The sequence below is a fragment of the Peromyscus eremicus genome, chromosome 12, assembly GCF_949786415.1.
Source record: "Peromyscus eremicus chromosome 12, PerEre_H2_v1, whole genome shotgun sequence".
Taxonomy (NCBI): Eukaryota; Metazoa; Chordata; class Mammalia; order Rodentia; family Cricetidae; genus Peromyscus; species Peromyscus eremicus.
This window is the reverse complement of record NC_081428.1, coordinates 11,419,573-11,563,751: the sequence shown is the minus strand read 5'-3', so window position 1 is coordinate 11,563,751 and position 144,179 is coordinate 11,419,573. Positions and strand designations below refer to the sequence as shown.

Genomic DNA, 144,179 nt, shown 5'->3' with positions numbered 1-144,179 from the left:
GCAGAAATCATGAATATGATGTGTTGGACACAATGCACAAAGTCCAAACCAACCTGTGGAAAATGAAAGATCTTGCAAATGGGTCCCTGAGGTACTAAGCATCTTTTCAAAAGAGCCCATCACAGGATAAAGCCACAAGAGTTCTTCCCATCAACAAAGAGTTCCATAAGTCAAAGCTCATGTCTCAGTTACTCATCTACTCCAGTTCTGGTTAACCCTTTAGCCCCTATTCAAACATCAACATTTGTTTAGAAATTATTCACATAAAATTGATCCACTCAATGAGAAGAAACACTGTTTTTAAAGGCTTTCAGTCCCTGGACTGTTACCAACATATTCAATAATTGTTTGTGGGTTTGTTCTTTAGTTTTTCCTTTTTAAATTTTTGCAATTTTGTATTTTGCAAACCTCTGTGAATATTTACTCCATCCTGAACTTAAAATGTTAAAAGTACATAATAAAATTTAAGTTCAATATTTATTTGATTAAAATTGACTGGTTCAAAAACTATTTTAAACTGTGAATGGTAACTATTTTTTAAAAAAACAAAAAGAAAAACTCAGAAATATCAATGAACCTAACCTAGTGTATTTTTTTCATGAACTACCTTGATAATAACAGATATTATTTTTTTATTTTAGAGAAAGGCCCAGTCCTATGAATAATCACAGTAAGAGGAGAAGAATGATATTTCCACTGTGATGATCAAAATCTTGATGAACATTGTATTAGCATCAACCATGAGTTGTCATCACAGAGAGTGGCTCATTTTAAATACAAATGATACTATTTATTGGCATTGAACTAAATGATTAAGTTCCTCTCTGGAGGGAATGTATGAAAACATTATAGTAAATTATCTTAAAAGAAAGAGAGTGTGAAGCGAGTCAAAACAATTTGAGATATAAATAATTAGGAATGGTGGCCTATGTGGTAGTTCTGTTCCCTTTTTACCCTCTGGAGTCCTGTGTGCATAGGAACTGCTAGGGGTTCAATGTAATGGCCTGTGAACTCCCTGTACTTTCATGTTCAGTCACTGAGAAGAACATCGGAGTTGAAATGATGGGAACGAGCATGGAACAGAAGCAGAGAACAGCGCACGGAAGAGGGGAAACACAAGAAGAAATCAAACGAGAGGTTATGATTACACCAGTGTGCGTTTCACTCGCTAACTCCATTTGACTTTTCCTCAGGACTTCTGCAAATCATCTGTGGAGCTGCCTTGGGTTAAGCTTTTGTAGTTTCAACAGAAACCCGAACACCAGTCTTCTCTTTAATGGCTAGCAGTTTAAGGCTACAAGGGGTCATCGCTTTTGCCATCCTTGGATCAAAATGTGTGTTCTCTCTCTCAAGAAAATTACTTTTAAGAGCTTGTAATCGAGCACCTTTCACCAACTTAATTCTTTGAAAATGTTAGAAAAACAGGACTTTTTCTTTTCTTTTCTTCAAACTTGCTCTGAACTGACTTGGATTTTCCCACCCAGGGAGCAATTAAGGAAAGATTCTTGTTGCCAACCTTTCGTGGCTGAATTTCTCCAGCATGACCTAGGTTACAGTTACTTCAGTCCTGAGATGATGGCTTTTTTTAACTTATTTATAGGTTTCACATTTTGGTTTCATCTGTTAGGAAAGTGGTTATGGGGCTGGGGGAGGGGACGCATCAAACTCTCTCTGATTTTTCTTACAGCACATGGTCTCCCAGTGGTGATCCTGACACTTTAAGAAGAAAATGCTGACAGCTAGGGTGGGGAGTCCAAAGAAATAAATTAGCACCCTTGACTGGTGTTCAAAGCTATGATTTCATAGGAGTGTGAAAACGATTATTCCATAGGAGGACAAGAGCTCACTCTGGTGAGTGACTTAATAACCCCCAACAAATACTTGAAGCTGTTTTATTAAAATGGTGACCTGCTGTCCAGCTTCTTCTAAAGACAGAAGACAGAATGAGAAAAGAGAAGCACAAGCTATATAGTATCAGAAGGATGGATATCACTTAGAAATTCCAGATTTCCAAATCATGGTGGTCATTAGGAAAGGAAATCAGTTGCTAAAACAAAAATTGCCAATGGGCTCCTTTTTTTTCTTTTGAATTTTTTTATCTTTTTTTTATTTTATAATTTAATTTAATTTTACATATCAGCCATGGATTCCCTTGTTCTCCCCCTCCCCCTCCTGCCTTCCCCCCAGCCCACCCCCCCATTCCCATCTCTTCCAGGGCAAAGACTCCCCTGAGGATTGAGTTCAACCTGGTAGATTCAGTCCAGGCAGGTCCAGTCCCCTCCTCCCAGGCTGAGCCAAGTGTCCCTATATAAGTCCCAGGTTTCAAACAGCCAACTCACGCACTGAGTACAGGACCCAATGGGCTCCTTTTAGGAGAAAAGAATCACCGGGGTTAGAGATCAGTCTTTTTATTGAAAGAAAAGTATTCTTGATGAATTGGGTCTTCCATACTGGCAGCTAGCATGTTTTATGGGAACTATGTTGAAGATACTGAAGTTGATCTCTATTGCTGGGGAGGAATATGCTTGTCTTTCACTTGTTTCTATACAAAAGAATTCCACAACCCTCACATTTATATCAATGTCAGGAAACAAATGAGTTCACATTTGACATTTGTCAAGTAATGTATATTATGATTTATGATAAAATTCACATGCCATGTCAGTGTTCACCATGCCTCTGAGATCGCATGTGCTCTGTGTCTCCTGAGACCATTTGGAGTCATGGCATACTTCTCAACCACAGCCTTGTCCCTGACCTTGTTCTGTCCCCTGCTTCTACTCTCCTTCGTCATTCAGCACCACTTATGCACGTGTGTGACCATCAGAGTCAGAGAAGTGACATTCTCTAGTAGCTCCTATGAGAACCTGTGAGTATTCAGGAAAGGCACCTCTTACCCCTGTGGCACTCCAGTTACCACAGAGATCCCCCTCCCACACTCCCTTTTGGAAAGAAGAATGAAGGTTTCCAACTCATTTCCTATCAATCGCAGCTCATTTCATGACATGCACTCTGGGTAAAGCTATAAAATCAGATATCCACTCCAAAGATATGGTGTAGGCATTAACTTTGGACTGATTTCGAGTGCTATATTCTTAACTTCTTGCCTCATTTCCCCTACTGCTCCATCAAAGAATTTAAAGGATTTTTCTAAAGACAATAAAGCTGAAAGTAATGGAAAGAAAACTTGGCCAGATAAAAAGAAAATAAGATTTCAATATTAAAATCCTGTGAAAAGGAAGGAGTTACATTAAATAGCAATTACAGTGCAATAAGGAAATGATACCAAGGCTGGTAATCTCATCATGATTTGGGGAAATTATGTAGCCAAACAGCAGAGGCAAAGCTTTGGAGTCAGCACAGAGCTACCAAGGTATTAACATCTGCGGGATGACAGAGACAAAGGCCAATAATGTGGAGATCTATGGGATAACCATTGCTGAGGTCTCATTCTTCTCTTCTAGCCCTTGTTTTCCCAATGTAAGCTCTTCCTGGAATGTCTGAGGACCGTGTGGTAGACAAAAGGCATGAAATTATATATTTACTCAATGATTTTCATGAACCCCTAATGGGGTTGAGGTACTAAACAACGTAGGCAAGGAATAAAATATTTAACAACTTCCATCACTTGTTAAAAACTAGTTGTGATTCCACTGTCAATCCTGCCGAAGTCCTGAACCAAACCAGCCTAAAACTAGAGATGTTTATGTGTGCTGTGTCTCTACCTTGTACAATGGTATTTATCCAGCTGATTTAAATCTTTCCTGAATTTCTTCTTTCTTTTCCTTTCCTTTCTTTCTCCTTTGCTCCTGATCTTTCATTCATTCTCTCTGTTTGCCTGTCCTCCAGAAGAAAAAGAAATATTTTCATCCATGCTTGTGTTACACCACAAGCAACTAATGAATTTGATTGACAGAAAAAAAACTGAAGGGTTAAGCAGTCATTCTTAAGGCAAGAGACAGTGAGTGAAGGAAGGAATGAAGAATAGAAGAAGGAAGGAGGGAGGGAATGAAGGAAGGAAGGAGGAAGGGAAGGAGGGAAGGAAGGAGGGAGGGAGTGAAGGAGGGAAGGAAGGAAGGGAAGGAGGGAGAGAGGAAGGAAGGAAGGAAGGAAGGAAGGAAGGAAGGAAGGACAAATGGAGGGAAGAAGGGAGAAAAGAAGGAAATTACTCAGTTGCAAATGAGCCTGTTTTATAGGGTTGCTGTGTGGATTTCAGTATTGTACTGTATGTTTTCTGTTAAGAACTAGTGTTATTGCGATTATCAGTTATGTTATTATTTCACTCATTTCAGAAATACTATTGTGTGAGTTCATCTTGTTACTATTTGTAACTGTTGAGTTCCCACAAGACTCTAGGATGAAATAATGGGGGTCTGACTGTCTAATCCTCAAAGAGAATCTGAGTGATGGTAATAAAGCCTCTATTGCTTCTCTTTTCCATGCTTGCTCTTCCCTAAGGATACACTTACCTCCATTTACTATGCTTTTTACCTCTTAGCATGTTTTTCATGTTTTCTTAAGGAGACTTTCCTAATTCATATGGTTTTAATATTAAATTTTTAAACCTGTTTTTAAAATGAAGCTAGTTTACAAAACAGGAAAAAAAAAACATGTGTGCTGAGGAAGCTGGTGGCGGACACATTGGTAGATGAAGTAAGTTTTTTTCAACATTGGAACTCCACAGTTTGGTATCTAGGGACAGACAAGTGATTCTAATAAATTTTGCAACTCCATCCAGTTCATGTGGAATATTGATTTAACTTTTGGATGTTCCTCCATATAACTAATAATAACCCTTGGTTCATAAAGCAAGATGAAAACAGGAAACAGAAGAAAACAATATCCAGTATCTGTGATTATAATTGGTTTAGAGGATAGTTAAGGCCATATGTTTGAATTTTTGTCAAGGTTAAAATATGAAAAAATTATTTATGAAAGAAAAAGAGGAATATTTCCTGATAATTGGCATTATTATTTCTATATACTGTAAGAGGAAGCACTTGCTTACTCTATTGTATTTTGTTTTTAGCAAATTTATTTTGACTTCTAATAAATAACCAACATGCAAACAGTTGAGTGTTCTTATTTTTTCCCAAGAGATCAATTAGAGTTACAACACACACACACACACACACACACACAGAGAGAGAGAGAGAGAGAGAGAGAGAGAGAGAGAGAGAGAGAGAGAGAGAGAGAGAGAGAGAGATGGGAGGGGCATTAGCTTACAGAGATGAAACAATTCTTATCCCACCTCCTCAGAGGTAGTGTAAAACCTGGTATTTTTCTGAAGCCATACTAGAATATATAGTTGGTTTACTATTTATTTATTAAATAGGCTTGTCCAGAGAAAGAAAAGAACTTCCATTGTCTCTTTCTCTCAAATTGGGTGAATTCTAAATGCAGTTTGTATTCATCAGCTCACTCTTGGCTCCAGATTGACCTGTGATGACATGGCTTTGTGATCCTAGTTTTACTTCTCACATTGCTTCTTCCAGATCAGTTCTCCGAATCTCACAGTAATTCCAGAAGGAGATCGACACCATCCGTGTAGCAAACAAGCCAATGCATTTCATTTTCCTTCAATAACAATAACAACAAAAGGCCCCTAAATGTGTATGTGCAAGATGCTAAGATAAATGTTAGAAAATCAAGTCAAACATTGGAAAACTTGCTGCTTTGAAATGTTTCTCTAGTTATTTTGTTTTGGTATGCTTTTCTTTCACATGAGACATTTGGGTTTGTTTATTTGTTTTTATTCATAGAAAGAACCATGTTAAAGAACAGTGGTTGCAGAGAAGATGATATATTTAGGTGTTAGATGGAGCAGGAACCAGAGTCATGAAATTATCAAGGTCATGTTAGAGATAAACACAGCATAACATGGGTGCTTGCATAAGAACTACCTATGTCCAGCTGAGGCATTTCAACTGTTTCTCAAACCTTCAGATCTCAATCTTGTTTGTACAATATAGACAAATGAATCAGAAAGCTAATTCATCTTCAACTGCTTTTTAGTTCAGGGACTGCTATCCTAAGTTGAGGATCTATCCACTCTTGAGGACGTGAACAATTATTTGCGTGTTTTCTCAACACACGTTTTGCTGGGATTGGATACCAGCTTACTAGATTTTGATCATAACCTCATCCCCTCAACTTAGAACATATAACAATTCTATTTGTGGGTTTGGGGGGTACATTCATATTATTTGACTTTGGAAATATTCTGGTTTTCATTTTCACCTAGGTGTAAAGTTTTCCTCTCTTCCATGTTCTCACTAGCAGTCATCACTTTTCTGTGATGATTTTGATGTTACCCACTATAAGTGAGATGATATTTCATTGTAAATTTTTGTATTTCCTTTCCTATTAGTGCTGTTGAAGACTTTGTCATCTACTTTCTAACCATGCATTTGAGAAATTTCTAATTGGAGCCAGGCATGACAGCAGGACCTGTAATCCCAGCACCTGGGAAGTGGAGGTAGAAGGATCAGTAGTTAATGGGCCAATGTGATCTACATAATGAGTTCTAAATTGTTCATTTATAATAATAAATAAAAATAAATGTGTGTCAAGGTTAATTTCCCAATATAACTAGATCACTTGATTTTTGTTCAAAATTATAACACATTATATACATACATATATATATATATATATATATATCTCACATACACATATATGTATCACTGTATACCACAAATACATATGTAAATATCATCGTATGTAAACTGAAGATGATTTTCATGAGTAAAGAAAGGAGTAAAAAGCCAATTTAAGTTTATTTAAAGAAGAACAAAAGTTGAGAATGCATACTGTGGAAAGAAAATGAGCTGACCATAGTGCTGAGAATATGGTCAGCATTTCTAGATGGACAAACTCTGTGTACCCAGTGGGACTACATCTTAGTCACATATTTCTTTCTCTCTCTTCTATTGAAATCATTCAGATTCACTAGAATCATGTTCTCATCATAGAATAGTGTTTTAAGGGCAATAACAAATGCCACACAATGTCTGTTTTCATAAAAAAAATTTAAAGACATGACTCTGAAGTGTCCATCCTGGTGTGAAATTATTTCTAGTCCATTTATAATAATGGCCTTAGCAATTTAGAAGTGATACTTGTTATTACCATCAAAATCATGCCATGTGAAAGAGGGTTAAGAGTTGGCAAAGATTGGAAGAGAAACCTGTTGTCATAGCTCAGCATCTCATTCAAAGGATTGGCCAACAGCCAAGAGATGATATGGCCATGTTTACTTCCTGGCCTTGTTACCAGCATTTCCACTCTCTTTGGAATGTTCTGCTAGTTCACAATGAGGTAAATTTACACACGAAGGGTTGCATGTACAAACAAATATATGAGCATCTTCCATTCACCCATTGAAGGGCAAGGTCCCTTTCTGAATGTGTGCTTCCTATTTCCATCCAATAAAAGGAGTAAGAAGTAGAAAGACCCATTAAATCATATTGACAAGTCTTTTTCTTCATTTCCAATTGTTGTCAAGTAAAAGTGCCCAATTTAGGGCATCTCCAAGGACAAAGGTAAGGAACACCTCTGGAATTTGTAGAGATATTCAGCAAGCCAAGCAGTTTAAGAGGCTACAATTCAGGATTAAAAGTAGAGAAAGAAAATAGCAGTGTTTATCAGCATACACCCTGCTGTTTCTTTCTCTTAAAATCAACAAACACATTGGTACTGAATATGGAGAAAAAAGGTAGTTATGGGTGTTTTTCTTTTGTTTTCTTTTTCTAAAACTGAAAGTCATCCTATTCATTCTCTGTTTCTCTGTCTCTGTCTGTCTCTGTCTCTGTCTCTGTCTCTCTCTCTCTCTTTCTCCCTTTTCTTTCCCTCTCTCCTGTGTGTGTGTGTGAAGGGGGGATGAACTAGAGGAAAATCTTAGCCTCTACTACATCTGACAACCCTGCTGTGCTGTGCTAATGAGCACTAATGTTTTTCACATATGTTGTCCATGAGTGAACTACTTCACAATTGTTCCATCACAGGAAAAAATGTTCAAGTTTATGTCATGTTGGATCTTAGGATAGCTTGAAGTAAATAGTCAGCTGCTCTGTTCAGCATCACGCCTATTATCAGAATGCTGGTGACTTATTTCTTATGATTAGAAGTCCTTTCTTTTTTACAACACAATGTAAGAGATCATGAGTCAGGTTGAGTGGGACAAACCATCTTCCACTGAAATAGTTATACACATTCCCTGTACTCATGGGCTAGCATGTACTGTATGCTTTAGAATCTACAACAGAAGGAAAATCTTCCATCTAGTTCTGTGAAGTTAGTTTACTGATGTTGGAGTTCTGTTCAAAGTCTCAGGATGCTGCTCTGGAAAATGTTAAAAGTATCAAAAAGAAATTCACAGAGACTCTATTAAATCCAAAACAAATAAACATTCATATAAGTGTGCCAAGTTTCTTAGTGTTAATACCATCAAGTAATCAATAGCATCCTCACTTCTAACTCCTAGTTCCATGTAAGGGAGTCATCTGCAGCCTCAATGCTACAGCCATAATGGAGGTTAGAGCCTGTGGTGGCTGCTGAGCCCTGGCTGTCTTAGTGCCACCAGGAGGGTTTTCAGGAGTACCTACACTGCAGAGCCCTTCCTCGGGGATTCTGACTTAATTGGCCTGGAGTGAAGCCAGACATTGGTATTTTTAATAGTTCCCTAGGAGGTTCTAATGGGCAGCTGCTGAGCAAAAGCTCATTTAGGTTGAGTCTTAAATGAATTATAAGTGTATTATATATTATAATTGCCTATAACACTTTACTAGAGACTTTCATCAAATTTTAGAAGAAATGCCATCTGTTTGAAAATGAAAAAAGTTTCTAAAAAAACTATGAGTGTAGCTTGGTGCTAGATACCAGCCTCAGTCTCTAATATGAAACAAAGAGGTGTGGGAAAGGAAAGAAGAAAAGTGATGGAGGAAGGAAGGAAGGGAAGGAGAAACTTTTAAGTGTTCTGTACCAGAAGGTGGACTATCTCACTACTCTCTTTAATATGTTCTGTCTGTCCTAGTGATCAGGAACCTTGCCATAAAGATGCATACAAGAAATATTAGTGTGTGGTTAAGATAATGGTGTTTATCTTTGTGGCTTCAAATTCTTACTATAAAATTTAGTGATGATATTGGTGAATTACTTAGTTGCCTCCTTTCTGCACTTTCTCCCAGTGGAGGGTTAACAGCTATAATTGAAAGGACTGAATGTCTCAACAGACATGAAGTACTCACATTGGTTCCTGGCCCAAGGGAAGCTTTACATAAGTAAAGTGATATATTATTAATATATTATGTCATTAGTTGATTTCATCATTGTAGGAACATGAAAGAGTATACTTATACATGCCTGGATAGTATCACTTACTACACAACTATGCAATGCACTCTCTGTTATATGTATAGCTTGTCAATGACTAAAATGTGCTTACACAATGAAAAACTGTATTGACTATTACCACCCCTAAGCTGTCACTGACTGAAAATTAAGTACAAAAAGCAAAACTCAAAGTGGCTAATATGCAAATAGACTCCTTCGCACAAAGGCTAGCTTCCTTTCTCGACTGCAGCTCTTCCATTCAGTCCTCTTTGCACATCTTAGACATCAGCCACATGAATCACTCTTTCATGGAAAGGCTCTATGTTTGTGTTTGCCAGTATCGGAAAGTTGGTTCAATATAATTATGTGTTTACTAACAGCACTGTTGTAATACTATGAAAACTATAGTCTTCAGAGGTTTTTGTGCTTCTATAGCAGTTATGATGCTATTTGGAGCATAAACAGCATGCAAGGCTGAAATTTAAATTTCCATTTGTACAATAACAAAACTGACATAATGTGGATTCAAAGTGGCAGGAAAGAAAGAGAAAACAATGAAAAAGGCTTTTGTGTAAACATGAGCATCTCTAACTATTGACTTCATTATTTGACAAACACCAATGGAAACTCTCTGTCATACCATCCGTCTAGCTTGGATTTTGCACATGGTTGATCCTCATATAGTTCTAGACTTTTACTTCCTTCAGTGTGTCAGAATGAAGATTTAGATCAGGTGAAGAAACAGAAAGAAAAAAATCCCTCCTGCTGTTTAAAAAAAAATAAGACTGCTCTACTCATGAGTAGCCAGGCATAAAGAAAGTTGACTTAACTTCCCTTTGTTCTGAATTAACTTGACTTAATCCACTCCATTTGGGTCCTTAGTCATGCTGGAAAATGCTCAGTTCATTAGAGCAAGATACTGCAAACTTGGGGTCTATAAATATGTAATATATCTACTTTTAGGCATTGTAGATCTGTTAGAAATACTTGATTCTGACACTGTAATAAGAAGTAGCCATCAACAATACACAAACAAATCATATTTGATGTGGTTAGCTGAAAAAAAAATCAGTGCAAAAATACCAGGTATGGATGGCTTGGACCTGTAATCATTGCCTTACATGGCAAAAGAAAGATTAAGTAACTGAAAAGTCTTAAAGTATATATATTACTCTGGGCACCTAAGTGAGTGCTAAAATAACCCCAACTACCCTCAAAAAAAGATACAGAGGATTTTTTATAAAATTTTTCATGGTCCATTTTCTATTGATTTCTGCTTTAATTCCACTGTGCCTAAAAAGATATCTTCTATATATTTAATATTTTTAACATTTTTCAAAACTTATTTAATGACTCATGCACACATAGGAGATTTTATTTACTCATAGCTATTGGTCTGGGTATGTTCTGAATATGTGCTGGGTCTTTTAGGTTTGTAGTTTAGACATGTCTTCTGTTTCTTTACTCATCCTCTGACTAGCTGGTTGTCCATTATTGGAAATGGTGTGCTGATATCTCCAACTATTACTGCATGGCTAGCTCTTCACCCCCAATTCTCTCAAAGCTATACAAAGCAGAAGGAGAACTCATATACTAGTAAAAAAAGAAACAAAATGGACTAAAATATCACCTAGGAAATTGTAAACACTCATTTATTTATAATACTATGTTAAAATTATTAAGAAATAAAAACAGGAAGATATGTATATATAATTATGAGATTAAATTTTTATTAAATTTCTTGTTTGATATTTTTTTACATATGTGCAATGCATTCTAATTACAGTTACCCTAACCCTCCTTGTCTCCCACCCAGCCATACCAATCCCCTCATTCTCTATAATATTCCTTTTCATATTCATGTGTTTGTATTTTATTTTGAAATCCAATGAGTTTGAGCAGAGCTTTCTGAATAATCAGTTTGGAACTCTCCAATACAATCTTATGGGCTCACTAAGGGGTATACAATAAATAGCAATGACTCCTCATTCTCAGAATCTATAAGTGGTCAGTAGTTCTGGACAGGGGAATTTAGGGCCCCTTGAGACCTTCTTCCATTGTATGGTTGGCTGTTCATTGGCCCATTATTGTATAAGCCCAATTAGGCAAGCATAGTTATATTGTGTTCATGTTTGAATGGCTGCATCATGCCTAATAGAATGCATTTCTAAGCCCCTTTTCCTATATTTTGGATCTTACATTCTTTCCATCCCTTCTTCAGTGTTCTTAGAGGGAGTAGCAGAAATGTCTTATTTATGGTTGTCATATGTGAAAATTAATTCAAACAACATTAGTATATTCCTTCCTTGGACCTATTGCCTCACAGGCATGGAAAATTTTAACCAGAATTTGCAGTAGCAGAAATAGATTCCCTCTTGTGATGAAGGCCTGATGTACAATCAGAAAGTAATTGGTTTCCCCATAACAATTGTGTCATTATTAAACAATTGAGTACATCTTGCCAGCCAGGTTTGTATTATAGTTCATAGAATTGACAGTTGGATAAGACCACTGATACCTTTTATCCTCCAGCAGCTTGAATATTAATCTAGATAAAGTTTCAACTAATTGAAAAAGAACATACAACTTCAATGATAAAATGACAAAATATAACACATAGATATATACTTAATTGAAACAAAAATGCAAATAACTGATAATCAATATATTAAAACTTCTTATTTTAATTCTAATCATAGAAAATAAATTTAAATGACCAGGCTCTTGCAATATTGAAAAATAATTTTTGATACTATTTGGGATCATATGGAAAAGCTAGTACTATCATTCACAATATAGTTTTATTTAAAATTTTCAGTTTTATAAATTTTCCCTAACTGTAAGTATAAACTAAGATTTATACATATAATTTATTTGTTTAGTCTTTGTACAAGTGGAAAACTGGAATCTGAAGGTCCAGAAATGATGAATTGCCTTAAAATCACCTAAAAATAGTTATATGATAATAGTGATGTAGTTATTGACATGCCGTTACAGACATGTGTTTATTTACACGGGAAGATATTAAGTAAACTATGAAAGAGAAGAGGCAAACTGGGAGCTAAAGGTTTAAGGGAATGAGGGAACAGGAGATGGGGGAAGAAGGGACAGGGCTAGGTTAACCGAAGTTAAGATCATATGAAGAAGCCTTACAAAACCTAGCAGTGTGTAAGCTAACTATTTTAGTTGGGGTTTCTATTGCTGCAAAGAGACACAATGACCACAGCAACTCTTACACAGGAAAACATTTAACTGGGTGGCTTACACTACAGAAGTTCGATCCACTATTATCACAGTGAGACAAGGTGGTGTGCAGGCAGACCTGGTGTTGGAGAAGGAGCTAAGAGTCAGTCTTACATCTTAATAGCAGGCAACAAGTGGCCTGAATGTCACACTGAGCAAAGCTTGAGCAAAGGAGACCTCAAAGTCCATCTCCACAGTGACACTTTCTCCAACAAGGCCATACCTACTCCTACTAACAGTGCTACTCCCACATAAGCTTATGGGGACCAATTACTTCTAACTACCACATTAATTAAAACTATGTTTTTAGAAGGATTTTGAAGAGAAATACCTCACAGTAGTGAACAATGTTACTCTGAGAAGACATGATTTATTTAATGAGAATCCTACTTCCAGACACAGATGACCTCCTTGTCAGCTATTGGCCAGAGAAGCCACCAAAACAACACAGGCTATTTCTACCACTCTTGGTTGCCCATCTATTGTGGAAGATAATACACACTTTGGTTGCAGGATTCAGAGAAATAAGTTTTTTAATGAGCATTGAAAGTCTCCTTACTGTCCTGTTTCAGAGTTCTGGAAGATGCTATGGAGGTTGCTGAGGGATAAAAGTCATCAGCGGTCTTACCCAACACCAAACTTTGCATGCTACAAGCCAACATGGCAACAAGATGTGCCCACTCGTACAATAGTGACAAGTCTGTTTATGGAAGTAACCAACTACTCCTTTGATTGAATTTGTGGCCTAGTTCACAGGAAGAAATTCACAGTAGGTACTGCACACATGTTGAAAACCCATGACTATGGAAGTCGTAAGTCCTAGGGGATAACCTACAAATGATGGTTTTCTAAGTGCTCATGTTATCAAACTGCCTTCTAAATATTTATTTTTGTGTAACTAGATCTGTGCTGCTCCCAACTTTGGTCAGTGGAGCCTCTTACTGCAGTGAGCAGCAGTTAATTCAGAGATGTATTACTACTTAGTGTGCTGAGGCTATGTGACTGTGTGTGCTCAGCTCTAGATTGGACACCTTGATTTCCAATTTCCTGAGTCATTTGGGGCCTGGAAACATGACCAGAGATGGTGAAAAAACAAAGAAAGGACATACACACAGGCACACATACAGAAAAACAGGGTCAGGTGGCTTGTGCTCTGATGGACCCTCACCTACTATACAATGACTTGGAACCTCAGCATATTTATTATGTCTAGCACAGGGAGAAGACTTAGTAGTCTCAGTAGGAGGTCTCCTTAGGCGAACAGTCTTAGGCTGTAAATATCCAGGAGGAATAACCTGCAGTTGTTAGTTTTTAATATGGTGGTCAGTTGTTTGTAAACACTCAGGCTTGCCCTCACTGTAAATATTCACACTCAAACCAGAGGTAGAGTTTGCTATCTTTCTGAGACTCATCTACCTGCTTGGGGAGGGGAGTGCCAAATTCTTATGGGTGAGGCAAGTGGGTCCTTGACAAGGCCATGCCCGTGTCAACAATATGCATCCACTCAGGATTTTTTCCACTCTTCACACACACTCTCTGGGCTTCCTCCACTCCTCGTGTTTGCCAACCACCCAGCCCCTGAGCCAAGGCTCAGGGAACACCATAGAAGAAGAGGCAGAAAGAATGTCAGAGCAGGAGGAGGAAGAGCAGTGGTGTGAAATGTTGTCCTCGACTTCACATGGCAGCGGCACACATGAACTCATAGCAGCTGTGATCACCCATACAAACCTGCACGAGACCATGCCAGTTAAAAATTAATAATATAGCTACTGGTCAATTTCCAATGCCCCCGTGGTTGACCCCACACTATGTACTTATGGGCAATGCTGTTTGACTCAGAGAGTAAATAAATAGAACGTAAAAAAGAAATATGTGATGTTGTTAGGGAAATGTGATGGGGAATCTTGGGGACGGCTGGAGAGAGGGAGAGATGATCAAGGTATGTTGTGTGCGTGTATTGAGTTTTCAAGGAATAAAAATAAGCTTGTTATATGAAAACAGACATATTTGTACAAATAGAATTTGTACTATGTTTCAAAGCATAGTACATAATTGTTTCTGTGTTGCAGAATTAAAAATCTCATGTATATGTGTATGGGATTTTCTGTATGTTAAAATTGTTTGCTCTAGGGAGATCCCAGCTGGATCAACAACAGAGAGGGAGAACAAGGAATAGGAGACCATGATAAATGAAGACCACATGAGATTAGGAAGAAGCAAAGTGCTAGAGAGGCCCACAGAAATCCACAAAGATACCCCCACAACAGACTGCTGGCAATGGTCGAGATACAGCCCGAACTGACCTACTCTGGTGATGGGATGGCCAAACACCCTGATTGTCGTGCTAGAAACCTCATCCAACTACTGAGGGATCTGGATGCAGAGATCCATGGCTAGGCCCCGGGTGGATCTCTGGGAGTCCAATTGGTGAGAATGAGAAGGGTTTGTATGAGCGAGAATTGTTGAGACCAAGGTTGGATAAAGCACAGGGACAAATAGCCAAATGAATGGAAACACATGAACTATGAACGAATGGCTGAGGGGTCACCAACTGGAAAAGACCCTCTGAATGGGTGAGACAGTTGATTGGCTTGAACTGTTTGGGAGGCATCCAGGCAGTGGGGCCGGATCCTGTGCTCATTGCATGAGTTGGCTGTTTGAAACCTGGGGCCTATGCAGGATCACTTGGCTCTGCCTGGGAGGAGGGGACTGGACTGAGTCTACCAAGTTGATCTCAGTCCTGGGGGAGGCTTTGCCCTGGAGGAGGTGGGAATGGGGGGTGGGGTGGGGGGAAGGTGAGGGGGGCGGGAGGGGGGAGAACAAGGGAATCCGTGGCTGATATGTAGAACTGAATTGTATTGCAAAATAAAAATTAAAAAATTAAAAAAAGTTGTTTGCTCTAAAATGAGATTTGTCAATATTCTTATCAGAAGTAAGTTAGTTTTAATGCACGTACAGCATTTCTTTAGACTTAGTCCTCAGCCTAAACTGAAAACATGAAGGATGTTTATATTGGCAGGTGGTAATCTGATGTAAATTAAAAAGTAGGAAAGGTTGGAAATAACATTTATCCAAATTCCTTTATGAGCAAAAGATAATGTACTGCATGAGACACCTTCAAAGTTTATTAGGTAATTATTAGCCTAAAAAAGTAAAGACTCAACGTTGCAAAGTTTTAGAGATGAAGTTTTAAAGACTCATTAAAGGGAGATAAGCACAGGAAGCTTCCAAGTTAAACTCTGAGTATCCTGGATCTTATAACTCAATAGATCTACGCATTGTAAGTCATAGACTCCCTCAAAACTGCAGAACACAGGTGGAAAATGTAGGCTGGGGTAAAGAGATTTAAAATTACCAATATTTCCAGGTTTATTTAATGAAGCATTAGTTTTCAGAATAAGAAAAACAAAAATAAAATGCAAACCCACACTGAATCTTTGGTTTGATCAGGAAATAGAAGTATCAGTAACAAATATTGGTAATCATGGGATATTTAAAGACAAATTTGTTTAGACTGACAATTACACATGTCTATCTGTAGCTGGGGATGATCTTACAGGATTCTATACTCAACAGAGAGAGAAAGAGAGAGAGAGAGAGAGAGAGAGAGAGAGAGAGAGAGAGAGAGAGAGAGAGAGACAGAGACAGAAAGAGACAGAGACAGAGAGAGAGACAGAGAGACAGAGAGACAGAGAGACAGAGAGACAGAGAGACAGGGAGGGAGGGAGGGAGGGAGGGAAAGGGAGAGGGAGAATAGAAATATCTTAAAAGGTACCTGGAAATTGAGGTTTGAGAACTGGCAATATGGCTCAGCAGGAAAAGGTATTTGACAACAAGCCTGAAAGCCTGAGTTCAATCCCTAGAATGTAGATGGTAGAGGAGAAAACTGACTCCACCATTTTGACTGTAAATGTATAGATGTCACTTAACAAAAAGAAATCAGAAAGGGGGGCTAGAGAGGACAGAATGTACAGTGGAGAAAAGATGTTGTCTTTGTTGGATGAATATGCTTTGAAAACTTAGGGAAAATTCACAAATGGTCATCAATTTGGATGAAATTACAAACTATAGGATGAGATGAAATCCATAGACTATATAAAGTAATAAGACATCACAGCACCCTGAGGTCACCCACATAGTCACATAAGGTGTTGCGTCCTGTTCTCTTTAACATTCACCATGCATCTCCTACTTTATTACGTCATTCAGAAGGTGACTTAATTCTGTATTCATTTCCCTTACATAATTATCTAAACATGTGTAGATGTACTGGTTAAAAAAATGTGGTCATATTCTTGTGGCATAATCCTAAAAATCATTTTTCTTTTTTGGGCTGTCTTCTCTTCAATGCAATATCGGTTTTTGTTTGCCTAAAGGGAAAGTCAAATTGCTACCCGTTGGTCATCCTTCAATATTGTTTTCTGCTGCTATATAACTCAATTACATAGTATACAAATATACAGAGAAGATGCTGTTATCCATGTACAGTCTTAACTGGATGGAATCTTATAACAAATACTTTCTCAGTCTTCATTTTTTATCCACTTGAGCCTCACAGGAAAAAAAAAAAAAAAAAGAAGTTACCTGATAAAACCCAAATCTATTGTTTTTAAGTGAATGTGTACTCTTCTAAGTGTGAGCTTCTGCCACTGCTTAACCCATTCTCCTATCAAATGGCCTTAAATTTATTCCCAATCAAAGGCAGGATGATTAATGATATTAAGATATTAATTATTGGTGAAATTATTAAGGCCACTCCACGTAGTTAAAAGGGAGGTTTATTTAGTGGCAAAACTTACAAATGAAGGGATAGGTAGGTTGCAGGGTCTAGGGAAGACTTAGCGCAGTCCGGCAGTGTTCTCTGGAGAACTCTGCTCTGTCTACCTCCAGCGTCTAGGGTCTAGGAACCAAGAGAGGTGTCGTATCTGATCTCGGGTCTTCAGGGTCCTCTCTTGGCCCCACCTTGTAGGCGTGACAGTTACCGAAGCCTCAATGGGGGTTGGAACTTCCAGATCAAAGCTGGAATGGCTACCCACTACAATTAATACCATATAATTATTATTCCTTTTATTTAACTTTTTGTGTTCTATAATTTTATTTCTATAAAATAATTCTGGGGCTAGAAGATAGTTCAGTGTTTAAGAACATTATTGTTCTTCCAGAAGACCAGCAACTCATGTGGCAGCTCACAACTCTCTATAACTCCAGTTCCAGGAGATCCAATGTCCTCGTCTGGACTCTTTGGGCACCAGACATGCACATGGTGTACATACATACATCTGAGAAAAAGACTCACGCACAAAATAAAATTTTTAAAAAATTAAAACCTATTCTTACAAATGTTATACATCTATTTTAATTTCAGTACGTTTGTACTGGCTACTTCTTTGTCCACCAGGAACAAGCTAGAACCTCTTAGGGAGAGTGGATGCCAGTTGAGGAATCACCTCAATCATATTGGCCTACAGAGAAGTATATGAGACATTTTCTTGGTTAATGATTGATGTGGGAAGGCCCAGACCACTGTTGGTGGTGCCACACCTGGACAGATAGTCATGGATGGTACAAAAGAAAGAAGTAAATGAATCTTAAGAAGCAATCCATTAGGCAGCATTCCTTCATGGCCTCCGTTTCAGTTCCCGCCTCAATGTTCCTACCTTCAAGTTCCTGCCCTAACTTCAATCAATGCTGGTCTATAAACTCTATGTAAAAGTAAACCCCCTCCTCCCTAAGTAGCTTTTGCTTGTGGTCTTTATCACAGCAACAGAGAGCAAAACAGGCAAATTCATTTATTCTCAGGATAAATATATATATGTATATGTATATGTATAATATATTAATGTATATAAAATATATGTATATTTTACAGAAATTACAATTTGGTCATCATTAGAAAAATTAGCTCAAAGATAAGCCTTAAAATATTAAATTTGGCTATAGTAATTGTACAAGTCATTAGGAAACAGACATCACTATGCTCTACACAAGCCACTATTCACATATTAATATATGTATTATATATATATACATATACATATATCTGGCTCAGAACCATCTTCTAAAATATTTTGATAAATATAGATAAATAATCTTGCAACATAAAGAGAAGTTTGTGTTCCCACCGAGTACATAAGAGTATCAAAGCCACTGCCCAAATTTCAGGTACTGCCTGAAATAGGTAGGAGTCTGCTACCCTTAACCAAGACCACCATTAACTTCATTTCCAGTGAAACTGATGTTTAATGATATTAAACTACTCATTTCTTTTATTTAAATTATTGTTCCCTTTATTTTAATGTTCAAATCTTCCCCAAACTCAAAAATTGAATTGTTAAGACTGATTTGGATAATCCTTGGGCCTTTGAAATACACTGGCTAAGGTTCTTTGGGTTGCTTTTTTTTCCATTTTTGTTGTCCTGGCTATCATTAATCAATAAATGTTCAGAGAGGTAACTAAGGAACTTGTATCATAGTTCATTGGATAGGAGCAAATTTTTGTTAAATAAATTCATATGCTACTGAAGAATCTTTTCCATTTTCCAACATCTCTCAAATCTGCACCAGTCATTTCCTTTCAAAACATAAAAATAACATGTAAGATTGAGTTGGAATTCAAAAATATTGGGCGTCATTTAAAAATGTCTGGAATCAAATAGAAAAAAAAAAATCCACAGTTCCTACTAAATGTTATCCCAGGCCTTGTTTTACAAAGTTATCAGCTTGTTTCCCAGCTTTTTATGTTGTATCCAAACCAAGATACAATTTTGTAATTTTGCTATTACCTGTATGACTAAGGCATGGTCCATGCCTTCCTTGAATCTTGGGCACCAAATATGAATGCCCAGTGGCTACATTTCCTTTGGTACACTCAAAAGATGAATTCCGCAGAACAGTTTATGTTCTAAGGAGTTCTAAGTGAAGTTACTTGACAGCCATTCAGAACACAAGATAAACTCTGTGAAGGCATGCACTTTTTGCCTTTCTGGTCATGTTTTGTTCTGTTCCTTCAGGATGGAGGATCTGAAAACTTTTTTTTGCTCAGGCAAATGCTCTGGTACCTAAAGGAAACAGAGAACCTATTTACATATGTAATGTGATTCTTTGGTTAAATCAGAGTTATTTAATAATCACAATCTGGTTTTATGAAATTTTTGTTTTACAGAAATTACAATTCGGTGATCATTAGAGAAATTAGCACAAAGATAAACCTTAAAATATTAGATTTGGCTAAAGTAATTATATAATCATTAGAAAACAGACATCACCACGCTCCACACAAGCTCACTATTCACATATTAAAGGGTTTTTTAGGTCCACAGATGACATCATGCTAGGCCTCATTTAAAAGAGTAATGGCTTATTGAAAACCATGTGGATTCCTGCTACACTATTCGCATTGTACTAATTTAATATCATCCATCCATTGATGGTGCTGACATTTTAGACAATCTGAAAGAAGAAGCAAGTGATGCAGGTGTGATGTAAATTCACTCCATCAAAATGACAACTAATTTGCATTAAAACTTTGAAACAGTTTTGTATCATTTATTTCCGAGTCTTATGAAAACAGACAGCATTGCAGATAACCTGAAAAAATGCTCTTGAATGGTTGAGGGGAAATGTTAAGACTTACAGAGTGTGTCTTGCTTTTCCATTTCTAGAGCATTTCTCTTTACTAACCAAGGAACTTCTTTTTAAGGTGCCAAAATGGATCAAACACCATTTTTCTCTTCTAGAAGCTTCTAGACACTATGGTTTAGGAATATTGAACATGATTAAACTCTTTTCATGAGGACTAAAAGGAAGCTAAATATGACCAAATGAATAGTCCAAGTCTCAGAAAAATAAAGGGAAGGAAGTCTTAAAATGAATATTTATCCCTGTGCTTTATCCAACCTTGGTCTCAACAATTCTCGCTCATATAAACCCTCCTCTTTCTCGCTAATTGGACTCCCAGAGCTCCACCCGGGGCCTAGCCATGGATCTCTGCATCCAGATCCCTCAGTCGTTGGATGGGGTTTCTAGCATAACAATTAGGGTGTTTGGCCATCCCATCACCAGAGTAGGTCAGTTCGGGCTGTATCTCGACCATTGCCAGCAGTCTGTTATGGGGGTATCTTTGTGGATTTCTGTGGGCCTCTCTAGCACTTTGCTTCTTCCTATTCTCATGTGGTCTTCATTTACCATGGTTTCCTATTCCTTGTTCTCCCTCTCTATTGTTGATCCAGCTGGGATCTCCCACTCCCCCAAGCTCTCTTTCCCTCGCCCCTCGCCCTTCATTACCCCTACTCATGTCCAGGCTGTTTATGTAGATCTCTTCCATTTCTCCGTCATTGGGCGATCCCCATGTCTTTCTTGGGGTCCTGTTTTCCAGGTAGCCTCCCTGGTGATGTGAGTAGCAGAGGGGTCCTCAACTGGATCAGTCCCTCTGAATGGGTGAGACAGTTGATTGGCTTGATCTGTTTGGGAGGCATCCAGGCAGTGGGAACAGGTCCTGTGCTCATTGCATGAGTTGGCTGTTTGAAACCTGGGGCCTATGCAGGGTCGCTTGGCTCGGCCTGGGAGGAGGGGACTGGACCTGCCTGGACTGAGTCTACCAGGTTGATCTCAGTCCTCGGGGGAGGCTTTGCCCTGGAGGAGGTGGGAATGGGGGGGGGGCTGGGGGGAAGGTGAGGGGAGCGGGAGGGGGGAGAACAAGGGAATCCGTGACTGATATATAGAACTGAACTGTATTGCAAAATTTAAAAAAAGGAAAAAAAAAAAGAGAAATGAATATTTAGACATTGAAGCTAAGTCCAGTATGCTATGCATGGGTCTTCCTAATTCTTCCGTCTCTTTGGTAAGGCCAACTCTACCATATTTAATCACAATCTTTATAAACAATTAACTAAATGTTCTTTTCTTAGTAATTTGTCCATGCATCTGTGGTGTGTGTGTGTGTGTGTGTGTGTGTGTGTGTTACAGTGTGTGTGTGTTACAGTGTGTTACAGTTCTGTGAATTAGCAATGTTGACTTATTGTTTAGATAAGGAAACTGAAGCTCAGGGAAATTTGTCTGGGGTCACACAAAACCAGAAGTGGTGGATATGGATTAAATCCAGATTGTGTTTCTCTTTTGATTGCATGAATTCTACTTTATCATCTCTACTCTTGAATACCACACTTCTCACCTGTCTTTCTGAGCTCTTGGGACTTTTCCCTCCTTCCCTATACCTCCTGGTCTTCCCCAGAGTGTGATGCTCTGAAGGAAAAGTTTTGTGGTAGATAATCTGCAGACTTACAAACTGCCCCAAGCTATGATGTTGATACTGTTGAGTAAGAAATGCTTACTATTCTGAAGCAAGTAGATGATGGGTAAACCACATGAAGACCTTACTTCCTTTAGAACTTGAAGGGACAAATTAGATATTGGAAGGGAACTAAGGTAAAACGTCATCTACTTGATGCAGTGTTTTACACAACACTGGGCTACACGATACAAACAGGTTGGGAAAGTACGTATTGTCAACCTGAAATAAAGTTAGGGATGAACCTGCTCTGATTCTCCCAAGCTCTGTTATTTTGAAGTGAGCAATGAAGTAAAAGCAAGAGAGATGGTATCTGTCATGCGTTTTTTATTATGGTCTCTTTGAAGACCAAGACACTGAAACAGAATCAGAGAGACCTGAGGACTGTGAAGATAAAGCCAATAGGTAGTTACAATACAAACGGAAACACACAGACTTGCAAATTAGTTTTGCAGAAAGATTCAAGTTTTCCTATTTCCTTGGCAACCCAAGAAGGTTATGATATTAACTGCTTAGACATCTGCATCCTTACAGCCATCTTCTCCTTTAGAAAATGGGACAAATGTTCAGGTGCCACCATGGCCAGAATATAGTACTCCTTAGCAATACCAAAGGAACATACGGAAATAAAGGTTTAATACCTAAACTACCTTGAGACTAATATCTAAAAGTGATTTTTTTCTTTCTTTTTTATGAAGAAGTCCAAGTTAACTGCAGGCATTCCCTGAGATTGCTACATTATGGGTGTTTTGAGCTCTCAGGCTAATCATTGCATGTTATCTCCATATTATTAAAAGTTCTTTATTACTATTAATCTTAGAGTGAACTTGGCTCTTGATTAAGGATACATTTTGCTCACTACCTAGAGAACATTGGCAAGAATATCAAGAAATAACTAAAGACCAGCCAGATTTCAAATGATACAAAGCAACCATTTCCCACACTAGAACGATTTCAGTCTGTCAGAGGGAAAAAAAAGTTAACTATGTAAAGTCAAAATGAGAAATACAAGTGACATGATGTAATGAACATTAAGTAACACTGAGCATCTTGTTCAGTCCCCTGCTTTCTCTGCTTTCTGGAAATCTTTGAAAATGGGAGAAAGGAACTCTGAATTTTTAGTATTCATAACCCCCTAGGCCACAATGAGCCAGGATTTCTCTGCTCTTAAAAGTCTAGGGTTTTGTTCCCCAAAGGTTAGGTTATACTGTAACAGTGTCAGAATTATTCATACCTTGGTAAGCATATAAGTACAAGCCAATGAAGAATTTTTGCAGGTGTTGTGGTAATGAAATACTGACACTTTTGAACATTAGTAGGAAAAGAAGTTCAGAGTCGCCTTGAGCTAAACAGCAAGCAAGATCAAAGCCAGTCTGGGCCAGGCAGTGGTGGCGCACACTTTTAATCCCATAATCCCAGCACTTGGGAGGCAGAGCCAGGCAGATCTCTGTGAGTTCCAGGCCAGCCTGGTCTACAGAGCAAAATCCAGGACAGGCACCAAAACTACACAGAGGAACCCTGGCTCCAAAAACAAAACAAGCTAGCCTGTTCTGCAGAAGACCATGTTGAAGAGGAAGAGGAGGAGAAGGAAATTCTTATATTGAATAAATTACGTTTGTTTCTATATGTGGTATAAGACAAAATATCTGAAAGGTAGAAAAGGTAAATTAAGTGGAAGCTTGCTGTAATGATATGTCCTTAATGCTATAGTATTACTTTTCTTGGGGAGCTGAAAATAAACATCTTGGATAAGATGTTTATTTCATACCAGATATGGCACAACAGCTAAAGAAATGATCCACCCAATTCTACCTTGATGAACCAATGAATTTATTGGCATTTCCTTAGAGCAGAATGGTGAATAAGGAGACAGCTACAGGAGTTTGAGTGACTCAAAAACAGCTTCATCACCAAAAGCAACAATAATCATGGGTACAACCTCACAAAGGCTCCATCATGTACCCCTCCTTCAGTTAATCTTATATGCCCCATGTACTTTAACAGTCCCAAGATCATGTTTATCTGAGAAAGAAGAAATCCAGGACAGGCACCAAAAACTACACAGAGAAACTCTGGCTCCAAAAACAAAACAAGCTAGCCTGTTCTGCAGAAGACCATGTTAAGAGGAGGAGGAGGAGAAGGAAATTCTTATATTTAATAAATTATGTTTGTTTCTATATGTGGTATAAGACAAAATATCTGAAAGGTAGAAAAGGTAAATTAAATGGAAGCTTGCTGTAATGATATGTAAGGATCCTGTGATCCTTCCTCTCGTCTGTTTTCACTAGGGAGCATTAAGTGTGCCAATAGAGACCTGGTTATCACTGTATTCTCTTTATTCTGTTGCCATGGCTATGGAGCCACACACTCTGTAGGTCACCACTACAACTTCTAATTCATGATGGCCAGTGGCCACATTGTGCCCATGTCTGAAAAATGCCACTTTTCTCTCTCACTACCACCCTGACTGTAATTGGACACATACCCTTCCTTATCCTTCTACAATGTTCTCTAAGCCTTTGGAGTGTTTGCTATGTGTTTGATCCCTTATTGCTGTGGGATGTTCTGTGTGGCAAATGTGTTGCTAATTAGTCAATAAATAAAACACTGATTGGCCATTGGCTAGGCAGGAAGTGTAGGCGGGACAAGGAGGAGAATAAAGCTGGGAAGTGGAAGGCTGAGTCAGAGAGACACTGCCAGCCGCCATGATGACAAACAGCATGTGAAGATGCCGGTAAGCCACGAGCCATGTGGCAAGGTATAGATTAGTGGAAATGGATTAATTTAAGCTGTAAGAACAGTTAGCAAGAAGCCTGCCATGGCCATACAGTTTGTAAGCAATATAAGTCTCTGTGTTTACTTGGTCGGGTCTGAGTGGCTGTGGGACTGGCAGGTGAGAGAGATTTGTCCTGACTGTGGGCCAGGCAGAAAAACTCCAGCTACACCTTATGTATATAATGTGGCCACCAATGCCACAGCAGCAGTCCCAAATTCTTAGAAGTTTGATTATAACCCTCTACCAGTTACCTTATCCCAATGGAAAGGAGCCTTTCTCTACATACAAGACAGATAGTGCCAGTAATCTAAGGGGCTTTACACAAATATTCAGAAAGTCGATTGACAGGCACATTGCATTTATTTGACAGCCTCTGCCCTTGAGTCTATGATTCCCACCTGGCCATATGGAAGTAACCCACCCCTGGTACTGGAATTTTGTTCAGTAATTTTTAAACCTGCTGGATGTGCCTGTTCTACCCATGCAGGATATCGTTCCTCAAACTATCTGACGTCTCTTTCTACTGCTATTTTCAGATGCTCTCTGCAAATCTATAAAATTTGCAGAAGTTAGTATTTTATACGCTATGCAACCTGTTATAGAGAATGGACAGACTCTGAAAACCCATCACCCTCTATTCCAAGTAAATCACAATTGGCTTAGAATTTGGCTGCTAGCAGATTACAAAATATCTCATAGCAACTATGATTACCTTCACAAGACAAAGCCATCAAAAACTTCCCCATAGATGAGGCAGGCTTTCCCAGGCCCCACGCCTAACTAAGGAGCTATCAGCAGGAATTAGCTGTGGAAGAAGAGAAAATCATTCTTCTTTGGGGATTTGGCCTTTGGTAGATTGTTGACCATGATCCACTGGATGGCCCAACATCCATGCACATATGAGAAACACTAAATGGACTTGCTAAGTTATTTTTATAATAAAAAAGAAGAAAAGGACAGGTCTCCCATTAATATCAACAAAGCATGGCATATCAAGTTGCAATAAAACTAAGCACTTCCCCATGTATTAAGGCTGGGCAGGGCAACCTAGTATGAGGAATAGGGTCCCAAGGACCTGTAGGAGAGTCCTTGGGACCCTACATTTGACACATTGACATGGGTCTCCATGTACCATCCTGTCTCCTCATCCTGAAGCACTATCATGGCATACCACCTCATGACAAAGTATTTAGTATGGGAGCTTATACTATTACATCTGACTAAAGGTCATGGCCGCAGCCTGACACTCTTAGAGCTGGTTCCAAGGGCTTAAAGGGTTCTGGGATTGCACTGTGGCTATGATCTCTCCACTGTGCCTCCTGCCTCTCAGATGGCTACATATGACTTATGAAGGGCATCAGGCTGATTAAACAATTTCCACATGTACTTCAGTATACTTTCATTAAGTAAAGGAATGTACATAGTACCATCTGGGGAGATAATGGCATATTCCATAACAAGTTCATCCTTGAGCTGATTTTGTAATTCTTTTTTTTTTTTTTTTTTTTTTTTTTTTTTTTTTTTTTTTTTTTTTTTTGGTTTTTCGAGACAGGGTTTCTCTGTGTAGCTTTGCGCCTTTCCTGGAACTCACTTGGTAGCCCAGGCTGGCCTCGAACTCACAGAGATCCGCCTGGCTCTGCCTCCCGAGTGCTGGGATTAAAGGCGTGCGCCACCACCGCCCGGCTGATTTTGTAATTCTTTAGCTCTTCATCCATCCTTAGTTATCCACAGTCCTTTGTGCTGTTGGGAATCGCAACAAAGCATCCACCAAAGCCCAAATACTCGGCACATTAGCATGAAACCAATGAATTTGCAATTAAATGTGAGTTGAAAGTAATTGTCTATGGCCCAGTAGGGATCATTAGTATTCTTCTGTGCTTCATATCTTTGGTAAAATACTGTACATGAAATACTTAAAGCTTTCCAAAGACACACAAGTATAGTCTCTTTCTTTGGGTTGACCCTTCCTTAGACACTTTTACACAAGTCTTGTCACATTTTAAATGGCCCAGACGAGCCTCTTTGCCTGCTTCTCCTTTCTTTCAACTCTTATTTCTTCAGCACTTCACAAACCCAACTGACTTGCCATTTATAGTTACATTGATTTGCTGAAGTCTCTTTTATCTAATAAGATCATATCCCTCCATGTGGCTCATCAAAGCCACTAAAACTCCATACCATCCCTGAAGTCCCTGCTGAATTAGCATTTTCTTAGCTCTTTAGTAAGCATGTCATATTTAGACTAGTTAATTTGGTATACAACTGTTGGTTAAATGGCACGCTCTGCCAACAGAGGAGAGTGCTGGAGGAGAGTCATGAGCCATGGTTACCTTTCTAGAGCTTTATTGGGAGAGCAGGGAAGAGAGGGAGAGAGGGAGAGAGGGAGGGAGGGGGAGAGAGAGAGAGAGAGAGAGAGAGAGAGAGAGAGAGAGAGAGAGAGAGAGAGAGAGAGAGAACAGACAGAAGGAAGGAGAGGAAAGGAAAAGGGCCCACCCGCTTTTGAGGCTGGGACGCCATTGCAGGCTGACGATGTAATTAAGGACAGAATCCTTACAACAGCAGCAGCTCAATCATGAATAGTCATGAATAGTTCCTGATTCTTTATCATTTCTACCATATGTTCACTAAGATTGGGCTACTGTTATGTGGAAGCACAGCTAACTTAAGAGTTCAATCCCAAACTTACTTTCAGGAATTGCAGTATATACACCAGTTAATCAGTAGGCTCTCTTGATAGACTCCATTCATTAAAGAGGAAAATCAATATATACTGCATAGAATAAGTGACCCCACCAAAATTTCCTCCAAAGGTTGTCTACACTGATTTTCCATATGTATAAACATCTCAACCTTGGCCCTGTCAACCTTAGGAATAATAATGTTTTCACTACAGCAAAAATGCAGACCATTCTATTCCACATGGGAAAATGGGATTGCCACTGTGGATATTCCTCCTCAGATGGAAGATACTCTGGTATGTCTTCCTACCCACAGAAGGGACCAAGACTGTTCTTCCAAAATTCACATGCTTCTGTCTTGCCCTACAGTTGTACACCAATTCATTGTGTTACTGTTTTCTTGGAGATACAGGAACAAATGCTAATTAACCTTAAATAGGGTACAAACAAACTAAAGAAACAATCCCTCCCAAGTCCAACTTAGCAAACTAATAAAGTTATTGGACTTACTTACACAGAAATGAGTAATTTATAAAAATGTGGTGGGATTAAAAATAACCTTTGTGGTGGTATTGTGTTCCCCAAAATATTGTACATCCTAATAAACTTATCTGGGGAAAGAGATAAACAGCCACTAGATACCAAGGCTAGAAAATGGTGGCACAGCCACTAGATACAAAGGCTAGAAAATGGTGGCACTCACACCTTTAATCCTAGCATTCCAGAGACAGAAATCCATGTGTTCAAGGATACAGCCATGGTGACTCACGCCTTTAATCCCAAAAAGCGAGCCTTTAATCTCAGGGAGTGATGGCAGAAAGGAGAAAGGTGTATACGGCATGAAGACCAGGAACTAGAAGCATTTGGCTGGTTAAGCTTTTCGGTTTTGAGCAGCACAGTTCAGCTGAGAGCCACATGGATATGAGGACACAGAGGCTTCCAGTCTGAGGAAACAAGATCAGCTGAGAAGTTGGCCAGGTGAGGTTAGCTGTGGCTTGTTCTGTCTCTCTGATCTTCCAGAGTTCACCCCAATAACTGGCCTCAGGTTTGATTTTATTAATAAGAACTTCTAAGATTCCTGCTACAACCCTAACTGCTGAAAGTCGCACATATCACTGGTAATACTCTGAATCTACATCATGGAACCCCACCTTCAGTTAACCTTCTGCCTCCTATGTACCCTAACACTTCTCAACATCATGTGAATCCAGAGGTGGACAAACAAGAGACATGGCTAACATTCCAGTAGAGGGTCCTGTGGTCCTTCCAATTCTCTTCCTCTAGGGAGTACATTTCCTATTACTATAGATCTAACATCATTATATAGTTCTAGTTCTTCTGTTGCTATGACTATGCAGCCAAGCATTCTTTAGGTACCATAGCAACTCCTATTCCATGATGGCTAATAAGCATATCATGTCTATACTCTTATAACATTGATTTTTCCATTAAAAAAATACTATGGTTGTCTCTGTAAAAGTGGCACAATGTTCTTTTTTCACTATATTCCCTCCTTTCTCTTAAAAAGGGAGATATGAGAGCTTTCATCCAGTAACTGATGGAAGCAGATGCAGAGATCTATAGCCACGCACCAGGCTGAACTCTGGGAGTTCAGTCGAAGAAAGGGAGGAGGGATAATATGAGCAAGGAGTATCAACATCATGATGGGGAAATCTACAGAGATGATTGAACCAAGCTCATGAGAACTCACAAACTCTGGACTGACAGCAGTGGAGTGTGTGTGGGACTGAACTAGGACCTCAGCATGTGTAGACAGTTGTGTAGCTTGGTCTGTTTAAAGGATTGGGATCTACCCCTGGTTTATGAGCTGGCTTTTTGGAGCTCGTTCCCTATGGTGGGAGGACTTGCTCAGCCTTGATGCGGGGGGAAGGGCATATATAAAATTAGTCAGAGTTAACATGAATGAGGATTGCTGAAATCATAGCAAACACTGTTAATCAACAGAAACTCATTCACTTATCTTAATAAGGAATCCAGGCAATGGAAATAATGCAGTCCCTTTGATGAGTAGAGATGACCCTTCTCTGCCTCTTTGAGCCTTTTCTTGCTAGCTCTGTTCACTGACATATGGCTATGACTTTCTTACTACATTTCCATATTGCTTCTTGTGTATCTATGTAATACTCTGTGAATCTAATGATTCATAATTAAATTTGGAGCAGATCAGCATAACCCAAGATAATTATCTCCTTCTTAATTAAGAACTTTAACTTAATTACATATTCAAAACTCCTTCCAAGTAAAACAAAACTTACACTCTTGTAGTTAAAGTACATAGATATAGTTGTGGAGGAGGGGAACACAAGTCTAACCAACTACAGGGTTTATATCTCAACTAATTCTTTAATGAACATTATGATATCATATGTATATAAATCATCAGCTTTTATACAGACCATTGCCTCCAAATGATAAATTAAGATTACAAAAATAGTTATTACTTCTTATTAGGTTATATTGGATTTGCTAGTATAATGCTGCTTGCAGAACCAGAATGTGATGTATGTTTCTACCAAAAAAGAAGTATTACCGGAGCAACAAAAGATTTTCTTCAAAGAACTGTCAAGGCAGAATCTGTGAACTTCAGCTGGATAAAGCTTAGAAACAATGACTATAATGATTCAATATGGTGGACTTGATTGACTGTTTCCTATGAGTTTTCAGAATAATCTGCTAACTAGTTTAACAGCCATCACTGTACAGATTCTCCCTTGTCATCAGATTTCTTACTCCTTTTTAACTAAACTCTACTTCTCTTTTCTACATCCATAATTTAAAAGGGAAATAATTCCACTAATTCAGCTGGGAAAACCCTAACCTCATCCTTACTAGCAAGTGAATCAGAAATAGGTATAGAAACACAATTATGCCCAATAACTTGTGAGGGGGTCTGATGAGGATGTTAGTGAAACAAAGTTTCCTTATAGGGTGTAATGAGCTTGTCAAGTCTGCTGTGTAGAGCACAAAATGCTGAAATGGCTCTCACTGTAGATGCTAAAAGCTCAAGGTAAAGGTGTGAGTATGATTTCATTCTCCTAAGACTCTCCCCTTAGCTTATGAACAGCCATAATCTCTTTGTGTCTTATACACACTTTCCTCTGCTCAGGTTTGTCCTAGATATTTACTTATGAATGTTTCTTTGGTCTGTTTTCTGCCCTGTAACATAATATCATACATAGGATGTGTAATTTATAATTGTAGTTTTTTTTTGCCAATGGACCTGGAAACTAGGACATCAATGAGCATGTCATATACTCAATTGGGTCTATATTAATGACTTTTCTCATTGATATGCTAAAACACATAACAAGAGAAACATAAGGGTTCATTTGGGCACCTGGTTTGAGGATATAATCTGTCGTGGTGGGGAAGGTATTGTAGCAACCTCAGTTTTAGCCACTGGTTAAACCCCACATTTTAACTAAGAGATAGGACATATGGCTATAGAATATTGGAGATACTTAGAAATAAAATGAAAAGTGTATGAACAGAAGATAACATTGAAAACAAAATATCTTGGTTCATAAGAAATGATAGACTGAGCCTGGCAGTGGTGGCGCACGCCTTTAATCCCAGCACTCGGGAGGCAGAGCCAGGCGGATCTCTGTGAGTTCAAGGCCAGCCTGGGCTACCAAGTGAGTTCCAGGAAAGGTGCAAAGCTACACAGAGAAACCCTGTCTTGAAGAAAAAAAAAAGAAAGAAAGAAATGATAGACTGAAATTAAAAAGAGTAGAAACAGGGGGCCAACGATATCATAAGATCCAGAAATGAAAGGACCTAGAAGGAGAGAAGGATAATGGTCCACAAACTGCCAGCAAGTGAGGACGTCCAAGACATGAAAAACAGTCAATGACAAATGATTGACCTTACAAAGCTTTAAGAGACACAGCTGACTTCCTCACACACCCTGAAACAAGAAGCAAACCGAACTGGATAGACCACTGAACTAAATTATCTTAACAAAAAGTTATTGTGTATGTGTAACCTTTACCACATGGAGAAGAAGCCACATTCTTGAAGGAATGGATCAGTTTACTAATTGCTAAGCTCTTCTGCTTGCTAATTATCTTGCGGGCTATGGGAGTTTACATGATCGGGATAAATGTCCCCCAGAGGATCATGTGTTAAACACTTGGTCTCTAAGACAGTGGTATTGGGAAGTAGTGGGACATTTAGGATGTGGGCCTTATGGAAAGTCGTTATGGATTGAGGAAGCATACTCTAAGCGGACCTATTGCTAAGCAGTTTGTGAAATGAGCAGTCAGTCCTACTATACACTCTCAACTACGGCCAGTTGTACCCCTAACAGAGGCCCAAATCAGTGAGAGAAACCAAGTTTAGACTGGAGCTTCCTGAACTATGAGCTAGATAAACCCTTTCTCTTCTAAGTTAATTACCCCCAGTATTTCACTGTAGTGATGAAAAGCTCACTAACACAGGTGTAAAGTTTCTATGCAGTACAGCAGATACAAGACTACCACACCATGAAGCTTCTTGCTACCAAGACTGGCAGGTGTCTTACATCCACTGGCTTACAAGACTGTTGTTCACCATATAAGGTAGAGAATACTAGAGCTGAGCCTCAGGCCCACAAGACAAATAGTTGCTACTATGTAATCTCCTCTTCCATCTCTTAAAAATAAAATATTATCTATCTAAATCACTGTTTTGCTATATTAAAAACTGAGCCCCAAACTGGATGCATGAAAGAAAATTATTTCTCAATATCAAGAAACTTTGTGAAATACAGATAATAAAATATTTGACAAATCATATGTAGAGTTAATTAACAAAATTATAAAATCTAGTGAATACTCAAGATATGCATATTCACGTACATATATATGCATGTATGCATGCATATATAATATATATGTAAAGACTTCTCTATGTCATGGTCATATACATGGTAACCATATGTGTGTGTGTGTGTGTGTGTGTGTGTATTGAGAGTCCTATGCCATGATTGATTTTATTTTCTAACATCTTTCTCCCTTTCCTCTAAAAATAACCCTTAATATACTAAGCATGGCAGTTAAATATTTTGCTATAAAACTGTTCCCCTAAATACAGTATATTTCATTTGTAGTATTCTCTAACCTCCAAAAACTTGAAACCCTAACTTTTGATAAAATATATAAGATGATTTTGTTATGCCCAGGTTGTTAAGCATAATGTTTTTCATGATTGGCTTCGGATTTTGTCTTAGTTTGAATTTTTATTGCTGTGAAGAGACACCTTGACCACAGCAACTCTTGTAAGAAAAACATTTAATTGAGGAGGCTCATTTGCAGTTTCAGAGGTTCAGTCCATTTTCATCATGGCCAAGAGCATGATGGCATGCAGGCAGATGTGGTCCTGGAAGAACTGAAAGTCCTACATCTAGCAGGCAACAGAAGTCGATTGTCACAGTAAGGAAAGGTTAAGCAAAAGAGACCTCAAAGCCCACTCCCACAGTGACACACGTTTTCCAACAAGGCCACACTTCCTAATAATGCTACTCCCTTTGGGGGCCATTTTCTTTCAAACCACCAGAGAGTTGAATTTATATTGACAATGACTTTGTGAAATTATCTATTATACTAATACCCTCATAAAGTCCTTTTAGACACAGTATTTGTGGGGGTGTCTCTGTGACCGTCAAGGTCAGCAGAGTGTCTATTCATGTGAGGTAAGAAGGAGCTCCAAGTCAGCATGACTCAATGGCTAGTGTTGGTTCAAACTTCAAAAGTCTGACACCAGGCAGTTTCTTTTAGGCATATTTAAGAACAACAAAATTTAGAACAAAAGTTTCCTGGTGATAATTAATCCAATCCTGTGTACACAATAAAGCTTAAAACATGAAACTTATTTACATTGAAACTTATTTTAAAGTATGTGTGACCTCTTCCATAAAGATAGGATCTATAGATTGACCTATATATGACATCTTAAGCATCTGGGAGGGGATCTGGTGTGGTTGTGGTCATACAGATAGTGCAAAGTTCACCAGGTTTTAACCACCTCTGCTCCCATTTCTAAAGTGACATCTCCCATATAGATGGGTTCTGTTACCTGAGGAACAATGATCAAGATAAGGGTCAAGGGAGGCTAACTGAGACAAACATAGATTCTGGGAGAGCCAGGCAGGGCTTGGCTGTGAAGATAGCACAGAGGTCACAGGGATGTAAATCAACATCCATTCACAGCCTTATGGGTAATAAACAAGTTATACATCTTTTCCTTTGAAGAGGTAACCCTACATGTTAACATTCCTAGTTTCCCTAGTACTGATCTATGAGTACAGGACTTCTGTGCCCCCAACAAGTATTTCTCTATCATCTTTTAAAACTATTTTTATAAGCTTCATACAAAATTATAGATAACTTATTAAAATATTTTCATAAATACATTTTGATCATTTACCACCCCCCATTCCTCCTACATCTTACTCCATAAAAGAACTCAGCTTTTGATAGAAAAAGACAAAACTGCAATATTCTCCAGCATTTTCCATTTTCTTTCTTTCTTTTTTTTTTTTTTTTGGTTTTTCAAAACAGGGTTTCTCTGTGTAGCTTTGGAGCCTGTCCTGGAACTCACTTTGTAGACCAGGCTGGCCTTGAACTCACAGAGATCCACCTGCCTCTACCTCCCAACTGCTGGGATCAAATGCATGCACCATCACCACCCAGCGCATTTTCTTGTCTACTTGATTTAGACCAGTGACTACTGAGCACTGAGGGATTACTTCCTGAAGAGGGTGTTCAGCCATCTCACCCACAAAAATAATGCATTTTCTTAGAATCCTCTTACATTAGCTTGGGAATGTGCTAAAGAATATAAATGTGGTTGTTTACCCAATATTATTTACACAATGATCTCTTTTGTTTTCAGCAAATTTTGAAGCAATTGAAAATTAAAAATTCTAAAGCTGGAAGATCAAATGTCAGGCAAGAGAGGGTTCTGTCAGGCCCTTCATAAGCCAACAAACTTTCATCATGTCAGAAATCTGAGGAAAGATATTTTGCACTTAATATCTTTGTGGTTAGTATTATTCTTCAATAAATTTCTCCAAAATTTATTTCTCCAGAATTAAGAAATCAAATTACAAGAGGCAAAACCTGGATTATAAGTTAACCATTACATAATTCATTTATCCGTTGTTGGGCAAATATTTCTTGACTTCATCTGCTTGGTAGAATTTTCTAATGATATTTTGCAAGATGTAGATTAAAGGTAACTGAGCCATTCAGCAAGATATATATTCATGTTTGGATATATGAATATAATTAAACCAAGAAAGGCCTAGATACTTTCCTAAACTCAGGCAAGAAAATGAAGGAAGTTAAGTATTTGACTGAATTATTGTCATGCAACAAAACTATATAATAAATGACATGCTTTATATATCAGTTTGTGTATATACACATGCAAATAAAACCTAATATTTCCCTGAGACTTCCAACCTTTCAAATCAAGAAACTGCCATTTGGAATTTCCTACAGAGTGATTTTCTTCTCTATATATCTTAGTCATTTTTTACTAGGTTACTAAATGATAAGAGGAAATCTAAGCTGTTTCTACTAACACAAACTCTGTTTATATGGCTACTTGAGTAGGCAGATAGAAGGTAGATAAGAAGATAACAGATAGAGAGGTACATATAGATAACAGATGACCAAAGAAATCACCTAAATGTAAAATGGAGTAAATGTCACAAACTCAAGTCTATAACCAAGTAATTTCTATAATAGTAAGTGCCTTTAGAGGGTGCCTGAGCTGGTCTACCCCAGTAATAAGATTAGTGAATACCCTAACTGTCATCATAGAGCCCTCATCCAGTAATTGATGGAAGCAGATGCAGAGATCCACAGCCAAACACTAGGTTGAGCTCCAGGAGTTCAATTGAACAGAGGGAAGAAGGATTCTATGAGCAAGGGGCATCAAGATCATGATGGGGAAACCTACAGAGACAACCAAACAAAGCTAGTGTGAACTTATGAACTTTAGACCAACAGCTGTGGAGCCTCCATGGGACTGGACTAGGCCATCTGCATAAGTGAGACAGTTGTGTAGCTTGATCTGCTTAAGGGGCCCCTGGCAGTAGGATCAGGATCCATTGCTGGCACATGAGCTGACTTTTTGAAGCCTATTATCTATGGTGGGACACCTTGCACAGCCTTGATGCAGGGGCTTGGACCTGCCTCAACTGAATGTACCGGGCTCTGCTGACTGCCCATGGGAGGCCTTACCTTTTTAGAGGAAGGAATGGGGAGTGGTTGTGGGGGAAGGCTGGGGAGATGCAGGAGAAGAGAAGAAGGAGTAATCTGTGGTTAGTTTGTAAAATGAATAAAAAATTTCTTAATTAAAAAAGAGTATCTATGGCAAAAAAAATAAGTGCCTTTAAGGAAAAATATCAAGATTATTTGACACATTGTGAACACATTGTTCAAAGGCTTTTCACTTAGCATTGCACACTCTACACTTCTTATCATCTTCTCCTGAACTACAGTTTGGGTGAACATCTCTTGATTACTTGGGAATAACAAATCCACAGTCTTTGAAGGCATCCACTATTTCACCATACCCATAACACATAAAATTCTCCTGACTAAATGACAACACAGACTAGAGGAGTAAAGAGGCATGGGCTTACTCGACATTTAAGCCTTTTCTATCTTGTTTTCAAAGTCAGAGCAGTCAGTGTTCAGATTTAGACAGTCACGGTATACACAGGACCAAATTTGACTCAAAGAGAAGAGGTACAGAAGTGGGAATTATTGTGCCCTGTACAGAGGAGTCCTCTGGTTTCACATTCTGCCTCTTGAATCAGTAGGATTATTAGTAACTCCACCCACAATCCTAGTGAGAAGAAGCCCATCTAACCAAGTCCTCCTTCTCATCCTGTCCCTCTATGATACATAGTTTAAGAAACACTCCTTTTGTTTCTTGTTAGTTTGGAGTATTCCTCTGAGCCCCCTGCTGTGGATATCGCTATATGTAAATAAACTCTGATTGGCCAATAGCCAGAAAGGAAGTATAGGCGGGACTAACAGAGGAGAGAATTGAGGGAACAGGAAGGGAGGAGAGAGACTCCCTGGAGCTGCCGCCAGGACAAGGAAAATGTAAAGTACTGGTAAGCCATGAGCCACGTGGCAAAGTAAAGTTTAATAGAAATGGGCTAAATATAAGAGTAAGAGCTAGACAATGACAGGCCTGAGCTAATGGCCAAGCAGTTTAAATAATGTAAGAGTCTATGTGTTTATTTTATAAATGGGCTCTGGGACTGGCAGGACTTGGCGGCGGGAGCTGGAGAAAAGTTCTCCAGCTACAAATGGCGCCCAACGGCTCGAGTTTCCACCTTAAACCTGAGAATATTTAATAATCAATTCTAAACAGAGCCAAAACCAGGTTCCTGCTTCATGTCTCATATGGGCGGCTAGACGCCGCAAAATGCAGGTTTGAACTACTGGCGGGTTCCGGGCGTGTGCACTTGACCTGCAGTATGGCAGGACTGAGACATGTGCCAGCAACACATTACGCTGTATGGTAGATTTAGTCTTTACTATTATATATTAAAAAAAAAGAGGTTTCTGGGCTACACGCTACTTTGATAAAAAGCGTAGACCCACTATTTCTGAGAGTTACAGCTCCCAAAGCTGGCAGAAAACGGACCACCACCATGTTGGGAAACTGAAGTGGGCGGAGCCAACAGCCACGTTTCAGTCTTAGAAGGCTGCAGTTTATTTAAATCAATAGGTTCACAATAAGACTGATTCAGATGGAATAGTTCACAATGTGTGTAAAATGTACGTAGGCTTAAAAGAGAGAAAAAAGAAATATATACAGTTATATAAACAAATAGATAGTTTTTAAAAATAAGTCTTTAAGGAAACATTAAAGGTAATAAGCCATGTAAAGAATGGCTATCACACAGAGAATCTGGATTATGTTGTCTTTGATATTTGTAACTGAAGAAAAACATTTGATTGTAAAAGCTGTTGAGTTATGCCAAAATGTAAATTTTAAAGGTACCTTGACTTCAAAATTTGGATGTAAGGATATGTTACTTTGGAAAAGAGGCTCTGCTTTTGTTTCCACAGAAAGCCAGAGACTATGGATTTGTTCGAGATTAAGATACATCAGGTTTGACCAGCCCAGACCCCCTGAAAAGTCTCCAGTGACACCATGGCCCAGATGATTCAACATTCAGAATGGTTTCAAGGCAACTGGCTCAGACGATACAGCCTCACGGACTACTCCATAATCCTAAAATATTCTTTGTGTCCCCATAAGATACAGCGCCCCCCTCCAGCAGGAAGTAGTAAGAGAAGCTACGCCCAAATTCCCAAATATACCAAGCTGGCTTTAGAGATGGAATTGGCTCACTCCCCCTCTAAACCCAGACATATTGCTCAAAAAAAAAAATGGTTAAGAGATTCTTATGTCCCAAATCAGAAGAGCCCTCTGGTATGGGACAGAGAAAAACCAATATTTTTATTTAAAACAGGTTGATTATAAATACAATCTCTTTCTAAAGAAAAAAAAGGGGATAGTTTAGATATGATAGGATGAAAGGGTAGATTAATGAACCTACTTTTAAAGAGTAACAACTTGTTTAAAATGTTTTACATTGCTATAGATTTTAGTTTATTGATACAAATTTAAACTTAATTTTGTTATACTGTATATATTTCTATTCTTGTTTGAGGTATTATGTTTATGTAACTCATTTAAAATTGTAATGGATAATTAAAAAATAGATTAATAGTTAGTCATCTATGATAATCATATTTGTAGCCATGTTAGTTAAGTCTTCTAGGTATACATAGATATATTTCAGATAGATAAGTAGTCTTCAAACACTTCAAAGACCTACAGAATATGGCATTTAAAATCTTTTAAAAATTTAGACTTTTTGGACAGTGAGACATGTCTGCTCCTGACAGCACCGATTTACTTCAGAGAGGAGGATGGGCATCGAAGACACTCCATATGGAGTTTATCTTCACCTTGACAAAAATGGCCATTTGGGCAAGAAACTGTTCTTGCCTGGACTGCTTGATCAACTGGACATGCAGGACCCATAGAAAGGTGACCACTGAACTTTGCTTGACAAAATGGTCCTTCAGGTTCCTGCTTTGCAGAGAAAACTGCCAGACATTCTACAAGACACAGAAAAAAATGAATAAGAGACTCTAGGCCTGTGGGCTGAAGACAGATGCCCCAACTTTACAAGAAAACTTTGGATGACTGTCCAGGCTCAGCTGTCTCTGTCTACCCTGCAAGACTCCCAAAAGTTGCTTGCATCCTTCTCCCATTTCTCAGGCAGTATTATATCCTTCTGAGATCTTTGATGTGGTTAAAGACTAGATACTTACAATTTTCCTTAGTTATAATAAAAGATAAGTTAGATATAAAACCTTAAACTCACAAATATAAGATAGATAGGATCTCTTCTTTAATATTGTAACTGTAATTCTTGCTTGATAATTGTTTTGTTATATATAATTTTACTATGTTAAAGTTAAAACCTTCCTTTTAAAAAAAAAGAAGAAAAGGGGAAGTGTTGTGGATATCGCTATATGTAAATAAACTCTGATTGGCCAATAGCCAGACAGGAAGTATAGGCGGGACTAACAGAGGAGAGAATTGAGGGAACAGGAAGGGAGGAGAGAGACTGCCTGGAGCTGCCGCCAGGACAAGGAAAATGTAAAGTACCGGTAAGCCATGAGCCACGTGGCAAAGTAAAGTTTAATAGAAATGGGCTAAATATAAGAGTAAGAGCTAGACAATGACAGGCCTGAGCTAATGGCCAAGCAGTTTAAATAATGTAAGAGTCTATGTGTTTATTTTATAAATGGGCTCTGGGACTGGCAGGACTTGGCGGCGGGAGCTGGAGAAAAGTTCTCCAGCTACACCCCCCAACTATTCATGTAGTAAATCACACTGTTGTTACTCAATGACACCATTCTGAAAAGGTCACCATGCTATTCCTGCATAAATTTCCCACAAAAACGGATCTATATCTTGATTACTGCTGGTTTATACTATTCCCTGGTCATTCACACTGCAATAATTTAAAACTCTTCAATAGTAGAGATTTATTTTTCTCATATTACTGTAAACTGGGGTAGCTTTTAGAGATATGAAAGTGATTTGGTGCTTACTCTTTAAAATCCATCTACTTTCTCTGCAGATCCTCAGTCAAGATTGTAGTACAGACATAAGACCTATGCTCAGCTTCTTACCAATTTTCTTGTCAACTTAGAACAGTTGGCTATACAACATAACAAGATGGATACTTCTACCTCCTGTAAGAAAGTAAGCATAGAAGAAATAAGACAAACAAGATGGTTGCACTGGCAAAGAAAGAGCCTATCTTTTTCCTAGAGAAATGTCGTAACCAAATTCACTCTACTGAGTCAAAACTTCTGTCAACATCAAAACAATACATGTACTAAATTGATTCTTGAAAGCACTTTGAGAAATCACAGCTAATTAAAAATGAAAAGAGATCTCTTTTTAAAATGTCCTTAGAATGCAAGATATACATTTTGGTACATAATATATGTATCTATATTACTCATTATCGTATCAGGTATTATTGAATACTATATTATTTGTAACATGATTTACATGACATTCATAATATCATGAGTCATTCCAATTTTGTGAAAGAAAATGTCAAAGGGGCAATTATTGTGCAGGTTAAAACTACCTTTGAACAGATTATAAAATCAAGTTAGCCATGGATATAAACTTATTTTTATATAAAATATAGATATATATTCAGTAATACATATTTAAAATAGAAGTCATTGTAATGGGTAATAAAATTGTGATTACAAGTTTGGAGTGAAGATTTGCGCAGAGGTAGATCAAAGGGAACAAAATTACAATTGGGTAGGTTGAATAAGTTCAAGACACTTGTTGAAAGTTATTGTGACTGCAGCTGATAATATATTGTATACTGAATTCTATTGAGACAGATTTTGTGTTCCACCAGATCTATAAGGAAAACACATATGGGAAAAGATATATATCTAGAGATAAAGAAGTATCTGTTTTATGCTATTTTTCTCTCAATATGTATTTCTTACATTATGTAATTGCTTTGGTATGAGAGTCCTCTTATACAAATTAAAATAAACTTAAATTAAATGTTTCGAAACCATGAGAAAAAGAAAGGAATCTTTTTTTGGATCAAATCATGGCTTACTTTGCAGTTATTATTTTTTTCAGGACATTTAAAATATTGTATCTGGAAAACAGCGATAAGAGAATGAGATCAATAAATCACATATGCATGAAGGGTCTACAGTTACTGCCTTCTATGTGGGAGTAATGCACCAGAGAGTTGAAAACATGGAATACTAAAACAAAAGCAGCCACTCACAAGTAACTCTGTTATTGAATCAGGGAAATAAAAAATTAAGTACTGGAAAAGTAACCCAGTTCAAGATGAAGAAAATAAACATTCCCCAGGACAAAAGCAGAGACAGACTTGCTTTTTTAATTTTTCAGCATGGGAAAATCCATCCTTAGTTCTCCTATATAGACAGGTACATTGGCTTACTACTGCTGTTCTTAGAAGTTGTTGCAAGCTTAGTGGCTTTGATTTATGTTCTGATAGTTCTAATGTTCCAGGGTCCAAAATGAGTTTCACCAGAGTAAAATCAAAGTGTTGGCAAAGACCCCTGCTTCTTGATGGTCCCAAAGGAGAAGAACCTAGTCATTTTATCTCTGAAGTTTCAAAAAGTTACTCATATTCCTTAGACTGCTTTTTTTTTCACCATGAGAGCCAGAGGCATAACATCACATTGCCTCTCAGACTTTGACCCTCTTACACCCTCACAATAGTTCCTGTGATTACCTTGGTTTCATCTGAAGAAATCAAAGTAATCTTCCCATCTCGAGACATTCAACTTAATCAAATATCCAAATCCTTTTTACTATGTAAATTAACATCCTCATGGGTATTGGGAACTAGGACATGGGCATCTCTGGGTGGTAAGGATTATTCTCTTACCATAATTGTGCACGGACATTTCCATGTGGTTAAAGAAAGACACGTCCTATTTTGCAACTATTGATTATGTTGCCTCTAAAATTTTTCATTCTATATTCCGTGCAAGATGGTTTTTAGATAAAAGAGTTCACAAAGTTAATGTATTTTATTCTAGAAATGTTCTTGCACTCTGATAAAAATTAAGTTGGAAGGAGAATCTATGTGTTCTGTGGCCCAAAAGTGACAAACTTCATGAGAGCAAATAAGTACAAGAAAATCCTAGGACCCAAAAATAAAATTAGCCACAGCAAGCCCACCTGAATCATAGTAAAACAATCTGGACATAAAGTAAATGTAAAATGAAAATGGAAAGTTCTGACATGTATATATTTGATCTCTCAGGTGAAATAAAAGAAGCAATAAATATCACACACAGCATTTAAAAGTGGATTCAGTCAAAAGTCATGTGGATTTAGGAAATTATCTTGTCAGGTAGAGTAAATTTTATGTGGAGATGGATACCCACGATACATCCAAACAGAAGAAAAGTCTCTAGAAGAAATGCAACTAGAAATATGTTTCTCCTATTACTGTTGCAATCAGTTGAAGAATATCTGACCTAAACAAAATCCCTGCTAATTCCATGCGATCTTCTTTAGACATTATCTTTAGACATGATAATGTATGGAGGTCAAAAATTAGCGTGAGATACTCATGCAAAGATAGGAATATTTTACTCCAAACTTGGATTAGAAGTAGCAAGTTACTGTGGTAGATACTTATTGATGCATACAAATTATTCCAATATTTAGTGACATAATCCAGCAAACATTTTAATCATGTACTTTCTATGGGTCAAGAATATAGAAGCAACTTGGCTAAGCATGTCCACAATCGAGGTGTCAGACACTGATTTGAGATGGCTCCAGTTTTCTAGAAGCTCAGTTACATGGCTGTTGGCACAGCTTAAACAACATGTTCTGCAGTGGTCTTTCTCGAGCTTCTCAAAACAATTTGCAAAGATGATTTCTCACAGTATGAGCCATGCAAGCAGAGCTAAAACACATCCAAAATGTAAGTCATAGTTTTGTATAAACTAATCTCAGAAGTGACATTCCATAACCTTTATCATATTCTACTTATTAATAGTGAGGCAATATATCCCAGCCTATTCTCACTGATCAGCAATCAAATATTAGTATAAATACCAGGGTATGGGGAATATTGATAACTTGTTTAGAGGATGGGATGGTGACTGCAATCTTGTGAAAACTATGTCGGGCTTTCCCTCTGATGAGGAGTTAGGTTACTCGTATTTTGATATTTCATCATTTAAAAGCTGTGTTTCAAAAATTAATGCTTAAATCTATCAAAAATATACAATGGGAGACGCTAAGGTGATAAAATTTGAAACTAATGTTAATTACTAATGTGCTGTTGCCTTGAGGAGAGGATCCAACATGTCTGCTACATCCAAGTTGAGGTTCTCTCCCCATGAGTTCTAGAAGATGAAGTCCCTCTCCTTCCCTGAGATAATACTTTAAACGAATGAATTTTATTCTTGAAAGAGACATCCTTAATTTGTGGGAGATACATGTATTCACAGCTGTTGAGTAATATCTTTGCACAACTGCTCTGAGACATGGTTGTCCAGGACCAATAGTCAGGTTTGACTGGAACACACAGTAAATACTTTGGGTTGCCTTAACCTTTCTCAGACACTTGGATGAGGGGGTTGTGGATAGTTCAGCCCAACCTGGGAATCAGATTTTCAGTTGGGAACTATGTCAGAGTTTTAAGTTTTGTAATGTGGAGAAAGGAATGGATGAAATCATGTTGAGAGACTTTAGTTTTTACAATCTAGGGTTGAATTTTCATCCAGATGAAGGGCTATGAGGACCATTGCTGGAGTCTGATCAGGGAGAGAATAGCATCATGTCTATCTCATCTGATTTAGAGTCATCCATTCTTTACAGAGTCCTCATTCACCAAACGTAGTAACATACAAGTCCAAGCATACCTCAGTCATTTCTGGGGAAGACAGGCATCCTTTTATGTACTCAGCTCTTCGCTGGTGACTAGACTCCCTAGGCTAATTTATGAGCTTCTTCTTTACTCCCAGCTTGGCTCGTGGTGTGCCTCCATGACTCTTGGTCTCCCCCAAAGTAGAATTGGTTCATCTGCCAACTTGGCTGAATGAAGAAGCCAGCTGGCTCTGCGAACTGTTTGGGGGACCAGGGAGAGCCCAGAGCACAGTTCTTCCAGAGCCAGCCAGGCAAGCCCCAGAAAAGCAGCCAGAAATTTATGAATATTTCCAGAGCTAGCCAGCTGTGCCTGGCATCTGTGCTCCAGAGCCGGAGACCTTCAAGCCTCATTCCAAACCCACAGAGCCAGCTCCTACCCTGCCATGTCACTTCCATTTTCTGTCTTCTTCTGATACTGTTGCAGGTCCATGTCTGGCTGCTTGTGAGAGAAAGAAGGAGTTTCTCTAGCATATAGAGTTCAGCATGCTTCTCAAGCTAGAAGGCCCTTGTTACCAATGCTAGATTTACTCACATTCAGTTTGATACTGTGGAATGAGTACACATGTAGGCAAACAACAACTCAGGACAAAATGTAGTGCTTGATGTCATTATTTCATTTCCATTCTTTTTGATGTTGATATTTCTATTTTCTATGACATATCTTACAACAGCTGAGTTCATCTTTTCTTTTAAGATTTCCAAATGTTTACAGAAAGCTGTTGCTTTACAAAAATAAAAAGATTTTGTGACTTTTAAAAATAAACTTGGAAACAAAATGATTTTAACAGGGAGCAATAACAATGTTGAAGCATTTACCTTTAAAACACATTTAATTGACAAGCAGAAATCATCTGTATTAAAGCTGTACAATGTAATGGCTTGATATCCATCAAAGAATTGCCATAGTCAAAATAATATCAACACACTGATCTCCTTGGTAACTCCAATTGTGTATTGCTAGGAAACTGAAAATCAGCTCCTGTAGCAAATTACAAGTAAGCAATAAATACAGAATTATCCATGACACTCACCCAGGTTATGTTTTAGATCCTGGAACTTAGTCATCTTAGAACCAAAACTTGTATATTTGATCAGCATCTCCCCATTTCCTTTACATCCCAGCTCTTGACACCTGCCCTTCTAGATGTTCAAGCCTCATTGCAAACCACAGGGCCAGCTTCTAAGCACGATGTCCTAACAACACCAGAGGTGGTCCCAGGTACCTCCAAGGTACAATTTCCTCATCTTTGAGTAATATGATAATATTTTGCCTCTTTTGGTGTTGATGTGGGAAAAAAATGAAATAACCTTCAGGAAACCCCTTCTACAGTATCTTCTATAGGACAAATGGGAAACTCACATTTATTTCTCTTCAGAAAGAGGTCATTAATCTTTTGTTCTATGAGTTTGCTCTGAAAGAAACAAAACACTGAAATCTTTGTATACTTTAATATCAAAACTGTCACCTTGGGATATCTTTGCAAATCAAATTGTGAGCATCTCTGATTTTTGTGGTAAGGAGGGGGTGCTTCTCTTTGACACTCATCCAGGTTGTGTATTAGATCCCTGAGGGTGTTCATCTCATAACCAAAAACTTTTATCTGTGATCAGAACTCCCCATTTCCTGAGTGAGTAACTTAGCCTAAAATTGCAGTTCTCAATTAATGGAACTAATAAGCACTTGGTAGTAGGAAGAGAAATTGCTTTCACTATTAATATTATAAGATTTGGTGACACTTGTGTGAGATTTATTAAATACCTATTCTTCCCAGGGTATCTGGTGTCATTAATTCTTTTAGTCTTCTTTTTCTTGGGACTGGTTTATGTTTACTACACCTCCAAACACAATGAATAAAAAGGAAACTTTAGAATCACTTAAGCCTGTTCAACATCATGTATAGGACATGGTCTGAAAGTGAGTGAGTGAGTGAGTGAGTGAGTGAGTGAGCAGTGAAGTACTTTGTATAGAAAGAGGAAGGGCGCCAAATAACTCAGGGAATGGAGCAAAGAGCAGATGAAGAAATGCCAGGTCCAATTCAGGAAGCAAGATTAGACAAAGCAGGCTGACGCACATGGTTTATGTATCAGAGTAAATGACAACACACTTCCTCATTTAGCAATTAATTGTGTTCTGTCTTTGGCTCTCTACTGCCAGGCAGAAGGCTCTGCCAAAGTTTTCAAGAGAAATTTTCTACGCCCATTACATCTACTTCTTCTCTGTCTCCTTCCACCTTTACCCCTGTAATTTGCTTTCCACTCCCAACAATGTGCCAAGTGCCTCCTTGTAAAGGTCACCAATGACTTTAAGATTGACATATCAGGCAACTTTCTCTCAGATTGTATTTTATAAAACTCAAGTACACTGGCTTTCTTTTAACTTTTTTTTTTTAACATTGACCTCTACAGCTAAGCCATAGGCTTTATTTTGGCTTCTCTCTTCTTCCTGACCATTACTATTTTGCCTGCTTCTCTTCCCCAGAAATAATTATGTGTATTACTGAAATATAAATGTCTGTCTTTCTGTGCTTTTTTCATACACAGAATTTGTGCCTTGGAATGTAGCAGTTGCCTAAAATTACCCAGGCCTTATCAAATAATGTTTCTTGAAGGCTACTTGGGTCTGTGCCTTGTCCCCACAGCAGTGCAGTAGATATTCACATAGAGCTTTCCTTTTCTCCCTGAATATCACTTCTATGCTCAGACCTAACATCCTTTGCACATTTGCTTGCTGTCCTCAACCCTTTAGCCAGTGTGGAATTCCCAGTGTAAATAAGAATGGGCTGGAGTGACTGAGACGGTCTCATCTTGTGCCCACTCTTTTGCAGGAGCCTGTCTCCACCTAGAATGACCTTTCTCATGCTGTGGATCTTTAATGTCTATGATGCTCCATTTAATTTTCTTATGGTGTGATTCCTACCTTAGTTAAGGCAAATGTGTCTCTTTTTTTCTGATTAGAGTTGACTTTGAAGTTCTGTCTCCCTTTTCATATTGCAGAGACACTGGAATGACAGTAATTGCTTCTCTCTTTCCTCTGCCTCCAACATCCAACATAATTTCTGACCCATGACATCCAATCAAAATCTCTTCATTCCATGACAAATGATTCAAGTACACCAGGCAGATTTCCAACCAACCATTCTCAAGAGTTCTTGTCTTCTATGTGCAAATTATTCTGTGTCATGTCCAGTTCTCCTAATCTTAAACCTGATGTATTCAATTCTCAAATATTACTACATCTCAGAATAGAGTTCATGCCTATTATTGTTCATTCCCTTAAAAGTTGCCATTAAGGTGTGTGCCTTCATGACTGAAGAGACGACAGAACAGTTAAAGGCAATTGCTGATCATGCAGAAGACCCAGTCTACTTCCAAACAGCCACATAATGGTTCACAACCAGCCTTAATTCCAGGTTCAGAGAAATGATGCCTTTTACTGATCTCCTCAGGCACCAGGAAAGCACATAATGAACATACATACACATAGGCGAAACACTAACACGTAAAATAAATAAATCTAAATAGAAAAAATTAAAGACATGTGTCTCTTGTTTCTCAGTGTTTCAATGAACTCCTTGAATGGTGGCCCCACACCTGCCCTAGGGTTCATATAACAGCAGATACTCAGATTGAGACATGTTGGTACAGTGATTATGAATGTGATTTTTCCCTCCCTCACCCTCCTCAACTCTGAGCCAGCTGAGATCCCAGAATAACTTTCTCATAGCAAGCGTTCATGGCTGTTATCTTGATTTGAGATGACCGAGGCTAGGGCCCAGACTCATTAAATATGTTAGCCATTCAAGAAAAGTGACTGGGCACACAGAGAATAAGGTAGCAATGGAGAAGACAATACTGGGGGCTTATTTCACAAATTCTTGCCCTATTATGGAAAGAGGATGGCGTCTTGGATGTTCTCAGTATCTCTTCACAGGAATCCTGTTCCGTTACGTACTACGAGATGACCAGATGAAAGGAAGGACATTAGCGAGCAACGCCAAGTCCCGTTACATGACTAAACTGTTGAACAGACATCCACATCCACAGCCCTGGGGTAACTTGCCCTGGTACATCTTTTGTGAACCATCTGCTTCCTAGCAGTGTAACGGATGAGAGCACCAATCACAGAGAGAGAGTTGCTTCAGCCCATGTCAAAGGTTGGTGATAATTACCAGACTAAACAAATCACTGAAATATGTTCCTATCTCCAGTCTGGAAGAAATACTTATGAGTAAGTTGGGAATTGAGTTTCAATTTAATAAGTATCAGGATAACTAATACCAAATGATTAAGCTACAACTCTCATTTTAAAGGGTTTGGGTTTTGTTTTGTTTTGTTTTTTTTTAATTTATTTCAGGCCAAGTCAGATAAAATTTGAGGACACATATTTGAGTCCTTCTAAAATGTTGTTTTGTTATTTGAGGAAGCAAATGAAATGAAGCCCAGGTATCAAAATGAACATATTTTATGCAATATAGGTGGGAAATTACTACAAAGATTTCAAGAATCTTTTCATTTGCAAAGAAAATGATATTTACTATATTACATTAAAAAAAGAAATAGGTAAGAAGAAAACTGATCTATTTACTAGCCAATAAAAGCAAGAAGGAAGGGGAGGGAGGAAGAGATACAGGTATGGAGGAAGGAAGGAAGGAAGGAAGGAAGGAAGGAAGGAAGGAAGGAAGGAAGGAAGGAAGAAAGGAAGGAAGGAGGAAGGGAGGGAGGAATAGAGGAAGGGAAGGAGGAAGAAAAGGAGGGAACAATAGGAAAGGACAGGATGAAAGTGACCCTTAAATTGACTTCCATAGTCTAACTGACAATAATTTGTAGTAAAAGCTATCTGTAGCTTCAACTCCAGTAAAAGTGGTGGGAAGTAAGATTAAGACAAAAATGTTTCAAAGCTTTAGTATCCTTTATAACGATCCAAGAGACATGAAAAGTAAAAGCTGCACTTTCACAGGGAAGGTTTCACTTTGAGACTTTCGTCTCTGCCCTTTCCATAACCTGTACAATGTGGTTTTCCTAGGGCTATTTTTCCTGGCTGAAAGGCATGCTAACAAGAATAGAATTGGAAAAATAAAAGGTGGTGGAGAAGACTCATTATATCACAAGCAATTTCAAATGGAAGAAAAATACTGATTCCACATCTCATCTTGAAAAGAGAATGGATTTAATGATCGGGTTCATCAACTTTCCCTTCATGTCAACAGTTAACCAAAGATTTCTGTGTGGGAGTAACCGAACATTTTCCAACTAAGAAATTTCTCCTTCATAGAAAATAATGGTGACTGTAATACACAAAGGAACTGTGACTTCTTCATCTCTTATCATATTGGATTTCATATTTCACTGAAATATTCAAGAATAATGTTGCTCATTCCCCCAAGGACTATTCAGGATACTTGAACTAAGGAACTACATGGGTTGGTTTTACTATTGCTGGGACTAAATATCTAATAAGAAATAACTCAAGAAAGGAAAACTGTATTCTCACTTACAGTTTGAGGGAATAGTCTACCATGGTGATGAATTCATGGTGGCAAGATGAATGTGCAGTGTCTTATGCACATCTAGACAGACCAAGAAGCAGAGAGGCTGTGAACAGAAGCAGGGATGAATATTCACACTCCTCAAGGTCCACTTTGCAGTGATCCACTTCCTCCAACTAAGGCTCACCTCCTAAAAGTTCCAAACTTCCCAAAAGAGGGGCCACTCACTGGGAGTCAAGACTTTATATGCATTTGAGGGGATAATTTACATCCGCACCATAACAGTTACTTTACTTCATGCTGACTAACATGTATATTCTTCCCACTTTCATCTACCGAATTTAAGTAATTCCATCTTGCCTCTAATAAAGCAAGCATGCCAATATTTCTAAATCTGATTACTAGTTATACTTATTTCAGATAATGTGTTTTTCACTCTAGTGATGTTTAGCTAAAATACCTTGTTTACTCATCAAAGTCCATTTGGCTAAAAGAACTGGGAGTAGCTCTGTGTGAATGTTGCCCTCTTCACTGTTCACTCTTATATCTCTGAAATACTCAGGGATACAATTTGTAGGATTTTTTTCTCATGGGCCAACATAGAAGCAAGTGTCTGTACAACAAAGGAAGTAAAATATGTATTTAATAAGAAAGAGAATTGCCAAACTGGTTAATATATAGCAACCATTCAGTGGATGTTAGATGTTATCATAGTTTCTCTACTGCATAAACTTTCATCATATGTGACTTTTATGCTTTTATAAACTTGCTTCTATATATTTCGTTTCTGGTTGCCAACTAGAATTCTCAAGTTTGAGCTTAAAAATACTAGTCACATGATACCATAACCCACCCATCTTCTGGTTGTGATTTTCATCAATAAACACTGTTTTAGAAGAAAGTTTTCTGTTTTCATTTATTTCTTTTAACCCTACCCTTTATAGTTTCCAGAGGAGAAAAAAACAAACAGGAAATAGACTCAGTTTTAAAATGCAGAAAATTGTGCACTTGTGTTTAAAGCATCACTGCCCAAGCTACTGCAGAACTACTGCAGAAGGCCAGCTTCCTCAAGAGCGGGTCAGAAAACCTGAGGGATAAGCATGACTTCATTTTTCTTCTCACTGGAATGTTCTTAGGTATAAGCCACTGCTCCAACTCTTCCACATATTTCCCATGTTGAAGATATAGTAGCTATAAATTATTACAGTTGGAGTAGGACATTTCCAGGCAATCTCCCCCCAAAAAAGCAAAGGTTAATGGCCACATTCTTTTTATTTAGGCAGGGTTCTCTAGAGGAACAGAACTGATATAATGAATCTATATATATTAAAAGGAGACTTATCAGGGTGGTTCATGGGTTATGGTCTGGCTTGTTCAACAGTGTCAAGTTTCCTGATGGGAACACCAATAATCCAGCAGCTTTTCACTCTGTGAGGCTGGATGTCTCACCTGTTCTTCAGTCTGCCCAGAATCCTGAAGAAGTAGAGACGAATGCTTCAGTAGCAGGAAAGATGAACTTGCCAGTGATCGTGGTAGCAAACAACAAAAGCTGCCATCTTCGACGACCTTATATTTGGACTGCCCAGAATTAGGATAGGTCCTCTCTCCTCAAATGAGCTAATCATGAAAAATGCCTCACAGGTGTGCCCAGCTGCTTGGGTTTTAGTTGAATCCAGATGTTGCCATGTTGAAAACTAAGATTAGCCGTCACGTTCTTCTTTCAGAGCAAGGAGGTGAGAACTCAAAATTGCTGATACCAAACCAAGATCTGTCTGAACCACTGTTGCCTCCATGCACCAGACCTACTTACTGCCTAACTTGGTCTCACTCCGATACAATTCCCACCAGCATTTGCAGCCTTCCTCATGGTTAGTTAATTTTGCAACCACTGTGGCAAATATCAGAGGAAGACAACATATTAGAGGAATGATTTATTGCAACTCATATCTCCAGAAGTTTACACTCATACTTAGTTAACTGGCTCTACTGTTTCTGAACCTATAATAAGGAAGGACATCCTGTGAGAAGAATGTTGTAGAGCTGAGCTGCTCACTTCATGTAGGCAAAACATCAAGAGACAGGGAGCAAAGTATGTCTCTGTAGCATACCCCCCATGACCTACTCCTTCATACTACAAATCAATTGAGGGAATAGCTCATTGACTAGATAAGAGCTGAGGAATCCAAGCATCCCCCCAATTGGGGTTCAAGTTTTCAATACATTAAGCTTTTGGAGACACACTTCATATCCAAATGATAATACTGACCAATAGAGATTTGCATATGCTGTATCACTCGACATATTATCAGCATTAAGACTAATGATATGTAAGAAACTCATTTGAAGGTTTTTGTTTATTTTATTTTTTATTTTGAGATAAAATCTAGTTATATAAACCTAGATTACCTCGAGCCTGCTATGTAGCCAAAGTTCGCTTTGAACTTCTTAACCTCTTTCCTCCATCTCTAAAATGACAGAATTATAGCTAGGAGCTAGTATGCTTGCCAATGTGTGAACTTTTTTGATTAGCTAGGAGAAGTCTATTACACAAGATTTTACTAGCTTCTGGTGGCGTCATGTGCTCCTCTTGTGGATGCTGTAAGCCTTAAGTAGTTCTTCCTCATTGGCTTCAATCACTTACTTTTTGTGCTGATGATATTTGCTCCCACAGTGAGTGTTACTGTAGCACCCATGATAGCAGACACATAATAAATGATCCAGAAACCATTTCCTGACTAAACCACCTCTTGTAACTCCAGGCAACAATGGTCATGAAATAAACTGCCCATCCCATATGCCCAGGGACTGAAAGAATTCAGGGTGGGCCTGATGGAAATTACATCCAGGACCTAAGAGAAATCTAATATGCTCAGCCTCCAGTTTCCTTTCCTTTGGTTTACATGGGAACTGTGTTTGTAATGGAGTTTTGGGTGAGCCAGCTGTGGCCAGAATCCCCATTGCCTGTTCCCTCCCAGTGCCATGAACTCCTTTTCCTAACATTTTTCCAAGTCACACTGTATGCTTTGATATGATTTTTAATTAATTTCAGTCTTTCAATATTAAATTTCAGATAGCACGAAGGGAAAGGCCATGCTTATGTGTTTGGTTTGGTTTGGTTTGGATGGGCTGGTTTGAGTTTATTCATTCATTTTGCTCATGATCCATGTCCACTCTATCTACTGATGCTTTAGAGTGAAGTGGGTTATTTAAAAATTGACTAATTAATTCATTAATTAAGTTTTGATGACCTTTAAGATTCCTTGGATGAGACTATTTTCCAATATTCACTCAGTTTTCTTTATCTTAGCACTGTGCTTTCAAGGAAACATCTTACATTGGGAGTTTTAATGTATTTCTTCACACACACACAGAAATCCCATCAAAACACAAAACCAGACACCATAATATGTGTGCAAAGGACTTTATAGGGAAGATAACAAAACAGCATTATGAGACAACGAACCTACAAAAATGCCACTGAGTTCTTTTGTGTTGGCCATCTACTTCTGGGCCTAGGGTCCATCCATAAGAGTAGCTTGTACACCCAGTGAGATTCCACTGGAGAAAACTAGTTTTTTATTTGTGAGTGGTTCAAAGTGAATTTGTCTTCATATTCTCAATCACAGCCACCACTTCAAACACTAGGACACAACTTTTGTATTTTTGTTAAAGAAACCCCATGTTTACTACATTTTTTTTTTTGCCCACTCACTATATGGTTTCCTCTTATTCATGAGCTCCAATCTTATGCAATGGAGGAAGTCATGTGGGAGGAACCACTCTTTCAATTTATGCATAGGATAGCTTTTAGGATCATCTTTTCTTTCTCAAAAGTGAAAGTTTATTTCACCTTTATTCCAATAGCTCTTCTATTTCTCCTCTTACCTCTCTGTTTTTCTGCCCAAAGCCAAGGAAGCAAAGGTGAAAGCTTATGGTTCTTCAAGTGGCTTAGCAAATAGAATACATACACAGACACAAACTACACTGTTATGAGAAGTTTGCTAATATGGAGCTGTACCAAGTGCTATCACATTGGAAGAGACATATCCAGATCCATCAAAAGATATCAGGTGAACATCAGTAGAAAAAGGGAAAAGCCTTTAAGAATATCAACTTGGATGATAAGTATGCATTTACTATGCAGACAGGAAAAGATGTTATAAAGAGAAAATAGAAAACCAGATATGACAAGATCTCTCTATATAGCCCTAGCTGTCCTGGAATTCACTATGTAGAATGGCCTTGAACTCCCAGAAATCCATCTGCCTCTGCCTCTTTTTTTTTTTTTTTTGGGGGGGGGGGTTTTCGAGACAGGGTTTCTCTGTGTAGCTTTGCGCCTTTCCTGGAACTCGCTTTGGAGACCAGGCTGGCATCGAACTCACAGAGATCCGCCTGGCTCTGCCTCCCGAGTGCTGGGATTAAAGGCGTGCGCCACCACCGCCCGGCAATGTGGACTGAGTCTACCAGGTTGATCTCAGTCTGCGGGGAAGGCTCTGCTCTGGAGGAGATGGGAATGGGGGGCGGGCTAGGGGGGAGGTGAGGGTGGCGGGAGGGGGGAGAACAAGGGAATCCGTGGCTGATATGTAAAACTGAATTGTATTGCAAAATAAAAATTAAAAAAAAAAACAGGTATGATAGCATGCAACACTCCATGCCTCCAACTCAGAGGCTGATGTGGGAAGACCATGGGTTTGAGACAAGCCTGGGAAACTTAGTGAGACCCTAGCTCAGAATATTTTCTTTTTCAAGGGGGGCTAGATTGTATCTCAGTGGTATAGTGCTTCTCTAGCATACAGAAGATCCAGTACCTCAATAGAGAAAGGAAAGAAAGAAGAGAGGAGGCAGTGGCAGAGAAGGAGGAGAGGATTAAAAGAGAAAGGAAGATAAGAAAGAGAAGAGAGTCAGATAATAGGACTAATGTAGTGACAGGGAGAGTGCATGAAGTGTTTATAATAGGGTTTAACAGAGGTTTTGAGGTTTAAATATCAAAATACAATAGCAGGAAAGTGTCAGTGTAATGACTGATCTTCACTGTCAAGTTCGCTGGATTTGAAGTCACCTAGGAGATACAACTCTAGGTGCATCTGTTAGGGCAATGCCAGGAGCGTATATCTGAGAAGGGAAGATCCACCTTGAAGGTGAGCAGCACCATCCTCTAGGCTAGGATTTAAAAAAAAAATAGAAAAGGAGAAAGCTAGCTGTACACCAGCATTCATCCCTGGCTGACCATGACATAACATGAGCAGCTCCCTCACACTCGTGACATCGTAGCTAAGACTACTCTCGATGCCACAGCTACCTGCGCAGCTGAAATCTAAAAACCTTTCCTTCCTTCCTTCAGTTGCTCCTCGCAGGGCATTTTGTCATCTTAACAAGAAGAGTAACTAGTACAGTCAGCTTTCCAATACTGTCACAAAAACATCTCCCAAGATGAACTTTTAAAGAGTTACGTTTGGCTCGTGTTTCGGGCAGTTTCAGTTGAAAGGTGGTTGGCCCCATTGTTTTGGGGATACATGGCAAGTCAGCAGTGTATCGTGGCAGGAGTGGGTGACAGAGGAAAGCATGCACCTCATGTCAGAGACTGAAATGAACTATGACCCTTCAATTCCCCGTAAAGGTATGCTCTTGATTAACATCAAAGCCCCCATAGGTCCCTGTCTCTTAGAAGTTTTACTGATTTACAATAGCACTAAGTTAATTACCAATTCTTTAATATACATCCATGTGTAGGGCATTCTGGGTCCAAACTGGAACAAAACAGCTTATCAGAGTCTGGTGAGTAATTTCTATTCTATTTATGGGTAATTGAGGGTCATTTTATATTTTGTGGTAAGAAAGAATTCCTATGGGCAGCGAAACTAGCCAAGAAACAATAATATTAAAACCAGAGTAAGTTATGCAATAGTCAAATAGAGTTAAGGGTTAAGCTGGGGAGTTGCTGCTACAGCAGATCTGCTGGGGAAGCCAACACTGAGCAGTCACATTAGCAAGACTTGATAATGGAGTTGATGATTCTGGGACAAATTGGAGGTACTGATTATGATAACAGAAAAGTGGCGAAAGGTAGAGATATCCAGATGGAAACAAAGAGCTGTCTTTGGAGCTTAAGCAAAAGGAGGAATTTAGAGAAATAATTTAAAACTCATAGTAATTGAATGCAATTCAGAAATTGAAAATACCCTTGCAAGCAACATAAACATGACTAAAGGAAAAAAAAACACTAGTGGACCATCCTACCTGAAGTGCAGGCTGAAGAACACTGACGGGTAGTCAGGAAGATAGAACGGTTGCACCTAAAGATGAAATTTGGAAGATAGAGAAATAAATAAACTGTCGTAAAGAGTCAGGAAAGCAAAGTAAGTGTTTCCATTGTTGATAACCTCTCCTCTTGGGAGGGCACTGAAGATGATGTCTAGAAAGACACTCGCCAGTGCAGTAGCATGTGAGTTCAAAGCACAACAGTAAGAAATACCATTGAAAGATGAGTAACAGATCTGTCCAGACAAGAGTTAGATGAGGAAGCATATTAGGAGTCCTTCCCACTAAACATGAATAAAACAAACCTTACAAAGACTGACGGTAGCATCAATAGATAGCAGGTCAAAGAGACAAGAGGAAAGAATGAACTTGTACTAAGATTCCCCAAGGGGTTGAGAAGTGTCGAACAGAACACAGGAGGTAGCATTCACTTTCAACAGGCCTTATTTTCTGATAAAGACAAATGCAAAGATAGCAGGAGAGTGGGAAAGACAGAGGTTTGGAATTACTGCCTGTTGGGTGTTGGTGACTGGAACAGAAACAGCCAGGGTTGAGAAAAAAAGAGTTGTTGTGAGTTCATATCTTATGACACTGGATGACCCTGACACAGTGTGAGATGTCTGGCCTCAGAAGATATCAATTGCAGACTGGAGTGGGGTCAGAGGTGGGCAAGAGCTGGCTCTATCCTGCAAAAGGGGTGCAGGTAAGAAAAGAAGATTCACATGAGTAAGTAAAGTATGGAAGCTCCATATTCATGAAAAATTGCCCACAGGAGGAATGAAGACTTGGTAACATTTCTGAACTGCCTTATTTCTGTTATCTTTACTACACTAATAGGATTCATCTTATCAGACCCAGCTTTTTTTATTGGTGTCATGCTACAGAGCAAGCCTTCTTGCTCCCAGGAAATAGTTCTCCTGGGAAAGTATGAAAGGAATCTGTGTGTTCTGAGCTGCCCTAGCCTGGACACATAGTTGGCCCTGTGTCCAAAATCAAGAGGATTTTCAGATGTTTCTATAAGGCAGAGAGACAGATACTATGTGTATCTAAAAATTGTTCCTATAATAGCACAATTACACACAGTTCTCTTACTACAGGCTACAACTCTTCTCAGAATCCTGTAAATATCAGTTAATGGAGTTCCCAAAACAACTCCCTGAAGGGAAGGCTGTTATCTTTATCCTGAGGATGGAGAAGCTGAAATCTAAAGAACTTATGTCTCATGTCTACAGGAAAAGAGGATGTAAGACATGAGGAGGTACCTGAATTTGCTTAACTCATCCCCCAAATCCAGATACTTACCCACCATGCCAAGCTCCTTTAATAAGAAAACAGGTCCAAATCATAGGATGCTCCAGATAAATTTTTTAGGCCATCTGAATTCTTTACGCATATCACCAAAGATTTAAATATGGTTAGCAATTGAATAGTTACAATTTTGTTGTCTTCCTTTAAGACTGGGCACAAGGGAGTGCTGTAACATAAAGATCGTTGTTTTAATCAGTGAAAGTGTTTTTTTCTTCATTCTGAAACACCCATATTTTTTATTTCAATGAGTCATGATGCTGATGGGCTTGCTGGAGGTCAGCCCTATTACAGATTCCTGTGTTTCCAGAGCAGGTGTCTGTAGATTTGGTCATAGTGACCTTTGTTTATTTTGTGAGTCTTTTGGTATTAGTAGGAGATATTACACTCTTGACCAATATTCTACCTGGCAAAGTATCATATATGCAGAGACTTCTTGGAAGTATACATGTCTATACAGCAAATCTGATATTCCTTACCCTTAGCCACTTATACATACATGAGTATACAAGTAGCTGTTCCCAGTCGGATTTTCCCATTGACCTATATGTGCACATCTGCATCTGGAAATAATTAGTCTGTGTGTAAAATTCAAAGACATTGTGTCCTTAGCTAATGGTTTGCTCTGCCTTCACCAAAACTGTTTGAGGTTTGGGAAGTTTTATACTTTGACCACTGAGCCAAAATCTGACCACAGTTTCTAAAATGTCAGCCTCTTTAATCAAAAGATAAGGCATTATGTTGATCCATAGTCTTTGGATTTTAAGTCTAAACAGGAGGATGTGTGAATTAGTTGATTATTAAGTACTTCTGACATGGCCATCTTTTTAATTACTACATACAAAGGCACAGAACTCAAAAATGTTTCTTAGTAACCAACTTGTAAGAAAGGAAATGAAGGGGTTTTTTTAGATTTATTTTTATTTATGTGTCTGCATGTGTGCATGCATGCATGTCAGTGTGTATGTATGTGTACCAGAGACCAGATAGTGTGTTGTATCCTCTTGAGCTGAAATTATAAGTGGTTGTGACCTTCCTAATATAGGAATCAAACCCAACTATTCTAGAAGAGTAGCAAGTGCTCTTAAATGCTGAGTCACCTCTCCAGATCGCAAGAAATGAGTTTTTAATACAAATGAAATTTTAGGATGTGTCAAACAATGAAGAGAGAAATTTGATAATGAAACAAGTCTTAATTTCAAAGATGTTATTTTGTATGATATTAGAAAATATGAAATAGTAATAAAATTTTATATTAAACTTAGATAAAAAAAGAATCTAAGACACAAAATATTGTAGTTTTATCATTGCATTCCTGAAGCATGATACACCTAGTTCTAAGAACATATGTGTTCTTGTGCTTATGTCCACTGTACATATGTTCTTTTTTGCCACATATGTTTTGATAACACTATTTAGGGATGACGTGTGACTCCAGAATAGCAACAAGAATCTCACTAATAATGGTTAATGGCTTGAGTGTAATAATTTACTTTATGTAGTCATTTATTCACACAATTAAAAGTTATTCATTGATCATCTACAATGTGCCTTTATTAGCCCTGAATGTCTACTCTACCAAGCATGACATGTAATTGCATATGAGATTACATGAGTTTTGGAAGCTTAAGTGCAAATGGCTATGGCAACAAATACAAAGTAGAATTTACGTGAAGGTCACATAGAATTTGCACACTTACAAAAGATAGTTTAAGGGGAAATGTTGCTTGCTTGAGAAAAAGCTCTATGCCAGACTAATTTTAGCCTCCCTTTCATTCTGTGTGCATGTTTGCCTCTTCCACTAAGTTCTTAATTCTGATTACTACATGCTCTTTCTAAGATGCTGGGCAGCAGTTCTGCTCCAGAAGTAGCCCAGTGAATCTACCACATCATCATGATCAGTTACAAATAGGGAGGTGGGTCTAAAAGCCCATACCCACTATATAGCAGAGTAAATTACACAGATTCAGTGTACATCAAACATTTTCATTGGGCTAAATCAATTTGAAAAGTATTTAAAGGGTATTGAAAATATACTTATCAGAGAGAAATATCTAAGTCTTTTACATTCTTCAGTCACTTCTACCAGTAACAAAAACACGATGAAACACCCATATTTATCTTATAAATTGTTGGTCTGCTTTCTAGACTGGTGATCAGGGGGAACAAACAAGAAACACAAAAGGCTTATCATTTAATAACCACAAGGAATTTGGGTTGAGAAATATTCTAAGGTAGGCAAAATTGTTCAGAAGGTAAAAGTTGTCACTCAAACCCAATGACTTGAGTTAGATTCCAGGAACCTGCAATGGAAGGAGAGACATAACTCTCTAGAGTTGTCCTCTAACCTCGACATATGCACTGCACTGTGACCTCTCTCTCTCAATCTCTCTCTCTCTCTCTCTCTCTCTCTCTCTCTCTCTCTCTCTCTCTCTCTCACACACACACACACACACACACACACACACACACACACGCCAAATAAAAATAACTAATAATAACAATAAATATAAATGAATATGTAGGAATATTCTAATTTACTCAAAGCCTATCAAACTCACTCAGTTCTCATTGTTCATGCCAGCTGTTACTAAGATTATCTTTCACCTTCTAGACATGTGTGGTGTCATCAACCAGCTTGGAGGACAAGCTTTGGCTTTCTAAAGGTACCCTAACTCTGTGGCTTTTCACCTGGTCGATCCTATTAGCACCTCACACCAGTCGAAACATCCAGCTCGCTGAACTCTGGATGGCTGAACTGATGGAACTGTCCAGTTATTTTGGCCAGGAAGACATGAACTCAGGCTTCCCCCATAAACACCAATTCCCATGGAAACCAAACCAGGATACAGAGTATGCTAGTTTTATTTTAAGCCCAGTGATCCTCATGAGCCTTTTCCTGTGTCAGTCTGGCTTCTCCAAGCCAATACTTTGCTTCATGGCTGGCAATTGTTTGAGCCATCTCTTCAACCAAACGCAGACAGCACTTGCTTTGAATAGGCTCCAAGGAGTTTTCCATGGAGAACTTAATGTCTTTTGAACTGTCTGCTTACTCAGACTTTATAAACCCTTTGTACAGACAGAAAGGGGAAGCTGCACTGTTACTATCAAGTTTGTTGAGCATTTTCTATTTTAATGACTCCACATTCTTCCTTCTCCACAGGGTATCTGGAACTTGAAATTTTATATCTACTTTTTAAGACCATTTCAAGGAAACCAATGAATTATATTCTAGTGAAACACACATTGACTTTTGCTTTTCTTTAAAATTCAGAGCATTGTGAATTGATCAAGGACATTTTATTGTTAGAAATAGTTATCTGATTTGAAAGTTGAGATTTGCGTACAGTAGGTCTTCCCATATTTGATGAATGTGTAAGTAGAAGTATAAATTCAAATTGGTAATATCACACACTAGTAAAAGTGCAGGAGATCTTTGTGATTCAAAGGTCTGTATCTTTAATTGCTTGCTCATTTATTAGGAAAAAATTCAACTCAACGCAAGACTAAATTATATTGTTTACTAAGAAAATGCAGATTTAACATAGAGTATGTTGCTTATAAAAGCACTGGAAAGTCTCAAGGAACAGCTTCCAGGCTCTGGCCCTGGAGTGACTTCACAAACAATCAAAGCTGACCCACAAAATCTGCCACTGGAACTGTGATTGCACACACAGAGAACCTCCACACAAACGTGGCTCCTCTTACAATCCAAGAAGCTAACAAACTGAGAACTGTAATTTTGACATTAGAAGACCAGATAAAAAAGACCACCACCTCTGCTCCTGCACCTTGGATGCTGGGAGCTAGAGAATGAACAGAAAAGCACCCAGTGAAGAAGACCTCCCATCTCTGTGATCCCACTAGCCCCACGGTTCTCAACCTGTGGGTCATAACCCCTTACGGGTTTGAATGATCTTTTCACAGCAGTTACCTGAGCCCATCATAAAACACAAATACTTACACTACAACTAATAACAGTAGCAAAATCACAATTATGAAGTAGCAATGAAAACAATTTCATTGTTGGGGGTCACCACAACATGAGGAACTGTATTAAAGGGTTGCAGCATTAAGAAGGTTGGGAATCACTGCACTCACAGAAATAATAGTTAATTTATCCTTCCAAATATCTGTGAGTTGGTCTAATGGGTGAGTGTTCAGCACTTTTAAAACCCAGTGTCAGGAAATTGTGGAAGATATGATTAACAGTGTTTGAAGATTTTCACCAGTGGTTAGTAGAAACTCTAAGTATACATGGTATGTAAATAAACAATATATAAACTATATCTATTTTATCTGGGGATTGCTATATACTCATATTCCTAATATAAAATTATACAGTACACATAGCCTATTCACACCCTCCTACATATTTTAAATCATGTCTAGATTACTAATGCCTAATACATTTTAAATGCTTAAGTACTTAAAATTATAAATGAGTTAAGAGACTAATGACAAGAAAAATGTCTGCACATGTTTAATGTAGATGAAGCTTTATTTTCTATCTACATGCAGTTGGATGGCTCCATGGATATAGAATACATGTACATGCAGAGTCAATTACAATTTTTCATATCCCCATATATTATACACATGCACATGTACACACATGCGTGCACACACATAAGCACACGTCTTGCACTGCTTCAATCCTAATACCACCAATTCATTTTCAGACTCAAATATTATACAATAGCTCAACTTACATATCTTCAGAAAGAAAGTCAATGATTGCCCAGTAGTAACATACACATCTTGAATTATTTTGTTGTCTTACTATTCAACTTGACTTAGATGTCTAGGTTTGCCCTAAAGTTGTATTAGCTCAGCCTCCAAATTTTATTGTTTCATAGAACAACCAAACTTCATACACAATTAAGAATAAGGAAGAGAGGTTGTCTTTTAACATGTCCATCTTATGAATGTATATCATTCATAGTAAAAATAACTGAGGGCTCAAAGCAATAAGCTACTTTATAATGTGGCTTAGTGGTTTTATTTCTGCTTCTTCATCAAATCAAGGAACCACAACACAAGTCTAAAGAAGAATTAGCCTCTGTTTCTTATTAAATCTGTGTTGCTCAGAGATACAGCACATGAGGGGAAGACTTTACTGCTAATTCATGTAAGCACTATTTTAATGGACACTTCACATAATGAAATCTACAAGAATATCAGCAAAGGATAAAAGAAATTAAAAATGTTTCAGTTTGAAATACAGTCTTTAAATATTTCCATTCATATTCCCCTTGTTTGTTTGTTTTTATCCTGTATACCATGAAATAAAACAAACTCCATACAGCAATTATCAAAGGATTATTACAGATTTTACTAAAATGTGTTCAAGTTGAAACATTGGTCTCAAAATTGTTAGTTATTCATCTTTAAAGTTACTTTTTAAACTAATAGATGCATTTGTTACTTACTGAAAATTGATTCAACAATGAACCTTTGGTCTTTATTAACTACTCATCTCGAATTTGTTTCCTTCAAACCTTCCCATTTCTTTTTTTTTAATTTAAGAAAAATTTTCCACTCATTTTATATATCAACCACAGATCCCCCTCCTGTCCCTCCTCCTCTTCCCCATTAGCTTCCCTCCCCACCCCACCCTCCAGACCCTCCTCCTAAAGGGTAACAGCTCCCATGAGGAGTCAACAAATCCTGGTGAATTCAGTTGAGGCAGGGCCAAGACTCTCACCACTGTTCAGCAAAGCATCCCACCGTAGGTAAAGGGCTCCAGAAAACCACCTCATGTACCAGGGATAGATCCTGATCCCATGGCCAGGGGCTGCTTAAACAGATTAAGCTATACAACTGTCTTCTGTATGCAGAGGAACTAGTCTGGTCCCATGAAGGTTCCACAGCTGTCGGTCTAAAGTTTGTGAGTTCCTACAAGCTTGGCTCAGTTGTCTCTGAGCTTGGTTCAGTTGTCTCTGTAGATTTCCCCATCATGCTCTTGACCCCCCTTGCTCATGTAATTCCTCTTCCCTCTCTTCAACTGGCCTCCGGAGGGTGCCTGAACTGGCCTACCCCAGTAATCAGATTGGTGAATACCTTAACTGTCATCATAGAGCCTTCATCCAGTAACTGAGGGAAGCAGATAAAGAGATCTACAGCCAAACACCTTCCCACTTCTTAATCTACAGTCAAATAATGCTTAGGAAGACCTTTAGATCTTATTCATCTACAATTATACAATTCTTTATATACTTAATAAAATGTTACCTGTCTCATAAGAACAACTGTGCAATTTATTATGTCTTGATAAAATGCACATATAATGTTTACAGGGAGAAATACATCTGTATATTTGTGATTTTAAATTATTTTATTTTATGTGTATAAATGTTTTGCCTTCATGTATGCATGTGCACCATGTGCCTGCCTGGTGCCCATGGAGGCCAGAAGAGAGCATCAAATCTCCTGAAGTAGGGTTACAGACAGATGGTTGTGAGCTACCATGTGGGTGCTGGGAACTGAAACCAGGTTCTCTGGAAAAGTAAGTACTTTTAACCACTGAGCTATCTCTTCAGGTCCTGTATATTTGTGTTTTACTTTCTGCTATGGTTTGGATCTTGAATGTCTCATTGGTTGAAAGCCTGGTTATAGTCTGTACTGCTGTTACTAAGTGATGGAATCTTTTAGAGATGAAGCCTCCTACAAGAAACTTAGATCATTGAGGGTACATACATGCAAGAAAGACTGAGATATCTATCAGTCCATATGTCTTTTCATCTTTATTTCATGGCCATAATGAGGCAATCTTCCTTTGCCCTACTTTCCTGCCATGACACATCATTTACCACTACATGTTCAAAGTAACAGGGCCAAGTGGCCATCAACTGAAACCTTTGAAATTGTAAGTCAAATTAAGCCTTTCTTAGTTGTAAGTTGATTATTTCAAGCATTTTGTTACATTGGTAGAATACTCACAGTTTCTACCTAAAGTTTTCTGTAATGGCACTAATTATTCTTAAATATGTACATACAGTTATGGCTAATAATTTTGGTGATTATTCTAAGCCTTTACCATACTGTCCTTGGTACAGGGAACTGTGGAAAATACATTTAATCTGTGACAGTTGATGATAGTCAGAGCACAGAGAAATTCATCTTGGACCTGAGCTTATCATTTCAGTCAAAATACTCAAACCAACTTTATTTTGTGAATCACAATATAGCTATGAGTAAGCTGAAGTAAACATTGAATGCTGAAGAGTGAACATGTTTCCTTTGTCTACCTTTAAAGGAAGCACAGACCATGTTCACATCAGCAAAGTATCTCTGCTGTCTACTCATTCATTTATTTAAGAAGAAGCAAGGCTTAACATTGTACTTGGAAGGAGAAACGGCATACTTATGTCTCTCTGCCTTTTCTTAGTTCATTGAGGAAGTATGGGGCTGCAAAAGAAAGTGAATTTTCATCTACACTATTTTTTTCTGTTAAAAAATAAATCTTGTCTCTCATGAGTTAGACAAGGTTTCCAAGCTACTGACACGAGTATGGTAATTACTTTATTAGCTTTTAAATGTTTTGTCTTCTTAGTTCAATCGAGACTTAGTCAGTTAAAGGTGGTTTATTAATTGAGTCCCACTGTGTCCAGCAAAAAATTGAATCTTAAATTCCATACAAGCTTCTGAGCCTCCCAGGAAACCTCAGCTTAACTTCAACAAATCATCTCAACCTCCAAATTTCTTTCTGTGTTACTCAGCTCCACACTACTATTAACAAAATAGTGGAGTAAACTAATTTATAAAGAAAGAAGATAAAATTATGTTAAGTTCTGGAGTCATCAGTCCTAGATTGAGCAGTCCATAGCTTGGGCCTCTGGTGAACATTCTAGACAGCAGTGACAGGGAGTATGTGTCTTCTTAAACCATCCAAATTGTGAGCCTGGCAGCAGAAAGAGAATGAGTTGAGTCCCACCATACTTTGGGGAGCATGACTGCAGTGACCTAAGGACTTTCCATAAGGCCTCACATCCTAAAGTTCTAGAGCATTTTTCAGTAGCATTGCCCAAGGGCCAACCCTTTAAAATGTGACTCTTTGGAGGATAGCACTCATATTTAAACCATAGAATATGATATTAGCCAAAAGGGCAAGACCAACATAAGGTCTTCTTTCAGTGTATACATGCTTTTACATGCAGAGGTTTTACTGTAGATAAGTCACCAGAAATTAATAACATAGCAACCAATATGTGTGAACTCTTATTAGAATTCATTATATATATAAAACTCATCATGAACATATGTTTTTTCATTCAAAGCTGCTCAGGATTGGAACAATAGATCATATATTTGATATTGTTATAGGTTGTTCTCTAATTAAAAAGTAGATAAGAGATTGCCTTGCAAAGTTTATTCATTTCAGAGTTGGGTCCTTACTTTGCCTAAAGTTTAGGAATAATGATAATGGACTTTTTTTGCTTTCTATTTTCATTTAATGAAAAATGAGTTGTAATAGAAATTTCAGTAATTTTACAGGTCATTTATCAATTTTACCAGCGAGTTTGTTAACTCAGTCATGCAAATGAATGAGTAAAATTTGTTAGGATATAGTCACAAATTCACACTGTATTTTGTGCTGAGACACAGCCTCAGAATATATATTAAATTTTCATCCTATTCCTATCCATGAAATGTATACAGAAAGTGTCTAAATGTCCCCAGGGCAAAAACCAAAGCCTACTTAAATTGGAAAAAAATGCATATATATATATATATATATATATATATATATATATATATATATATATATACATAAATGCATACAAATACACATTCATATATATGTATTCATATATATATATATATATATATATATATATATATATATATATATATATACACAGAGAGAGAGAGAGAGAGAGACTAATATACTGTGGTTATAGAATAGTCAAAATCTATTTTGCAACCACATAGGGGAAGAAGAAGGTAGTAAGCATAGGAGCCTGGGACAAGCTTCTTCTTGGAAAAGTCACATCTGGGCAGAATTCCAAGGTACCTAATCATGGCCCATGACTGTAACTGATCTGTTAATGTGCTGGCCCAAGGAAGACAATGAGCTACTTGTTTCCAGGAGACTATTGTGCTTCATTCTGAATAAATGACCAACTATCATTATGAAACAAACTTGGGCTTCAAGAGCCCTCTACTATTGGAATAACTACAACCATCAAGCTCAATCTCAAAGAAAACCTGCAACCAAGTCACTATTTAGTGGTTAAAGTAGTAAGAGTAACCACAGTCTCAAAAAAGAATAACAGATTGCTTAAATTTTCTGGAAATGTTGGCACAAGCAAAGCCAGATTACAAAAACTGAAATAAATGATGATTCAATGTGCAAAGGATTTTATGTGCCAGTAAATTTCATTAGTTTTCAGGGTGTCTTGGCCTTACCAGTCAAATAAAATAAGTCACCAGAAATTAACGACATAGCAACCAATATGTGTGAACTCTTAGACATAGAATTCAATATATTCATCTTTAAAAAAAACTCAGTGAACATCAAGGAAATATACAGAAATAATTAAATAATGTATTTGAGAAATTTAACAGAGATATTAAGTAATTTTCAAGTATTAAAGAGAAATCCTTGAGCTGGAAAAGTATATTAAGTAAAATTGAAAGTGAATTTAAACCCTTAGTATTATTAGATCAAACAAGGAGAAAAAGAGCTCAAAGCCTATTTGAAAGAACACAGAGAAGAAAAGGGAAAGTAAAAAGATGGGGGAAATGAGGAAAACTAATGAGAACTTCAGGACAACTATAAAAGAGTAAATATTTAGATTACTGAAGTGCAAGAGGGACTTGAGGATGACATCATCTTATTCAAATAGGTACATTTTTGAAACTACCTAATTCTAGAGGATACAAATATCTAGATATATAGATATCAAATATTACCATTTATAGTCAGCTCAGTTACATCTAAGACTTATAAACAATATTTCAAAGATCAAAGACCAAATTCTCAAAGCAGCAAAAGAAAAAATAATATATAAAAGGCTATCAGTTGAAGGGACAGAAAATATGTCATCAGAAACCTTAAAGTCCTTAAGAAAACAACATGAAAGAGGAGATATTAAAACTTAAAATGTCAGAATATCTATACACATTTAAAATGCTCTAATATTATAAAATTGAGGTATAAAAGTCTTTGTTATTTTGTAACCATTTAAAAAATTTTAATAAAAATATGATTACATCATCTCTCCCCTTTCCTTTTCTCTCTCCAACCCCTCTCATGTCCTGTCCTCTTTCTCCCTCTGGAAATCATAGCCATTTGTACTTCAGTTATTATTGTTATATACAAACACGCACATGTACACACACACACACACACACAATATGTAAATATAATCTGTTCAGTCTGCCTAATGTTACTTGTACATATATGAGTTCAGAGCTGAGCACTTGGTATTAAGGCAACAAATGAAGGGACTCATCCTTGGGGAGAATTATTTCTCCTAATTTGATCATTCCTTACTCATCTGTAATCTTTTGTCTGTAGGATTTCCCCAATATGTGTCAGCATATCTATTGATGTTGTACTTCTTCAGGTCTTATCTAGACAGCCATGTTGTTGTAGTAGCTTGGGTGAAGTTTTTCTATCATTTCTAAGAGACACAATCTCACAGTAGCTTTCCTGGTCTTCTGGCTCCTGCAGTCTTTCTGCCCCCTCTTCTACAATGTTCTCTGACCCTTATGTACAGAAGAAATTTCTCTTTGCAACAGAAGGACAGCATTATGGAAAACCACCACCAATCAAAAAACAGATAACAAATAATCATGGGGTGCCCAGGCCAAATCAATACATCTCCAACACAACCCCTGCAACTGAGGTATCAAACATTTTTATCTCTGCCTGGTGAGATGGTTCAGAAAATAAAAGCATTTGCTGTGAAATCCTAATTATCTTAATGTGCAGCCCAGAACCCACATAAAGTTGGGAGGAGAGAACCTACTCCACAGACTTGGTTTTTTTTTGGCCTCAACACGTGTACAATTGCTCATATACTCTAAATATAACCCATTCCTGATATTTTCATACACAGCATGGAAACCTCACATACAAAGTAAATCATCACACATCTAATAATGGAAGAGGAACAACCAAGCAAGTGTTCTTTTTATTTTTTCATTTAATTTTAAATTTTTATTTTATTTTTATGTAACAGTTTCATGTATTCCTAGAGAATTTTATATATGTACATAATTTATTTTGCTCATATCCACCGATCAAAATCCCACCTCCCACTCCTGCCAGATTCAGCCACACCACATACAGCTCCCAACCTCATGTCCTCTTTTCTTGTAATAATCCATTGAGTCCAGTTAGAAATTCCTATGTGTACATGAGTATAAGGACATCCATGAGAGGATAGGCAGCCTGCTAGAGGCCACAGCCCTGAAGGAAACTGGTTCCCCTCCCCACCGTGGCTACCAACAGCATCCTTAGCTAGATCTTCTCCAGTCAACCACAACTGTTCTAATTCATGATTATAACAGCCTTGTCGTTTCCAGCATCTACTGTTTCACAGCAGTCCTCTCTGACTTCTGGCTCTTTCTCCATTTTCTACTCCTCTCCCATGATGTCCCCTAAGCTTTCAGGAGAGAGAGTGTGATATAGATGCCCCATTTATGACTGAGCACTCCACAGACACTTACTGTCTCCACCAAGTATTCTTCTAAATTATATCTATGCCCACACAAACTTTACTCTGCAAGTGAATTAGACCATAACATGCTGAAAAGGTAAAATTCCAAGAAAATGTGGTTAAGGATTTGAAAGCAAAGTGTCTTTTCTGTCTTGACTATTTTCCTTGGGATGTTGGATTCTGACTTTCTAGGGGTCGCAATTTAGAAAAACAAAACAAAAAACCTTTTATGAAAGTATCTAAAATGGTGTCACATCAGAATGTCAAGTATGGTCTGAGAAACGGGTGATGTTCTGCACCCAGGGAGCCTGTATTTCAGAAAGGCAACAACAAGCAAGGAAGCAACATGCTTACAAACTAGGGGGAACTACCACATGGAAAAGATAGGTCTGAGATACAAGTATAAGAACAATGTGAGAGAGGAGCTCTGGAATATGATCAGGGACCATATGGACAGGACCTGGTCTTCAGGCCACTATCACCAATGTTACAGACCATGACCTTCATTCCCTGATGAAAAGAAAGCATATTAGAACACAAAATTTATGATTCTTAGTCTGTTATGCAGCAATAGCAAACAAATATTAATATAATCCACGTTAATAAACATAAAAATGAAGACAACCCCTACGACCCACTTATTTGTGGTGAGTTGCACCCACAGTTTGTAGACAACCTCATACATGGCACGATGTTAAAATGTTATAGGCAGAGTTCCTACTAGTCAAGACACTGGAAGACAGTGGTCTCTTGTCTTTGGATCTAAGCGACCTAGAATATATTAAAGAGACCATTGGATAAGGAAAGGATATTTATTTCACAGGAGGTTACCACCCAGAGTTAGCTGTGCACTGTACAAAAGAAAATAAACTGGAGACTCCTGTGTGTTTCTGATAACAAGAAAATGGCCTGCTTAGGAGATCAGTGCTTTCCTTTTGCTGGGAAAAGACCTGGTGGTAGGAAATTGGGACAGTGAACAGTGAAATGGGCTACACATGAGTCTTTGTTTCCCGCAAAACCCTTCTGTTGACGTACATTCAGTTTAATTTGTCCCCTCAGTGAAGTCACAGTGGGATAAAGCTATATCATAATTCTCAGCACCAGGAAAATTAGTACATACTGTGAGTAACTCAGTCTTTTAAACAGATATTATTTTCTGAGTCTTGAAACACATTTAACTTCCTGGACAGAATAACATATACAAATCTTCAGCTTCTAAACTGCAGTGTTTAGGCTTTTTAAAATGTTTAAAGAAATGTTAAAATAGTTTTAAAAACAATATGCCAAACTAATCTCTTCAACCCACAGTGCTTAGAGATGCTTCTGTATCACCAAGTCACCTTTAAAAATGCCTTGGCAGGAAAAATAAACAGAAGAAACTTCAGAACGCATGCACTGGAGTAGCTTCAGATTTCTCTATAATCATCTTAACAATTATATCGAAGTTCAACATGCCAGACAACATTATTTTAACCCCTTCCTTCCTGAGAAGACAGATTAGCCAATGAATATGTGCATGCACTCAGAGGATCTACACCACTGACCATTGTCCAGGTAAGAGAAGAAACTCAAGGGATCTTCAACCAGCCTCTAATACAATTTAGAGATAGTGGAAACAGCTAGGGAAAGTCATTTAGGCAATTATTTATATTTAGAGATAAGAGTAAGTTTTCTCATGTGTGGGGGCACATATGTGACCTGAAACAGAAGTTCCTGCCATTCCCAACCTCCTAGCCGTGGGACACATACAAGGCAAGAATTCACTACCCAAATATCTATGATAAGAGCAAAAAGGTATCTTTTTAGTGATAGGAAACTACAAATATATGAAGATTTAAATGACAAAAGGCAAAAGCAAATTTACACAATGTCTTTGTTGGAGAAATTCAGAATATAATGGAAATGAGTAAAATATATTTGTGTAGTATATATTATAAAATTATAAAATATTTGCCATATTTTTAAATATATTTAAAATTATTGTATAATAATTTTAAAACAGATTACTTTAGTGAAGATATAGTTTAAAGATGAAAGTATTTATCCTGTATGTCTTACAAATAAAGGCTCCCCAAAGCTTTGCCCATACTCTTCTTATGCCTGAAATTACATCAATATTGTATTCCTTATTATGAAAACAATTGCATCTATATAACTCTCCCTTCCTTTGTCCACTTCTCAGCACACTAACATTTATTGATCAAAGCTTAGCAATCATTTGATAAATGCTGCTATAAGCATTAATAGAAAATTTGACGAAGCCAAGATTTCTGACCACTCCAAATAGAGAAAATCTGAGATAAACAATTTCCTATTTCTCATATCACACTTTTGCAACTGACATGCCTACCAATAGGTCAATGGACAATGAAAATGTGGCACATACACATAAGGGAATATTATTCAGCTATAACGAAAAATGAAATCATGAAAATTTCAGGGAAATGAATGGGCTTGAAGAGTTCATTAAAAGAGGTGACCCAAACCCAGTGCCTCTGGTGTGACACCTTGCACAGCCTTGGTGCAGTGGGAAGGGGCTTGGACCTGCCTAGGCTCAGTGTGCTGGGCTCTGCTGACTCCCCATGGGAGACCTCGATTTGGGGGATGTGGGGATGTGGGTGGCTTGGGAAAGAGGGTTAGAGGGTGGGAGGAGGGAGGAGGGGGGATCTGTGGATAGTATGTGGAATGAGTAGAAAATTTCTTAATAAAGAAAAATCTAAAAAATGATGAAGATAAATTAATAAATATTTTGAATTTTAAAAAAAGGGGGGGGGGGTGACCCAAAGAGCCATGTGTTCTTTTTCCTTCACGTGGAGATCACAGTCTATAATATATACTACACATAAGAAAACAGAATGAGAGCACAGCATTATATCTAGAGCAGGAGACCAAGAAAGGGTAAAATTAGGTTAGGAGAAAGGACAGAATGCAGACACAAGGACACATAAGTCAGGAAAAAGAATATAAAGATATTTCCTTCTTGTTTCAACTCTGATGTAGTTTATTTTTCTTTTTGTGATGGATACATGACACAAAGTAACACCTCAAGCAAAATTCTTTTGACTCAACATGGTCATCCTAACGGTATAGTTCACTGAGATGTCTGGAGTCTGGGGATGGGCATGTGGTGGTTCCCTTAAAGTTGCTTTGTGATGTTTTCATTTGTGAGTTTATTACAATAGGGTGACTTTTTAAAAAAATATCCATTAAAATATCAATAATGAGTTTTTCCTGGGTAGAGAAATAAAAGGTTACCTTAGGTTAGTTGAGGTTTTTTAATAGTTTTTTTTAAAGAACAGCTATTGCTTTGAAATCATAATCATAATCATAATCATAATAAATACCTCACTTAAAAGAACTAAGTAGCATAGTCCAGGACAACACAGAAGACTGAGAACTAACAATATCATGGTGTGAGCTAGCATCAGGATGCTGAGACTAAGCAAAATGGGGAAGGGTACAGCTAAGCACTCTGACACAAGATAGCGAACCTGTGAAAGACAGAGGTAGGATAAACATTTGGGAAAATTATTTTGGTGGTATAAAAATGGTTTTTTGCCAATAAGAGCTGGATGTTTCTGTTAAATATTAAGTGATTATGTAAATGAACTACAAAATGTTAGAGAATTTAGCTCGCTGTGGTTATTAATCCATTCAACATTATACACACACAGAGAGAGAGAGAGAGAGAGAGAGAAAGACAGAGACAGAGACAGAGACAGAAACAGAGAGAGAGGTGGTAAACACTTAATAATCTCAGAGCATAAAAGATTCTTTGAAGATCAAAGTAAGGTCACCAAATATTAGGGAGGTTTCAGACAATTTTATGTTGCAGATTCAGATTATTAAAGGTGACACTCAGAATTTAGAGGTGGGAAAGGAGAAGCAGAAGCATGAGTGAAAGGGAAAGTCATCTAAAAGCAGTCAGCTATGTGAGACTTTGGGGAAATATCTGATGAACAAAAGGAGAAGCAACAATCAATGAAAAAAACTCGTGAGAGTTCCCTGCGGGGCAGGCGCTACACAGGCCAAAGAGCCCAAGAAAATGGCTACCATCTCCCTTTGGTCAGCAATATCTAATTAGTCGGTGTCATGGCCAAGGGCACCAGGCAAAGTCAGAAGCAGGAAAATGGAAAAAAAAAAGTATTAAAAATATATTAAGTTGAGTAGGACGCCAAGGATGAAACCAGGAACACAGGTCACAGCTAAAAGCAGCTCAGCTGAGGGGGAGAAGGCTTGGAAGAGCTGAGTCACCAGTGAAGGAATAAAAGACAAGGACAAGCCACGGAACATCGTGAGTCAGTCATCCTCAGGAAAATGAGCACACAGCCTTTCCATGCAAGAGCTTTCCTTTGGAGGCTTTCAGTGCTGGGGCCGTCAAACCCTGCATCAGCGGTGATGTATAATATCGAGGCTGCTTCCTGACCATTGAGATTTTGATGGGAATGAGACTCCAGTGGAATTATTTCTAAAAGTGCTTAGATTCTGCCAGAGAGCAAGGAGGGTTAGATATTACTCCAATTGTGACCATGTGATAAGGAAGCAATTTGAAAAGGCAGATGGGCCCAGGCATCAGAAGATTAGAAGTAAATAAATCTTCAGTCCCTAAAGATTATTTAGGTGAGAAGAACGACATCATCTAGAATAAATCATGCAGAAAAGAAAGGATTTTCAACTGTGCTATTCTGCTTCATTGCATTTTAAATATCTAACTTAATTTCAGTATAGTAATATTTCAAAATCACATGGCCTCATCAAATGTATGTGTTACAAATGGTATGATAATGCAAAGTTAAAACCATTACTCACACAAAAAAGAATTTCCATTCTAAGAACTGCCAATTGCTTCTTAAATTATCAATTATATATTCTTGTTTGTATATATGTTGCAGCAAGTTTGGGCAACACTAAGAAAACCATGTTTAACAGGATTCATTTCTTCAGATCTAATGCCATTTTAATTTCTGAGAATGGTATGATCTATTTTTAGTCTTCTCCTAGAATGTCTGGCTCTGCACAATTTGTCCTTGAAATGTCTAGTGGTATCTTCCTGTACGGCCTGTACTCATTTACTTATCACTGGGAAGACTTTGTTTTCATTTGCTGTTATATACAAAAGAAACCAAGTAACCTTGCTGGTGCTGTTCACCAATCGAGATGGTTTGAAGCTAAGTAGATGTTTGGGACAGAGTCTACCATGTCCCACACTTGGTAAATTCTTATTACATAAGAAAATGTTCCACACATAAAATACTTACATAAATGTTTTTTGTGGAGAGAACAATCTCTTGCTTTCAGGATTCTGAAGGCCAACTCTGGCTCTTTCCATCTTGTAATGATTATTTTCAAATTGTACTTTTTGGTAAGACATAGAAACCCAGACTTTAAAAACTGTTCTCTTCTTAAATTAATATAATACTTTAATTCATTGGGACTTTCATATATGCATACAGCATGTTTTGATCATATTCAACCCCTACTACTTCTAACTCCTCCCAAATTCATCCCTTCCCCGTGTAATAGTAGCATTAAAGGCTCACTAAGGCAATGCTATTGCCTCTTGGAGAAAAGAATGGAACCTACCTCATGGTGGAGACATGTCATTGTCTCCTCCCTTTAGAGTTAATTCAGTTGGGCCAGTCAATCATGTGGCCAAAGGACCACCCCTTGGGAAGGTAGATCCAGCTTAAGCTGTGCTAAAAAAAAAAAAAAGTGGGAGAAATAATTAGTCCTTTAATTAGACGTTGTACTAATCCTCCTCAGGATTCCCACCTCTTGTTGCAGTCCCCACTAGCTATCATGAGTCTCTTTCCCTGAAGCCAATGACTATCAATAATTCCTCAGCTGGGTGCAGGGGGTCAGAAGATGAGATCCTCCTCCTCTTATTGTGGAATGCTGACTGGCTTGACGTTGTGCAAGTCTTGTGTAGGTAACCACAGCTACTATGAGTACACAAAGGCAGCAGACCTGTCAGGCCGAAGAGACACTTTTAGTCTGGCCCTCCCCTACCTCTGACTCTTCCAGTCTTCAGCCCTGCTTCTGCAATGGCCCGTGACCCTTGGGAAGAAAGAAGGAACATGAGAGGAGAAGGGGAGACTATTTGGAACAAAGAGGGTTGGTGGGAGAGTCAGGGAGATGAGAGAGCATATAAGAGGATGAATGTACTAAGCATTGTGTATAATATTACCAAAAAAAAAACCCTTTTAATTTAGAAAGTATTGAGTACAGCTAAAACACTTTTTTGATATGTTTCTGCATTAAAATCAAGGTCAAGAAATAGAATTCATATAATCCTACGTTGACATAGAGATAGGGTATCATTGAACTTGAAAACCCATAGTATCCAGCTCCATAAGTGTTTGACTGGAGCAGCTCCTTCATCCATCTCTAATTGCTGTAACATGTAGAAATTCCCCCCTGGCTGTTACTTTTCAGTGCCTCTCATAAATGTCTTATGTAACTGATTCATTCCCACTGTTAGTTACGATTTCCCATCTACCACATCTGACTATAAAACCATAACTGGGAAATGAAGAAAAAGGGCTGGATACAATGTTTATGATACAAATATGGAGTCATCGTTGACCTAACTGCAGATTCTGAGTGTATTTTATGTTACTTGGAGAATTAAAAGCATGGCCTTGACGCAGAAGGACAATAAATCAAACACATGAAATTTTGACTTCATTCTTCATTTTATAGTCATTTTACCAGGGTTCTAAAAGAAATTTTCATATTTTAAGTACAGTTCATGGAGAAACAAAATCTAAATATAGTTTTTATCACTTACTATGTTTGCTAAAGCATCACAGTTAAATAGTAAAGTCATATGCTAGAAGATGCTGACACTTTTGCAGGACTTCTAAGGATGTTATTGATCAGTTAGTGTTTTTGTTTTCCTTTGTTTTTGTTTATTTTTAATATTTTGTCTGGTTATATGTCCCTTAGAAAAACTGTCAGCATCTATAGCAGAGACTTAAATGGAACAATACATAAAAATAAAATTTGAATTATTGGCTGAAAAGTAATCAGTGTTTTTCTTTTTAAAAGGGAAAAGATAGAATAAATACAAGCTTCAGTTAGAAATTGATCTATATATCTTGAAAGCTAGGGGAAATACCAGAACCATAATATCCATATATTTTGCAAACACAACCTAGTTATTTGAGTTAGTTCAAGTTCCTGATTTATAGATTATTATAAACAATTGGGCAAAAGCAACAGGCTTCTGGACCCTCTTCAAAAGGATGATGCAAATAGCAGTGAAAAAATTAATAAGCAACAGATGCCTCCATGAGCATTTTGTGCAACTGGCTGTGAGTACAGCATGTGCTGTTTTGTTCATGTCCGTGGTCCTTTCACACATGTACCATTTATAACTACAGGTATCCTACAAAATTCACAGTCACAAAGAGGCTTGGAACTTATCCAAGGTAGTGTTAACAGAATTAAAAAAGATACACACCCACGGTGGAAAAAATGTCTTTTCTCTCAGCTATATATTCCATTTCCTCTTCCCCCCAAAACATACAACTTGTGGAAAAGTACAAAAAAATAAAGTGATGGCTTCCCAGGATTGTTCTTCTGGAATAATTTAATGAGCAAATCAGTTCCATCCAATGGCTCATTTTTGTTTCAAACTATTTCTGTTTTATGCATTGAGGGGCTTATTTCAGACAGAAAACTTCTGATTGGCACTGACTCAGCAATGGCTCCATTCTCTACATACTTCAATGTCTTCCACGCCCAGCTACTTACAGAATCAGTAAAGAATGAAGATACAGCTTGGGCTGAGAAGATAAGGGGATTGAATGTGCTCATAGCCATCTTTAAAAAAATAAAGACAAGGTGTAGAATTGCACTGTTCCCTTCCTATATTGTTATCCCATAGTGGGTGGCTGTTTGAGCCATGCCCTAAATCACACCACCCCTAGAGAGGTAGCAGGTAGCTGTTATACCTGCCTATGACTTGAGATACACACCACTAGGGCGTGAATGCTGGGGGAACCTTAAGACCTGGGATGCACATAAGCTCTCTCTCTTCACTACCTCATGGTTTTGAATGCTGGTATGGACCAGGGCAGAGCTCGCCAGATAACCACACTGGACCATGCCTCACCCTTCCGGGATCATGTGACAAATTCCTTTATTCTGTCTTGTGAGACAGAATAATAATAATATTAACCCCCAAATAAATTCCTTTGATCATTAAGTAGGCTCCATGGATTGCTAGCAATATAATCCCATTATTATCCCTTTATTCTTCACTTGTAAATGCAATAAAGGTACAGCAAATGTCATCTGGGTTCCAGGAACCTGGAATAGATGGTACAAGAGCAAGGATGAGACCCATAGCTTCTGTTTTCATAGACTTGGTGACTTATTGACTAAAAGTTTGAGATTCTATTTAAACTAGTTTGGACCTCCGGCTATTGAACTAGTCTAGTTGAATAGTGAATATTGAATAGTCATTGAATGTGCTCCTTCAAATTGCTAGACCTCATTCACTCAACATGCATTTATTCCTATCCTGTCTGATCATACCAGAACCATTATTGCGAACACACAGAAAGCACAGGAGAAAATGTTCTCACTGTAACAAACTAAGCAAAAGAGCTATACACATGGCCTTGGAGAGATTACCAATTTTACCTAATAGATCTGGTAAAGTGTCCATAAAGGACAGCCTTGGAGAGATTACCAATTTTACCTAATAGAGCTGGTAAAGTGTCCATACAGGAAATGGCATTTAATTCCTCTCCTAAGGGACAAATATGCATTTCTTAGCCAGTCAAAAGTAAAAAGGCTGTTTGTGGAAGAGGCAAGATCATATTTTTTTAAAAAAAAGCATAGACTCTCTTTTCTGTCTCTCACTTTCTCTCTCTCGCTGTTTCTCTCTCTCTCCCTCTCCCTCTCCCTCTCTCTCTCTCTCTCTCTCTCTCTCTCTCTCTCTCTCTCTCTCTCTCTTTCACACACACACAAAGGTGGGGGGATGTATAATCCCTCACAATCAATCATAGCTATAAAATCTGAGGACAGGAGCATTTACTGGTAAGTATTACATCCACTGGGAAACCACTTTCCATGAACATGAATTTATGCTTTTTACTGTCATAGATAATTAGAGAAATAAGAAACTAGAAGGAAGTAACAAGAAATACTCAGATAGGAGAAAATAAGGGGAAAGGAAATAAAATAGTAGGAGAGAGAAATAGGGGTATTGATTAAATAAATAAGATTGAGAGAAGCCTTGCAACTGAGTTCCCAACGTATGGGTAGAAACATCCCTGGGGTTGAAAGTTGATGTGGAGAGATCACTGAATAATCCTAGTTAATCTTATCAATAAAAGCCAGGAGTCAGATATGGGGGTAAAAGCTGAAAGATCAGAGAAGCAGAGCGGCAGAAGCAGAACCAGAGAGTTCTTATCTCTTTCAATCCTCAGACAAAAAGAGCTGAGATCTTGTCTCCACCCAACTTATATTCCTGTCTCCACCTCCCAGTTGTGCTGGGATCAAAGACATGAACCTCCCAAGTGCTGGAATCAAAGGTGTGAGCCTTCCAAGTGCTGGGATTAAAGGTGTGAGCCTCCCAAGTGCTGGGATTATTAAAGGTGTGAGCCACTACTGTCTGGCCTCTATGGTTAACTAGTGGCTAGCTCTGCCCTCTGATCACCAGGCAAGCTTTATTTGTCAGGACACAAACAAAATATCACACAACAGATCACTTTGCTGTGCATCCATTATGTTCAGAATTAACACTATTGAGCCTTACACTGTGAAAGAATTAAAGACCACCTGTTTTTCTCAGACTGTATGTATTAATATAAGAAATAATACTTCTTTTTTAATATTTATTTATTTTATGTATATGAGTGACCTGTCTTCATGCACACCAGAAGAGGGAATCAGATCCCAAAACAGATGGTTGTGAGCTCCATGTGGGTGCTGGGAATTGAATTCAGGACCTCTAGAAGAGTAGCCAGTGCTCTTAACCACTGAGCCATTTCTTCAGCCCAAGAAATAACACTTTTAGAAAGTAAATTCAAGTCATGCATAGAAAGGCTCCAAAACTATAAGTGATGTATGGACACAGGGAACCTTTGAAACTGTGTGCTCACAGCATTAAATTTATATTACTAACTTGTAAGCAATATTTATAATACAGAGAAAGAAGACATTGAAAAGGTAGTGGTGATCACACCACCACAGACTATAAATGAATATGTACCCAATCTATGTATTAACTCAAAAGAGTGCATAGGTGGCATCAGTATTCTCAATGCATTATGGGCTATTTACATAATTTTTCTTTCAATAAACATAATTTATACTCAAGAGAATTTTGTTACTGTCAATATCTAACACCTACAATCTTATTTCTACCCATTGGATTATAAAATTCTCATTTCAAAGCTTTTAGAAATCTATCTTTAAATATAAAAAATGGATAATTCCATTATATTCAGCTAACACCAAATGTATTTGTTTACACTCATAAATATGACCTTAAGAGAGCTGCAGAAGACAAGCTTGGAAATTTGAAACCTAAGAGTTGCAAAGTACACCCTGCACTTAATAAGAAGCCAAGAAAAAAATCTTAGGTATGTTTGTATATAAAATAGTAATTGCTTGATTGCTATCTTAGTCTTACTCTTCTTGAATAGGAGACTTGGTTTGCCTTCTTTCTTCTTTTCAGGGGTATTTTCCCCTCCATGTCTTCTTAAAAATATTGAGAGACATTCTAGAAACATTATGGAAAATTTAACTTTTATTGAGAACACATGTCCTAAGTACAAAAGCATGAATCCTCCAATATGGAGGATAATCTACATTTGGACTCCTGCAAAAGCAGGAACTATTTTTAACTACATCTATCTCTTGGTAAGCTAATAGAAATTAGATAATCTTGGCAAAAGTTCAAGGTCTCATTTATGAAACACAGTACCAAAAATACTTACTATACAGAAAGAAAACAGCTACAATCTGGCCTTGCCCAGGAACCATATGTAAGCCATATTCAGTAGCTTCTTGGAGCCTAAAAGCCTCAAAGTCACCCTAGATCAATTAATACCATGTTGATGTCTTTTCCAAATTCTCTGATTTGTTTCATAACCATGAAACATATGTTAACAGAATTTTTAAAAAGCCTTTTTAAATTAATTTTTAGACTAGTACACAAAGCCACAGATTTCATTGCACCATTTTTTGAATAAGCATCATGATACTTTGTTCTCATTCATTCCCCTCCCCCTCTGACTTCCTCTACACTCCTTCAGTGTTTTCTTTTTGTCCCTTTTCCATTGCCACCAAAATTTGTACAAATGTGACTTATTTTTTTTTAAATTCTCCCTCATATCTTTGAAAGCAAATAGAATGCAGTGCTCTGTTACTTGAACAGTAATAAAAATGAACATCAAAATTAAGGTGATTTAGGTAAAATTTATTAACAATGATTTCTAAAGGCATGAGTGAAGCCAACAATAGCAACAAAAATAAGAGCAAATTCTTTAGGGATCTGGGGAGATGGCTCAATCAGGAGACTACTTATCGTAAAAGTATGAGGATCTGGTGCATGAGCAGGCTTTTTGAAGCCCACTACCTATGATGGGACACCTCGCACAGCCTTGAGGCAGGGGGAGGGGCTTGGACTTTACTAAATGTACCTCCCCATGGGAGGCCTTATCTTCTTGCAGGAGGGAATGGGTGGTGGGTTGGGAGGGGGAGGTTGGAGGGGTGGGAGGAGCGAACAGGGGGATCTTTGACTGGTATGTAAAATGAATTAAAAAAATTCTTAATAAAAAAAATCTAAAAAAAAAGAAGTATGAGGACCTGAGTTAAATTTGCAGGTAGGTATGAGGCTACAGAAATTGCTCAGAAAGGATAACCAGACTACAACCCACAGCTCCAGAGAAGCTAGCTAACAAGGAGAACCCTAAGAGCAACACATAGCTAGCCCAATGAAGGAGAAATAGATGAGATCTACATGAGCAAACTGGGGTAGGGGCGGGGGGTAATGGAGGGCAAGGAATGAGGGATGAGAACATAAGGAAATGGAAGGTTCGAGCTGGAACAGGGACAGAGTGGAAGAGCAAGGAAAAAGATACCATGATAAATGAAGACATCATGGTAATAGGAAGAAACAGGGTGCTAGGAAAGTCCCCAAGAATCCACGAGGATGACCCCACTTTAGACTACTAGCAATAGTCAAGAGGGTGCCTGAACTGGTCTACTCCGGTAACCAGATTAGTGAATACCCTGACATCACAGAGCCTTTATCCAGTTACTGATGGAAGCAGATGCAGAGATCCACAGCCAGGCAACAGGCTGAGCTCCAGGAGTCCAATCGACGAGAGAGAGGAGGGATCCTATAAGCAAGAGACATTGAGATCATGATGGGAAAAGAGACGGCCAGCCAAACTAGTGGAAACCCATGAACTGTGGACCAATAGCTGTGGAGTCCCCATGGGACTGGACTAGCCCTCTGGATAGGCAAGACAGTTGTTTAGCTTGAACTGTTTGGGGGGCCCCTAGGCAGGGGGATAGGGATCTGTCCTTGGTGCATGAGTGGGCTTTTTGGAGCCTAGTGCCTAAGGTATGACACCTTGCACAGCCTTGGCGCAGAAGGTAGGGACTTGGATCTGCCTCAACTGAATGCACCAGGCTTTGCTGACTCTCCATGGCAAAACTCGACTTGGAGGAGGTGGGAATAGGGAGAGGGTTGGGGGAAAGGCTGGGGGTGGTAAGATGGAAGACGGGGGAATTTGTGGTTGGTATGTAAAATTAATAGAAAATTTCTTAATAATAATAAAGAAATTGCTCACTTGTTAAGAGTATGTAATGCTTTTCCAGAGAACCTGAGTTCAGCTACTTTCACTCACATCCATGACATAACCACCTCAAGATCCCAAGGACACCTGAACTCATACACACACACACACACACACACACACACACACACACACACACACACAAAGAAAGAAAGAAGCTTTTCCTTCAAACCTGATAGACAATTAGACATTTTTTGCTGATATTTTAATTCTGTCTTCTCCAAAACTTATGCTCAAATTTAATTGCAGATTTTAGTAGCATTAATAGTTGAATCTTTAAGAAATGAAGGCAGTATGAATCCTCCACCCAGAGAAGTACAAACGATGCTGTAAAGAGAGGGTCAGTTGTGGCTCCCGTTGGCTCCTCTCCCTTCTGCCTTCTACCATGACCTGACTCATCATCGAAGCCCTGGAAGATGCCAGCTCCTCAGTTTTGGACTTCCCAAGCTCTAAAATGGTTCACTAACTAAATTATAATTGTTGTGATCTACCCTGTATCTGGTATTCTGACATAGCAGCATAAAATGAAGAGAGTTCTCACTTAATGTCTGAGGTACACAGAGATGGATTCTGACAGCAAATGGCATGAAGAACCCTTCCATGTATTTATATGAACTGAGTAGATGTAGTTCTATTCATTACAATCAGTCAGAATTTCCTGTTAGACATGGTTGTGAAAGATACATTGTCATGTCCTTAACATTTCACCGGAAATACTGCACCAAACTCGCTCGAAGGAAGAATAAACAGAGGAAAGTGTGACAATAACATCACTCCTACAAAGCATCACCAACACAAGATGAGACAGAAGTCCAGGACTGTCTTGAACAGTGCCTGCTGTCTTCCCCTGTCCATCAACAGTAATTCTATATTGAGACCAGCAAGAAAATCGAGTAAGAGTATTTTCATTTTATATTTAGAATATATATTTTATAGGTTTGATTTTATATTTATCGGTATCTGTGAACATAAATTTTAGCCTTCATGGTTGCCTAGGTAACAGAACTTCTTAGCCAATGGAATGATAGAACCAAGACTCGTGGCTTGACTTTCCTAAGTACTAAAAAGGACTGATGAACATTTTTAAATGCTTGCTTAATTGCTAAAAGTACAACTCAGTGGTAGAGGACATGCTTAGAATACACAGATGTTGTGTTCAGTCTCCAGCAACACACACACACAGAGGCATAAGTGCACATGCACACATCATGGGTGATTGGCTTAGCTCAGCAAACCGTCCTTAAAACAAAGAGTGACCCAAGGAAGCAAATCTGAAAAGAATATGTACACTTTGTAGAAACTTTCTTTTAGTATATTTAAAACCAATACACATTGCTTTGGACATAATAAGAATAAATCAATACGTGTGGTCACATTATTTTCTGCACCAATGATATGTTAGAGAAAAACATGAATTTATCTCTCACTTGCTTTTAGAGTTTCACTGACGCACTTAGCATTATTTGTCTGGTCACATAATTTATGGAACAATTAATTTCATCTAATGTTGAAAATAGATTTAAATTGGTAAATAAATATTAGATAAAAAACTGAAAGAAACCTTCCTTTAAAGATTGTTAGCTGAGTCAGCCTCCTTATCTTCTTCCTTCTCCATATTTCTTCTGTATACAGTACTTCTACACAAATACTGATAGCAATACTGGCTGGATACTATGGCTGTCCAAAATCAGAAAACATCTGCAAGCCAGCATTTTTAAAAAACAGCATTTCCTCCCAGTACTTGAAATTTGTGCAAAATCAATAGACATCTAACATAACACAACTCTGTCCTGCTGAAGCCAATTTTGCTCCCTTCTTTGCAGTTTCTGTCACAGCTACTCCAGGGACTCCGGGACTTCTCAGAGAGCTGCCTTCAGAAGTCAAAGAGCATCATCTGTAGATAGATGAGAAGCCCTAAGACACAAAGACAGTCCACCAGAGATACACGTTTCTTCCTTGTTTGACCATCTTTTGAGTGTATCGTCTCATCTTTAATTCATTTCAGGTTTGCAGACTGACTTCCTGGAGGAAAGGCATGACACTTGAATCACTGGGAACTGATTCACTTCGTTTCAAGACATCCAAAGACCTGGTTGTGAAATGCAATCCTTTCAAAACTGACCTACACTCACAGAATATTTAGCACGATCCATGTACTGATAGTAGCGGTTTTATGTGGACTGTTGCATGGCAATGAAATTTCTCAGATTACCATTTTTAAAGAGTTCTCCCATGTGCGTCAATGGCAAGAGATTCATTTTCCAAACCGGTACCGTTTCCTTGGTGAGTCAGTCTCGCAAAGCTTATATTGCCGTCATTGTTTGTATTACAAAATAATGAATCCCTAAAGTGAGAAGAAAAGCCACATAGAGTCTCCATGAAGTTCCTAGCTGAAAAAGCCATTTCGAGTGCTTTGCCTTGTGAAGTATTTCTTTGTATCACCTGGGACCAGCACCGTGCAAAAATATAGAATACACGGGATCAGAAAACACAATCATAAAACCCAGGAAAACCCATACATTGGGAAATATTCAGGTGGGTAACAAAGAAAATTAACTTGAACACAATCAGAATTTGGTGTGTTGTGTTTTTCTAACCATGTGGCATCATTTAGCACTGTAGAGGCACTTTTTCTTTTTTTCATTGTGATTCCTTGAGTGTCAACAGATACTGCTTGGCCTTCTCCACACGCTTAATGCTGAGTCAGTGCTTAGCTTCCAAACCACATACACAAACCATTTTTCCCTTAGAAAGTGCTCATCTGGTGGCTTAATAAAAAGCCTTTAATAGCTGGAAAGAAAAATATTTTTTGCTTATTTTCAATTTATAGCTATTTTAGGCTTATACAAAATACCTCTGGCAGCATCATTCAAAGGACAGATAAAGAAATGAAAGAATTAGGGATGAAATCGCCCCACCACTGTGTGATTCCTATCTACCTTGTCACTGTACCATGCAGTGATGCAGAAGGTGTAAAAGTGAAATGACAGTGGAGAGTGTAGCACAGGCACATGTGGCCAGCTCTTACAGCATGCCGACTGTTCATTTTAAAGGTGAGTTTCCACGGGAAAGAATGAACAGACACCAAACTTTCCGGAGGTAAAAACAATTGACTGATGGTTCTGATCAGTTCACATGATTTCTGTAACAGGAGAGCAAGGAACTGGAGAGATTGGAACTGAGATCATAAATCACAGCCATCGTCCTAGTGACAGTGACAGTAATAGTTTCTGAGTGTTTGCTGTGCTCTGGCCACTCAGCTAAGCGCCATGTGCATCATATCCTTACTGCCACAGCACACCTTTTGTTTTTACCAGATATGGAAAATGAAGCTTAAGAAAGTCATCCAAATTGACAGGGATAATAGATCATGGAGTCGATAGAAGGAGTCTGTTACCCTCCTTAATTCCAATACCCTGTTCTTAACACGCAATGCTATTTCCATATCTGAAAAAAAGGAAGTTAAATCAGATGACAAGAAAATTTCTTTCAAACTTTGGAGGCCACATCAAAACTCAGAGCAAGATGAGCGCTGGGGTTGTGCTCACTTTCTCATCCTTATGCAATCACGGGCCATGGGATGATGGATGCCACCCACATTAAGGGCAGACATATCGTCTTTAGGTTATCTTGTCTGAAAACACCCATAAAGACATGCTTGAAGGTACATCTCCTGTGTGATTCCAATTCCAGACAGGTTGACAATGAAGATTTATCATAGCAAGAACCACTAGGAAAATCAAGAAATCGCAATTTTTACTATCCTAGTTTTCATTCATCTTGATTTCACAATGTTATATCAATGTTATATTATTGTCAATGGGATGTTAAATATTTAAAAGAATATCTATCATTGTTGAAAAGATAACACAATAACAAAACTATATAAACTAGTAAAGTTTGACCAGTGGGGCTTTACATACATAAACTATGACCTTCCTGTCCACAAATGAATGATAAAGTCATTAAGGATAATCTAACCAAAAATAACTTTGTCCCTATGTTCATCTGACCCATTGTTTCTCTGTCATTGACAGAGTCACAATTTTGCATGGTTTCAAGCACAAATGAAACTTAGGAAGTGTGATGGCTTAAAAGAAAATGGCCCCCAAGGAGAGTGGCACTATTAGGAGATGTGGCCTTGTTAGAGGAAGTGTGTCACTGTGGAGTCGAGCTTTGAGGTCTCTTTTGTGCAAGCTTCAATCAGTGTGTGACAGTCAGTCCAGTCCACTTCCTGTTTCTTTCTGATCAAGATGTAACCAGCACTATGTCTGCCTGAATGCTGTGATGCTCCCTGCTATGAAGATAGTGGACAGAACCTCTGAACTATAAGCTGCCACGTCAATTAAATGTTTTCTTTTATAAGAGTTGTCATTGGTCTAAAGTTCATGAGTTCCTATTAGCTTGGTTTGGTTGTCTCTGTAGGCTTCCCCATTATGATCTTGATGCCCCTTGCTTATAGAATCCCTCTTCTCTCTCTTTGGACTCCTGGAGCTTGGCCTGGTTCTTGACTGTGAATCTCTGCATCTGCTTCCATCAGTTATTGGAGGAAGGCTCTATGATGACAGTTAGGGTATTCATCAATCTGATTATCAGGGTAGGCCAGCTCAGTCAGCCTCTCCACCACTGCTAGTAGTCTAAGCTGGAATCATCCTTGTGGATTCCTGGGAACTTCCCTAGCACCAGGTTTTGCCCCATCCCCATGATGTCTCCCTCTATCGAGGTATCTCTTTCATTTCTCTCCTACTCCATTCCTACCCAGCTCAACCATCCCATTCCCTTAGGTTCTCATCCCCCATCACCTCTGTTGTCCCCCTCAACCCCAGTTTACTCAGGAGATTGCTGTGGGATGTTCTGTATGGCAAATGTGTTGCTGATTGGTCAATAAATAAAACACTGATTGGCCATTGGCTAGGCAGAAAGTATAGGCGGGACAAGGAGGAAAATAAAGCTGGGAAGTGGAAGGCTGAGAGAGAGAGAGACACTGCCAGCCGCCATGATGAGAAACAGCATGTGAAAATGCCGGTAAGCCGCGAGCCATGTGGCAAGGTATAGATTTATAGAAATGGATTAATTTAAGCTGTAAGAACAGTTAGCAAGAAGCCTGCCACGGTCATACAGTTTGTAACCAATATAAGTCTCTGTGTTTACTTGGTCGGGTCTGAGCGGCTGTGGGACTGGCAGGTGAGAGAGATTTGCCCTGACTGTGGGCCAGGCAGGAAAACTCAAGCTACAGGAGATCTCATACATTTCCCCTTCCCAGTGCAATCTATGTGTCCCTATGGAGCCTGCATGGGACTAGACTAGGCCCTCTGCATAAGAGAGACAGTTGTGTAGCTTGGTCTGTTTAAGGGGCCCTGGAAGTGGAATCAGGATCCATCCCTAGTGGTGCATGAGCTGGCTTTTTGGAGCCCACTACCTGTGGTGGAACACCTTTCACAGCCTTGGTGCAGGGGAGAAGGGCTTGGACCTGCCTCAACTGAAAGTACCAGGCTGTGCTGACTCCCTATGGGAGGCCTTACCTTTTCAGATGAGGAGATGGAGGGTGGGTTAGGGAGGGGAAAGACTGAGAGGGAGCAGGAGGAGGGATGAGAGGAGGATCAGTGGTTGGTATGTAAAATTAATAATTTTTGTTTGTTTGCTTGTTTTTGTTGTTCGAGACAGGGTTTCTCTGTGTAGCTTTGGAGCCTGTCCTAGAACTCACTCTGTAGCCCAGGCTAGCCTTGAATGTACAGAAATCCACCTGCCTCTGCCTCCTGAGTGCTAGGATTAAAAGCGTGCACCACCACCACCCGGCAATAATTTCTTATAAAGAAAAAAAAAAGAGTTGCCTTAATCATGGTATCTCTTCATGGCAATAGAAATCCTAAGACAAAATTTGGTCCCAGGGACTGGATTATTGCTGTTATAAGTCTGACCATACTTTTGTTTGGAGGAATTTGGACTTTGGTACTTTGGGTTAGGAAAGCAGTAGAATGTTTTAGGAAAGGCTAAATGGGCTATGCTAGTAAGAGCATGGAAGGCAATGGTGCTAAGAGTTATTTGAACTGTGGGGTGTTGGCTCAAAAAGTTTCAAAGAGAATTTTAGTATACAGCCTAGAGATCATTCTTGTGATATTTCAGTGAAGAATGTGGCTGTTTTTTCCCCTTGTCCAAAAAGCCTGCCTGAGATTAAAGTGGAGTGTTGGATTAATTCCATGGGCCAAGAAATCTCAAAACAGCCTAGTAAAAACTCTGTTATGTGGTTATTCGTGTTAACTCTGATGAAGATTTATAATGAAAAGGAGAAAGCTGAGCAAATAAAAGTATAAAAATCTACAGACTGAGAAAGTCTGTGCTTCAGGAAGTGAAATAGAGAAAAATCCTGTGTTCAAGGAGATAAAGAGATAAGAAATGGAATAAAGGGAGTGGTGATCTCAGGGCAAGATCCTACCCAGCTAAATTTTCAACTTGTGAAAAGGAATTAAAGAAAAGCTTAGATCCAGATGTGGTGGGGCACACCTTTAATCCTAGCCTTCAGAAGGCAGAGGCTGGCAGATCTCTAAGTTTGAGGCCAGCCTGATCTATAGAGCAAGTTTCAGGACAGCCAAGATTAGGCAGTTAAAGACAGAAAGGTGGTGAAGACATAATTGAATGAGGGTTACATGTTCCAGCCCCAGCAAGCAGCAGAACTTGGCAGCTTTAGCCACATGGTTATGGAGTTAAGAATAGAAGAAAGGAGTTATAGAGTAAAGCCATGAAGTCAGGCATGTGTCAGGAGTGTCCCTGAATGGAGGCCTAGAGAGGCCATTGCATGAAGCTGTGAAGATAAAGCTTGCATTGCCTTGGAGAACCCAAAATGTTAGAGAAGCCAGAACCACAGGATCCACCTGCTGAGTAAAGCTGCTAACAGGAAATGGAACCAGCCCAAGAGAAAGAAGTATATTGTACTCAACAAAGCTGAAAGGGGTTGGAGATCTGAAGAGCTTTTTTATATCTGATATGGGGATACAGAGTTTGGAGTTTGCCCATCTGGTTTTCGGTCATGCTTTGGTCCAGTATTTCCTTACTATGCTCCCTTCCCTACATTTTGGAATGGTAATTTATATCTTGTGTCATTTTATGTTCGAAGTATGTATTTTTTATTTTTATTTTAAAGGGGATTATAGTTAAGAGATTGCATGAATCTCAGAAAAGACTTTGAACTTTGGACTTTTAAACATTGTTGACACTGTGATAGATAATGAGGAGTTTTGAAGTTGGGCTAAATGCATTTTTGCATTATGGTTTGGCTTCAAGCCTTTGAGGGCCAAGGAGTGGAATGTGGTAGTTTGAAAGAAAATGGCGAAACTCTGAAGGGAGTGGTACTATTAGGAGTTGTGTTGCTGTGGGATGGTCTGTATGTCGAATTGCTCTGATTGGTCAATAAATAAAACATTTATTGGCCAGTGGCCAGGCAGGAAGTATAGGCGTGACTAACAGAGAGGAGAATTGAGAGAACAGGAAGGTGGAAGGAGACACTGCCAGCCACCATGACAAGAAGCATGTGAAGATGCCGGTAAGCCACGAGCCACATGGCAAGGTATAGATTTATAGAAATGGATTAATTTAAGATGTAAGAACTAGATAGCTAGAAGCCTGAGCCATTAGGCCAAACAGTTTAAACAATGTAAGTCTCTGTGTTTACTTGGTTGGGTCTGAGCGGCTGTGAGACTGGCGGGTGATAGATTTGTCCTGACTGTGGGCCAGGCAGGAAAACTCTAGCTACATTGTGGCCTTGTTGAAGAAGGTATGGATTTGTTGGAGGAAGTGTGTCACTGTGGGAGTGGCCTTTGAGGTCTCTTTTGCTCAAGGTTTGTTCAATGTGACAGTCAGTCCACTTTCTACTGCCTTCTAATCAAGACGTGGCCAGCACCATGTCTGTCTGCATGCTACCATGTTCCTTGTCATGATGATAATGGACTAAAACTCTGAACTGTAAGCTGCCACCTCAATTAAATGTTTTATAACAGTTGCCATGGTCACAGTGTCTCTTCACAGTCATAGCAACCCTAAGATAGGAGGTATTCTTTGATTAAAGAAAACACATATCATCATGTCTTGTGCCCTGTGGAGCATAATTTCCCCATCAGTGCCATGATTCAAAGCAGATGATATTGGCCCATAGTAGCATATCTTGTTGATCTTTTTAACCACTGGATTAAAGCATCCAATAGCATAATTTGTTCTATTACAGCTAAGAAAAGTGTTACCAGTGCTATTGTGTTTCCATTTTTAAGATAAGAAGAGTAAGAGGTTGACATTAACCCTGAACTTTATTGAATTAATTCTCTCCTTTACTTCATTTTAAGAAATTTATCTCTATGTGATTCCTAACTCCAGTTCTTCAGGTATGAGTACATATCCTGGAGTAACTGTAGAAAACAGGAAAGTAAAAAGGGCTGGTAGCCAGAGAAGCAAGTTTGGGGAGCAACAGAGAGGAGAATAGTTCAGTACAAGTCATTTGATAGGGTAAATGAGGGCAAGAGCTTCTCTAAATAGGAAAGGAACAGGGAGATAAATAAAGATGATAGACACACACACACACACACACACATACAAAATTTAGGGTCTACAAGATGATGCAGTGTAGCATGAATCTTAAAGTTACTTATTAATAAAATCAAACCTGAGGCCAGTTATTGGGGTGAATGCTGGAAGATCAGAGAAGCAGAACAAGCCACAGCTACCTCACCTCTCCAGTTCCTCAGCTGATCCTGTTTCCTCAGACTGGAAGCCTCTGAGTCCTTATCCAAATGAATCTCAGCTGAACTGCTTCTCGAAAGCCTGAATGCTTAACCAAACAAATGCTTCTAGTTTCTAGTCTTCATGCCTTATATACCTTTCTGCTTTCTGCCCTCACTTCCTGGGATTAAAGGCTCACTTCCTGGGATTAAAGGCGTGTGTCACCATGCCTGGCTGTTTCCAATGTGGCCTTGAACTCACAGAGATCCAGAAGGATTTCTGCCTCTGGAATGCTAGGATTAAAGGTGTGAGTGCCACCATTTTCTGGCCTCTGTATTTAGTGGCTGTTCTCTGACCCCAGATAAGTTTATTAGAGTGCACAATATTTTAGGGAACACAATAACACCACAATGCAGTAGGGAACCAAGCCTGAGAACCTGAGTTGAACCCTGGGCTCCAAACAGAGGAAGGAGAGAACTGACCCCCAGCAGTCACCCTCATACCTTTGAATGACCATAATCCAAGAACATCTTGCCACAGGATTCCTGGATCCAAGTTGCCCCAAAATTGTCTTCTCTCTTTACACCTCAGTCTCCTAGGTTTATGTTATCCTTTGCTCATGCTGAGGAACCTGAGTTTCTAGACTTTTTTTGGACTATTAACCAAATAAAGTAGGGAGCTCCAATGAGGGGACATGAGTACTTTATTTTTGAGGTAAAATAGCAAGCTCTTACTAGAGGACAGAGGGCCTTTCAGTTTCATGTCATTAGAATGCAAACTGAGTTGTTGAAATACTCCATACCCACTTTCATTTTAAAAAGAAGACTTAAAAAGGTAGATATTCATAGTAATACAGTAACTGCTGAAAACACTTCACCTTTTGCACCATGTTACTTTCATTCATTGGATTCTTCCCACTTATAATAATACCCATCCCATATTTTCAAATACCAAAATGTTTAGCTCCTGTAGCCCCTTCAGGAAGCTGTAAGTCATTGTGCATTTAGCAGTTTATATCCATTATATTTATTCCACATTTTATTTTTTTGTGGGTAACAGTTCTATTAGAGTAGACATATGGTTACACAAATAATAACAAGTAAAAGAGTCCATGAAAACACAAGCCACAAATCGTTCTTCAACCCCATTATTTCACATTGAAAATAACACTCTTGGAAAGAAAATCCCCATTTGCAAACAGCAACAGTGTAATTAGCCTCCACTTTGATTTCCTTACTGGTGATGCAGCCCTTCTCCTTTCCATGCAATGCCACACATTGTCATAAATGGATATTTGCATAATGGATTGGAAAAGCATATAATCCAAACATCTGGACTCTTCCACATATGGCTCATTAGCTGTTGCTACAAAAGCCAATGAGAACTCCAAGTTGATGCAATTAAATGTGACTGGAAAAATACATGCCTCTCACATTTTTAGTTATCCATATGTATATGGTTGGCAGACAATGCAATATAGTCACAGAAATTATGAGAAAGTGAAGCTTTCTATAGCCTGGTCTGTTAACCATCAATGTGCTACTTCCTGGAAACAGGGGGTTGGGGTAAGGGAGCATGATTAGTTCTGGGCTGCCAGCCACTGCTGCACATTGCCATAGTGAGAGAATATCTAATATATAAATAAATTCAGTCAAGTATCAGGATTTCATGTCTGTTCTTCATGAGGGTCAGGATTGGCTTTGATATAAAATGGTACAGAATGGTAAGAAAAGGGTCTTTATCCAGCTTTTCTTAACTTGCAAGGAGACAAAACAGGTGATTTCTGGTAACTCCTTTTCATCGCTCTCATCTTACACCAGCCTGCAAAGTGTGTGGCCTGCCCAGAGTCAAAGCAAGAACATAGCTCATTAGCCTTAAGGACTGGGCAAGCCTGCCTGGAATGGGAGCCAACAGCTAGGGAAGGCAATGAGCAGCAGGCACTGGCTCTTCAGCTTTCACTCCTGCTTTTCCAGTGCTGACCTGTGCATCCTAAAGACACAATAGTCCCTCCCTGCCCTGGGATGGCCTTTCCTTTCACAGCTCAGAGGACAAAGGAGTTTTGGAAAAAGGAGGAAAGCACCTTCTACATGCCTTGCTCAGTAACTGTTACAAAGGAAGAGAATATACTCACCCCCTTGATTTGGTCTTCTACTCTGGAAAGAACAGAGAAACAGAATGAGCCACAGCCAACCTCACCTCGACAACTCCTCAGCTGATTTTGTTTCCTCAGACTGAAAACCTCCAAGTCCTCACCGGAATAGATCTCAGCTGAACTGGTGCTAAAAGCCTAAAAGGTATATAAGGTGTGAGGAACAGGAACTAGAGGCTTTTCTTCTATCCTAACTCGAGAACCACATTGTCGAAGCTACAAGTTCTGCTGCATATGAGGGCTGTAATATAGCCCCTTCTTTAATTAAATCTTCATCAGCTTTCTGTTTTTCACTGCTTGAGCTTGGCTATCCTAAAACAGGATCTGTACACCAGGGTAGCCTCAACTCAGAAATCTGCCAGCCTCTTTCTTCTGAGTGCTGGGATTAAAGGCATGCACCACCACACCCAGCTCTAAGCTTTTCTTTAATTCTTTTTCACAAGTTGGAAATTTAGCTGGGCAGGATCTTGGACTGAGGTCACCACTCCCTTTATTCCATTTCTTCATCTGTTTATCTTCTTGAATACAAGACTTAGCTCCATTCTACTTTCTGGTGTTCCTTTTCTCCTCAAGTATTTTTCTTTGTTATACTTGCTCCTTTTCATTATATGTCTTCATTAGAGTTAACACTATTAGCCACACAACATAGTCTACACTAGGCTGTTTTGTTGCAGGATATTTGATCACAACGAATCTAAAGATTGTATTATTTACTGAAAAAAAAAACTGATTCCACTTGTGTGGCTCACCCCTAGCACACACCTTTAATCCAAGAGCTTTCTGTTTGAATACTATAAACAGAATTAAATATAATCAACCATAAGTCAAGAGGTGGAGCAAGCAACAGGTTGATAGGAAACATACCATAGAAATTAAGAGGGAATCAGGAGGATGGACAGAGAGACACTCAGAAAGCAGAAGGAAGGACATTGAGTTTGAGGAGTTGTTTAAGACGGTATAGGAGAAAGGCTTTTTCTGGGATGTTGGTGGAGGAGGAAATAGCTAGATGTTTTCTCTGCCTCTCTGAGCTAGCATGCTTTCACCCTAGAATCTATCTCCTTGGTCTTTATGGGTAAAATTAAACTATAGAAACTTAGTAAAAAAAAAACATTTGGTACCCAATATGGGGCACAACCACAGGGACAGAGAAATTACAGCAGCTGAAGACAAACTGAGAAGTCATCAGATATGGTAAGATATCCAGGAAGTCCTCAATGAGAGAGTTAATTAATATCAAAAGAAAAAATCTATCCCATGTTAAGGATGGGAAATATCATAATGCAGGGCATTAAGACCACAGTTACTGCTAATTCATATGGCTTAAAAATAGAAGCAGAAAATAAAAAAATAAATATTTTAACTGAGACTGATACAATATCAATTATAATTATTATCAGTCTGGTAATTCATATTTTACTTTTAATAGCAATAGTGGTGTTTTGTGTCAAATATGAAAAGTGGAATGACAATACACAAGCCTTAAAGAGACTTGTAAATTAAAGTAAGAAAAATACACATACACAGACAGAGGAAATTAGGCAAGAACCTACCATGTCACTGCATGATGTAAATGAAAAGAGGCAGTCCAAGGTTGTTTTAAAAAAAAGCCTTAATTTATCCAGTTAATATACAAGACCTACTAGCAGACTATAAGCATCCCCAAGGTTATCAAGAAGTTAAATGGAATCCATTAAAAATATTAGACTTGAAGATATTTAAGGAAGCAATCATTTCATATAGTATGCATTCACCCTACGTGAAGTACATATTAAACTCATGGGCAACTCAGGACAGAATTATTCACCAAGATTGGAAAGATTTGGCAACAGCAACATTGGAGCTGCTCTTCATTTACAGTGGCAAACATGATTGAAAGAGAAAGCTGGGACCATAGAACAACAAAACAGGGCTAGAGGTATTAATATTTCCCAAGGTCAGTTGCTAGGGGAGGCCAACATGTTGAGTTGCAAAAGCAGCTCGAATTTGATGATCACACCTTGGTGCTATGTGGTTTAGCAGCTTTAAATGCTTGGGACAAGGTTGAACAATCAGGAAAGAGGTCTGAGTCATTTACTAAAATTATATAAAGCCCAAAAGAAGAATTACTGATTTTTTTTTCAAAGATTGACTTCATCTATAAATAGAATGGTATCAGATTCAGAAATTAAACAAATATTAATCAAATATTTGGCTTTTGAAAATGCTAATTTAGAATGCAAAAGGGTGATTAAGCTTTTAAAGGCAAGATCAGCACCAATAAATGAATGAATGAACTAATGAATGAATGAGTGAATGAATGAATAGAAATATGGCTGATATTGCATCTCATGTTTATGATGTTACTCTAATAGGAGAAGTAGTTTCTAAAAGTATTAAGAAATATCAAAATGTCAAATGTTTTAATTGTGGTAAGCAAGGTCATTTGAATGTCTTACAGGTAAAACATTTCTAGAAACTGTCCTTTTTAGAGATAATCCAAACAGAAGGAGCCAGGCTTCTGGAGTATGCAGAAGATATGGCAAAGGCCAGCATTAGACTAATGGATACAGATCAACAAGGGACAGGCAAGGTAACCCTTTGCCATTGGGAAACATCCCAAAGGACCTCTCACAGGCCCCCAATAATAAATTCGATTCAATCATTCCCTTTCAACATCAGAGAAACTCATCCACGAGGCAATTAAAACATTTAATGTCTGTTGTTAAAAACAACACTGCTATGGATGTTATCAAGGACATAACAGCTCCATCAGATAAAACAAAAAATTCAAGAGAGACCAGAAAAACAAGTATTTTGGCAAACTGTTATAAATGATCAAAGACCAAGCTAAAAATGCTAATGAATGGCATTGCAACTGAAGGTTCAATGGACATAGGAGCATATGTAACAATAATTTCACCAAAATCTTGGCATCCAGATTAGCCTATCCAGGAGGTAAATATACAGCTTCTAGGGACTGGAACTTTATCTCAGAAAATGCAAGAAAGGTTGAGTGTATAGGGCCAGAAAGACAAATAGTAAAATTAAAGCCATATGTAGCAAATATAGCCATGAATCTGGGCATGTAATTTGTTGCAGCAATGGAAAAACACAGATTAAAAATCCTCCAATCTCAGAAACAAACAATAAAACAATGTTTCTAAGAAAAATATTAAAAGGTATTATGAAGAACAGTCACAGACCATTCAGATTGTACATAAGCAGGACATGGCAGCTGTTGATCTTTCAAAGGTAGTAACAGCCCTATCTTCAAAATGGTTAACTGACTCACAGTTCATGTGTTTCCACTAGCTTGGCTAGTTGTCTCTGTACTTTTTCCAATCATGGTCTTGATATCTCTTGCTCATATGATCCCTCCTCTCTCTCATCAATTGGACTCCTGGAGCTCTGCATGGGGCTTGGCCATGGATCTCTGCTTTCATCAGTCACTGAATGAGGGTTCTATCATGACAGTTAAGGTGTTTGGCCATCCGATCACCAGAGTAGGTCAGTTGGATTTAAATAATAACTTCTGGTATGCTAGAATGTTCATGGATGAAAATTTATTGTGTATTTAGGAAACAAGAAAAAAGAGTTTTGAATGCTTTCTACCATAGAGGAATGATAAATGTCTGAGAAGATGGATAAATAGACTATGACTTAAACATTAGGTAATGATTACATGACATATAGTAAATATGTATGTTAAATATTTTATGTCAGTCAATATGTTTAGAAAAATGAATAAAACATAGGATAAAATGCAAAAAAAAAATTGGTTAACTGACAAACCTGTCTGGGTGGAACAATGGTTTTTGATGCCAGAAAAATTATACAAACTAGAACAATTGGTATAAGTGCAGCTAAATGCTTAACATATTGAAGAGTAGACCATCCTTGAAATTCTCCTATATTTATCATTTAAATAAATCTGGAAAATGAGAGTGTTAACAGACTTAAGAGCCATAAATGAGGTGATGCAGTCAATGGGCACTTTACAGTCTGCAATTCCCTTGCCTTCTTTATCACTTAACAGATGGGCTATTATAGTGATTGATTTAAAAGCCTACTTTTTTACTATACCTTTACAAGAACAGGATAAAGAAAAAAAATTGCCTTCACTGTGCCTACTTATAATACTCAATCTGGTAAAAGGTATAAGTGGAAAATTTTTCCACAAGGAATGCTAAACAACCCCACCTTATGTTAATATTTTGTACAACAACTTCAAAAATAATTTGTAAACAGTTTCCTCAATTCAAAATGTATCATTTATGAATGATATCTTACTGGCTGATTCAGATACAGATACCTCAGAAAAAAATGTCTGATAAAGTAAAGAGAATTTTGCCTTGCTGGGGATATTAAATTGCTCCTGAAAAAACACAAAGGGGAGATTCGATTACTTATCTTGGATATAAGATAGGTTTACAGAAAATTCAAGCACAGAAAATAAGAATCAGGTAATATCAATTATAAGCTCTTAATGATTTTCAAAAATTGCTGGGAGATATTAATTGGCTGTGGCCCACAATTGGATTAACTATGCAAGAGCTAAATAATTTATTTCAAACCTTACAAGATGATAAGGACTCAAATAATCCAAGAAAATTATCAGCTGAAGCTGATAGAGAATTGGCTTTGGTAGAAAAAAAATTATAGAATGTACATATGGATCCCTTGGATCCACCACTTGATTGAATTTTAGCTATTTTGCCTTTATTCATACTCCCATAAGAATTCTTATGCAGAAGGAAAATAATATCTTGCAATGGATACTTTTAGCACACAAACAAAGTAAAAAGTTAAAGACCTATGTAGAAAAGGTTTCTAAACTGATTCTGAAAGGAAAAATGAAACTTTGCCAGTTAACAGAAATAGAGTCAGCAGAAATTGTGGTACCTTTTACTAATGTAGAATAGTCTTATTATTGGCAGAAAGTGAACACTGGCAAAGAGCTTGCAGTAATTTAGGGGGGAGATATTAACAACAAATTCCAAAAGCAAAAGACATCAGTTTATAAAAAGACCTAATTGGATTCTCCCTCATATAGTAAAAGGGACACCAATTTCTGGAGCTCTTACATTTTATACTGATGCAAATAAATCAGAATAGGTGGGTTGTAAGTCAGGAAAAATAAGTAAAGTGGCTCAAAGCCTTTATAATTCAGTTCAAAACTCAGAGCTGTATGACATTCTTACAGTAGTTATTAGATTTTCCTGGATCTCTTAATATAGTTACTGACTCTCAGTATACAGAAAGTATTGTTTTACATATTGAAACTGTGGAACTTAGCTCAAATAATTCAGAATTAACTTTGCTATTTATTAAACTACAAGTAATCAGAAATTGAAATCATCCATTGTATGTAATATGTATCAGATCCCATATAGGTCTAACAGGCCCTCTAGCATAAGGTAATGATGAAATTGATCAGCAATTAATAGGAAATGTGCTAAAAGCATCATAATTTCATAAAACACCATGATAACAGCAAATGTTTGAAGAAATATTTTTTCTATCGCTTGGCAATAAGCCAAGGAAATTATAAAGAAATGTCCTACTTGTTCTTTGTATAACAAACTCCATTATGTGCAGGAAGCAACCCAAAAGGTACCCCAAGAAATGAAATTTAGCAAATGGATGCATTTCATTTTGCAGAATTTTGAAAATTAAAGTATGTGTGCCATACCAAATGCAGGATTGCAATTGGCAACTGCTTTAAGTTCTCAAAAGGCTAATTCTGTAATTACACATTTATTAGAAGTTATGGTTATTAGGAGGATGCTTGTACAAATTGTAACTGATGATGCTCCATCATATGTCTCTAGTAAAATGAAACAGGTTTTTGCATATCACAACATAAAGAGTATTACAGGTATACTACACTATCCTACAGGACAAACAGATATAGAAAGAGCTAATTGCCCTTCAAAAGATGTGCTCAATAAATAAAAGAGAATTATAAAGCCCCTCCATCCCAGAGATAGATTGCACAGTGCTTTATTGACTTTAAAGTTTTTAAATGCTAATGAGAAAAGAACAGCAGTTGAGGAGAGACATTGGATAGTAGAAAGTTAAATCAGCCTGTATATTTTAAAGAGGGGTTAACCTCAGAATGGAAACCTGGATATGTGTTACATTGAGGAAGAGGTTTTTCCTTTATTTCCACAGGAGAAGAAAAGCTGTGGATACCATTGAGATTGATAATGATTAGATCTGAGCAAGAGAGACTCTTGAATAAAGAGAATCAATAGTGCATCAGATAGTCATTCAATCTCAACTAACTTATAAAGACTAACAAATGCCTTTCATTTGATCAGACATGAAAAAAATAAAAGTAAAAAATAATATTTTTGAATAATTTACCAAAGGTACACTTGCCTTACTGGCATGAAATAAAAAATAGGTTTTTCTAAACCATGTGTCCTAATTTCATGTTAGAATATTAGAATGTAGATTGCCATTAAACCCATGCCATCTTGGACATTGGCTTTTCAGTTTTCATCTTAAATAAAAAGGGTATCTTTACTGTTTGATATTAAAAGCACAGCTAAGAAATTTAAAATATTTTAAGTAAATTCAAAGAGTTACAGTTCAAATTTGTTTTCTAAATCTCTAAGGGTTAGAGTGATGTGGAGCTAAGATAAAATATTTGAGCAGGGTATGATAGACCATGACTTTAATGCCAGCAGAGACAGGTAGACCTCTATAAATTAGTTGTTTTCTAAATTCTAGAGTTACAGTGAACAAGATGTTGGTGAGGCATGCCTTTAATCCCACTACCCAGGGACAAAACTCAGATACAGCTTTTAATTGGTATAGTTCCACACTAGAAAATTACATACCATATTTGCAGATTATTATAAAAATCCTTCTATAGGGTTACTAGAAAGGCAGCTGATTCCCAATGGGACAGGAATGAAGAGCAGCTTTGCAACTGCCAGTAAGCTCTAATCCGTGCATGCAACCCTAACCAATATTGAACCAGATGATACCATATTTATGGATGAATTGGCAACTGGGGACTCTTCATAAAATAAAAAGGAGATCACTGACATTTTTTCTGTTGGCTTCTGTTGCAAATGTTTTCCATACATAGAGAATAAATATTCTCTCTTTGAGAAACAAATCCAGGCATGGAGAACCTTATACTCAGTCATTGCCAACCACCCTATAGTAATAAGGGTACCCTTTACTATGATGGCTTAGATCTGTTCAAAGGTGGACTCCTTCACAGGTTTAGGCATGGAAGAAAAGGTATTACAGTAGAAACAGTACCTTTCTGAATTACTTCAAGACCAAGATATGGTAGCAAAAGTGTCTTGCCTTCTCATGCCGAGGAAATAGCTCAGTTGCCTATAATCCTCATCCCTAAACCACTCACCCCTCCCCCCAAAAGAGGCAGCTATAGAACTGTGGGGACTAATGGAATGGTCACCAAATTTGACTAACACATGGTTTATTGATGGTTTATCAACCACTGATGGAACCAAAACTCATGGAAAGTGGCAGCCAACAGATCAAGAGATGGAATGGCTATCTGTAGAAGTAACCATCTTATTCAATAAGAAATATAGAACCAATGCAAAGATGAAAGCCCAAGAGGTCAGAGCTAAGAGCCTTACCCTTCACTCTGCAGCTATCCTCTTCTGCCAAGAGAGCTACTTCCTGTGTGTTTGTCTTTATAAAGGCTTTCTGTTCTGCCTTCTCTTTGGTTGTAAACCCAACCACACGACCGCCTCGTCACTGCCTGTCTGTACAGACCTCCAGGTCTTCTATGGTTGGTATTGAGACTAAAGGTATGTGTTTCCATACTGGCTGTATCTTTGAACACACAGAGATCCGCCTAGCTCTGCCTCCCAAGAGCTGGGATTAAAGGCATGAACCACCACCGCCCAGCTTCTGCGATGGCTTGCTATTAGTTCTGACCCCCAGGCAACTTTATTTATTAACATACAAATAAAATCACATTTCAGTACAAATAAAATATCACCATAGCTATCACTGAGGAAGGAACTACCAAATCAGAACAACACGCTGAAGTAATAGCAGCAGTATTGGCTATAAGACAAACATAAGGAAGGCAAAAAGAAAATCTATATCTTCTCCAATTCTCCAAGCATGTGCAATGGTATAGATACATGGTCATCAAAATGGAAAATTACTGGCAGATAAATGGCAAAGATATCTGGTCATGGGAAGCATGAATGGAAATGGCAAAACCTGGCAAAACTTAGCAAAGACATCAAATTTTATGAATCTCATACAGGCAAGACAGATAAGACATCTGGAAATATTGAAATAGTGGACAAATTGGCATCAAGTTTAATTAAGAGTAGAATAGTAAAATTTTCCAGGGAACAAATGTTATTTATTTGTTGGCGTTATTTACCGGGCATGAGAAAATACTAGGTACAATGGAAACCACTATAGGAGTTTTTATTAGGGAAGTGAAAGGGTGGAGGTGGGTAGGCCTACCAAAAAGAAAGGTACAGGAGGGTGGGGGAGGTGCTGCCGAGAGAGAGAGAGAGAGAGAGAGAGAGAGAGAGAGAGAGAGAGAGAGAGAGAAGGGAGCAGGTAGAGCCTACTTTTATAGATCACCTCGCACATGCTTATATGGGCTTACATAACTATGCCACACATGCACATAGATTACATGATCACCCTGTATGCAGATTACGTGACCATGCTGTGCACAGATTACATAGGACATAAGGCCCTGGAGTGACTAAGCATTTTGCTTGATTGCTGAGAGCACATGCATAGTCATGTGACTCCAGAAGTGGCTAGGAATAATAACAACAAATTCAGAATAAATTATCAAAAATGATAGATTATACATCTGAAAAACTTGAAAATTTACCCCTAACACTAAGAAAAGGGGGAGAGTGAGGGAGATGGGGGATGGAGAGCCAAATCAAACCAGGACAACCCTATGAGAATACGTACTAGAAAGAATCCATAGCCAGACAGTGGTTCACACCTTTAATCACAGTACTTGAGAGGCAGAGGCAAGCACATAAGATTACAATGATTTAAATTTATTAGCTGTATGCAAAGGCAGTCTGAAATTCAACGTAATTGTCCTTTGTGATCTGAAAATAAATACACTTAAACCTTGAATTTATATATAAGGAGAAAGGAGAATATAGGTATATTTGTCCACACGTACTAAGCTATATTTAGTTTGAAATTTTCAAAAGAATTTTTTCAATTGAAAGATAATACTTTGTTGCCAAAAAACATTTTGCCCTAGGAAAGATATAACCTGCCAAAAAAGGAACACCCCCAGATTTAGGGTTGTGACAGAGTTTTGCTTTTATCTTTCTAGGAGAATAAAAGTATCCAACTAAGAAATGTGGAGACCACTGGATAAGTGAAATATCTGAAGAAAAAGGACATATCACCAATTGAAAATGTCCCAAGAAAAAGAGAAAATTGGACCAGTTGTATAACTCATCTCCAGCTGTCTAGCCTGAAATTCTGGCTCAGAGCCCCAGGCTAGCAGGAGCATCATGCCACCCATCTTACCCAAGGGGGCTAACCTTTCTCACTGGACAACCATAAGATGTTCTGCACAGACAGTGGGCACCTTAGGGCTGACTGATATTCTCTACCTAGCCAGGATCAGCACTAAGCTGTCAAACACCACCCAAACATCAGCTTCAGACTACAAACTGTTCAGGACGTTGAAATTGCTGAGTTTATATGAGACTGACATGAGCATTTTACAGAAATTTGACGTGCAAAATACTTAATTCTAAAACTGCCAGATACAACCAAGCTGGACATTGTGGAAAGCTTGGCAGGAACAGCTTCATTGTTGTGAATAGGTTTACTGTGTTCAAATTAAAACCTTCCTTTCACTTAGACAAAAAAGGGGGGAATGTTGCAGGATAGTTGATCACACTGTGAACCCTGAGATTGCATTATTTATGAAAAACCCTGTTTCTAGTTGTGGTATGGCTCAGCCCTAGCACACACCTTTAACCCAAGAGCTTTCTGCTTGAATATTGTAAACAGGATTAAATAAAGTCAACCACAGGTCAAGAGGTGGAGCAAGCAACCAGTTGACGGAAAAAACATAGAGAATAAGAGGAAGTCAGGAGGATGGATAGAGAGATACACAAGAAGTGGAAGGTAAGGACATTGAGTTTGAGGAGTTTCATTTGAGAAAGAATCTTGCAGGAGAAAGGCTTTTTTCTGGGATGATGTCAGAGGAGGAAGCAGCTGGGCACTCTCTCTGCCTCTCTGAGCTAGCAGGCTTTCACCCCAGCATCTGGCTCCCGAGTCTTTTATTGGTAAAATCAAACTATAGAGACTTAATCAAAAACAACACTGTTTTGAGATTTCCTCTGCCTCAGGAATTAATCCAAAACTCTTCACTTTAGCTTCAGGCAAACTTTTTGGACAAAGGCAAAAGACAGCACATTCTTGACCAAAATATCACAAGAACAATCTCTAAGCCATATATTGATATTCTCCTCTAAAACCTCTTGAGCCAGCTTCCCACAGTTCATCAAACCACATTCAGCACCACTATCTTCCATGTTCCTACTAACAGCACTTAAAGTATTCAACTGCTTTTCTAATCCATAGTCCCAAAGTCCATATTCCTTCTAACAAAAACATGGTCTGACCTATGTATGACAGCAATACTACAGGCCCTGGTACCAACTTCTGTCTTAATTATGGTGTCTACTACTGTGAAAGAGACACTCTGCCCACAGCAAATGTTACAACGGAAAATATTTAATTGTGGTGGATTACTTACATTTCAGAGATTCAGTCCATTATTATCATGGTGGGGCGTGGCAGCATGCAGGCAGACACGGTGCTGGAAAGGTAACTGCTACATGTTAATATTCAGGCAACAGAAAGTAGATTGTCTCACTACATGTGGCTTGAGCATATATGAAACCTCAAAGCCACCTCCACAGTGACATGCTTTCTCCAAGACTATACCTACTCCAACAAAGCCATACCTCCTAATCATACCATTCCCTATGAACTTATGGGAGTGAAGTACACTCAAACTAGCACAGATGGGATTCTGCAATCTATTGTAAATGTTCCCAGTGATTATTGTGCACCCTTTGTACTGAAACCTGAAAATACTTAGATTCCTTCTAAGTATTTCTAAGTCTTTTAAATATGATAGCCTGGAAATGACAAAGTCCCTGTATGGATTGCTTCCCTGTATGCATGGCCTAAGTTGAGTAGTCACCCATGTAGAGATTTTTATACAAAGATCATGTGGGTTAACCAAGCCATCAGGAATTGAGATCACACTGACTTAAAGAGTTATTGACTCTGGCATATGGCAAAGGTTTCAATCTGAGGCCAGAATTTATGGGCTGCTTAAACATACATTTTTAACTTCTAGGAACTCAATGTTTTCATGGTAACAAACACAGTTGGAAGCCTGAAAGGGCTTAATAAATTTGGTAGCCTTGGCAATGGATACAGATGATTACCTTAAATGATGTAGAACATAAGAGGACTGTTACTAATTGTGGAGAATTCAAAGTGGAAGAATATAGCTGTTGACTGCATTTGAGTAGAATCTAAAATTAATAAATTGGTGAGAAATGCTCTAGGCACCATCATATTGAGCAAAAAATAACAATTATGAACAGACAAAATTTTCTTTCCAATTGAGAGAATGTTTAAGTAATCTCAGAACACTTTCCCTCAGAACAAGCCATCGTTGTCTCATAAAGACAATGTCTTTGCTACCAAAAACCATATTTATTTATTCATTTAGGTCTTTTCATATTATTTTTTAATTCCTCTTGAGTTAAAACTAAACATGGTCATTGTGATCAGTGAGTCTTTGTAAAGTAGCATGATTGCTTGTACCTGGATATGGTAGTAAAAACCTCCAAATGAAATTCCTTGTGGTCTCTTACAATGGGGTAATGATTACAAGTTCTTGCTTCACAGGAAGAAATGACATCCCATTCAGCTTTTACTTCTATATGGTTGAATGCTTGTACTCCAGAAAAAGATTTCTGTCAAAAGGACATAAAGTCTATCCATTTGACACCTGGAGATTTAATTCTGAGAGCTGGCATGGCAGTCTGCTAAGATCTGACTCAATCAATGCATTGGTTTCATCACTTGATTTGCTAATGACAGTGACTACCAAAGGGATAAGAAATTGGAACAACCAAGGAAAACCCACATGGATGTTGTTAAACTCATTTGTTATAGTGTATATAGAATAAATAAAAATTAAAGTTGGATACGCTCACAGAACTTTACATTGATATAAATATACTTTTGTTCTTCCCTTAAAATGTATAATTAAATGATTAAAAAAAGGTAAAAAGTGAATATAAGGTATATTATGCTGAAAGAAATGCTGGCCTTTGGACTTTTAATTTTGATTCATTCTCTTTTTCTCCAGTGAGTGTTATTAACTATTTATATGGGCCTAATGCCAAATATAATATTAGTAACTCAAAGAGTCATAGTACAGACATGTCTTTCCTTCACATAAATTCAGACTTAATAGGAAGAAGTAAACATGACCTAATAATTTTAAGGCAATGTAGCATAATTGTTACAGCACCAGAATGGCCTTTGCATATATAAATATATATTTGGGGTTCAGTATATTGGCTGAAATTATCTTACCAGAATAAGGAATAGTGGTATAATAGCATTATGTTGATATTTTATTTGTGCCGAAATGTGATTTTATTTGTATGTTAATAAATAAAGTTGCCTGGGGGTCAGAGCTAATAGCAAGCCATTTAGCAGAAGTCTGGCAGTGGTAGCACATGCCCTTAATCCGATCACATGGCAGGCAAAGTCTCTGGGTGATCAAAGACACAGTCAGCATAGGGACACATGCCTTTAATTCCAGTACCAACCGCAGAGACCTGGAGGTCTGTATAGACAGGCAGTGACGAGGAAGTCATGTGGTTGGGTTTAGAACCAATGAGAAGAACAAAAAGGCAATAAAAAGACGGGTCACACAGGAGAAGGTCTGTCTTTCTCTCAGGGGAAGGATGGCAGTGCCTTGTAAGCTAAAACCTATTCACTAGTGCTCTGACCTCTTGGGCTTTTAACTCTTTATTTGGCTCTGTGTTTCTTATTTAATAAGACCTTTTAGAATTACAAAGCATTCACACTATGGAAACTTGGGGTGACAGTTCACACCAACTAATCCAACACAATGTACTCAGAGCCCAGGGGCTGACTAGAAGGGCCAGACAAATGAAGAAAAGTATTAGAAAACAGGGCTAAGCAGAAATGGAGAAGCCATCATGGGCCTTCACAAAACAAAAACAATTCACATGGACTATCTTCTAATGAATAACAAAAATCACTCAATAAAAGTAGGAAATACAAAACTTTCCATGAAAAGAAGAAATATTTGTTGAAAATGAAAGCAATTATATGACCATAAACCAACACAAAGCTTAAAATTCCGTTTTATGGAATCACAAGCTTTTCTTGCTTAGGTCATAGGCAGCTGTGATAATTCATAATCACAAAGACACTAAACAGAAAGAAGTCTAACTAGGTCAGAGATGTAGGTCACTAATCATCTGATGCTATTTTAAAATTCTGAGGACTAATCCTTCCAGTATGTGGAATTTGGGGATTGACTTTTCTGCTAATATTAATCGTAGCAGAAAAGTAAAAATAAAGCAAACCTTTGAAACTAAGAGGTGGCATGGAATAGTGGACATTTCAGTAGGTTTGACCATTCATCTGTAGAGTCACTGATGTCACAAGCCATCAATATTGACTAATATTTTACAAATAATGACAATATTCTTATAGTAAAGTACACATCAATGGATGTTGTACCAGCTCCTTTGACTACTGTCCTTCACGCTTCCCAATATGAGGTACTCAGTGTGGCAAACAGATTCTAGAGAATCACCTTGCCAGTTAACCAGAGAGAAATACATTATGCCTTAGAAAAGGGAATGTTGTTAAAGAAGAATGATAATTCAAAATGAGTACATTTTTATACTTTTTTTAAGTTTTGAAATTATAATATAATTTCATTCCTCCCTTCACTTTCCTCCCTCCAAGCCCTCCCATATATCCCTGCTTTCTCTCTTTCAAATTCATGGCCTCTCATTTCATTAATTGTTATTGTATGTATATGATTAGATAGATAGATAGATAGATACATACATACATACATACATACATACATACATAGATAAATGATAGAGATTCATAAAAATAACCTGCCCAGTCAGTATAATTTTACTTGTATGTATGTTTTCAGGAAAGACCATTTAGCACTGGATTCAATTTTTTTAATCTTCACATTCCAGAATGTGCTGTGATTTTTACTTTTTAGAATTGTGTACTATGTGCTCTAGAAGGCTTCCCATTCATAACAACCTTAATTACCATGACAACATGTTGTGCTAGCCTTATAAAATATGATGCCTTCAATTTTAGGACACTGTGTTCGAGTATGTCAGAATTAACTGTAATGTAGCATAAAAATAAAATATAACTGTATATTCTTAGATAATTTCTTCAGGTTTTGTCTCATCTCTGTGTGTTGTTTACTATTCTACATATAAGGTGTTGAGTGTTAAATTTAAGCAATAGAAAAGATATTATCATGATGAGAAAATAAGTTTCAGAAACCTTTTAAATGTATTGCTCTGAAGTTCCAAAATAGCCTTTGGTTTGGCTCTGCTGCTGGAGAGCCTTAGACGTGTATAAGAAATCTGTATAGCACCCATCTGTGAACTGACTCACCATTGGACCTGCATTTAAAGTTCCTCACTGTGAAGAAGTTAGCTATTACTACAAGTTAAATTCTTTTTCCAGTTGGATCACTACAGTCAAGATTTAGTTTATGATTTAATATCTTTCAATGCAAAGAATTTAACAAAGAAATTATCAAGCTTAATTCTTCACTTAGTAATATAACAAGTTCATATACTACAACCCAACCTCTCTAAATAACATGAAATAATAATAAAATATTATGTGTACATTTATATATCTTCAAAAGTACTAAACAGCTACTAAACTGTTAGTGTTAGAGTCTTAGAAAATGGAAGGAAAGAAATTAAGCCTTAAAAATGAATTTGTCTAACCTCCTAACCATTGTTTGCCAAATCTTAAGTGACGTAAGAAAGAAACCCAACTGAAGAAAGTAAGTCATTTTAGAAGATAGGAAGAAATTTTAACTTTCTCATGGACTTGGGGACAATAACAAAAAGGTTAACTTCTTGAAGTCCTTTGGTAGTCTTTAATCAAAGGCTACAATACATGCTAAGAAATGGGCCTGCTTTCTAAAACTATAATTCAGTTTCAAACAAGTTCATTCCTACTGTGGACTAAGGTAACCTTTACCTACTCTAACTCTGCCAAAAGAAAAACGAAATTCTCCTGGAGTATGGGAACAGTAGACAGACCCTCAAATGATCTTGACAATATACAGAATGTATGATGTTCAATCATAAATTACCAGATATACAAAGGAAATTTACCAAAGGATTGAAAGAAAAGGCAAATCATACAGCATTAAAGACGAGTTATTAGAGATAATCTTTACAGTAGTTACAATGCATCAGATTAATACAGTTAGTACAATGGATGACAGGATACATTTTAGACACACCCCATTGGAATGAATGGCAATGTCTCAGTTCTACCTGGTGGTACTAGAAGCATGAGACTAGCTCCAGGACCAGTCTTAGAAAAATGAAGGACTGGACTGAAGTTATTAACAAACTGCTTAACACTAGTCCACCTAGAACAGGGAATTCCTAAGTTGGATGGTAGATAAAGAGGAAACAACACTGAAAATAATCTACCATGTTTTAGCGGGTGAATTGCTGCCTTGGGAAGAAGGAATACAGTGATTGGATGGGAGCACATTCTGGTGTGTCTGTAATGTTCTACCACTTTGAAATGAATGTTGTTTCTTATGAGGAAAACAACTTACAATATCATACAAATAAGAATCGGTGAAGTTTGTGATTTGTGTACAGTGTTGGTTACCTTTCCAATAACATAATCAAGATATAAGATAATCAATATATGATAAAGGAAATTTGACTTGTCTATTTAGAGGTTTCTGTTCACTGTCAAGTGGACCCACCACTTTTATGCCACACAACACAGCCCACGTTAATGTCAATGAGGGGAAGGGGCAGAATATCATGAAAAATTCATATGTTAGATTCCACTGCGAGCTCCTGTAAAAACCAAAAATGTGAAAGTTTCATGTTGACAGTATATAATGCCACAGAGTAAATTCCCCCAACCCAAAAGGAAAATAAAAGGAGGGAATTGAGAAAAGCAAGACCAAATACCAACAGAGTAAACATCCAGGATGTCTGGCATCCAGGAACCCTGTGGCAGGATGCAGGCTCCTCAGGGCCTCAGCTATCAGGTCCATATAGCTAGCAGTGTTGGTTGCTTCCTCCCTTTGCCTAGCTTTATGCACTGCCTACAGCTACTTCAAGCAGAGGGTCCATGGTTCTGGAATGTTTAGCTTTCTTGGTTCCCACTTCAGCTGCAGTCTCTACCACAGCTTCATCGATCATCCACACAGAAGCTGCTAACAGTAGTGACAAGCCCTGCCATATAATACTTGGCCACCCAAGTTTTCCTCTGAAATTGGGTGAAAACCTCCATGACCTCATAACTCTTGTATGCTGAACACGGACAAGGCCAAGGTCTGCCATCACCATGAGCTATGCTTTGTGACTTCGGCTGAAGGAATATTTGTCAAGTCAGATCTATTCTTATTCACCAGCACAACTGACCCCTGAGCATCTGAGATAGTAGGATTATAATCACATTTTCCAACTTGAAAACCTACAGCAGTATAAGCGATTACCAAAAAAAAAATTCAATAACTTACAACTTCACCCACTACATGGTTAGTAAACTATGGCCTATGAACAAAATTGAAATCACAGCCTACAAATTTAAAAATCGAGCTTGTAAGCCTGTTTTTCATTTTTGGAAGAGCAATTAAAAGTATGGAGAGCCTTGTTTCCTTGGTGTCTTCCATCCCCATTGGTTCTTACACTCTTTCTGCCTCCTCTTCCCCAGAGTTCCCTGAGCCCTGAGGGAAAGAATTTGTTGAAGACATCTCTTTTAGGACTGAGAGTTGCAAGGTCTCTCACTCTGTGTACGTTGTCCAGAGTGGGCCTATGTATTTGTTCCCATCTGATGCAAGAGGAGGCTTCCCTGATGATGACTGAGTAAGGCACTGATACATGGGTATAGCAGAATATCATTAGGAATAGTTTTATTGCTGGTTTCATTTAGCAGAATAGTAGTATGTATTTCTTGTGCTTTTCCTTTGGCTCCCTTTTTCTGGTTTGTTTGTTTTTGTCCTATTTTGTTTATTTTTATTTTATTTTATTTTATTGTTATTGTTTAGATGCCTCTTTGTATTCTAATGAGAGAGAGAAAGAATGGGTGTGGATTTTGGTGGGTGGACAGGTGGGGAAGAGCTGGGAGGATCTGGGGAGGGGGAAAAAGTAGTCAAAATATATTATGTGAAAAAATCTATTTTGAATTTTTAAAATGCGATATAAAAAAGTGGGGAGGGATACTGAAGAGATGGCTCAGCAATTAAGAGCACCTGCTCTTCTTGCATGGGACCAAAGTTCCCTTCCCAGCATGCTCAGGGGACAGTTCACAAACTCCTACGATTCCAGTTACAAGGGATTCAATGCCATTTTTTAACCTCTGTAGGCACTCGCACACATGGGAGCCTAAACATGCAAAGACACATACATACACATTCATACACACATATATACCTAAATAAAAACATAAAACTTCTAGAAGCAAAAAGAAGAATATATGTAAGGAACTTTTTACTACCCTGCCATTTACAGATGAATTTACATAATTTTACATCAATCTTTGCTACTTTTCCTTCAGTACATAAAAAGAGAAAAGGAAAAAATCCTTGAAAAATACTAGAAACCATATGCAATGCTTAAGTTTATGCAAACCTAAGTAATAAGAAACCAGAAATTCAATCAAATACCAATCTATATGTTAGTGACAGTATTTTTAGGGAAGAAAAAAAACACTTAAATCAGTAGAATTTAAGCAAAGAAAATTATCTTTTGTAGTTTGGTGAACTTCTATCCTATAAATTTTAGACTTTCTAGCCTCCATAAGCCTTAAAATGATATATAATAAATAAGCCAATGAAGATTGTTATAATATTAGGGCCTTAGTTTGATGTGTACACCAAAGTAACATGTTATATTACTTAAGCATATAAAATGTTCATAATGAGCATGTAGCTTACAAAGGGGACACCAAATGTAGCAAACCATAACACAAAAAATAGGAAAAATTCTTAAGTTTTTTGGATTTGTGACAAGCAGTAAAACCAACTAAAGAGAGATGGAATAATAATCACTGTTTTCCAATAATTTTAAGAATTCAAGATGAAATTGAGAGACTTGGAGGTTTTTTAATATTTATCTTTATTTTATGGATTTAGGTGCTTTGCTTGAATAAATATTTTGGCACCATGTACCTGCCTAGTGACCACAAAGGCCAGAAAGGGTGTTTGATATCTTGGAACAGAAGTTACAGATAGTTGTGAGCCACCACAAAGGTGCTGGGACTTGAACCCAAATCCTTTGGAAGAACAGCCACTACTCTTAACTGCTGAGCTATCTCTCCAGCCCTGAGACTTACCATTTAATACCCCAAGCACAGAGTCCAAATAAAGAGACACAGATAAATCCTTTTAATGTTCTCTTAGTTTCTTCTCTATTGCTATGATAAAATGTACTGGCAAAGGCAAGATAAGGGAGAAAGGATTTTTTGGACTCAAAGACCAAGGCAGTCTGTGGGATGACTCATCCCTAACAGACTTGAGGGCCAGCTGTCCCAAACCAGTAAAAAAGATACTTTCTGAGAGCTATCCTGAGTCTTCCTAAGGGCCTTAGCAACAGCAGCTGAGACATGATCTGGAGATGACTCAGACCAATGAGAGGCAGCCATGTCATACCAGCAGATGCATATTCATCAGACATTCCCCCAGAGTGGGGTGGAGGGTATATAAGGCTTGCATCTTCCTGAATAAACTAGGCTTGTTGTTGCGACATTTTCCTGGAGTCTGTGTCATTAACTCTGCACCTACTTGGCCCCCTCCCTGAAAGGGAACAACAGCACAGGACCAGGTTACAGTTTGGGGTGACATCACTCTGGCAAAGCCTGTCACAAACTCTGAGAAGCTCTCCTTAGCTGCAACAGGTCATGGCAAGTGCAGTGGTAGAAGTGAGTTCAAGAAGGAGAGATTGAGTCCCACACTGCTGCCACAAAGACCCAGCCCGAGATAGGAAGATCTGGCTCTGCCGGTCTACTTCCTTCTCTTTTATAAGTTTCAATGATACTCCATGATTTAGTCTCCCACACAAGAACATGTGCTTTTGTCTTTGCACTAATGTGCGCGCACACACACACACACACACACACACACACACACATACACACAAAGAGAGATAGAGTCATTGTGACACCTGTTTGGAAACCTCATATCCAGTAATTCTACATACAGAAAATAGAAAGTTGAACACTTTGCCCACTGGCACATGAGGTGAGAAAGGCTGACCTAATTTAACACCCCAAACTAACCCAAGTATTGAGGTGTATCTGGTTTACTTTAGAATACCTTCCCTAGAAAAAGGGCTAACCATGTAGCGCTCCATAGGCTGTGATTATGAGCATACATTTTTTCACTGGCTCTAGTTTACATCTTTTAGAAACCATTCCACAAATGTGAAACTGTTTGAGTCAAACCAGATGTAAGTATCTTGTTCTTTCGCAGTCTGCTATGCTTCTGAAATGACTGAGTTTCATGTCTTGACTTGAAAGTCAAATGACTTGACTTTAAGTCGGCTCTTCTGAGACTGCTCTTACCAGAGGCTTTTGGAGAATAGCCAATAGTCTTTTGAAAAACATTTCACCTTTTTCTCTGAAAATTACATCATGTTAAGTACAAAAATATAGAAGCATGAACATCCCATGCCTATATAACTATCTCTCTCTGTCTCTCTGTCTGTCTTTGTCTGTCTCTGTCTCCGTCTCTGTCTCTCTCTCTCTCTCTCTCTCTCTCTCTCTCTCTCTCTCTCTCCCTCTCCCTCCCTCTCTTTTCTCTTAGTTTCTTACTTTACTGCAGTTTATATGGACCTATAATAACAGGCAAGCTTGGGAATGATGCCCGCCTCAACATTAACAGAAACATGAGGAGCAAGTTTCCACTATCACATACATTACTTTCAGGGTATGTAAGCTTCCAGTGTGGTTGGCACATGAGAAGCAAATAATAGTTTTCCAGATTTGAGTGGAAACACCACCCTTGCCTAAGCATTGTCTTTTTAGTTTTGTAGTACAAGACTCACCCAGATTTGGAAAACAAATGGATTAGTAATTTCAGGCTTTCCTCTGGGGGAATAGCCTGGTGTCATTCAACCTGTTTTGAAAGGCCCATCTCTAACAAGAAGGATGAAGTTGTGAGTGGTCAAATATTAACCCAATGACAGGTTGCATATTTTATCCAAGCATCAAGGCAATGGACCTCTATGGTGATAGCTTCTGGATTCACTTCAGATGTACATTGTACATAGAGAGGGAAAAAAGGTAATGTTTCTTTATATGGAGTTGACTTCAAGAGAATGCTCATACTGCCAAACTGTTCTCAACCTCGATCAGAGAAACTTATTTTAAATGCATAGGGAGCACTTAATGCAGAGACTCATAGCTGGTCAAAGAATTAAGAATAAAATATTATAAGTTCTCAGTCCTAAATGGATCATTTTTATCAACCTCCTCACCAAGGCTCAGGTTACACTGCCTAGGAGAAGGCAGAAAGAACGTAAGAGAGAGGAGTGATGTGAAATGCTACTTTCTGGTTATGGCATGGCTATTGCACTTACAAACTTGCAGTTGTAGTTATCTGCACGAGACCCGAACAAGATCAAGCCTGCCAAAATTACAGCATAGACAGAGAGGGAACTCACACGGTCCCACCCATAACTGAGGTGCTAGTAGTAGCAGATAGTTTCTGCAAGAGGGAAATTATTCTACTTCAGAGGTGTCCACTAGTACATTGCTCATGTTCCAGTGGATGGCTCCATACTCAAGCACATATGGACAGCATTAAATGGACTTAGTGTGTCAGAGAGAGAGAGAGAGAGGAAGGGAGACATGTCAGGGAAGATTCAGGAAGTTAAGGAAAATGGGAGTATGATCATATTCATTGTATAAATGTATAAAATTTTCAAAGAACTAATTAACATATTGTAGTAAACACAGTTAAACAAAGAAAATAATGACAGACATTAAAATAGACAAACCTGCCGGGCGGTGGTGGTGCACACCTTTAATCCCAGCACTCGGGAGGGAGAGGCAGGTGGATCTCTGTGAGTTTGAGGCCAGCCTGGTCTACAGAGTGAGTTCCAGGAAAGGCACTAAAGCTACACAGAGAAACCCTGTCTTGAAAAACCAAAAAAAAAAAAAAATAGACAAACCTATGAGGAGAATTTTCTTTTAGATCCAGGACAAAATGCACACTTTAAAAGTATTAAATGAAATCACTTTGGCCTTCTATTTATTTTGTTCTTTTGTGAAGTTTAGGGAGGGAAGAGAGGCAAAGACCTGTTGCCTGCAGATTGACTTGGAAAGCCCTGGATGAGCTGTGAGTGACTTGTCAATGTATTATTGATAACTCTGCATCCATAGTCAAGCTACAGACCTATACTATGTAGATAATGACCATCTCCACTCAATATCTACTAATTTCCAATGCCTCAGAAAGCTTCATTCATCGTCTCAACCACCCCTTGTTCACCAAGTGCCAATGAGTTTCTGCTTCTCTTAGGGAAAAATAATTTAGCAGAAGTAAATGGGTTTTTCCTCAAATACAGAGCATGTAAGTGACAATTTTTTGACTGGCTTACTCATAAATTAAAGCTTTCTCTACTCCTATACCCTGGAACAACAAAGTTAATGGTTTTGGGGTATTTGCTGTAGCATTATCTATTGCCATTTTTCCTGTGATTCTCAATGGCTACAAATTTCATAGACCATTACAAATTAAAATTCCTTAGTTTCTCATTTTTCAATTGTTGATCAAAATAGAAAGATCTGTTTATGGGGAAATGACTACAGAGGTTTAAAAAAAAAGAAAAGTAAATCTTACAGCTTATAAAGAGATAAGAAATGTCTGTGTTTTGGGTTAGATGGGCCCCAAAAGATTTATTGACACCCTAACCCCAGTTCTTCATAACGTGACCTTCCTTGCTTGCAAATATGAATTGTGTACACACACATCTGCATGCATCTGTGTGTTGTTGGGGGCCAGATTTTGCCACAGGACTCCATTACAACTTTGTTTATATTATTTTTATGCTGGGTTTCACTATATTATCCAAGGATATGTTGAACATTTGAGCTCAAGTGATCCCTCTGCCTTAGCCTCCCTCCTCACAGTGGCAGGGTGTTTCTACTATGGATGTACCTACAAACCAAGGCATACCAAAAATTGCCTGGAAACCACAAGCAATTTAAAAACACACGAAGCAGGGTTACCTCACAGGTTCAGAGGGAAATTGTTCCTGAAAATTATTGATGTTTGGAGTTCCAGGCTCAAGCTGTATAGGACAATAAGATTCTTCCACAGTGGATTGTATCCTGGAACTGTACACCAAATTCAATCCTTTCTCCCTTGAGCTGTGTTTGTTGGGGTATTTTATCACAGTAACAAGAGGAGGAACTACCACTCTCATAATGACAACAGCAACAAAATGCCAATACACACAGCACACTGTCCACACAGGCTGAAGCTGCAACTAAAGGACCTTTATCAGCTGCTTCTTTCCAGTACATAAATATCACACGTTGTCAGTCTAATACAGTCATAGTGCTAGAAAAATCTGAGTCATTGTTGTATATAATCCAAATGCCCACCTGTCCTCCAAATTCTTGAGTCATATCCAAGACTTTATTGAATACTGATCAAATCAAGCCATTAATCCCTATTTAAGTCCTCACTTCTGACTTCTATAGCCATTAAAGCAGTTTCTGCAGATGAAGAACTTCAAACTATACTCTAAAAGAAAATCTATGACAGAAAAGCATCTGCTTCATAGATCAGAGGACTTGCCAAAACAAACGATCACATGTGAGTTTATTTGGGATCTTTCTTTGTGGGGACAACAAGTTGGGACAGCCAACATGATCTACTTGTTGTTAAGATGAACACTCCAAAGAGCTTCACTCTGGGAGAGAATGAGTTTGGCACACCAACACTTGATTATAGTAACATAGTTTGCAAGCAAACTAAAAGGTAGGAGAAAAAAACTTCTGGAAATACCATCTTCCACTACCCTCCCCCACACATACACAGCCAAGATGCCTCCCACTTTTAACACAGGAAACATTTGTGGGATGAATGTAGATCTGGAAGCATGGGATGTTGTTACTGGAACAGCTACATTTGAAATAAATTAGAAGTTAAGGTCACAGATGCCTTTGTCCCGTGTGTTTCAGCTTGTTGTTTTTTAAGACCTAACTCAAAAACTACAGGCTCCCTGATTTCTTCTTTCTCTAAATTTCAATTCTGCTAATTTTTGAATCAATTATTTTTATTTCATTGGCATTCTATAGTGTGTGTGTGTGTGTCTTGGAGAAATAGTCTCTCTAGAAATTGAGCCTCAAATCCTAACATTAAAACTTGACTATTTGGCCGGGCGGTGGTGGCCCACGCCTTTAATCCCAGCACTTGGGAGGCAGAGCCAGGCGGATCTCTGTGAGTTCGAGGCCAGCCTGGGCTACCAAGTGAGTTCCAGGAAAGGCACAAAGCTACACAGAGAAACCCTGTCTCAAAAAACAAAAAAACAAAACAAAACAAAAAAAAAACTTGACTATTTGTAGATTAGTTATATTATTTTAAATAATATGATTGACATGGTATGTAAAATTTGAAGGTCTAATAATAAATTTTAATATGACTTATTTCAGCTGAAATAGTCTACCAGCATCAGCCACATCCTGGCTGTACTCAGCCAAGTCAGGAGAGATCTTTATTCTGTTAGCCCTTGATACCTAACAGCAGCCTCAAGACACATTATTATTTTCAGAACTTTTCTTATCAAGAGCTTGACCACTGCTCAAATATACACTCTCTGTCTCACCTTAATTTCCCAATAAAACTTAAAATCATTCAGTGTGGAAGAGACTTTCTCACCATAAAAGAAGCTTCTAAGCTACCAAGTTAGCCCTCCTGTATAACTGCAGGCTTGTGACTAAATGTTGTCTTATTCCATGCTCTCCAGACAACTGAAATAAAGCAGAGAAAATTTCATCAGATCAAACTAAATTATGTTCCTGCTTCACCCTACTCCAATGGACTCAGCCAGAAACACCACCTTTCCCTTTGTTAGAATATGTGCTACATCATTACTTAGACCAGTACCATCCTCTCTTCCTTGTCATTCTCCTTCTCCTCTTCCTACTCCATTCTTCCTTCTTTCTAATCAAAAATTGTCCATTTAACACTTTCAGAAATGTTAAAAAACACAGCTATGTGTTTTGTGAATTTGCTGGCATTGATTCATACCACTAATCAGTCATTCCTTCTTTTCAAACTTGATGAAATCATAATGATTCATAAGCTTTGCTTGGAAAGGCTGTGGAACACACTCTTGTAGAGTCAATCAGCTATTATATTACCCAAATAAATGGGTTTTAAAAATAATAGAATAGCTGCATCCCTACATAAATCTAATATGTCAGTGACTTACATAAGATTTTGGTCATATTTGGTACAAGGAAAGGTGATCCAGCATAAATATGTGAAGCTTTGGAACTAATGGGTTCTTTGCTCCTGGATGTGAGTAGGAATCCAGTAGCCACTTGCTTTGACTAAAAGGTGAGACTTTGTATCTTCAAATTCCATAAAACCAATAGTCATACAGAAGTTTGAAAAGAACCAGAATGAATAATCCTAAAGGAAGAGGAATCTGAAGTAGAATAGTAAAATAGTTGTGTCTAGAGAAAAGATTGAAAGGATCCATGGGAAAGAGATGGAATGTTAACCACAGTCCAGGGCCATAGGAAGCAGAGGTAAATAACAAGAGTGTTCTGAGGGCTAAAGGAAAACTTGGACTAATTCAATCTCTTCTTTTACCAATAATAAAACCAAGCAATGAAAATTCAGTGTTCCAATTTGGCTCACTCCCAACATTACAAAGAGAGATTCTCTACCATATATTGTATACCAAGGGCAGAGCACACCACTGGAAAGATTTGATGGTTATAGGGTTCATTTATGAAAGCTTAGGCTTTCTCTAGATTTGATAAAAACCATAAGTAGCTAAATTAGCCTCAATAAGTTTACACTATATTTACGTTTTTTAAATTTGTGTTAAAATGTAATACTCATGAATTATTTATGGAGTCCAACATAGATCTCAGTATGTGGAAAGCATGTAACTCAGACCTATATTTTTTTACAGGTTATTTTTTTTTCTAAATAGAAAATTTGCATATCACATACACAATGGATTTCCTGTCACTTATTTAAAAGTGACACTAAAAACAGCGTCAGTTCCACATTGTGAAGATGGTACCACCAATAGAAGGGGTCACAATTCCAGTTTCTTTCTAACAGCACTCAAGTACAAAATTAATTCTTCTCACCCAGTTTCTCCCTTGTTCATAACTTGGCATAAAAGTTGACAAAGTTTCTTTTTATGTCCCAGGAACATCTTTGAGCAGAGAACATAGTGTATCATACAAAATGTCACATTGACTCCATTCTAACTGGAAACTACGCATTCCTAACACTTCCTGATGTCCCATTTTCCCTTTGATAGGGACATGTTCAAAATTTACAGTCCACTAGAGAATATTAAGAGACCACAAATTTGCTCTGATGACACTCTGTGAGTGAAAAAAAAATGTCCTTATAGACATGATTCTAGAGTTCTTACAGAGCCAAAATTCTCATCCTTAGAAACTTGTCAGCACCCAGGCTGTTAGTAACCAGGCAACCATGAGATAAAGCAGGAGGCTGGTCATTGGGCAGCAAAGAAAGGATGTTATGAATGTAAGAATCAGCAAAATAAACCATTCTTATGATCTAGTTGTCTAGGCACCCTTCTCTCTCTGTAACGCCAACTAAGCAAAAGATTCATGAATGAGATGAGTGAATTCATCACCTTCTGGATCCCTGTCCTTTTCTGTTCTCTTGATGACCAATGACCACTCCAGATGTGCCATCTCTGTCCTGGACAAGCTTGGAAATAGTGTTGCTATGCCCATGGTCACACAGCTCCCTCTGCTCAAAGCAGCACATCACCTTATTAGAATAAAGGTATTCTTTAATATTTATTATTTGAAAATGCAAGTAACAAAGTCACACACAGCATGCTCATTCTGCCTGAGGCTCTTTTTTTCTTCAAAGAAGAGCTTGCTGGTTCACAGGCTTGAATTTGCAATGCTGAGATAGAGACTGGCATGTCTAGAATCTCAAGGGTCGTCTCAGAATTTCAGAAACACCTCTAGATGAACCATCCCTGTAAGTAGATGTCTTCAGCTCTGAGGTGGACTCAGAATAGTGGAAGCCACATGGCTTTAGGCTTAGGACACAGGAATGCTAGTTCGATCCACCAAAGTGAAAGCTAATTGCTTTACATCTCCTCCTCTAACTCATCTGAGAAATAGAGATTCAGAATTCCAGCTCAGAGCCCTTTCATAGAAGCCTTTAGACTAACATTGTAAAAAACATTTTACAAACACCAGTCACCTTAACTATCAAATTTATTTTCTTGACTCATGGCAGTCACTGGGGAAATACCTGCTACCAATTCCACCTGTTCAGAGGTCCCTGTCAACATGGGCATTGGTGAGCTTTTTCTGTAAATTAACATATAGGATTTGCAGTCTGTGTTCTAGCAACTAGAAAACTCTGATAATAGACAGATAGTATGCAAAGAAATAGACTGATAAATCCACCTGTGGATCACAGAAATCCAGGCCCTGTTCTATAGCACAAAGTACCAAAGTGGAATATATGTTTATTACAAATCCGAACAGGCCAAGATATCTATTTTGAAACTAACCATTCACTTCCCCACTTCTAGAAGACGTGTACTTTCCAATACCTCTTTCTGTATCTTTGACCCTAACTACCCTAAAAATAATTTATGTAGCAGGTAACTACAAAGCAAGGTGCTATAACTTATTAGAGTAGTGTCATATAGTCTTCACTATATGGTTCCACAGGTTTGCCGGATGACCCAGGTGATGTCAAGACTCCATTGATGGTCCTGGGGAGGAGATAGCTTACTCGACATCCCCCTTGAATATTATTTCCAGGTAAATGATAAGGGATAAGTCCCTAGTAGAAAGATACAACCGTGCATTATTTCTTATCAAAAAAAAAAAATCCTAGACTATAGCTTTCCTATTTCAGAGTGCTCTCACCTCTACTATTGTATCCTCATTCAAGCCTGCTAAGTGCACCATAGATCAGCATACTCACTGCCCATTTGGCCGCCAGATGCTGCTCATGCTGCCTGACTCTGTAGCCACCACAGAAGGATTTCTTTTGTTAGTTTTAACTCTAACTTAGAAGAGTTGGACCCACCAAGAGATATTAAAGGACAAAAAAAAAATCCCAATTCCATTTATTTGTGAGGATCCCCTACCTAGGAATAGGTAGCTTTAAGCCAGTGTGCCTATTTGACAGGCCCAAATGAGCACAATTAATTTCTGGCATGGCCTTTACTATTTCCTTTTCTATCCATTCATACACTGGTTCCTGGTATAATGTGTTGTATAATGCCTTGTAGAAATTAAAAAAAAAACACTAAAAATAAATAAATTTTAAAGCACCCTGGTCTCAGCATTTTGTCTCACACAAGCCCAAATGATACTCCTTTCACTCACTGTCACCTCCTTATTGAAGACTCTTGAAGGTGTGGCTAGGTGCTGAACTGGAGGATAGTTCATACAGTCCTGGTCCTTCATTAAGGTATCTCTTTACCAGCAAGATGGAGAGCCATGGTTATAACTCCTTGACTCCCTGCTCCTCTTCTTTCTATAGGCTTCGTTGACTCTGCAAGTCCAACACCTCTCCAGATAATCCCCTTCTCTATGTTCACTGCTGCTACACCAGACTTCTCATCTATCAGGGAGAACATCATTCAAACTTATGTCTCTTGCTTCCCGGTTTTCTGTGCTTTGGTGCCTGCTCCGATGTGATATGAAATGTCAGGCTCTCTTTGCTTTGGTCTGCATGTGGCCTAGGCTACAGCATCATTCAGATAGGCTGGAAGGCTTATTAAAGTACTGGTTCCTGAGCTCTACTTTGAGAAATATTGGATTACAAACACTGGGTATGAAACTGAAAAAATTGCTTTTCATAAGTTAACTTTTCTCTCCTGCCTATGCATTTCCATGTACACTGTGTATTAATAACCACTGGCTTAAAAATAAAGATCCCCTCCTCGTAGCTGGCCTCTACCTATTATTCCATTCCAAATATTCTATATAGGAATATATTCCATTACTATATAGAGTCAAAGTGGTCAACTCAGTGGATTTTTCTGCCCTTGTAGATCTGGGGAACATGTGATAGAATGGGTTGCCATGGTAGCTGAATGTTTCTCCAGATTTTGTCTGGAAGCATAAACCAAAACTCTCAAGGGTGCTATTTGTTTCCATGATGTTAGAGGGGATATTTTCCTCCCACAAGCCTAGGTACCAGTCCGCCCACCCCATGCCTGCACACGACCTCCTATGAATGGTTGGAAGGAGGCTAAGGGAGGGTGTAGAGTTCAAGTCATGAACTCTGTCCTCCTGAGCTGCATCAGTGGCAGTCAGTGGTATATCTGATGCTATGTTGGGAAGAATCACTGAAAAGAAAGCATAGAAGCCAGGCAGTGGTGGCACATGCCTTTAATCCCAGCACTCAGGAGGCAGAGCCAGGAGGATTTCTCTGAGTTTGAGGCCAGCCTGGTCTACAGAGTGAGATCCAGGACAGGCACCAAAGCTACACAGAGAAACCCTGTCTCAGAAAAACAAAAAGAAAGAAAGAGAGAGAGAGAGAGAGAGACAGAGAGATAAAGAAAGAAAGAAAGAAAGAAAGAAAGAAAGAAAGAAAGAAAGAAAGAAAGAAAGAAAGGAAGGAAGGAAGGAAGGAAGGAAGGAAGGAAGGAAGAAAGAAAGAAAGAAAGAAAGAAAGAAAGAAAGAAAGAAAGAAAGAAAGAAAAGAAAAGAAAGAAGGCATAAAGTCAGGGTCTGCATCCCTAGGAACTAGGCTAGTGATTCTTTAACAAATATCTGCTGAATGAATGAATAAATTAATAATAAAAATTGAATTAAGATATGCATAAATAATCCAGACTCAGGAAGGGAGTGAGCTGCATTGTTTGAAAGGCATTTTTGTTATGCACAGACATGCTTTCTCACCAAATAATTCAAATCTGCTTCTTGGTATGCTTTTTGGGAACAAGATCCTGGCAAAGTGCTAAGTCTAAAAAGTAGCACGAATTATGCTCTTTCTGCAATTGTGCCTTGACGAGTTTGCTATTAACGAAAGCAAATAAGTAGCAGCCCTGTAACACATTTATTATCTCTATCATTGAAGTTAGGACAAACCTCTAACATAACAGTTCGCCTCAATCATTGTTGGAGACAAGCAGAACATTCTTTAGAAGCATATGGGTATGTGGGTGTGGGTCTGTGGTGCACACACAGCACTGGGGAAGGACCATGGAGGCCTGGAAAAAGTCATGCTTGCAAGCTCAGAAAGCAAATTGCACCTATTTCAGCAAATTGGAAATTGATGGTGTGTAAATCTGAAATCCTAGCAGTGGCTATTATTTCCACACAGGCTATTATTAACTGGTAATATTTTCTCTAGTAAACATTCAGTTGCCCATGGCAACTGGAGTTGTGTCATATAGACATGAGGGCTCCTGGCTTTACCCAGGAACACGGATAGTGTTTTAAATCAATTTTTAAAAAATGCGAAGAAGTTTGCCAAAGACAATATTTTTGGAATAGTAAACTCAGTTTTTACTTGAGATAAAGAAGAAAACTCTGATGAAGTCATGATGGATGGATTTTCACAAGCCTTCATATCTAGTTTCTGCCAGACAAGCAAGAAGTACCCTTCCCCTCGCCTAAACCCAGCACTGCTCTGTACTATGAATGAAGTCCTACACCTCTTCTCAGGAACTCACTAACAACATAAGCTGTTTCTTCTAAATCTTCTAATTTCAACATCTTCCTTCACTGCTTCTCCCAATCAATATTTTCAGATAAACATTAGTATAAATACACAGCATGCATGTAAGTAAGTGAACAAATTATAACAACAAGGCTCAAAATAGTTTAAAGTGGGCATATGTCTTCTAATATATACAATGACTTTTATCCACAAATTTCCAACGCTAAAATTTACCTGAGATGTCTAGGAGTCTGGGGGTTCTACGTTGTGATGCAGAAGTCAGTGGATTTCATAGGCAGCTGAATTTTAAAGTACCCCTAACTGAGCAGCTCCAACAATACACATTTGGTTTCTTGAAGTAATAAGGGCCAGAAATCTAAGACAGTGGCACGAACAGGATTGTTTTCTGTCTGAGGCTATTCCTCCTTTCTGGCCTCTAGTGATTGGTTGAAGTTTCTTGTCTTAGATCTTCCCATCTTCTACACTCATGCTTTTATGAACTGTGCATCTCTTTTTATCACACTGTCCTTCTAAAGAAGATATTGACCATGTTGGATTAAGGATCACCTCCATCCCATTTTTATTTCTTCTTGACTACATGTATACATGTGAGGTTCCTCTCTGCAGTTCTGGCAATTAGAACTCCAGTATATGGATGTGGAAGGGGTCATGATTCAAGTCATAATGAATGTCAGAACACATTTGGTTGGATGCAGATTGTTACAGTGTATTAATTCATCCTGCCAAGGCTGGATTGTTGATTATCCAGCAAAGGAGGAAAGAAGATGAAGGCGGCCTTTACTGTTGCTCATTTTCTCTTTTTATACTCCCCAATGCCTGTCTTCATCTGTTATTTTCTCTCACAGGTTCTAGAAGGTTGAATTGACTTAGCAACTCACACAACACTATGATATTTGTTAACTTAGTATTTGGAACCTACTCTCTTACCCAAGCTTCCCTTTAGAAAAAGATTCCAGAAGACCACTAAACTTTTAGTGAATCTTCAAATTAAGCTCCAGGGTATAGGGAAAATTAATGGGAGGCTCAACATGGAAAGTCTTCCCAAATCAAACAAAATATACCTAAGGAAATGTTAGTTGTACAGCCTGACCCAGATATTACCTGGATATTGATATAACAGAAAAAAAATATATTACCATCATCTATTGAAACAACGATGTTGTATTTTACAAAAAACAATATCCATCTCAAATATAAGCAACATAGAGGAACAAAAATTTACTTTGCAGTTCTGAGAGTCTACTGTAAGTTGGCTGAGGCAAGCTGGGCTTCTCAATAATCTTTAGGAATAAACAAAATAATACACATAAAATACTTATGAGCTAACACACTAATGCAGAACAACCCACAGATAATTGTTGCTGCTATTATTTCACTATTAAACATTTTAACAAGGCACATTCTATAGTAAGAACCAGAGACAATATACAATGCCAATTGTAAAGCAACGTGATGGAAAATTCACATAGAATATCAGAGAAAACAATATAACATAGTTTGTGGACTGGGAGCAATGCCATGACACCAGGACAATGTCTTTAGAGTCGCTTCTTCTTTAAGAATAAGAAGCCTAAAGAAAGACTTTCTTCGTCTTCCATTGAAAGGATCTTCTGGGCCACAAATTCACATTGCTATGTTGATTTCGCAGCTGAAAAACTGGGGCACACGGAAATTTTGTGATTTAACTGTCAACTTGGAGTCAGTAAGATAAGCTATTGCTAGAATCCACTCTTTCCCTATGAGCGTGGCTCACTGAGTCAACTGACTTCACCCCTTTCTTTGCTTTGATGATCATATACAGCCTGATTGGAAAGTCACACTCTATAATTTCATAGTGATTACATGGCCCTGAAGATCATTTTGTAAGCAAACGTTTTGAAACCAAAGATAATCATTGTTATACAACCATAACCCTTTTTCTTATGCCATATTCTCCACCAAGAATTTACCCAAGCTAAAGTTACACCTCACAGTCTCAACAGCTGGCAGTCAGCTCAGCTCTGCATTGCTGCACCCCCAACACCACTGGGCTCTCTCAAGTTGACCTCTTGGATAACCTCTGTCCTTGTCCCAGAAGCAAATACACAACAAGCTGTCATGGTGCTCTTGGCATGAGTGTTTGCAAACATGGTCTATTAACATGAATTAAAGCAAAGGCTTTGCACAGCAGTGCAATATGTGTTTCAGCAATATGCTACTGATTTCTAGACATCAGCCCTTCTCTCTCCTGAGAAACCTTGTAATCACTATTCCAGCTTATTTTCAGGGTCATCTCCTGCTTCATGAATTCATACTCCATATTAGTAACTCAGACCCACCCCTGTCTAAAAATACCACAGGGCCATTCACAGTTTTGGCTTTCCTTACTTTTCTATTGACAAATACAGTAATAGGCTATAGTAGTAAATACATTAATCGAGTCTCTTGTTTTAAGTAACACACAATTCCTGCTTTATTTCAAATATTTCTGAAATTTTTACAGAGTATTAAAAACTTAGAGTATGCCCCCCTCTATGGACCATATAATGAATGAATCCCAATAATGATACAATCTATGACCACTTTAATAGCAAGGCCATGATTTCCTTACCAAAATATGTACACGTGCACACACACACACACACATACACACACACACACACACACACACACACACACACATACACACACACACACACACACACACACACACGCTATTTTATTTTGTGTGAATGTGTGTGCACATGAATGTTCCAGTATACATGTGGAGGTCAGAGAACAGCTAATGCACGTGTATTATCTTCTACCACATGAGTCCCCGGGATCAAATGTGATCGAGATTGGTGGCAAGCATCTTCACACACTGACCACCACACCAGCTCCACACATGAAAGTCTTAAAGGAAGACTGTCTTGAAGGAAAATCATATAATTACCTCTTTAAATAAGGAATGTCTATATTAAAAAACCCAATCAATTGATCTCTATTACAATTTTGAAATTTGGAAGCAACATAAGCCCAGAGGGGGCAAAAAACTTAATTATTCAGTTATAATACCCTGATAAAAATATGAAGTCTATAGTTTTTGCTCTACATTGTTTACTTTACATTATCTATTTACATTATTACATATTTTGCTTGGTTCATACCCTCTTCCAAATAATGATCTCTAGGTTTCCCTCTTGTGAAGTAAATGGTTATGCTCTCTCGCAATACTTCTGTGCTACTTTTGTCTGAATAACTTTGACTAGTAGCAAATTCACCGCTTGTCAGCACACCAAAGTAGGAGTTCTCACAGCATCTCCAAAGACACTCTCCCTAAGCAACACAGGGAGCAGAAGCATGTATACAAATTACATCCTGTGTTTATGCTTTCTCATGTTATGACTAAATCAAATAGCCAACTCTAACAATACTTTCACTAAGTCTGTTATTTAAAAAATAAATGCATGTGAAGCAAAGTATGTTTTCACAGATTAGCATGCAAGCTCAGAACAGATCTGCTTCCATATTTCTGTACAGATCAGTTCCCTCATCTGAATATCTGAGGATACCTCAAGTACATTAACAATGGTAAGTATATTATTGTCTTCGAGTATAACAGTAAACAGTGATGGAACTGTGTGTCGGTTTCACAGCCTGAGATAAGACTAGATGTGGCTCTTATCTTCATTTTACAAATGAGTAGCCAGTTTTTGTAAGATCTTCATTAGCGGACCATAGGAAAAGAAAAGTACTTTGTCTCTGGCATCACAAAATTGCAAGGCTTACAGAATTAGCATTATTCTATGACCAATGCCATATGAAACTGCTTGACTCTTTTGAGGGTTGAATGACCCTTTCACAGAGGTTGCATATCAGATATCCTCCATATCACACATTTACATTACAATTCATAGCAGTGGCAAAATTACAGTTATGAAGTAACAACAAAATAATTCTATGGCAGGAGAAGGTCACTACACCATGAGGAACAGTATCAAAGGATCGTAGTGCAGCATTAGGATGGCTGAAAACCCCTCATTTGATTACTTAGTCTTTCAAGTAATCTTTAAAACTTGCCTTAATCAAAAAAAAAACATTATTTTGTTTATTTTTATATACTGGGCATTGCAGAAATAAGAGAAAGGGGAACAACATTGCTGTCTTTTTGAAGCATATAGAAGGAGTTTCCCATTTTATTAATAATACTGATTCTAGGCTGTGAGGAAATGCCAGGGACTAGAGGAGTAATTTCAAAAAATATCAATATGTATGCTCATGTGGAAAACGTTTGAATCATCATTGCCTAGTTTACAATATTTATTTATAGCATGTATAATCTCAATAAAAAAATCACCCTTCATTCCGTTTTACACAAATCTGTATCTTTAAATGTCTATAGGAAATTCTTTTAATAATTTAATTATTAATTATTTCTTGTTTAACATTTTTGATGAACATGTTTTTTCCTTCAAATATTAAGCTACCCACCCTCTGTCCTTCTTTTAACATTATATCTAGAATTTCGCAATGAATTTGTTTTTCTACTAGCTGCTAATAATATTGACTACTAAAAATCAATAAAAATGAAACATAATAACCTCAAAAAAGAGAAAAGAAACAATGTTAATAATTGCTTACTAATCAATTAAGTCAATTTTGATAAGTCAACAATGAGCGTATGAATTAATTAAAGGCAAATACATCAAGTACATTAGACACAATTTTATAAAATTCATTTTAAAAATTATTTCATAGAATGTATTTTGATCATATTCTTTCCCCTTCTTCAACTCATATCAGGCACTACTCACCTCCCTACCCATTCAACTTCATGTTGTCTCAAAAGAAAATTAAAAACAAACTAAAAAACAAAAAAGAAAGAAAATCAGTAAGACAAAACATACCAAAATGAAACAAAACAAAATGCACACACACAAAAAATAATAATAATAATAATAATAATAATAATAATAATAATAATGTCCATTTTTGTATTAGACAACAACTTCTGGGCATAAAATCCACATTGGAGTGGTTGATGTACCCAGTGTCACTGTATTGGATAAAACTAATTTTCCCTTTCCAAATGAATAGCTATTGCAAATTGCTTCTTGTTTAGGAGTGGGAAGGAGAGCTCAGTGTTGGTCTTTTGTCTGGTTTGAACTTGTGTAGATCCTGTGTGTACTGTCACAGACTCTGTAAGTTCATGTATGAATCAGTCTTGTATCTGGAAGATATAAGACATAAATTTCAGAAGTATATATATTTACGTGTGTGTTTGATTCATTACATATTAGAAAGTGCATATATAATAACAAAAACATATCATACAAATGAAATACATAACAGCATGAGAAAACCCTAATCCTGAAGGCATCACACACTTTGGCTGTAGGACATAGAGAAAACAATCTCAAACCAACTAGAAATCTCCTCCCTGTTAACAGCCATCACGGTGTCTGAAGGTGCTATATGGGAAGCTGGAAAAGAAAAGAAATAGTCTTACCTAGTGCAGGATGCTGATGCCGTAAGACAGACCTGTCAGACAAGATGTGCTCACTGGTGCAATAGTGCTAACAATTGTTTGGGTTTGGAACCTGATTCACAGGAGGAAGTTTCATGCTTGCGACTGCAGTATTCAACTAAATCCCACAGCTGGGAATATCATAGGTCTCATAACTGCTGTTATTTCATCAAATTGTCATACTTCAAAATGCCTTCTAAATATTTATGCTTATATCCAATGGGCAGTAGTCAACACAGAGACACATAGTTAGTCAAAGCATTGAGAATAAGAGACTGAGTACTCAGCCTTAATGAAACATGATTATCAACACCACACATCACATCACATTGAATCTCTGGGAACATCTCAGAAGATGAGGTAGAAATAATTAATGTAGCTAGAGTCGTGGCGGCTGGCAGTGTCTCTCTGCTCAGCCTTCCACTTCTCAGAATTCTCCCCTCTTCTTGTCCTGCCTATACTTTCTGCCTGGCTACTGGCCAATCAGTGTTTTATTTATTAACCAATCAGAGCAACACATTTAACATACAGAGCATCCCACAGCAAATTAAGAGTTAGAGGTTGGGGAGGGATACTTTGCAATACCATCCTTTCTGCATGTGCTTTGGCTATATAAGTTATGAACTCCCGGTAGCTGTGTTTACCTTCATAAGACCTACACAAGATCAGATCCAGGCATAAGTGGAGTAGACTAAGTCTCTATGTACTCCAATAAACTGAGACTGAGCACAGGACTTCCAGATGCCAATTGGAAATTCTCTGCTTGAATGTACACTCCTGGTAGAGAAACAAGAACAGCAGTCATTGTGCTCCCTAGAGAAGGCTGTTGTCTCAAAGGAGCACCACTTTGAGGGTACAGAACTCATCTTTCTTGGGACCATGATTATCCATGGTCTAGATCATTGGTACCATAATAACCTTGACTCACTCTCTGGAAAAAATGTTCCTATTGAGTTAGATTTTTATTGCTAAAGCCATGAAATTAAAGAAGCTTAAATCGGTTACTTTCTTGGGTTTCAATTGTGTGTTACATTTCACATGTCTCACTCCTATTAGTCCTTACCAGTACTGTTCTGGTGGGCATTATCATCCTGATATTTTATAGATGGAGAAAAATTACCTCAGGAGATTGGAAACTTTTCCCTAAGCTGAATAATGCACATATGCTCCTACTTGTACCTTCTACTGAGCCTGGAAGTTGAGAAACCTCTATGGTCACATTATCAGTCAGTACAGTACAGGAGAAAGGACAGCCCAGCACAGCCTGTGACTCTTCATGCTCTGGTCTATTCATCCTTCCCAGAGTCAAGAACAAAGGGCAAATGTTTCTGACACTTATACTCACCTTCAGCATTTGACAATAAATTATACTGATTGGCTACCAATTTTCTAGAGTCATGACTTAGAGTATTGGGTTGTTTTTGATAATTCATAAGGTGTTTAGAGCTTGGATTTATTCAATCTCTGTCATTTATTTCTCAAGATTCTGCCTCACTTTTCTGTGGTCATGTGGTTAAAAAAAAACTCATCTGGAACACATAACACTGATGTCTACTTTCCTCTTTAATCCATTTTCACTCTTCATTGTAAAAGCAAAACTTTGGGACGTTGTAATGCTTTTTATGGTCTTCATTGTTTTGAGAGAACAAATGATAGCCATTTCCATATTCACATTTCCCAATAAACTTGTCATCAAACATTTTCAGAAAACTCTCATTAATCTTAGTTCTGTCCTTCATGCAGATGAAGAGGCCTTGAAGCAATTGGAGTGTGCTTCTTCAGAGTCAAGAGCAAAACTGGAATTAATTCTTTTCAAAATGCTTAAGATGTCTCTCAGTAATTTCTAGTCATTTGTGTTATTAGGGAATAAGTCTTTTCTGAAGATGGGAAGAGAAGGAGAACCTAAGAAGTAGAACAAAATAAAAGAAGATAACAGCATCACTTCATGCAGACAGGAAAAATACAATCCTGTGCTCGTTTGTGTCTGATGGATACTGCCTTGAACATTCTGTAGGGACAAAAACAAAACAATGGAGGGAGTCAAATCAAAAGTCGTGTCTTTCTGTGTGCAGGGACGCAGGTCTGAGTGTTTTGCCTTCAAATGGGCAAACCAGCCTGCGGTTTCTCTCATTAGAAACCTGCTTCGGCATGGATTGCATTTACAAACTTCTGGATGGACTGCTTAGGTGGGATTTCTGAACTGGTTCCTGGAAATGTGATCTCAGCCAGCCCCTGGTTTCCTGTGTAATCTTGAGACCTTCATCTCTCCACTCCATTTCCTCAGCAGTAACATTATTCAAAAAATATGAATGTGTTTTGAGAGAGGGGTCAATAGGAGGCTAAGAGGGCAAAAAGAGGAAATATGATAAATGGCTTTTTCAGATTCATTATGCAGATTGCCTGAGTATCTCATCAAGTCTACATGGGCACACACTTTGAATTCTTAAAAGTGAGCAAGAGAGAAGAGTTCATTAAAAAGCTTTCAACATTAAGAATGTTGAAGTTTTTCTTTTTTTTTTTTTTTTTTTTCGAGACAGGGTTTCTCTGTGTAGCTTTGCGCCTTTCCTGGAACTCACTTTGGAGACCAGGCTGGCCTCGAACTCACAGAGATCCGCCTGCCTCTGCCTCCCGAGTGCTGGGATTAAAGGCGTGCGCCACCACCGCCCGGCTAAGAATGTTGAAGTTTTAAAAAATATTTTTAAATATTAAAAATATCTAAAGATACTGACATGTTTAATGACTTGCATATTATGTATATAAATATCCCACACTACCCCATTCATATGCAGAAATTTTATGTTTTTTCTATCAGCTAAAAATGAGTCTAAATTTAAGAATTCAATTAAAATGAAAAAAATGGAAAAGAAACAAAACACTTTGCAAATATATGTTTCAAAACATTCCAAAGCCACTGTGGTTCTTGTTTAAACCTAGGCTCTGAATAGATACAGAATGTAGGAGAACAGTATTTGTTTCTACATATCCAGAAGCTGTTCACCCATGAAAACCACTGGACAATCAGCTTGTAAGTAGCAGAGGATGATGTCAATCAGGTCAACTTTCCTTTTTAAAGATTTATTTATTTTTATTTTATGTGTATGTTTGCCTGCCTGCATGTATGTACACCACACCCATACCCAGTACCTGCTAAGGTCAGAAGAGAGCATTGGGTCTCGTAGCTCTAGAGTTATAAACAGTTGTGAGAGGCCATCTCTGTGACAGGCATGGGTCAGGGTCCTCTGCAAGGTCAGAAAGTGCCCTAAACTGCTGAGCCATAGCTCCAGCTCCCAGACTGACTTTCTTACTGTGACAGAAACCATGTTTTTTAACAGAGAGACTTATCTAGACCTTCTGAAACATATAAAATTTTAACCATATATCTGAACCATGCAATAAGAATTTCCAAAATACCCACATAGCACGATAGGTAATCTTGGAGAGCAGCCAAGATTTATCTGATTGTTTGGGAAGTTAGAAAGCATGGACTGATCACTCACTGTAATTTTTGTCTTTGTTTTTTATTTTTAAAAGTTAAGTAAATAGAAATGTGTATGTTTATTCATCTGTATTTATTTCTAACAATAATAGTTAAAGAGACTAAATCTGGGAGGGGATGAGAGGCAGACAGGGGAGGGGTAAAAGGGGGGAAAGAGAGGGGAAATGATGTAATTAAGCTTTAGTTAAATAAAAATTTAATTCTGAATTGACAGTTTGTTGTCTTTGTGTTGAATATGGTCTCAAAATTTATTCTATATTTCAAAAAACTTCAATGACTTTATTTCTATTGTAAAATATTGTCGATTACAAATACCTTCTGCTGGCTCAATGGTTCTTCCCCTCACACTGTTGATATTTTGTGTCATATAATTCTTTGTTATGGAGCTTTCCTCTGTGTGGTAGATGTAGCAGCATCTACAGCCATGACGCGGGAGGCATCAATAGTAGAACTTCTCACCCCACCTGTGGCAACCAGCTAGTTTTCTTTCCCGTTGTTGCCAAGGTGCCTTGAAGGGAAAACTCTGCTCCAGCTGACAGTCTGCTCCATTTGAAAGAATCATAAATAGATTAAATTACATGAAGGACCTTTTGCCTGTCTAGCTGACTCTGGTTTGGATTTTGCAAGTCATAGAGCCATCCTGATGAACTGCTCTGGTGTCTTCATGAAGGGGTTCTCCCTACTGCTGCCTCCATCTGATTGTGTCCCCAAGCTGATGCCTATGCCATTCTTACAACTCCCACTGTGGTTTATCCACTCTGCCATCTCTAAGGACACCCTGGAGACACCAGAGTGAAGCTTCTCTTTCCCTGGACTCTATGAGCATTCACCTCACACAAGGTTCATTTTAGGGAATAAACTGCTGGGGCCTTTCAAAGTCAGGCGTCACCATGCCCTTGGCTCCAAGGCTTTATGGATGAATAAAGAGAGGAAGCTGACTTCACATTGAGGTAACTTGTATTTAATCTCTTATCATTATGGTTTTGCATTTATCATACTCTTTCCCTAGTCATTGAGTAACTGTGAGTTACTTTGGACAGATTTTATAAATCTCTTACAGAAACATATGCACATCTTAAAAGTCAAGGTGGCACATAAACTCACCCTTAAGATCCAAATTATTTATAAGAAGTGAGAAGAGAAATGAGGAAGCAATAAACCTGGATAGGCAAAAGCTAAATACTAACCTAATAAATGTAAATGCATAGTTATCATAATTGGAAAATCAAGTTTTCCCCAGCAGAAAAGAAGCTAGTGCAGTTAAAATTGGGATTATGGGTGCTGTTTCTTTAAATACAGTCTGTAACTATTTTGCCTGATTTATACCAATCTGCAACACCACTTTCATCATGGACAGAAGCTTCTAAGCATTCCAGAGAGCCACAGATGTTTTTGTCTCCTATCTTAGATAAGCAAACTGGGATGTTGTGATTTTTTTTTGTTTGGATTTTTGTGCTCAAAATAGTATGAGCAGTATAATTATTGACTATATAGAGTGCTTTCTTATACATATCAAAGCAATTATCTCCATGCTACAGATAAGAATCCAACAAAGAAAGAAGCAGTCACATACTCAAAGTTAATGAACTGTCGTTTATTATACACAGATATGTAGGTTCTGGGCTAAGTACAGTTTATAATACAGCCTGGCTACTTCCTAACCATCCTTCAGTGACAGGTATGGCTTTAAGAAGTGGGGGGGGGTATGTGTGCATGTGTGCGTGTGTGTGTGTGTGTGTGTGTGTGTGTGTGTGTGTGTGTGTGTGTAACTGTGTGTCTGTGTGTGTGCATGTTAGGGTTCAAAGGGAGATAAGAGAAGGTGTGGTGGAGAGAATATTATTAATCCATTATATACATGTCCTTTTTGTTAAGTTGTCAAAGAATAAATGATAAAATGTGATTTTTCAGATCATTTGTGAAAGAATGCAAATAAAATAGTGATTTTGAAATGAGAAAAAAAAAAGAATGCCGAATATTCTAAGTTAATCAAAACAGGAACTACTGGCAACTGCTTGTTAATCTGCTGTTTGGTACATCTCAGAACAAAGGTGTGGGAACTCTGCCATACTGCACAAGAGCTAATTGATCCAAATTTTCTTATCTCTTCCTCTAAAGGTCAAATATAGTAGAATCAGTACCACTCATGCTCAGTTGTGAACATCGTGTTCACTTTTATATTCCATTCTGGCAAATACTGTGAATACCTGTCATTTCTCTTCCTGTCCTCGCCCTTCCCAAGGACCTAATAAAAAGGGAGGAGACAGGTAGGGTTTTCCTTTTGCACAAATCAGTTTCCTGGAGGTTTCCATTGTTTCAACAGGGAACAGTCTACTAACAAGCAATTGATATCTTGAAATTATCAACTTTTCAAAGAAATTTCCAAATCCTGATAAATAGAAATCATTTTCCAGATATATTAAGGAAAACAGGCACACCCCTATCTACTTGTTCCTTTATAAAAGAACATTGAAGTTGTCATCTCTTTTGATACAAAATTTTCCATCCAATATAAATGACAATTGTTTGATATATTGTTCACTATAACTAGGACAATACCAGGACAAAACACTCTTAGTGTTATATATACTTCATATATGAATATAATTCTCATTCCTTCACTGCTGCTTATTTGTGAAAATTTAAGTACAGGTAAGTTATTATCATAAATACAATACTTTGAAAAGTTGTCTAATAAAATTGCCAGTAAGCTAGGTGGGAGAACTAGAGTAGACGAAATGTGGAAGACTAAAAAACATGAAACTACAATTCATCTCAGAGCAGAACTGAACTTCATAAAAGCAGTCAAAAACTAGACTTAGAGTTTTCCCCTTATGAATATTTGAATATAATATAGATTGTCCTTAAATGTGGCTGTATCTATAGCTACCTCAGCATTCCAATCCCACGTGCTGCCTTCCCAAAGTCTGGGCTTCTTGCCTGGCTCCTGCACAAAATGCAACTTGACATCTTTGTTCAAATGTTTCCCAAGTGTCAGAATCTCACATGTCCAGATCAAAATAACTCTTTAATAACCAGAAAAAAGTGATTGAAACAAGCACCTGAAATTCCTAGGTAAGAGATGTGTTGTGTCTACTCAAATTCATTACCAAGTGGATGTAATAATAGCATAAAGTACTTTTTTGAAAAAAAAAAGATAGAATGAGGGACTGTAGACATGGTTTGGCCATTAAGAGGACCATTTGCTCTTCCAGAGGTCCTGGGTTCAATTGTGAACACCCATGTGGCTGCTAATGCCATCTGTAACTCCAGTAGGATATCCAACACCTACTCCTGGCCTCCACAGGGCACTAGACATGTACAGGATGTATAGACACACAAGCAGACAAAGCACTCATACATACTACATTCATTTGAAAGTATGCTTTTAAATTAAATAAACTACAAAGGGATGGGGATACTAACATTTTAATATTTTTAGAGCATTACTTGTTTCTGTTTTTCCTAATGTCATGGGTAGTTGCTCAGTTAAACAAAGACATTAAATGCCTTTATTGTTATTCCTATAACACTGTTTTCCTCTGAAATACTACTGAGTTGCCTTCCACCTGTCTCCTCCCCATCCTTAGTCCCACACTGCTTTTTTATCCCCTTTTGTTTCACTTCATTATTTAGTACTTTTAAAGATCAACTAATAAAAAGAGATGTGGTCAGTGACCTAAGCAGATTTGTTTTCTTTTCTTTCTCATGCTGGAGCTTGAACCTATAGCTCTGTGTATTCTCAGCAAGCTACTCGAGCACTGACTTATATCCACAGCCCTTTCTCCTACCTCCTCTTTTTTTTTTTCAGTCAAGACCTTATCAAGCTGTCCAGGCTGGCATTGAACTGGTGATTCTCCAGCTTTGTTTCTTTGAATTACAAACCTGTGCTACCAGACAATGTTTGAATCTATTTCCTTACCATAAACAAATGTGAGTTACTTGAGCTATAGAACACATACACATCAAGATGATATGAACAGGGATGCTTCATCTCCACTGGCTCATTTTCAGAGTGTAGGAAGTAGCTATCTAAGCTGTTGGAAAAGAAAGCATTGGTCATATCCAGTTGTGAATTGTGTGAGATCAAATAATAACTTTCTTGGCAAGATAAACCCATTGGTGTGATAGTGGCACAAAGTCATGGGAGTAACTAAGCTCTTTTTGGTTGGATTAAAGGCCCCATTCCACAAAATGGAACCCATACCTGGCATGGTTACTAGATGCAAGAATCTGTGGCTATACAGGTCATAGGCCCTGCGGGGGGATCCAAATACTATTATTCTGCTTATGAGACAGAGTATTAAACTCATCCCTGACTGTTTTTCATTATTCTCATAGATTATTGCATCTCCCAACTCTCATTGGAGAAGCTTCTTGTATCAATATATAGAATTTAACACAAAGGTTCACAACTCGTCACCATTCAGAGAAAAGGATGCATCCATATCACACACTCCTCCAAAGACTCAGGGATCATCTCAGAACAGGAGACAGAAGGATTGTAAGAGGGGAAAGCAGTGGACGACTATAACAAAACTGTTTTCTGGACACATCAGGGCAATTGCACACAGGAATTCACAGTGCTTGTAACAGCTTTCACCAACCTACACTAGATGAAGCCAAACAAAGTCCCACATGGAGGAAGAAGGTCATCAACAGAAACTGGGAGAGTGAGAGAGTTTTCTCTATGGGTGTGGCTCCTGGGAGGTCTAACACACTCCAGTGGATGCCAAACTCACCCAAAAGTATTTGGGTAGCACTGATGGGACTTAATAGACTTTTATTTTAAAAAGAAAAATGAATAAGGACACAAAGCTGTATGGGTATAGAATGAGGGGATCTTCAAGAAGGTCTGGGAGGTGGCTGAATATGGTCAAGATACAATGTATAGCATTCACAAAAAAATAATAAAACAATTTAAAAAAAACAGAATAACATACCAAAATAATTGGTGTTTCTGCAAGTGGCTTTATTTTATAAGTAGGCCTGTAGTTTCTGTCTTCTATGAGATAGTTCAGAGACATTATTTACTTTCATACCTACATTTAATATTTTAATAATGATGTTAATAATCTACATTTGTAGCACTACCCATCCATAATATTATCTCTAAAGCACTGGAGTGCAGAATCATTAATTCTGATACTTACATCCCCACCTAATAACTTAATCTGAATGAGACTTCTGAATCTTGAAGCAATCCTTTTCACAAATTCTATTTTTAGAAAGAGCTATGTAGCCTGTGGTGTGTCCATTCCAGTGAATGTGATGAAATGTGTAGAGCCTTACCAACAAGAAAGAGGCTTATTAGTCACACTGTACTGTTCGTCTGCAGGGCATTACATCATGAGTCATTTAGAGGAAAGGGTAGGGTTTCCTCTTGAATTCATTACAGCATGAAAGGTAACATTTAGAAGGTAGAGTACACAAAACAAGATTGTACCTCTCAGGTAGAAGGATATTTCCCATGAGAAAGTGTACTTTCTACTTAAAAAGAGACAGTATTCTTTTGGTATTTAATCATGAATAAGTGACTGGAAATTTCTGAGCTCATTCATAAAATATTCAGAACAGCTAAAGGGAGAAAAACCGAACAAAGCAAATAAAAACTGTAGAAATTAGAAAAACAGTAAGGAAGGACAAATGCACTTAAGGAAATGGTATAGAGCCTAGAAATTTTTCTAGCTGCATGAAAATATAATTGAAGCATTTTTTAAACAAAACTGAACAGATAAAATTGATTATTTCTCTCTTGTCCTCATCTTATATTTCACCAGCTTAACAACTAAGAATTCCTGGTACATGTATGCCTAGTTAAATATTAAGACACTTAAATTAAATTTAGTGCAATTGCATTACGCCAAACTATACTTAAGCTAAAACCCCCTTCTTACAAATATTAAATCTAAAAAGAGGAAGAGATGGCAATGATCAGGTAATAAAAATTGTGTCATTATCGGGGCTCCTAAACAATGGCTATCCCTCAATTTCCTCAATGCAAATGTGAATTTTCACAAACCCTTACATATTTGACATGTTTTTGAGAAATCAATGGAATGATGTATGGGATAGCACTCAAAATCGCAGTTGATATCATTGACCGTGAGGAATACTGGAGAGGATTTGAGGTTATTTAGCCTGGAAATATAAACAATCAGATGAACAAACTCAGTTCCATCAAACACTTCCAAAATGGACAATAGAAATGGTTCTGGATATTCAGTACAAATGTGTGTGCATGCATACACACACAGAGAGAGGGGGGGGGAGATTGAGAGAGAGACCAACAACTGCTATAAAACAGAAAAGCACACTTGAGGCTTACTGAAAGACATTTCTAGTAGAGCGCTTGGAAGCTTTAAGCCTACAATATAGAAACATCCAGAGTTAGAAGACATTACACTGGTGAGGTGAAGGAGAAAGTTCATGCGTTAAATTGGTAACTGAGCCATAGGAGCTACACAGTCCTTGGCAAAGTCAAGAATCAAGTACATGAAACATGGAGTTTATATTTTCAATGCTCTCTCCTTGAATGTCAAAAATACCCTAAGCATGCTTTCCCAGCACTGTAAGTTCTTCTCACAAGGGCAGCATTCCTACCCTTTCATCACCCCCACTACAACAAGAAAGTAAGAAAGCAAAAATGTCAGCCGTGAACATGACAGGAACTTCAATCAAGCCAAGCGAATAAGCACACTGGAGGAAGAGCTAGGGGAGACACAGAGAGGAACAGGCGCTATGCTTCTGGTCTTGCACACAATGAAGAAATAGGTTGTGTGGTCTGTGCTTAACCACATTCACATGACCTATGGTGTGGGGATCTTCATATTTAGCTCTAAGTATCTAAAACATAGACCAACAAAAATGATTATCAAGGTAGTTTGTTATAATCATGAACTATGAACCCCTTAATTAAATAGATTGCATAAAGTCTAGTTAACTCATGTCAAGACCCTTGATTTCACTAACCATGCTCTCACTGTAGTTGTTTCACTGTGTTTACCGTGAACTACCCAGAGAAGTTCCTTGATATCGGATCCTGGCTTTTCAGGAAACAATCTGGGTGTGCTGTGAACACAATCCTAAAACAGAAAAATGTTCTAAAGAAGTTTGACAACATGCAGCCTTTTCCTAGGAGATCCGAAATTAGAGCAAATCCTTTACTATCAAATCCAAGACATGTCCAATAGTAAATCAAAGGGACATAAATTTATGCAATAATCTCGTTGAGGTATGCTTTCACTAGGAGGTAGACATGAACATAAACATAACCAAGGCTGACATATTGTAGTATAGGGAACCAATTTCCCATCTTGCTGACTCTTACCTCCAAACACATACACACACACACACACACACACACACGCACGCACGCACGCACGCACGCACGCGCACACACACACACTCACACTCACACCTCATATTTAAGTTCCACCCCATCAATCTGAGAACTTTCTTATCAATAAACTTCTACCATAAAGTAAACCTTGTTCTAAAATCCCAGTAAAATGACAAATATATCTGAGCCTGGTGCAAGTGATATCTCTTTTATTAACTTTTTAAAAATTCTTCTCTCATCTGTTACATCCCGACCACAGTTTCCTCTCCCTCCCCATCCACTCTCTCCCCGCTGCCCCACCTCTCCTGTCCCTCAGATCCATACCCCCTCTATCTCTCCTCAGAAAAGAGCAGGCCTTTTGTTAACTTTTAATAATTTTGATTATTCATTCAATGTGGTATGTGTGTACATTGGTGTATATGTGTGGGCAGATTCATGCCATGATGTACCTGTGGAGGTCAGAGGACAACTTACAAGAATCTGTTCTCTTCTTCTACCATGTGAGTCCCTAAGACAGAACTCTGTTCATCGGTCTTGGCAGCAGGCAACTTTATGCACTGAGCCATCTCTCTGGCCCAAAAAAATGTTATTTATATTACACATACACACACACACACACACACACACACACACACACACACGAAATTAATTTTAAGTATCATTTCTTAAATTGGCATTTAATTTTAAATAGTTGAAAGGACATTTTTAGATAAATATGGTAATGAAGTTAAGCTGAGGCTTGCCTGCAAAGCTGAGAACCATCCTTCGCTTTTCAAACATCTCATCAGAAATGGAAACTCATGAAATCTGAAGTTTTTGAAGGATTAAAAAAAGCCATCCTATTATAAAAATAGCAGTTTTCTTTTCTCCATTCTTCCATGTTTTTCCACTAGAACCTACTAATATAATTGCCGGGCCTATAAATCATTTCAACAGAAGGCAAACAAGTAGAAAGAAATCAAACATATTCAACAGACTGGAAATCATAAGCTAAACAGGAAGTTCAAACTAAAAATTTGAACTTATAAGATAATAACAGTTATTTGTATTTTATTCAAATCAGAAAAGAAATTGTTTCAGCTTCCATACAGTCCAGATGAAATTGGAGAGCTGCAACTTTGTCTCTTTTCCTGGTGGCTTCAAAGAGAATAAGAAGGAAAAATGTTTGAAGCCACAAAGAGCACAATAAAAATAAAATTACAAAATATATACATACTTTTCTAAAAGGAATTTTGAACCCCTAGGAAACACATTGAATGATGGATTCTTTTTATTTTCTTATCAATTTAATATCCTTTGGATTAAAATAAAACTTTCTTTTTTTTTTGGTTTTTCGAGACAGGGTTTCTCTGTGTAGCTTTGTGCCTTTCCTGGAACTCGCTTTGGAGACCAGGCTGGCCTCGAACTCACAGAGATCCGCCTGCCTCTGCCTCCCGAGTGCTGGGATTAAAGGCGTGCACCACCACCGCCCGGCTAAAATAAAACTTTCAAAGACAATTTTCAGGTTTTAACACTTCAAGGACACTAGTGAACCCAATTTTCTTTGGAAGGAATTGGGGAAATATTACAAACCAGAAATTTGAGAGTATTTAACTATTTCTAGAATTTTAGAGTTGGGGAGAACTTCAGAGCCCAAGAAGCTCAATGTTTCTCAAACTGTGCTTCATCTTAAGATGTGACCAATGACAAAAGTCCCTCTCCAAGATTTGATGGGGAAGCAGGCTTTAAAGACCACTTACTGAGGACTATCTTACGGAGAGAAGGGATGGAGGAAGAGGAGGAGGTAGGGAAGGAAAGTCACTTGAGATAGGATGTAGCACAGTTGATAGAATGCTTGCCTACTATGCACACACAACACCCGGGGCCTCATCCTCCAAAAGTATGTGAACCAGACATGGTGATCTTCCTGGGATGGCTGTAGCTGTTACTGCCCTCTTACACTTTGAGAGACTACTGCTACCTCAGAAAACTCAGCAATGAACTTATGGAGGTGCCTAGAGCCAAGCCGTTGTGAAAACAAATTGCCTATTTCTGAACCAGCCAATGAACAGCCAAGGACTAATCCTCTCTGTACCCCTCCAGGATCTGGAATATGCTAGAGGCATTTTTCATAGCTACAGCTGGTGTTTGTTCCTACTAGTCAATGACAGGCTGACCAGGCACTAACTGGGTAAAGTTCACTGCCACAGACAATGCTGGGCCGGGTTGGAGGCTCTTAATCAACCTATGTGACTAACTGTGAAAAACAGTCATGGATCACGCAGGACCAACCACTCTTCATCTCCACTCTTTCCTCGAACTCAATCATGGGTCCACTTTAGAGAAACGCTGATCTCCTTCAGTCTCACAATTTTGTAAAGGAGAAAATTGAGGAACCAGAGGGTTGAAGTAACTTATTTGAAGTCAGATGGCTGAAAAGAAGCCAACACAGGTTGAAAATTCTTTCTCAGTGCCATAGGTCACGCCTGGTTGGAATTTCCTCAAATGAAGCAGTGCTCAGCCCACCTCTCGCAGAGTGGTGAAAGCCTACAGCGCCTGTGCATGCGTCAGTTAAACTCCTTAACTCGTGGCCAAAAGAAATCACGGCTACCTCGTTATCTTTGGATCCGTCTTGAAACAGTTTCATCTGGGTTCTAGAGATAGTCTGTGAAATGTTTATTCTATCTAAAATCTTTAAAGCATGCTGTCTGAAATACCTGACTGGAAGTAAAGAACTGAGCTAGTGGCTTGATGAATGTCACATAGCTGTCTTGGGACAAGTCCGAGACCGGAGTCGGACTCTCTTTCCTCTCCGTGGTCCTCTCAGTGGTAATCCTTCCTCCAAGCCACACTTTTGTTTTTTGAAGGAAGTGTCCATGTGAACGACTGGTTTAACACAACTCGAGCTGCTCCATGACCAGGTTGCTGACTGACTACAAATTTGCTTTTCTTGAGAACAAGGTGTGAATAACCTCTGAGGGGAGAAGAGCGGGAGCAGTGGGAAACCTGCAATGGCCTGCTGTAGGGTTTGAGGAAACTGCCCCCTGCCGAGATGCAGACATGTGGTTTTTTAAAAGACACTGGAACTGTTAAAAGTTCCCTGAGGTTCCGTGAAGTGTAAAGAAGGCTTGCAGAAATCTTGGTAGGTGGAAACAAAATGCTTTGCCATATGCCTTCTTAAAAAACTTTTTTTCCAGCTGCAGTGAAATTCGTTTTAACAACTGAGCCTTCAGCCCTGACCCCCTGGGCATCCAGCTACTTCGGGATGGCCCTAGGGTATATCTGTTACAGACTGAAGGATCTCTAGTGAGAAACTGGGGAGCTGTACTCCCTGCGTCTCTCCCCAAAGCCCCACAAACCACCAGTGCACAGTAGTTACCGCTTTGTTACCAGATAAGGTTACAGAAGGGATCAGGGAGGTGTCTGTGACTCAGATTAAGGACAAAGTAATTGCTGAAACATTGACACAGAAGGGTTTTTTCAAAGGAAGCACACCGTCACGTTGCAATGATGACTTTTTGATCCAATTCTAAAAAAAAAAAAAGGAACTGCTCTCAATAAATCATCTTCCTAATGGAAATGACAGAATTATTCTCCCAGGAGGACAGCACAGACCTCGCCTCCCTCAGAAGGGGAATAGGAAGGAAATGGAGACACAGCATCCTTGAAGGATCTAAGGCTTCCTGGACATTTGTTCCCCTCTGTCCATGGAAGTCACTTCTAACAGTTTTTAAGCTCATTGTTCATACACACAAGATAAGATCCTTTTCAAAAATTATACGGTACCTTTGTTAAATTAAAACAAAATGCTGTTTCTATGGTTGATCACAAGGAAAATAGCACGTACCTTAAGTAAAAAAAAAAAGTTGTGAATCTCCATAAATTGCCTTTTTTATTACCAATGCTAAAAGATAAATGCAAAAGGACTAGTCAGTAACGGCAGTAGTTTTTGGAGAAGGCTGAGCATGTTTATCTTCCCTTGTCCGTGTTATTCTTTTCAGAAACATTCTGTATACTTGTAATTGAATTATTACACACCGGCAATTTAAAAATCACTTAACTCCATAACATATAACCTTCAGGGAGGGCTTTACTGCACATCAACTCAACTTCTGGAGCTGACTATAAACATGTGGGTGATTCAAGATTGTAAAACCAGGCCTATAACATTCACCTCCTTTGTGTTACTCGCAATTAAGAATTTGTAATGAACTTTGTGTAACTTTTGGCAAGAGCAACTTCCATTCATTCTTTTTCTAAATGAATCCATTAGAACTCAAGGTTTCTTTTCTATTCCAACCCATAGGAAGTGCCACTCCCAACCCAGCTCCTGACTTCTGAGAAATTCTTGCTCAGGTCATCAGGGAGTGAAAGGCCGATTTTAAGAAGGAGCCATGTATATAGTAAGTCTTTTTTTTTTTTAATGTGGAGAAAATATCATTTGACTAAAGCTAAGTATACAGTGGTAAGGCCACGGTTTTATAAAATTCAACCTAAACATTTAATCAGATCCTTTGAAACTTTTTCCCATGACGAAAGTTGGTCATTTTTTTCCAATTTGGGCATGGTAGCAAAGTGATCTGGAGCACTGACCCAAAAACACAGTGGTCTTTTTGTTGTTGTGCTACAACAAATTAATAAATTAGAGAAAATCTTTTTGAAAACGAATTCACAGTGAGTAGCCCATTTCAATAGGGATGGAGGGACCAAGGTTGTTACATATTTTCTCCTCACTCTTTGTTCTTCCCTAAATATTGCTGTGAAGATCCCAGGTATCTCTAGGACCATTTCAAGATGCCGTGACAGCTGCTACATTTTTCCATCTAAACAGCTTCACGAAGCCAAACTTTCCTTTCACGTTTCAACCAAACAGCATGTTGTAATAAATCAAACAGAAGAACAAAAAAAGAGATTAGATTTGGACTAAATATAAACAATTCTATTCACCCTCTAAGGAGCTTCACACATGCACAACCATGTATCCAATACTGTAAAAGGAAACTCCGTGCTCCACTTACTCACATCTACCTAATGCATCACTTCCTATAAGTCTGTCTTGTCCTTTTCCCCCAAAGTCAAGATAAACCGTACCTTCTCCTTATCAGACCTCACTGATGAAACCCCATGAAAGAAACAGATTGCACAAATGACTTTAACGATCTTCCTCTCCTTTTTTTTTTTTTTTTGGTTTTTCAAGACAGGGTTTCTCTGTGTAGCTTTGCGCCTTTCCTGGAACTCACTTGGTAGCCCAGGCTGGCCTCGAACTCACAGAGATCCGCCTGGCTCTGCCTCCTGAGTGCTGGGATGAAAGGCGTGCGCCACCACTGCCCGGCCTTCCTCTCCTTTTTTAACATTATAACAAAGCTTTGTAGTTTATGATACACCTATGAGCATGTCTGGGACAACATTTCCAAAGAGGTTTAACTGAGATGGGAAGACCCAACCAGGATATACATGGTACCATACTGTGGGCTGGAATGTGGCACTGACTAAAAAGGGTGAAAAGGAAGAAAGCAGACTGAGAATGTGCATTCATCTCTCTCTAATTCATGACTAAAATGCAGTGTGACCAGCTGCCTTACGTTTCTGCTGCCACAGCTAGTGTCTCTCTCAGCATCATGCGTTCCCCACCGTGACAGACTCTCCCTCTCAAACTGGGAACCAAATAAACTCGTCCTTTCTTAAGTCCTTTTTCCAGGCATTGTCACAACATGGAAAAGAGTGACTGATTTATAGTTGTTTTTTTTTTTTTTTCAACAAAAAACTGTTCTTTCTGCTTCCCTTGAAATTTTGTCAGGGTGTAACTTACTTTATCTGGTATCTCCCTCCCTTCCTCCTTCGGTCCTCTTTCCCTTCAAAAGAACAAAACCTGAAGATTACTGGATGGACGA

At 38.2% G+C, this 144,179-nt stretch overlaps 2 long non-coding RNA genes across 2 annotated transcripts; one reads left to right on the top strand and one right to left on the bottom strand.

Annotated features, from left to right (window-relative positions):
- Positions 1-63,971: 63,971 nt before the first annotated feature.
- Positions 63,972-117,696, bottom strand: LOC131922606 (uncharacterized). The gene is made up of 3 exons (XR_009382343.1): positions 117,426-117,696; positions 73,656-73,768; positions 63,972-64,303 (listed from the first exon to the last, which is right to left on the bottom strand). It is a non-coding gene; the product is annotated as an uncharacterized LOC131922606 (long non-coding RNA).
- Positions 117,697-117,794: 98 nt separating this feature from the next.
- Positions 117,795-120,243, top strand: LOC131922976 (uncharacterized). Its single transcript, XR_009382449.1, has 2 exons — positions 117,795-118,101; positions 119,836-120,243. It is a non-coding gene; the product is annotated as an uncharacterized LOC131922976 (long non-coding RNA).
- Positions 120,244-144,179: the final 23,936 nt, after the last annotated feature.